Genomic DNA, 144,179 nt, shown 5'->3' on the forward strand with positions numbered 1-144,179 from the left:
GCATTTAATCAGGCCCTGGTGATTTGAAGATATCTAACTTGCCTAAGTAATTTTTGACTTGTTCTTTCCCTATTTTAGACTCTGATCCTACCTTATTTTCACTGTCGTCCACTATTTTAGATGTCCAATCACCACAAACCTTGGTGAAAACCGAAATAAAGAAGTCATTAAGCACCTCTGACATTTCCACATTTTCTGTTATTGTCTTTCACCCCTCATTGAATAACAGGCCTACTCTGTCCTTGGTCTGTTTTAATTCTGATATTAATTTGCATGTGGCTGTGTACATATTTCTTTTGAGGGCAAAAAAAGCCAAAGGGTAGAGAGTAGACACCAACAACATAGTCACAAGTTTGTCATTTTGTTTAGCACATTGTACAAACAGCTTCCATTGTGCCTTGGCAAATGTAAATCACTGAATTGGACAACTGAGTAGTAATCATGCACATAAATGTGATATGAGAGAACGAGCGTATAGCTGTTCTTCTCTGGGCTTGGATTGGGAGTAGGAGTACCCTTAGGAGGATCAGAAGGATGCATTTAGTGGTGAGTCCTGGATAGGAATAGCAATTTATCTTTGGACTTGAGACAGGTAATGTAATACCTGTTGTTGTAATGTAAATCCAGCCCTTTGGATCCCTGGAATGGGATTTGAAAAAATATACACATGCATCTGTAATGTTAAAAATGACAGTGGCCACAGCCGTTTAAGCAACATGCTTATTTCAATCAATGAAAAACAACAGATGCTATTTGAAGGAGAGCTAGCTCAATATATTTAGTTTTTTCTTTAGATGTACTGCTATACATGAATTTAATTTAAACTTTATACATTCTGTCACTTTTTGAAAGCTATAGATCCCATCCATATTGGGCTATTGGACTTCACTTAACATCATTAAAGAAACGGAAGAGATTTTCATTTCTTAAATATTGCAGTAATACACTATTCAAAGTATCTTTGGAAGTGAGGAAATTTCCAAGAATCAATCAGGCAGAGGGGATTTCTTTTATGGAAAAGTGAATATGTACAAAGTAAAGAAAAACCAGCTCGTACAGCAGATCTTAAACTTCCAGGTTGTATCTGTTGGAGTGCCATTCATAACACCTAAGTCACATAAGAATTATTGACTCTACTAATGTTTACCAAAGTATATGGACAAATATTTTAAAAATGTCTAGTGATGTTAGGTGCCCCCATTTTTTGGATACTCAGTTTGAGACTGCTTTTAGGAGTTCTACCTTTCAGATGGCAATTGCCCAGCAATTTCGGATAATCAGTCACTTCAGGGTGTCCTGGGTTGAGTACCCAAAATCACTGGTCACTTGAAAACTGTGGCCTATGTGTATATTGAAAAATACATATGTTTGATGTTTACTTGTATATAAATCTGTATATAGTTAATTTGCACTTCTTCCCTCAGCACCCTCAGTATGTTGCTCCTACTCTTTTATAGGCTGATCTTTTGGTGATAAGGACAGTGTCTTTTCATGTGCTCATCTGACTCCTAGCACACAGGGATCCTAATGCTGATGGGCTGGTGTGTGTGCGGGAGGGACCTTTGGCCACTGTTGTACCACAGCAGTAGTGTACTTCAGAGTCATGTTGAAGGCAGTGGGCCCTTATTAGTGTTTGCGAAGTGCTCTGACATCTACAGAAGACAGGTGAAAAGTATTTAATACAGAATGTTGAAATTTTTTAATACTTGGTATTTAAGCTGCAGAATGGTGATCATGCATTTTTAGAAGACACAAGGCAAGATGGAGGTGTTTTCTGAAGAGAAATGACTGCCATTGAATGCCACCTTTATGAATTCAGAATGTTATATTTAGCACAACACTTGCCACCCCCATGCCCTTCCAAAAACAGTGTTTGCTAGTAAGAGTGCAGAGAAGGCAGCAATATTTCACTACCCAGTATTGGACCCTCTGGTTCAGAATTGACAAGAGAGCCTGCACTACGTGGACTAACCCAGACAACATCAACAAAGGTGTGATGGAAGGAAAGGGCCTGTTGAGATACTCTTAAGTTTAATGGTAGATAACTTTAAAAACTCACTGCAAGCTGTAGTATTTGGTGTGCCTTCCGTGTACGTCCCCACCAATGAAATGCAGGTGCCAGTTGTGTGGAACATTTATTATTTGTATTACAGTAGCATGTGGGAGTGCCCGCCATGGACCGGACCCTAGGCATTGTATAAACACAGACAGAAAAGATGGTCTGTGCCCTGATGGGCTTAAAGCAGCTTAACAGCACAAGTCTGTGCTACACAACAATTTAGGATATGGACCGGAGAATAATATATCTGCTTTAAACTGTATGATGAGGAGCTGATGGATTTTAGATAAAAATATAATTACCCAAGTAGGTATTTTCTTTGCTGGGACTAATCTATTCATAGTGCTGAGAAAAGTGCAGTGGAATCTCCAAGTACAGCAAACATTCAGGGCCTTAGTTTTATCTCCCATCTAAAAAGCAACACTTCCACTGGTTGTGTCCTTTGTATCGCTGGGCACTACCTCAGTATTCTCTCAGAAAGTAGATTTGTAGCTACTGACTTCAGAATGTTATGTGAAGGGCCCTACCAAATTCACATCCATTTTGGTCAATTTCACGGTCGCAGGATTTTAAAAATCATAAATTTCAAGATTTTAGATATTTAAATCTGAATTTTCCGGGTGGTGTAATTGTAGGGTTCATGACCCCAAAAAGGAATGGGGGGGTCACAGGTTATTTATAGGGAAGATTATGGTACTTCTACCCTTACTTCTGTGCTATTGCTGCGGGTGGCACGGCCTTCAGAGCTGGGCGAAGAGAGAGCGGCAGCTGCTGGCCAGGAGCCCAGCTCTGAAGGCCGAGCTGCTGCCAGCAGCAGCGCAGAAGTAAGGATGGCCTGGGATGGTATTGCCACCCGTACTTCTGCGCTGCTGCTGGCATTGTGCTGCCTTCAGAGTTGGGCGCCTGGCCAAGAGCCACCTCTCTCCAGCTGCTCAGCACAGACATAAGGGTGGCACTACCATGACTGCCCCCCCACAAATAACTTTGTGATCCCCTCGCAAATCCCTTTTGGGTCAGGACTCCCAATTTGAGAAATGCTGGTCTCCCCTGTGAAATCTGGTCGTGTGTGCTTTTACCCTATACCATACAGATTTCACAGTCCGTGATGCATTTTTCATGGAGGTGAATTTGGTAGGGTCCTAATTACTTGTAGCACTCTGGATTTTCCTGAGAAATCATCCACCTGCTACCAAGTGTGCCCCTCTGTACTTAGCATGTGAGAACCTGAAGGATGCATTTTCCAAGTTTTTCATCAAACCGACATAACTCTCCTCACTAACTACATCTCCGTCTATTCCTTGCTGTTGTAATGCCTTGTTTACCATCAGAATGCAAACTCTTCTGAGTAAGGAATGGCGTTCTATATATGTAGAAAGCAACAATAGTAATAAAATACTATAATAAATCATTAAAACTAAACTACAACTGACAAAATGAGGAAAGTACATTTTGAGATGGATTATCATTCCCATTCACTTGCTCACTATATCTCAGTCTCCCAATCATTACTTTGAATTAGTGATGTTTTATTGTCCCGTGATAGCTTTTAAAAATACCTTTCTCCATTACTTTCTGGCATGGAGGAGTCATCAGGTTTATTGGCAGCCATCTTAAAACTGCTAGTTGAAAAGGAATATTTAAATTTAATTATTTGGGATGACTACCAAATCTTTGCTTGTTTTACTTCATTGAGTTATAACCGCAAGTATAAACGCACCAGTACCATCAGTGTAAAATCAGGGATTTTAGTCAGGGATGATGGTGCAATCTCTTCTCTGAGAATGTTTGTTTTTTTAGTAAAAATATTTTTTATTTCAAAAATGTATTAAACAAATATACCCGCTTATGTTAGTCTTCAATATATAATGCTTTTAATATTCTGGAATAGATTACAATGTCAATCATATTATCCATATTTCATAGTGTATCCTCCAGAAGCCTCAGGGAAGGTGCATATGTCTGGCTTTAGTTATATCCCACCAATAAAACAGCCCTCTGGAATGAAATCTGTGGAGGACACACAGCAAGATGTCAAATTAATTGTACCGAAATAATGAGTTAGAACCAAATGCTAATTAAATAGTAATGAAAGTCATACTTTCAATTATCTTCATTATGGTGCAATGTTTTATGTCGACATTAAATGCTTGGAGTATGGGCATATATTGTAATTAGGTTTGTTGTATAAAAATACAAGTTATTTCACTTCTCTGATGAAATCCATATTAAAAGCATTTGAGGCCTCTGATCTCTCTGAACAGTATCTTTTTCAGATGGCTGAATTTATTAAACGTTATTGTTTTCTTATCTCGCTGTTTGCTCAGCCTGTTTTTCACACCCAAAAAATTGACATACTGTGGTAATATTATAAAGAGACTTTCAAAAATACACAGCAGAACCAAACTGCCATTGCTCTTTGTGATGGGGCATCTGCCCCACACTGGCCCATAAGGGGTCAATAGAGCCCTTGGGAGGCTACACAGGAGGCAGCCAATCAGGGCTAGGCTGGCCCATATAAGAAGGGCTGCAGAACAGAGCAGCTTCAGTGGCTCCCTAGAGCTTGAGGAGGGAGGCCTGACTGCCTTGTAGGAGGAAGAAAACTAGCATCTTGGACAGAGCAGTGCTGGGCAGGATCAGGGAAATGAGAGTGAGCTCCCCGCTGACTACTGGCATGCTGAGGCCCTGAGACAAAGACTGAGAAGGTGCTGGGGCTACGGGGAAGTGGCCCAGGGAAGTAGACTGAGGGTTGGAGGGGGTGCAGCACGTGGCTGCCATCTACAGGGTCCTTGGGCCAGGACCCGGAGTAGTGGGTAGACCTGGGTCCCCCTCTCCCGAACTCGCCACTGAGGAAGTGGCTGGACAGTGGACTGCTGTTCCCCCAGAACGGGGGAGAACCAAATGTGACACAGCTGGAGGCTGTGTCCTGAAGAGGATGTCGCAGTCCTTGGAGTGACATGGGTCCAGGAGCAGAAGTTACGGTGGTGAGGCACCACCAGAAGAGGGCGCACTGGCAAATAGAGCTAATCCCCAGGACGGCCAGCAGGAGGTGCCGCAGGGGTGAGTCCTATCCCGTCACACTATTCCACATACCAGTTTCCCCTGCCCTGTTCATGCTATTCTATCCAGAGGTACTTGGTTCACTCCCTACCGATGATACAATCAGGGATGTCATCGCACAGGGATTTTCAAAGCATTCATTTTCTTAAAAAATAACGAACATGAGCACAGTATTAGCTGTGGAATAGACATGTATCATTACATTAACAAAACATTCAAAATAAAGTTCTCACGTCTTTCCTCAAGCCCATACGTTTACCTCCTTATCAGGTCACTTCCAGGACTTCCCTGTCTGTCTCTCACTCCCCAACTTCCAGGTTTTTCTGCTGGAGCCTACTCGCTCCCGGCAATAGCTATATTCTGCTCTGTTCTCCCTGAGAATAATCTCTCTCTTTGGAAGGCCAGCAGCTTGACTTCCTCCTGTTGTTCTAAGGGGAATCAGGGGATTCCTGCTCAGGGGTGCCTCTTTCGTAATCAGGGTTGGCTGGCCCCAGGCCTCCTAGTCTGTAAGGGACAAGCCACCCTATTACACATGGAAGAGCAGGAGTATCTGAGCTGAAGAATTAATAATGCATGGTAGGAAGGAACTGCGGTGCCAGCTGCTGAGAGGGTAATTTCAATACTCATAATGATTTTCAACTTCAATTTTAAAACTATCACTTTAGAATTATCCCTCAACTAAAGTAAAAAACTTTTCCCAGACCATAAGAATAGAAGCTGAACATTCTGAGCATGTGGAATTAATGACTGAATATTATGCAGAGAGCCATTTAATTAAAAACCCTTTCATTAACAATGCAGTTGGAGAGTGTATATGTGTTATGTAATTAAAGATAGTACATCAGTAAATGATACTATATAAAACCAATTCAAAAAATTCAAATGAGACGGTGTAGCATAAGGAACTTAATGCAAGTGGGAATAAAAGTGGATGTGAAATAAGCTCTGAGTTCTTTCCTAAACTGGAAGCTCCAATTAATCTACTTTTGGCAAGATGATGCAGTACTTGTATTTTAATAATGGGCTGTATGCTTTTAAAGGTGCTTTACAGCATTAGATACCAAATATCTTTTCTTCCCATTCCCTTCCTCCAGCAGAGTGAGGATTCCCTGAATTTCCTGACAGCATCAACCAGCTTTGCTGACTTTATCAATCTAGACTGCCTAGTGCTCCATTTTAATCTGATGGCACTTTTACTTTCTGAATAGCTATATTGTGCCTGAGTATGTCTCAAAAGCTATGGTCGAAACAGGATTCCTGCAATATCCAATTTCTTCACTCTAGAGGCCACTTTCCCCCCTCTTAATCTTAAAACCAGATGAAAAGAACTTTCTTTGAGGCTGGAGCTATCACCACTATAGGACAGTCAATACCAAGCCCTTGAAGTGAGCAGCAGTCTAGATTTTTCAGGAGTGAAGAATGGTAATACAGGATAATTTGGCTAATCTGAGCATCTTGTGATTTACAACAGAATCTTTTACCAAATTGTGTATCGTGTATGAGATGATGATGATGGCATCCTCAAACTCTGATATTTACATTTTAAAAGAATTTCAAAGGGAAGAGGATTCTAGTCCTATAGTTTACTGAATACATAATGCCTGAGTGTCAAAAAGAAAGTAGTTTAAAATGAAATAATAAAACTTGCATGTGTCTAACACTGAATTGATACTGTGTTAATTAAAATAAAATTTAAAAAATCCTGTATTAAGGGAATGGTTGCAGGAGTTAAGCACTCAAGTCAGGAATGCCACAGTTAAGTGTTAAGACTAATTACACCATCACATTTATGAAATAATACTGTAGTAAAATGAGGGCCTGAAACATCAGGCCTTGTATTAGAGGCCTGGTATGAGGCCTGGGCTAAAGTAATGGTAAAAACTTGCTAATACAAAGCAATATTAAATTGTGAGCAAGAGGCAGGCCCTACTCACAGAGTCTGGCAAGAACAGGGCTGATATTGCAAAAACACACATTTCTAAGCAGTACTAGGCATAAGAATATATATGCAAACACATTCCAGAAAGGTGGTACCAGAATGCCTTGATACCAGCACATTCCCCAAACATAACAGGAACACGTTGACCCATCCTAAAGATAAGGTCAGGATGACAACATGATGGATAGAGATGTTTTGATCAAACCAACATGTACAAGGCAATGGGTGGCACCCTGATACATCGGGGTAATATGTAATTTGTTTGTGTCTGTGTATAAAGATGTATTGCGGAGGCAATGTCTTTGTTTGGCAGAGGGGAGAATGGAAAGTTCCGCCATTCACTGAGCCGGTCCATTGTCACGGGCATACATGTGTTAGTGTACCTGTAAACATTGAACCAGAGCATTAGCATCGTGCTTCGTTGGCAATAAACCTGACCAAGTTCCTTTGCCGAAAACTGAGTCTGTGGATTTCTTGGGCAGTTCGACTGGAGCCTGCTGTATGGGCTATCTGGCCCAAGTCAGTACAGCGTGCAGAGAGAACATACACACAGCTAAACATCTGACGACAAATACAATATAATATGCAGTCTTGTCCTATAATCTTAAATACACAAGTGTAGCTTCTTGCAATATTTTTCATCCTTTTCTATTTGCCTTCTCTAACAAATTTGTGTCTTCAGTACACTCCTCACTAGACCACAACACTAGCAGAGCATGCATGCACAGTCTGGCCTTCCTTAATTGAATATTTTTCAAATACCCCTTTAAAAAAAAACAAAAACCTTTGGGGTGGAGACTTCCAAAAGTGCTATGGGATTTAGGAGCACAAGTTGTTTTGGCTGAAAATCGACCATACAGACAATTTTCCAGATGGTCACAAGCTATTCAAATCAAAGCCAGCTTCTTAGGAATGCAGGCCTTCTCCTAGATGAGGTGCACATCAAATTTCAGCTTTCTACTCCCAACTGTTTCAGCTGTAAAGATGTTCAAAATTAAGTTCCTTTAAAAAAAGAGTGAGAGAGAGAAAGAGAAAGTGTGGAGGCAAAGACACTCTCTCAGTACTCAAAAATGGATGAAATGATTTTGCTCAAACTCAGAAATAAAAGAAAATAAAAAATAAATCCACTTTGCCATGTAAAGATATGTTTACGAAAGACTTGGAGATGCTCCCTCATAAGGGACTGCGGTGTGAGTGTGGGAATTTGGAGATGGAGGCTGGGTTTGGGAACACTGCATGGCTGTGTGCAGCAGTTGACCAGAAATTTATTTATTTATTTATTTATTTATTTATTTTTATTTTATTATTATTATTTATTTATTATTTATTATTTATTTATTTATTTGTTATTTAATGAACCCCAAGATTGTTGCATGGTATCAGAAGTACTGAATGAGAAGCAAACTGCCGTCATTTTGAAATTAATTCCTGTGTTTACATCTGAGAGCAGAGACAAAGGGAGTCACCGGAAAAGCATGTGGAGTACCAGGCACAGAGGCTTTGGCATGTATTTGAGCACAGTAGTAGCTTGACCAGCTTAAGAAGGGGAAAAAAGCCCAAAATGGACGTGTTACAACCTCCATCCAGTCTGCAATTGTCAGGCAAAGTTGCAGGGAACTGGGAAAAAATGTAGACACAGATCTGAATCATATTGAGCAGCCAGGGGGGCAGAGGAGAAAAATGATAAAGTGAAATCATCAATCTTTTTGCATGTTGGTGGGGAGGAAGCATTAACAACTTCAAATCTGAAGAAGGTGAAAGCATGAAGTTAAGTAAAATACTGACTACATCTGAGGAACTTTGCAGGCCAAAAAGTAATGAAACCCTTGAGAGAGAGAGACATTTTTTACATGCATGCAAAAAGCCGGATAACGCTGTAGAGCAATACGTCACAGAATTAAGGAAACTCATTAAAACCTGTGACTTTGGTGAGCTGACAGTCTGTGGTCAGAGATGGAATCATTTGTGGCTTTAAAGACAATGTGTTAAGAGACAGACTGCTTCGTGAAGGAGACTTAACTTTAGAAAAAGCTCTCCAAATATGCAGGGCAGCAGAATGTGTGAAAGCATAAGCCAAAGAGCTGAATTCACCAGGAGGGTTTATCCTTTTACTTAGTACAAAAGGATATAACCAGAACAGGTCAAATCAAAGAGTGGAACCACTCACTATGAAAACCACTGCTAGGGGGAAGACTGGCTACAGTCATGTGGAAGGTGTAGATCATAGCATTGCCCCAAACAGTGTATTGCCTATGGGGAAAATCTGTCATAACTGTGGGGAAAATAATCACTTTTTGTAAAATGCTGCAAATCCCAAATGCAGAAGTCAGGTGCATTCAGTTAAAGACAATCTGGTTGAGAAATTTTTCATAGATTACTGGGATCTAGCAAGCCTGTTAAGAGGGACTGGATACTGCCTATGACAGTGAATGGAACTATTATTCCACTGAAATGGGACACCAGACCTCAGGTTAATATTCTGTCTGAACAAGCTTGAGAGAGACTAAAAATTAAGACCAAAACTGAGAGTGACAAAAAATAAAAGTAACTGGTTATTCTGGAACAAATATACCAGTGAAGGGGAGGTGCGTTCCTAGCGTCAACCATAAAAACACGTACCGGCTCCTGCTCATTGTAGTGCCAAAAGAGGTGACACCAATTTTGGGTGTGGCTGCATGCGAGAAGCTCGATCTGGTAGAACAGGTGCTCTCACTACAAGATCATACTGAACCTGGCTCTGAGGCACTCTTTCAGGTGTATCATGACCTGTTTCAAGGATTGGATTGCTTGCAGGGTGAACATACAATCTAGATAAACAAGCAGGTTCCTCCAGCTATCCATCCATATACAAAGGTACCATTCGCACTCCATGCTGAACTCAAAGCTGAGCTTGCAAGGATGAAACCAATGCAAGTGATGCAAAAAATTGAGGAGCCAGCCGAATGGGTGAGCTCCCTAGTCACTGTGGAGAAAAGTAATGGCCAGCTATGCATATGCTTAGATCGCAGAGACCTCAACAAGGGCATAAAAAGAGAACATTTCAAACTACCAACCAGATAAGACATTATGGCTCAATTTGCAGATGCTCAATATTTCAGTAAATTGGATGCATTCTCAGGTTTTTGGGAGCTAAAATTAGTGGAAGAATGCTCAAAACTATGCTCATTTAATACCACATTTGGAAGATTCTCATGCTTACCCTTCAGGATAGGTTCAGCACCAGAAGTGTACCACAAACCATACAAATGATCTATGAATACATTAATGGTGTTGACACCTCAATGGATGACATCAACTCGGGCTCAGTGAAAAGGAGCATCATTGTAGACTTTGGGAAGTCCTGGATGCAACTAGAACTGCAAATAAACTAAACAGGGAGAAATGTGTTTTAGGGGTTACAGAACTGATTTTTGTCGGGGACATTATTTCCAGCGAAGGAGTAAAACCCTATAAGAGGAAGATTTCAGCCACTGAAATGATGCCACATCCCCAAAGAAAGATGTCCAACAGTTCCTGGGAATGATTAATTATCTTGGAAAATTCATACCGAATCTATCTACCAAAGCAGCAGCTCTGAGAAAACTCCTAGAGAATAAAAATGAATGGTATTGCGGTGCAGAACAGGAGGAACCATAGGAAGGTTTAAAATAACTGGTGCAAGAACCAGTGTTGAAGTTCTATGCACCAAGAAGGCCTATTAAAATCTCAGGAGATACTACACAGTCTGGGTTAGAGGCAGTGATTTTACAGAAGCATGAGGATTGTTGGCAACCAGTGGCATCCAAATCACTGACTGAGGCAGAAACCAGATATGCACAAATCAAAAAGGAGCATTTAGGAATATTGTTTGCCTGTGAGAGATTCAATTAGTATATCTATGGACAGACAGTGGAAGTTGAAATGGACCACAAGCCCCTAATTGTGTTATTTAGCAAATTGCTAAATGACTGTACCTTAAGGATTCAAAGAATGACGACAAAGCTGCAAAAATATTATTTGGTTGTGACCTACATGCCTGGTAAATTAATGTTCACTGCAGATGCATTTTCCAGAGCAGTGGCTGCCAAGAAACCAGAGAAGACTTTAGAGACAGAGATGCAAGCTTATGTAGATCTGACTGTAAAGTCAATTCCCATAACTAACAGGAAACTACGACAAATAAGAGAGGAAATGGAGAAAGGTGAATCATTGGAAATACTTAAAGAAGTGACAATTAAAGGGTGGTCTGAAGAAATAAGTAGTTTCTGTCCAAGTATAAGAGACTATTGGAACTGCAGACATGAATTTACTGTGATAGATGGGGTGATTTTTCCAGGGCAGTAAGGTTGTAATTCCAATAAACCTCCAAAAGGATTTTCCTTAGCTTTTCTATGAGGTTCATTTAGGAATTGAGAAGTGCAAACAACAAGCATGAGAGGTGCTGTATTGGCTGCAGATCAATCACGACATCACTAATGTCATGGGAAACTGCTTTTCCTGCTTGAAACACAAGCTATGCCAACAAGCAGAACCACTGAGACCTCATCCAGTTCCACAAAGACCTTATGAGAAGGTCAGCACTAATTTATTTACCTGGCAATCAAAGGATCATTTAATAGTCACAGATTAGTATTCTCTGTATCCAGAAAGGTGCACACTGCACAGTACTAATGGTAAGTCAGTGAGAGCTCGAATGAAGGGAATCTTCTCCGGACATGGAATTCCAGTCCAAATGATGCCCAATCAAATGGACTTGTGGAGAAGTCTATACGGACAGTAAGGAGCCTTATGAAAAGACATTTGGGGGGGGGGGTGATTTGTATAAACCTTTATTGATTAACTAAAGTACACCCTGAAGAATGGCTTTCCTCCAGCTCAGCTGTTAATGGGAAGAAGGATCAGATCTAGTTTACCAATTACTGATAACCTCCTGTAATCTCATAACAATGACACCATGAGGAAGATGGAAGAAAATCAGAAGTGGAAGCAGAAATATTTCAACAAAAGGGCCAATGATCTCCCATCTCTTAACCCAAGTGACAGTGTGCCTGAGGAATCACACCACTAATACTTGGGGCCAAAGGGGTACCATTAAAGAACAGCTACATCCAAGATCTTCTGTAGTCCAGACAGACCAGGGTGACACATTTCAATTCATTGAAGGGATTTCCCATCTGACCCTTTATCATTAATGCACAAAGGAGAAACCTGTCAAAGATCAAGAGAACAACTGACTCTAATGAAAGGCTGATACTAAGAAGATCAGAGCTGGAGATTAAACATCCCAAAAGACTCATAGATACTTCTTAATCTGTCTCGAGAAGGAGTATTTGAAGAAAGTGAGTAGTAAAGACTCACTCCAGAGTGGTGTGTTGGTAACCTCTGACACACCGGGTTTATAGAAATGTACTAGATGGGTTGAGAGTTTAATGTGTGGTGTTAGATAGTTTGCTGGACTAGATTGAGAACTGGTATATTTCGGCTATGGGAAATATAAGAAAGAGTGATTCCACAGCAGACCCCAGAATTTGGCCTGACCATTAGGAAAAAAAAATGTTTCTCAGCCACCCTGCTGAGTCTGTGTTGATTGAAATTGCCTGTCAGTTTTACAAGGTCAGTGTTAATTGTAGAAGCACATGCAGAGACAAAGAGATTGTTCTAAAAGCAACAAGATAACATCTGTCCTTTATGGATGGTACAACTTTGTTTTCCTAAACTCCAGAATAAGATTTGTGAACCCCCCACTCTTGTGTGCTTATCTTGTTTGTTTCCTTTTAGATATAACAAGTGGGATGAATAGACTTATTGAAGTCTGCCATGTCCCACTGATTTTAGAATGGTTATGTTAAAGGTGATTAAAATGCAGATGTGACAGGATAGATGGCGGAGTGTGATTGTATTATGATTGAATGAGGAATGAAAGATTAAAGGTTGAGATGCCAGCCTTAAAATAAGATCGTCTGGCTGAAGAAAGCAGTGGACAAGATAGCCCAATAACCCTGAGGGCATACGTGCCCCAAGGACAGGAGGGCCGAAGAACAAGATAACAACATAGCATCATTTCGTCATTGCTGTGCCATCTGCATGATTGACTATTACCTCAAACATGAGAACAGTGATTGATGATCACTTCAGACATGAAAATAGCATGATGAAGCAAACCCTATAAACTTGTATGAGGATAAATCCCTATCAGAACAAACCCTGAAGACTTTGGGTCTGACTCTTCAAACCAAGTTTCAGGAGCATCAGATGCGCATCTGACAAGGCTCTGCTCCCTCCTTGTGTCCAGGCCACCTGGCCAGTGGCTTGGCATGAGCAACTCTTAGGCTGGTAACTATGATGATAACCCTGCAGAACCTTTGTGTGTATAAATCAATGTGTGAAGGAATGTGAAATTGAATAGAATGTTATAGCTATAACTGACTGCTTACTGTGATTCTTTCTGTATTCACAATGAACGTGGCATTTTGCCGTAACCCTTTTAATAAGACCCTGCTGATTTTTATTTTATGGGTATAACAAGTTAACTGTTCCTTTATATAAGAGTTAATTCTTTTTTCTTTAGCAGGGAAGATGTAGAGAGATGTTTACGAAAGATTGATGCTCCCATAAGGGACTGTGTTGTGAGTGTGGGAGTTTGGAGATGTGTGCCCTGAAGCCGGAGCTTGGAAACACTGCCTGGCTGTGTGCAGCAGTTCACCAGAAACGTTCTCCAGTTTGTTTTATTTCTTTCTCATTCACTGGTTTGCTGTTTAATGAACCCTAAGATCGTGACAGAGACCAAGTTTGAAAAACATCCCAAAAGCTTGGTCACTGAAAAGAAAGGGGATTAGGAAAGAGAACATTATGCAACCGTAACTACAGCAGTTCCTACTGCTACTCCCACAATACATGAAAACAAATTCTTAGACAAAGTTCTGGATAACATAATCACTGTTGTTCAAGGCATCTGGTTGCAAGTTACCTACTTTGGAAACTGGCAGCTTCTGCCTTATTAATGAAATCTCAAAAAGAAAAGATCGCTGGTAAGTAATTAGAGGTTTCCGAGTAGCGGCCATGTTAGTCTGTATTCGCAAAAAGAAAAGGAGCACTAGGGGTCTCTAAGGTGCCACAAGTACTCCTTTTCTTTTTGGTAAGTAATTAGTGTGATAATTTGTTATATCCAAACTGACTAATACTGAAATCTTGGCATATAACCTGCTAACTTCTTCTGTGCCTATTTTTAAATCTAGGGCTAACTGCCAATGGCCTCCGCATCTCATATTTCACTTTTCTCTTTATTTCCAATTTGGAACTAATTACAACGTATCACCTTTCAGGAAGATCACCAGCTTATTTGGAGCTGTTAAGATAAGGTAACTCAAATGCTGATTGAAACATTGTTGTCAGTGAATTGAAGGGTCTGTTGATGAACTGAAGGGTGCAGTACAGTCGCCTCAGATCAGGATGCTAATAAACAGGCATCTATCCCAGCTTTCTCAGGTGGCTGACCTAACAAATGTAGGGAAAATAATGGAATGTCTACCCAAAAAAAAAAAAAAAAAAAAGACGTCAGAAACGACAACAGAAAGAGAAGCCTTAGGCATTATTTGTATTGTGGTATGGCTCAAAGTTCCAATTCTGAGCAAGGACCTCATCTTGTGGGACTTTGTACAGACACCTACCCCAGATGAGTTTACAACATAACTTGAAATAAGATGTGTGGCAACCAGAGCCGTCCCTAGGGGACAGCGAATTGGGGTGACCATTCCGGGCCCCGCGCTTTGTGGGGCCCCGTGGGCTGGTGTGATTGGCCAGCAACACATGGGCAGTGGGTGAACCACTGGCTGGGAGAGGCTACCCCCAGCCCCGCCCCTTCCACCTGTGGGAGAGCGCGCCGGGAGGGAGAGAACACCACCGCAGCCTCCCCAGCCCCGGGAAGGCGGGTGGTGTGAGCCCAGCCCCCTGGAGCCCTAAGGGGGCAGAGTGTGGGCAGGGCCACGCCTGGCTGTTTGGGAACACACAGCCCCCACTATACTCCCGTACCCGGCCCCAGAGCAGTTGGTCCCGGAAGTGATGTCACTTCCACCCTGGACCCCGCAGCCCTTTAGGGACAGCCCTGGTGGCAACAATAGGAGGGGACAGGGAGGAGAGAGGGTGAGTCTCAAAGACTAGATAGGATTGACATGGGTGAAGTTGATTTCAAATCATCTGAAAGATTTTTAATAAAGAAAATGAACTAATCAGGCATAACCTAAGTAGTTGTCCACCAGGGTTGCCCTTAACAGGACACCAGACTAAGCATTAAGGCCCCTGTATGCTCTCATCAACATGGGACCCAAACCTTTCTTCACCTCAGGAAATCTGTTCACTCTTCAAAAGGGTGCCCCTGTTTCATGCACAGTCAATTTGCAACAGGCACTTCTAGTTTCCACATGCCCCCAAATGATCTGCTTTTGCTCCCAGAGCATCTCAGCAGTTAGTCCTGACTGCAGGTTTTAAGCATCGCACTGACAGTTTAGCTGCACATGTGCGTATTTATTCAGTCATCAGGTGAATATGACCATCTAGATTGGATAGTACTTTATGGCCAATTTATTTACAGGTATTTTGTATTTTATTGCATATTTTAACTATTGTAAAAGCACCCTGGAGTCATGGATAAAGACTTTCAATAAATTGCAGGAAATAAAATACCATTGGTCAACTTCTTAAACATCTTGTAATTAAAGCCCTCTTCTTCTATATATAAAGTATATTTAATTTTCTTAAACTATTCCATTTGATCTGTTTGACTGTTGCTGTTTTTTGATAGATTGAAAAGAAGCTTATGTCATGTACCTTTTTATAAGATCTGCACCCCAAAAGGATATTCCACTAAGCCCTTGTGTCAAATTACTCCAAATGGTAAGTAGGTAGATCTGTTCTGAGTAAACTGTTTTCCTGTGAACTTATTGTTTTTTAATTGGGCTACAGCTGGTGCTGGATTTGTGCCAAGTTAGTGTCTGGTTTATGTCTTTGCATAGTTTATTCTTCTTGGCTTTTCCCTTGAAGCTTTTATGTTGAGTCCAGGTTACGCTGGGAATCGCAACAAGAGGTGCTAGAATTTGGGATTTAATCCTGATTTTTTTAATGTACAGATGAGTAGCAAATATAGGGGCCAAAAATCTGAGAGACTGAGAAGCTAGCATCAGTCTCTGCACTATGATGTTTCTATGCTACACTGCTACGTAGCGGCCAATACGTTCTCTCTAGGTATAGGTCTTCAAGTCAGGTCTAGTAGGCCTGTGTTGGAAGCTTTCCAAAATAAGGTGTGGTTTGACCAAAAGTGGGATGTTTCAGCCCCTTGCAATTCACGTTCTTCTATCTAAAACTAGTATATCAGAAACGTATTTCATGAACTCAGTGTATTCCATGCACTTGAACAGCTTCAGGTGCACAATCAACAGGGAGCTGTCTGGTGACATGGGATTTAACCCCTTTCAGCTAACTCCAGAGACCTAAATCCAGTACTCAGGGACATTATATGAATCTGTGGCATTCCTTGAATGACTGTGTTTCCATAAACCCATGAATGGATTACACTAATCCCTAGATTTTTATCAGTGACAAGTACAGTGCAGGCAATGTTCTCCAATTATAATTCAAAGCAAGCTTGCCAATATATTATATAAATGTCATTTTATTTAATATGGAATGGAAACTACTTATACTAAATATATGTAAGAGATGATGATCACTGAAGAGATAGAGATGGGAATGACATCGTCTAGATTTTTGAATGAGGCATCCCACAGCTAAAAACCCACTTGATGATATGCCTGTCATTGAGCTGCCTGGGATATATATTACTTGTCATTGCAGATCTTTCCGTATATCTGAATATGGAGAGTAATGGTGGGGAACCACATTATTATTATTATATAAATAAGAAATTAGCCAGATTATTCCGGTCTACAGTAAACCTACTAAATGAAAGGCTAAAACAGCAGCTCACTGATGAACAGAAGTCTAACATTCTTGCATTGTACATAGAATCATAGAATATCAGGGTTGGAAGGGACCTCAGGAGGTCATCTAGTCCAATCCCCTGCTCAAAGCAGGACCAATCCCCAATTTTTGGCCCAGATCCCTAAATGGCCCCCTCAAGGATTGAACTCACAACCCTGGGTTTAGCAGGTCAATGCTCAAACCACTGAGCTATCTCTCCCCCCTTAATTAATAATAATAAAATTCCATTCACAGGGCGCCAATGATGCACTGATCCCATGCTGAACGCTTTCACTCAGGTGCTGTGGCAGCTCTTACAGTTGGAATAGAGGTTACATTTTTGGGTTCACTTTTTATCACTCTGGTAGGTGAATTCACATACTAAAGGAGAGTGTGCATACCTAGCAAATCCCAATAAACTCACAAGTGAAAGGTGCTCTGCCGGCCTTATAGATTTTTCTATAGCACTCACCGCGTTAGTACCCAAGCGTCTCACACTTTATTTATTATTTGTATTGTGATAGCACCTAGTAGCCCTAGGCATGGACCATGACTAGGGTGACCAGATGTCCCGATTTTATTGGGACAGTCCCGATATTTGGGGCTTTTTCTTATATAGGCACCTATTACCCTCCACCCCCATCCCGGTTTTTCACACTTGCTATCTGGTCACCCTAACCACGACCCCATTGTGCTAGAGGCTGTACAAACCTGGATTGTCCCTGCCCCAGGAGTTTATAATCTAAGTATAAGACAAAAGACAACAGAAAGATCTAGACAGATGTGGAAGTACAAGAATACTTGTAAATAAAGGGACAATATTGGTTAGCATGATAAGCAGTGGTCTCTGCACACTCCCAGCCTAACTGTTCTCACAATGCTCTTATGAGAAAAAAAATAGTATCTTAGTTACGTTAGGGAATCGAGGCGCACACATTACGCAATTTATCCAAGGTCACACTGGAAATCTGCCACAGAACCTTGATCTCCTGAGTCTAGTCTAATACCTTGAATACAAAGCTATCCTTCCTTATCTTCAACATTATGATTGTGACCCTGCCAGCTGCTGAGCACCTTTTCAGCACTTTGCACTCTACAGGCTCAGGCCGGTTATATCTATCAATATAAAACAGAATTCTCTGGATCCAAATGATCAAAGTTCTTATAGAAGAAAAGCTAAAACAGATCAACCAATCCACTGAATGAGCCCTATTGTCTAGAGCAAAAGGATTTTTTGTTAGCTAAAGAAAAATATAATTCTATCCTCATATGCACACATTAGGATCCTGATGTTTTTTCAATTATTCATCTTTTTCCATGCATCTAAAGGTAGAATCTGAACCACAGAATTTAAAATGAAGAACAAAGGCAATTACGCAAAAAAAAAAAAAAGTATTGTAATGATATAACTAGAAAAAAGATTTGTTAGACGTGTTTTGGTTAAAATAAAAGTACATTTTAGGATTGTTTTAAAATAAAAGGTTAACGTAAAAGCTGTTTGCTACAAACATTTGCAACTTCCTGCATATTTATTTTGTTACCAAATGTCATTTGTTAACATATTTTAAGTGAAGGTGTAAATTGCTTTCAATTTCTAAATATAATTCAAATTCACACAAAGTGACCATTATTAGTCCCTAACGTGCCTCAAAATTAATTTTAAAACATCTGCTAGTGTAGCGAGTGACCAGTATATTTGAGCCTACAAAGCTATCAGATCCAGTACATAATCATAATTGAATTAATTCCTATTGTTTACACTCGTAGTCTGAAAATACAGAGTTAAGCTTGAAGCTCTGTCATTGAGCTGCCCTGTTAAGTAGGTATTGGAGGGGGCTCAGCAGTCAGTTTGCATTTCTGGGTTTAAGAAAGACATGTTTCTTTTCATTCCATTTTAAAATATTTTAAAAAATAAGAGTAAAGTATTTTCTCTCGTTACATTTTTACAAAAAAAAAGTAACCAATTTGAAAGCAAGATGGTCAACTGGTGCTCCACAGGCTAAATGTATCTCACTGAATTGTGCAGCCCATAGCTGACCTCATCTGGCAATGCAGGTGTGCAGCATGTACAGTCCAGTTTTCAGTATGCAACAAACGCTTTGTCTTGATCCAAATGGTGGTTATTGCCAAGCTCAGAGTTCTTGCCCCCACACTATACAGGTTAAATGCTTGTCCTGCAAATATCTGAAATGCCAAAATATATCTGCAGGTTATCTTAGCACACTGTTAGAATATAGCTAGTAAATAAGAATTGTAGCTCACTTCTAGTAATCCTTAGGGCTTGTCTACATGAGGAAATAACTGGAATAGCTATTCCACTATGGCCATTCTGGAATAGCTCCCTGCATGTCTGTTTAGGGAGCTTTCTGCAATAGCTATTCCAGTCTATTTTCCCACATAGAAAAGCCCTTAAGTTCTAGGCATATGACTTAGAGATTGTTTAAACTGTAAACGAAAAGTTTTATGAATGATGATGCATCGCAAATGGGGGAAGATGGAGTAAAAGTTAACTAATTGGAAAATGATCCATGTGTCAAATCCTGCTCGCTTTATGTGAATGTTCCCGTAGATGTCGGATTTCTCACATAAGGCAAATAGCTCTAGGCCACAGTAATGGGCGGGGGATAATTATAATGCTTCTAAATGTTTCTTTAGCTGAATGTTTTTTTGATATAACAAACCTTTTATAAATCCAGTATTCTTTCAGCATTTGTTTCGTTAACAGAACATCCTTTACTATTGTTCTCATCGTTGTCAATCTCCATCATCAACGGCAAAAGCTCTTGTGCAGTTAATGTTGGTTGGGCAACTTTTTCTGGAGTTCTCCTTTCAGTTATCCATTTCTGTGCTGCTTGGAATCTTATCTTCACAAGCACATGTACTTTATTTTCTTTGTGTTGCAGAATCTATTTTCAGTGGCTGAAAACTTCACTTCTCAAGGGAAAAAGGATAAAGCAGGAGCACGCTAACCCAGCATGTCCCTGGCAGTAAATAACTGAAACGTTTGAAAGAAAGAAGTACCATTTGCACAGTACTAAATGTGCTGTGTCATACAAAGCATCCTCTAGATATTATAGGAAGTCGTCATAATCTAGACCAATACCTGGGAGATATTTTCTAAATGTGGGCCAGATACTGAGGTCTTAACAGAATACTCTGGCCAATATTATTTGTGTGGAAGGGATGTTCATTGTGGGTCCTCACATGTCACAGCCAAGGTTTGAAAGAGGCTTAGCTGCTTCTGTAGCAATGCTCTTCTGCCCCAGTCCCTGTGTAGTCTCTTCTGTGCCATTTGGAATTCACAGCCTGGAGGGCAGTTATGAGGATGTTTTGTGTGAGAAGGTGATCCAGACATTAATGGGAGTGTACCCGAGGAAGAACTGAATACGGGGAAGTGACTTACCTGTAACTGGAGGTTCTTCAAGATGTGTGGTCCCTATCTGTATTCCACTGGGGGTTATGTGTATGCGCCCAGACCTGGAGCTTTTCAAAGTAATAATGTCCATGGGTATGCACATGGATCCTTGTGTACTGCCTTGTGGTTCCTCCCGAGGCATTAAAGGGCGGGTTGGACCGACCACATCTTTAGTTCTTTCTCCATCGCAGACCTACTGGATTTGCAACAGAGAGGAAGGAAGGTGGGATTGGACTACAGATAGAGACCACACATCTCGAAGAACCTCCAGTTAAAGGTAAGTGACCTGCCCTTTTTCTTCAAGTGATGGTCCCTATTGTATTCCACTGAGAATGATTAACAAGCAGTATCTAGCTAGGAGGAGGATGCGAGGAAGATGACAGGATCATGGCATGGCAAACTGCTGCACTGAATGAGGTGTCTGTTGCAGAATCATGGACTAGAGCATAATGAGAAGAAAAGGTATGTACCGTGATACCAGTCTGCTCTGTGTTCTTGGGGAACCAGGGAGCAGTATCCAGCCTGTCTGACTCATGAAAGACACCACCCCCCCCACCAGCCTCTCCTTAAACCAAAATGCATCAGAGAAAAAAACTTGCAGAGAGCGATGAGGGATGGATGGGAGACACACCTAGACCCCTCTTGACAAGGGTGACAAGATTAAGACATCTCCATTAGCATACACAATGGAAAACAGAGACAACTCCCCTGCATGAAAGATGGGACAGGGAGACATCTCAATTTGTATACAAAATGGAGAACAGAGAACCGCACTGAACTCTGGGACCAGAAAATCAGGGAAGAACGGCATCATGGGGGATCTCTGCTCCAGATGTTAACGAACCTACACCTGCACACACCCAGCTCAGCAATTATCAGACCAATTCTAGTAATGAATCCTTGATTGATATCCAAAATACTGAAGCAGCCTAGTTACATTGTGAGCTCCCTGGAAGAAAACACCACCCATAGCCAAGAGTGATCAGCTCCCATTGTCTAGCCTAAAGAAAACCCTTGAGTCATCAGTTTATCTATAAACAAATCTAGTGTTCTCCCTTGAACCACTGAATTTTCTCCACAAAAATCCCAACTCACCCTCCAGTCAGTGTTCTGATGCATGGATCCAAACTCTGTATCAGTTCACTGGGACTCCGTCTCCTGCCTGATCGTGCTGGGGGCTTTGCCTGTCTCCAGCACTCAGGACCCTGAGCTACTAGCATCACCTGGGAACCCCGACCAGCTCAAGCCTCATAGAATGGGTGAGATCCATCTCTCTCTCTTTTCTTTTCTACCTCAGGTATTAACCTTTAAAAATGTAACTGTCATGTTTGTTTAGCCCTCCTTGAGTAATTATCACTATTATTCAATAAATAACTTTTATGGTTAAGTTGGTTGCCTCTCTCTCTCTCTCTCTCTCTCTCTCTGAACTTTACTTTTTTGTATTTTTAGCTTCCCGCAGTTACTCTGCAGCAAAGCTTCTTTTACCTAAGCTAAAGAGCCCTGTAGTGCCCAATATTACCGTGGGGTTGCTCATCAAGTGGGTTACTACCAGTACAATTGTGACGTGAAAGTGGGGATAGGGACGTGTTAAACCTGTGGTATATAAGGGTGGGGGGAAGGGGGGCAGCTGAAAGTGCTGCTTGACCCAGCCTATTGAGACCAGGGGCACTTAAAGGTGACAGCTTGAAGGTGCTGCTTGACCAGCCCATTGAGTATAGGGGCATATAAGGGGATCAGCTTGTGAGTACTGATTGACCCAGTCCGCTCAGACTTGCTCTTTTTGTGTGTGTGTGTGTGTGTGTGTGTGTACACGTGTTCATCTGGTTCTAGGGCTGGAGGAACCCAGGTTGGGGAACCTAAGTACTGCAGGATAGCTCCATTGGGAGAGGACTTGCAGAAGGAAGGAGTAGAGCTCCATATGAACACACAAGTGACATAAGCAGTACATTAATAGAATTACAGAACCTTCCCCCCCCTCCACTGACAAGGAAGAGTAATCCTAATAAATGAACATACCCCAAAGTAACGGGCACATCTGGTAACAACCGAACTCCAAAGGGCCATCTTACATACACCTGCAAAGGGCACATCATGGAGCGCAGAGGTAGTTGTGAGGTAGTTGTGCTCACAGGGAATGGGTCCACATCCCACCTGGTGGGGACCATCCTGATGATTGATAGCGGAGAGCAATGATCCCTGAAACCCATTTTGATATTCTTTGGGTGGAGATGGCCTGCCCTTTAAGTCTCTCTGCTAGGGCAACAAATAGCTGGGAGACTTCCTGAATGGCTTCGTCTTTTGTCGTTAAAAGGCTACGTACATCAAGGGAGTGAAGTTGCTCTTCATCCTCTGAGGTATGTGGTTTAGGAAAGAAAGTGGGTAGATGTATGGATTGGTTGAGGTGGAAGTGGAAAACCACTTTTGGTAGAAATTTGGGATGTGACACAGTGAAACTTTGTCCTTATTGAACGTGGTGAAAGGTGGGTTTGCCATCATGGCCCCCATTTCGCCAACCCTCCTTGCAGAGGCAATAGCAATCAGGAAAACAAACTTCATAGAAAAAAGGGAAAGAGCAGGAGGCCAGAGGTTCAAAGGGAGAGTTCATTAATGATGTGAGGAGTAGGTTGAGGTCCCACTGGGAAGCGACAGTCTGAATGGGTTTGTATTTACATACTAGGCCCTTCCAGAATCGGGCAGTCAAAGGATGGGTAAAAACCAAATGCCCCTCCACTGGAGGGTGGAAAGCACTAATAGCCACTGTGTGCACCCTGTTGGAGTTAAGAGTGAGCTCCAAGGCCTTCAGATGGAGGAAATAGTCTACAAGCATTGGAATGCCCACAGCCTCAGGGGCAAAACCGTTCTGTTGGGCCCAAGAAGAGAAACATGCCCATTTTGCTTGGTACAATCACCTTGTGGAGTCCTTTCTGCTATTGGAGAGGACATCTTGTACTCCCAATGAACACTCCCATGCTAGTGGAGGAGTCCATCCAAAAACCAAGCTTGTCAGGTGAAGTGTCCACGGATTAGGGTGCCAGCGTCTGCCGTTGTGTTGCGTGAGTAGTTCTGGAAAAGTTGGGAGTGGGAGAGGAGGATGCTTCGACGTGTGGCAAAGAAGAGGAAACCATAACTGGCAAGGCCAGAATGAAGTGATCAGGATGACTGTCACCCTCTCCCACTGGAGTTTTTGAAGGATGCGATGCAAGAGCAGGAGGGGAGGAAAGGCATACTTGATTCGGTCCGAGCAGTCGACGACCAGCGTGTCACCCTAGTCCGTCCCTTGAGCAGTACTGAATGCACTTGGTGTTGGCATGAGATGCAAAGAGGCCCCTGATCAGAGTTCTCCAGGGACCAAAAATGTCTGACTACCGTGTCGTGCAACTCTAATTCATGGTTGATTGTCAATGTTCTCTGCAGAAATTTTGCAATCGTGTTCTGGGTTCCTGGTAGGTAGGCTGTCAACAAAAGGATATGATATGCAATGCACCATTTCCAGAGGTGTACCAATTCTGCACACAGCATTGGGGACCTTGTGTCCCCTTGCTTGTTTATGTAGTAAACCATAATGGTGGTGCCCTCCATGGCAAGAACATGATGAGAATGGATAGCTGGTAAAAATGTATGGCATGCCTTGCATACTGCCTGAAGTTCCAGGATGTTGATATGCAGCATGGCTTCCTGAGCAGTCTAAGTGCCTTGTGTCATGTGATCTCCCATGTAAGCACCCCAGCCATCAAGTGACGCATTTGTTATGATTGTCATGCTCAGAGAGGATGGAAAGAAGAGCATTCCAGAGCAAACTTGGAGCGGGTCTGTCCACCATTAAAAGGAAGAGATGACTTCTGGTGGAATAGTAAGAATGGTGTCCATGGGCTGGTGCATAGAGGAATAGACTCCCTGCAGCCATAGCTGCAGGCAGTGGAAGTGCAGGCAAGAAAACACTGTGACATACATGCATTCTGCCATGTGACTGAAGAGGGAAAGGAAAGTTCTGGCAGGGACTGAGTGACTGGAAGATAAGTGTGTGTGGAGGCTGTGCTCCTATGAATTCCAGGAACTGTGTAGTGTGCAAAGTTGATTTTTTTTTTTATGTTGACGCTCACTCCTAGGGAGGAGAAGAGTAGAAGGAGCTGGGACATCAACTTCCAAGTTTCCTTTCTGGACTGTGCCACCAGCAGCCAGTCATCTAGGTAAGAGAAGACAAGGACTCCTTGTAATTAGAAGTTTGCTGCTACCATGAACAAAACATTTGTGAAGACCCCTGGGGCAGTGGTAAGTCCAAACAGGAGTATCCTGTATTGGAAGTGCTGAGGCTCCACCATGAATCTCAGGAACCCCCTGTGGGCCATGTGAATGTCGATATGGAAGTAGGCATCTTGCATATTGAGAGCTGTGAACCACATGCCTTTTTTTTAGTGAGGGAATAATGACCGAAAGCATGATTATGCTGAACTTTGGCTTGCGAATAGAACAGTTGAGGTGTTGGAGATCCAAGATTGGTCTCCATCCCCCGTTTTTCTTGGGCATCAGAAAATAATTGGAATAGAACCCTGTGCTCTAAAAGGCAGTAGGGCAGTGGTTTTCAAACTTTCTCCACTGACGACCTCTTTCACACAGCAAGCTCTGAGTGTACCCCCCCCCTTATAAATTAAAAATGGGGGAAGGTAATTTAATGAGCGCTCAGCCAGAACTCGCAACCCCCATTTAACCACCTTGCAACCACCAGAGGGGTCATGACCCCTAGTTTGAGAGTCTCTGCTATAGGGACTGGCTCCACTGCTCCTCTCTGCAGGAGGTAGTCCACCTCTAGAGTAAGAATAGTGTTGTGAGAGTGATCCTTGGGATTGGATCAGGGCGGGGGATGTGGAGGAGGTAACATCACAAACTCGACGGTAGAGCCTTGTTGAATGACATTCAGGATCTTCTTGTCCATTGCTATTGCTCTCCATGCTGGCAGAAAGAGTTTGAGATGGCCCCTGAAAGGGATGGCTGGCAAGTGCATTGAGGTGCAAAGTGATTGATGGCTTTCTAGTTGCATTTGGACATATCGCTTATGCAAACATTGAGTGTGTTGGGAAGAGGACAGTACTGTTGGAGCAGGCAGACAGTATCTGGGGACCTTTGGGCGGTTCTGTGAAGGCTTGTAGGTGGTAGAACTGGGGAGTTCTGTAGCATTGCATATGTGGCGGGCGTTAAAATTTTCGCTTTGGTGTTGGCGTATATAGACCTAAGGATTGCAAAGTGGCACTCGAGTCTTTCAGTGAGTGCAAGGAATCATTCGTCTTCTGATTGAAGAGGTGTGATTTATCAAAAGGAGGTCCTCAACTCTTCCATACCTCCCTAGGGAAACCTGAGGTATGTGATCAGGATTTGCTCCTCATGACAATTCCAGTCACCAATATGCCCAAAGATATGTCTGCTGAATCAACTGCAGTCTGACGTATGGACCTAGCGACCAACTTGCCTTCCTCTAAAATAGCTTGAAATTGGGCATGATCCTGTTGAGGTAGCTTATCCACAAATTCTGCCATCTGTCCATAGTTTAAAAAGTCATATTTGGCTATCAGTGCCAAGTAGTTCAAGATCCTGAACTGGAGGCTGTCAGAGAAAACCTTGTGACCCATAAGGTCTAGCCTCTTGCCCTCCTCGTCAGTGGGGGTGAAGGAGTGTATGCTGCTGTTTAGCCTGTTCTGCAGCAGCCTGAATCACCAGGGAATTGGGCAGAGGATGAGAGAACAGAAACGCAGACCCCTTGTGTGTGGGGGGGTCAAAGTACCTCTTTCTGTCCCTACTGGGGTGGGGGCGTATGTGGCCAGTGTATGCCACGCAGTGCGAGCCAGTTGGAGAAAGTCATCATTGATCAGTAGACCACCTTGGCCAGTACCGATGCACGTAAAATGTCTAGTAATTGGTGCTGACTGTCCTGTACCTCATTCAATGGGAGCTGGAGAGCAGGTGCTATCCTTCATAACAGCTCCTGAAACTGACAATAGTCCGGAGGAGAGAAGGGCATCGTCAACACAGCCATGTCTGGGGACTACGAAGGAAATCTCTCTGGATCCATTGGTATAGTTGGGGCCAGGCTGATCAGCACATTGTCTAGTTTTGGTTCCGAACATCTACTCAACGAAGAATGGGGCAGTGATACAGGGGAGCCCTCCTGCATTGAACGGGACAGTTCTGAAGGTGAATATTGGGGCCACGAGCTCCAATATGGCCAACCTGGTTGATCCTGCTGTTGCAGTGGTGGTGCCCAAAGAGTCAAATACCAGTGGTTCCTGGGCTGAGCTAAAGTAGGGTATTGCCACAGTGCCGTCATAAACCTCTGATAGTCATGTCTTTGGAATGGAAGCAGCGGACCATGCATAACATCCAGATCCTCAGACTCAGAGGAACCGGAGTCCAATACAAATGGCAGTGCCGATGGAACGGGGTGTACTGTAGAAACATGGCCAAAAGGTGGCGCTTCCAAGACAGTGGATGGGGCTCTTTGTAGGCGAAAGTATGGGAACACATGGAGATCTCATCCTTTCAAGGGGCACTTTCAAGTCTCCCTGGAGTCAACGGAACCAGGGCCAGTCAGGGATCAGTCTCTGAACTGATGATTCATGGGACGCTGGCAGAGCCAATGCAGAAGGGGTATGTGTGTCCGGAACTGGGACCAGGAGATCCGGCGAGTGATGTGACATCTTGTCTCTTTTGTAGGCCTTGAAGTGTGGCACTGCCCTGTGGACGGAACTCATGGATGGCGTGACAACTTTCTTGGACCTGGAGGAAGACTTATTGCCAGGCTTCTGTGACTCATGGCTAGGACCCGGTGCACGATCTGTAGCAGTAGTATCGGCTCCACGGTAGGAGGCGCACTCTTGGGCTGTTCGGGGGGTGTTCCCTGGCCAGGATCTGATGGAGGACCCCTGGCAACCTCCATGAGGTGGTACTTAAGACCGAAGGCTCTGCCTTCCCATACGTGAGCAGGGAAGGAGAGGCAGATACTGCACCTGAACGTGATGTGGGCTTCCCCCAAACAGGATAGACAGCATTGGTGCTCATCGCTGAGGAAAAACAAGCAAGGGCAGGAAGCTCAGACTTCGAATCCTGGCCTCTTCAACGTAACCCAGTACCCAGACCTGGGTGCTGGAGGGTGGGGGACTGTTTGGCGGGAATCTGCAGAAGTGGCATCCCAAGTCCTTAACTGAACAAAAAGCTTCTAGAAACAAGATAATTACTACAAAGAGAGCAAAAATCTTGACTATATACAGTACCCAGACCTGGGTGCTAGGGGTTTGGAGGATAGGTGATGTTGGGGACTGTTTGGCAGGAAACCATCAAAGCGGCATCCCCAGCCCTTAAACCTACAAAACTTCTAGAAACAAGACAACTATTATAAAAACAGCAAGAATCCTATGTATGAAAATAAAAAGAGTTTTTCTGGGAAGTTTGGAAAATCTGCCAACAAGGATGAGAGGACAGCAGAAGTTCTGACTTGGAACATGCGCTGATGAAAAGGGACTGAAGACATGGTCGGTCCGCCCCACCCTTTATTGGTTCGGGCTAAACCATGAGGCAATGCTAGGGTGCATGCATGGAATGATGGACATTACTACTTTGAAAAGCTCCAGCTCTGGGCACATGGCATATGCATACAACCTCAGTGGAATGCAATAGGGACCATCAATTGAAGAAGCATCAATGAGGCCCCTGATCCTTCAATGATTTATGCTTGGGAGGTCTACCTGTGAGGACTTCATTCCAGGATTGTAGCCTGAGTTATCACCTTAGGATTTGGCTCCTGTGTTATAAACATCTTTTAAAATTTACCTAACATTTTATTTTATTTTATTTTTAAATCCTTATTCAGTAATCAAGTCGTTTAATAAACAGCCCATGGTAAGAACTCTGCCTCTCATGCAAAACTTAGATTTCTTTTCTCAGTCATCTGTGCCCTATAGACTTAAATGCTATAGAATCTTACAGTGCTCTGTTCTGCTGAGTGCTGCAGCACAATGAGTTCTGATGGACAACTGTACATCTGGAATAAGAATCAGTACTGAACAGGAAAAAACTTTCATACAAGTGAATCACTAAGCCAGTAAATATGTAAGAAGAAGAACAAAAACATTTTTAAAATTAAATATACCACAAACAAGTGACAGATTTAGCAAACTCTCTTTATTTACAGGGAAATACATATACACATATATTCTGTATATGTACACATAGATTTAAGTACTATATATATACATATATGATTTCCACATACTCTACAATAAATACTTTGTAGTTTTTTAAATAGTTTATAGAGCTGGGTAAAACTACATGGCAATAAAATTGTGGCTTACAGCTAAGTTACAAAAGCACCAAACACTGAACATATAGAATATAGTAATAAATACTAGCATATATACAGCTAAATCTAAGACACGCTATACAGAACACAAAACAGAACATTATGTAGGTATCAGTAAGCAAACCAAAACTCATCTGAAACCCAAAGACCATTTGTATGGAATAAACTGTGACAGGAAACTTTTAGATTTTTATAAACAAATCCACATTTCTAAACTTGTAACTTTAAGACAAAAACAAATTAAACATTTTCTTTAACAAAGGATTTTTCTGTATGAGGCTTTGCAATAAATAAGAATAAAGAAATAATCTAGTGAGTGACATCCTTTCTGATTTGACATATAGTCTATCTAGTTGTTGGTCCAGAAGCACAGATGCTTTAGCAAAACTTCTTATATTCATGTACCTTTCTGTCAGTGCTCATCAGTTCGTATGTAACAAACAGCTCTCTCCTTTCCAGCCAATCCCTTTCCAAACCTTGGCAAAGAGCTGTGACATCAGACACTAAACTTTGACATCAGAAAAGAGAAGCAGAAGTTTGCTTCTTTTTACACACGTGTCTTGGTAATCAGCAATGGTGGTAAAAACAATAACAAACAAAAAAAAAAAAAGTCATTTTTGCTTGATCCTGAACTGTTGAAACTAATTTTGCCATTGACTTCAGGGGAACAGTATCAGTCCCTACGTAAGCAGCATACAGGGCCAGATCCTCTGGTGGTATACATTTATACCAGTTGAGGATCTGGCCATATGTTGAAATGTGCTGTACTAATGGCAGTGGTTTGTAATCTTATATGTGGTGTCTAGATTTTTGTTGACCTTTCATTTTTCAGGGATTGTGGTTTTCTTGTCTTAAAAGATACTAACTAGTTTAACTGGGTTTCATGAAAAAGAAAAGCATGTGTTATTGGGGTATTGGCCTTCTCTTGTGATACTTTTCCATTTCCAGGAAGGTAATAAATCAGGATGTGCTGGATAGCAAGATGTTAAGGCAAATACTTTCCTTTAAATGGAAACCACACTCTTATTTATTCTGGGACTTATTGAACATGGACCATGTTTTTCCAGGGTACACTTATATTCTATTACCACCTTAAAACTAGTACCAATATAGATGTAAACATCCGAGTATAAATCAAAACAATAGTGACCACAATAGGGAAAAATGTACACCAAACCTGTATACTTGGTGGGTCTAACAAACTAAGGATCATTGCATTTTCACAGGTAAGAATTTGAAGAAACTGCTCTTCCATTCCAGTGACTATGCATTACTGCCGAAACCCAGAGTAGGAATTCAATTCTCTTTCATTTCTTTAATAGAAATAGCATTTTATTTAAATATTAGGACTCAATTCATCAAATCCTCTGTGTGTGACAGTCCTGTTGACATCAATTGAAGAGTTGTTGAAATTGAGTTTTGCATGTGGAGAGCTTGCAGGCCTGGCCCAGTTGTCTTCCTCTTATTGTTTGTTGTTTGGGAACTGTAGGTGCTAACAAAATACAATCAGGATTGGGACCCTAGGATGCGAGGTGCTGTATATACCAAGTAAACTATCTCGCTGCATCTGCTATCTAAAGCAGCCCTTTAAACCTACTTCAATAAAGATAACTTTCCAGATCAGTGTTTAGCACATACATAATTTGGTTCCTCTTTGCCACATTTTGCTCATGTCTGATATTTCTCTTATTAACAACATAGCCAGAATGTAATTGTGTTAAACGAAAAGGATTGTTACATAAACAGGCTGAATATTTATGAAACAGCACAAACATCTACAATTTTTTTAAAGACATATTTAACCTGATAGGGAAGCACTGTCCTCTGCAGACGATTAAAGGAAACTCATATTTATGACCAGTGCTGTATTTCTACAGTTACTCAGAATATGAATTACATCAGCCAGAGGACAAATAGGGCGTCTCACTATGGTAATTATAATCGGGGCAGACCTTTTGCACCAGTTTGTAATCTACACTGTAAAAAGCGATGTAAATGCAGATAACTTTAAATGGTTTAGAACACAACCAAGAAACATGGCTTTGTGTCTGCTCTTGGTAGCAGATCTTTGAAGGGTCAAAATTGCACAAGGCAGTTTTCTTAGCCCGATCTGTTTTTTCATACTCAATTCGGCAGTTGAAGGACTTGGATTCCTTGGTCTCCAGCGTTGACTGTGGAGAAGATTCAAATTCCACCACCTTGGAAGGCGGCACCAGGCTTACAGAAACATTTCCAAGACCTGTTGAGTTATGTCGGAAATAAACACTGAAGGTTCCATTGCCATGATCAACAATTTTCCCTGTGATGAGGAGGTTTAGTTTAACAGTTTTGATGTTGGAATGGAAGTCGCCCCACCCAAACATTTTCTTGAATTTCCCAGTTTTTACTATTGGTCTGCGCTTAGTCCGTGCAAGAGATTCTTGAACCTCAGTGATGTTGGCTAACCAATCCCAAAAGTTTTCTATGCTGTCTGAGTATGACATCTGGCCATGTTTCAACACTGGAGATGGCTTAACAAATAGGCGTAAAGGGTTGATGATTCTGGAATGGACAACGTTGTTGACCAATGTCTCTGCAGCATCTTTGTCTTCCCAATCCAGCACTTCTGTGGCATGGACTATTTGTTTAGTGTCACAAAATATCTGTTTCAAAAGAGAAAAAGTGAAAATAAAAATGTGAAGATGATGGGGTGGTTATTAATATTTAGTTGTACATAAATAGGGTCCAAGCCCTTAATTGCATGACTAGCCTTTACATGTAATCCCATTTCAGAGGACTACTCTGAGTAAATACTACTGCTATGAATAAGGATTTCCAGGACTAGGGCTCAAAGGGAAAAGACCGATTTCTTAACCTCAAGAGATTAGTGTCTTAGAGGTAGAGTGAAATGGCAAAGCAGAATTTTCTGTTACTATTTTCATTTGCCTAGTGTCTCTTCCCCACCATCCCCTTCAGACCCTGTTCTCTAAAGACTGTCTGTTTATAATGTCCATACGTAACTTTCTTTTAGTTGTGCTGTACCTGTTAATGCCTTTTATATTGGTCTGTGCCTAGTAACTTACCTTGTGCAATACACTGTAGTAGGAAGAGGCCCTGAAACATAAGCCCTTGTATCAGAGGCCTGGTATGAGGCCTGAGGCCTCGGCTAAAGTAGTGGTCAAAACTTTGCTAATATAAAGCAAAATCAGGCTGTGAACGAGAGGCAGGCCCTGCTCACAGAATCTGTCAAGAATAGGGGTGATACTGCAAAAACACATATTCCTAAGAGGTGCTAGGCACAGAGCACTCACGCAAACGCATTCCAGAAGGATGGTACCAGAACACCTTGATACCAACACATTCCCTAAAGATAACAGGAACACACTGACCCATCCTAAAAATAAGGTCAGTGTGATGGACAGAGATGTACAAGGTGATGGATGATAACCGGCTACATCAGAGGGTGTCGACTAACTATGTCAGAGGGGCAGTATGTAACTTGTTTGTCTTGATGTATAAAATGGAGTCTAAGAGGGAGTGTCTTTGGCTAGCCGAAGGATAGTGGAAAGTCCTGCCACTAAATAAGCTGCGTCGATTGTCCCGGGCATACACGCATTGAGTGTACTTGTAGCAAGTAAGGATGTAAAAGGTTAACTAGTAAGACTAATGCTTTAGTCTTACAGGTTAACCCGCCTTAACAGTTAATCCTGGGCCAACTGGCTGGATTGGCCCCAGCCACTTAATCGGTTAACCGTTTAAATGACATATTTTAACCATTTAAACAGTTAACTTTTAAAATGGTATTTACATTCTTAGTAGCAAGTATAAGGCACCAATACTGTGCTCTGTTGACAATAAACCTAATCAAGTTCCATCGCTAAGAACTTAGTCTGTGGTTATTGGATAGTTCGATCAGAGCCTGCTGTACAGGCTATCTGGCCAGAGTCAGTACAGCACGCAGAGAGAACACACACTCAGCCAACATCTGACCACAAACATCATGTAAAGTTAGCACTCTACTCACAAAAAGACATGGGTATCTAACTGACATTTTAGCTACCTAAATCCCAGAATGAGGCCAAGTGATTCCTAAAATCCACACTCTCCTGCTACTGACCTCACTCACTCGGCACCTAAATTTTTGCTGTAAACATTCTCTAGGCACCTACATTTCTGTCTCTGCACATGCATATTGCTGCCTCCCTCTAGGTATCTGGATGCCTATGCCCTAACGCGATGCACAAAGCAAGGGGAAGATAGGTGTTCCTTCGCCTAACTTGCCTGCAGGGCTCAATCCAGTAAGTGTACTCAGACCTTGCCTACCAGATCAAGATGAGCTCACACAACACAGCTGGGTGTGGAGGAGGAGGACCACCTCTTCCATAATTGTTAGGTCAGTGGCTAGGTACTAACCTGGGATGTGGGACACCCCAGTTCATGTACCTCACTCCACTTGAGAGGGATAAAGGATTTCAGCAGGGATCTGACACCTCTGAGTTAGGGTTCAAAAAAGAACTAGATGGGTTCATGGAGAATAGGTCCATCAATGGCTATTAGCCAGGATGGGCAGGAATGGTGTCCCTAGTCTCGGTTTTGCCAGAAGCTGGGAATGGGCAACAAGGGATGGATCACTTGATGATTACCTGTTCTGTTCATTCCCTCTGGGGCATCTGGCATTGGTCACTGTCGGAAGACAGGATACTGGGCTAGAATGGACCTTTGGTCTGACCCAGTATGGCTGTTCCTTTGAATGCCCTAGCCACAGGATATGGACTATAGTGTATTTTGATGTGGGGCTCCTTCAGTCTCTCCTACTATGCATAAATAATTTTAAAAAGTTATTGGAGCAGGGGGACTGGATTCTAGGTCTCCCAGGTATGAGCTCTAGCAATCAGGTTATAGAGCAATTCTCATGCTTGCTTACATGTGTGCTCGTACTCTGTCTCTCTGGCCCAATGACTCTTTCATTAGTTATCCACAGTGCCAGAGCTTCAACAGGAAAGACTGAGGACTTTTCTACATGGTGTGGTAATATGTCTATGGAGGGGTGGGGTATGATTTCTAAAGCAGATTCATGTGTTAGACATAAATTGGTCTGTGTAGACTCTATTGGTACGCTTCAATGTAGTGCTGTTTGAAATAGTACTATATTAAAGTGCACAAGGAAAGCATTAGTGGACACCAGCAGGGTCTACATGGGGCCAATCAGTGCATAGCACATTAATGAGCTTCAGAAATCACACTCCCCCAAATAGTGCATTATCCTGCGTGTAGACAAGCTGTGGTGGAGCTCTACATGAGACTAGTCCAGAACCCAAGGGACTAGGACTCTCACCTGAGGGCTGGTAGATTCCATGTGAGAGGGAGAAGGGATTTGAACAAGGCAGGGGCACACGAATGGTGAGTCTCCCACATTCCAGGTGAATAATGTAACCATTGGGATAAAAGTTATGAGAGAGGTCCTCCACACTGCTGCTGCCTGCAAAAATGGCATAGGTGTCTACCTCCAAGAAGATATTTGCAGCTGAGAATACCAAGCAGAGGGCGGCACCTCCCTTTATCCTGGGTTTAGATACCAAGTTCCCTGGAGGGGCAGGGTTTAGGACACACCCCTTAGTTTGGCACCTGCTACTGGCTAGGTTAGGTGAGAAGCTAGCATGCTGGCTTTTGTGAATCCTATTCTGAGATGCCTCTCTCTCATTCATTGTATAAAAAGTAGGGGTGCAAACTTCAGAAATATGTGAATCTCATTGATCTGAAGCTGATAAAATACGGTGAGTGTGTGTGCTCTTTCAGAATAGCTTAGATGACACTTCCTTCAAAAATATAGAAATATGTGTTATTTTTGTACAATTCTGGGGCAGGCCTCAGTATAAACAAAAATGTTCTATAGTGATACTGTATAGGCATGCCATATCTTTAGCACTTTTCAGGATCCACTTTCTTGAATGTATAATGAAATCCATCCTTCTCAATGTTTCACTTCTCCCATCTTCTCACCTTGCAAAACACAGAAAACTAAAAGGCCCTAGTCTGTTATGTTCTCTTTACAAACACTCATGTTTTCTAGTAATAAGACTCTAAAACAGCATCTGAACATACACAGTTACTTTTTACAGTCTTTTTATAATGTAAAAATTGAGATGAACCTGAATCAAAACCTTCAGTCGAATGTTGAAGGGGGTTCAGAATACGAGTCTGCATCTCCGTTTACATCTACAGCTGACTCCCTCTCTGTACAACATACTAGCCCAAAACTTGTCAGCTTTGAAATCTAGATCCAAATTTACCAGCTAGACCCTATCTCTAATTAAAAATGAATAAGCACATTTCATTAAGACTCCAGTTAGGAAAGGGGAAAAAAAAACAATAAAGATCACTCCTAGGCAGAGACCTTGTATGTCAAGTTTCTGCCTCTGGACTAATTTTTTATGGCTGAGTTATCAACTCATAAATATAGGGGATTCTAATGGAAACACTGACAGATGGTTATCTATAATAGCATGAAAAGGACTGCTGTAATGATACGATGGAAACCTGTCAATATGATGAAAGGGCCTGGGTGAAGAAATGGCATGTTTATGTATGGCTCTTTAGCCACTCGCAACCTTGCTCACAAGTTAAAGAGCAGCGGGATGGTTTGGGGAATAGCACTTTCCCAGCACAACTTGCCATAACCACTGCTAAGCAAATAACTATCAGCTGCCTTGTTACAGAAACGCCATATTGCTCGGATGAAACAAGAATGGATCCACACTTTCACCCAACCCTCAGTCCAAAACCTGCCACGAACCTTTTCTGAAAAATGAAAAAAGGTAACTCTTTTGCTGCACTTACAGATTCCAACTGGGGCCCAGAAGTAGCAATGTTGAAATACCATGATGGAGGCTGTTAAAACCATGTTTCCTGCCTGCCTGGAAACAGGAGGGCTCCCGGAAACTCATCTCTGGGACTGTTCTGAGCAAGGTTTGATGACTCCCTGGTTAAAATGCAGGTGCCCAGTCTGCACTTGTGCCTCTACTCTTAATGGCAGCTGCACTGGTGGGAGCAATGGAGGAAACTAAGAAACAAAGCGTAGAACAGAAATTGATGAGGTTGGCCGTGAACATGTTGTGTGTCTACACTCAAACTGGGAAAGTAACAGGGCAGCTCATAGTGTTTTGCCTTTTGCCAGGGGTGTAGGCTTGCACACAATTGTCTTTCTCTGCCTAGTTCAGCACCCCCACCCCCTTTTTTTTTGCGCACCTTATATTGGAGTCTCTAACTGTGCTTGTGACATCTGTTTGACCAGACTTTTTTTCTCCCAGTTCTCTTTGTAGTAAGAAATCCTAGAAGGGTTGCCTAACATACTGCTGGTGATGCTCTGTGCATTTTGTTAAGGTGCTCTATCTCACAATGAGACAGTACGGGGCTGCTGACCACATTGTCCCAGAATTCACTGCTACAGCATGGTGGGTGTGGATACACAAACTGCATGGTTATGATGTGAAAAATGTAACTGTATGGACACCGCTCAGCTGTTTGTGCTGCAACAGGGTCAAATGCGTGACACAAACTGCTAACAAAAACACAACTCTATTTGTGGCATCAATGGGGCTTTAGAGGGTGAGCTATCATTAATCAAGGTGCTGGGATCACAACACCGTATTGTGTTAAACCAGTGGCATCTGATCACATCACATTACGTAAGAGCATGCGGTATATTAAACCCCCCATGATTGTATTCACAAAGGATAATCTGACATGTTCCTGTAACAAAGGTGACACAGATGACTGCATCTGACAATTTTCTGTCTATTTTTGCACAATATCCAAATAGCCGGTTATACAAATCATTGAGCTATGGGAATGAATATTCTGGTGCAAGGAATATTTTACTCAGGGGGAGAAGGAAGAAATAAACATTGCTGGAAGTGGTGAATAAAACCGTAAACTTTTAATATCGGACTCCACTTCCATTCCTATTGTTATCTTGTCACACTAATTCCATTGAGAGAACAAGGCTCAGCAGCTGCAAAAGTTGAGGTGAATCAGTTGCTTGAAAGGAGGCTACACCAGCTCTTACTAGGGAAATGCTTTGTTTTGAAAATGTTTAGTTTAAAAATGTTGCTAACAAAGAAAGACTTGACTTTGGACCTGCCAGGGCAATGTACCACAGGAACCCGGGAGAGGAATATGGTGAGATTGTTAGAAATATGAATTTCTATCTGTGCTTTTCTATCTATAACTTTATTTTATTTGTGCAGATTCTTTTATTTTCAAGTCAAAAGGTTTTACAGAATAGAAGAACAGAACTCTCCAAGGGTTCATTTTCCTCTCCACATTTCAAAGGCTCCGTATTTGATGACAGCTTTTTGTTATTAGTGAGCACAGCCCAGTGCCTTTTGTTAAGTTGTTTATTCACTTTGGTTAGCAATTTACAGGAAATAAAAAAATCGGTATTAAAAGAATGCAGCACATGCTGGAAAACTGAATTCCTCAGCATCTCACCTCCAGATTCTAGCTACATTTTGCTGTGTAGCCTTCCTTGTAGTGAAGATCATTGTTGTCTGAATAGTTGAAAACTCTTGTTTAGTAAAGTGAGAGAACTTGTGTCTTTTAATTTGTTTGCCTTCAGCAGTAGGTCCCGCTCGTTGCACCTGCTTTTGCTCATTCCCCTAAAGCCAGTCATAGATTTTGAGGCTGGAAAGGATCATTAGATCATTCTAGTTTGACACAGACCTTAGAATTCACTGTTACCTCTGTCTTGAGCCCATATGCTTGTTTGACCGCAGCATATCCTCCAGAAACGCACCTTGTCTTGATCTGAAGGTATCAAGAGATGGAGAATCCACTACTTCTCTTGGTAGTTTGTTCCATATGTGACTTATTTCTAATTTGAATTTGTGTGGCTCTAATTTCTAGTCACTGCTTTCTGCGATGCCTTTCTTCTACACTAGATTGAGGAGCCCTTTCATACCTGCTATTTTCTCCCCATGATGGCACTTATACACCATAACCAAGTTTACTTGATTAGAGACATGGGGTAAAATTCTTGCCCGATTTAAGTCAATGAGAGTTTTGTCACTGACTTCAGTGAAGACAGGATTTCATGCCTGGTCTCGCTTATGCAGCTCCCCATGAAGTCCATCCCTTGCTCATGGTTTTCTTCCTCCCAGGCTTTGTCTGCGAAAGAAGGCTAAACTGCAGAATGCCCTAGTCTGGGTGAGTTTTAAGCTGATTCCATATTTTGGACACTGGTCCTATTTATATTTTTACTTCATTTGTTTTGCACATCCTCCCAGCCACCAGAGCTTTTCATGTGGGTGACTTTTTAAAATGTCATATTAAATAAACAGAAGATGATAAGAATTGTATCCTTGTAAGGGTCGAATTGTTCTGATGTTTCCAGGGTTTTGCTCCAAGTTATCAGTCAATCTTGGGACATGGTTTTTACAGCTGATCAGTGAGAGAGGCACCAACTTCATCCCTGCCAGGGTCATTTCAAGTCTCTCAGAAATGAGTGCAGATGAATCGGGGAAGGGGAAGAAATAGTTATCGGAATAAAATGGATCTGAACCATTATTCCATCCACTAGTGATGCTGCTGTGATCCTTCTAGCGTATCACTGAGCTGGCGGGGCGGGGGGGAGGGGTCCTAAGAGGGCCAAGATTGTTGTCAACCTCTTCCAGCTGCCTGAATGTATCTTATCAGAGCTCCACTTGCGTGGGAAGCTAGAGTCTGGAGGTAGCTCCTAACTCACTCAGGACTTGTCTACATTTGAAATGCTATAGCAACATCACTGCAGCTGCACCTCTGTAGCGATTCAGTGTGGGCGCTACTTAGGCTATGTCAGTACTACGGACCTTACAGCAGCACAGCTGTAATGCTGCAGCTGCACCGCGGTAAGGTCTCCTGTGTAGCTGCTCTATGCCGGCAGAAGAGCTCTCTCTCCCACCGGCATAATTAAGCCACCCCTGAGTAGCAGTAGCTATGCTGGCGAGTGATGCTCTCCTGCCGACATAGCGCTGTTCACACCTGTGCTTTTGTCAGTGAAACTTTTGTTTCACCTGACAGACAAGTTTTGCCGACAAAAGTGCTAGCATAGATATAGCCTTAGGAAAGCGGTTCTCCCCGAGAGGCGGTAGCTATGTCAATGGAAGAATTCTTTCATCAACCTAGTGCTGTCTAAAGGAGGACCTAGGTCAGCTTAACTACGTTGCTCAGGCTTTTTCACACACCCTGAGCAACACAGTTAAGCTGAATGAATTTTCTGCTGTAGCCCAGGCCTCCGAATGCTGTACCAGTACCATGGTTTTATTTTGAAAAATAGATATTCATGTTCACACTATAACTTCTTATGGTACTTCTCTGGCTTCTTCATGCTAATTTCAGTATGTCTGCAGTCTTTTATACTGTGTATTGCAATAATAATGCAAAATCACTGAACTGGTGGAACAAAAACCTGAGCTTGAAAAAAGGGGAGAGGGAGAGAAATTGCTCTGCTTTATCTGTTTGAACATTCAATGATTTCAACACATTTATCAAATTTTAAATAATTTATGCCTTGACAGGGCTTATCAATTTTGCAAAGCACACACATTAGCTAGATACAATGCTATCATATCTGCTTTTTCAGCATCTTACACTTGAGCTCAACAAGATTAATAAAAACTCAGACCTTCATCAATTAAACAGAAAAATATAAAATTGTATTCCATTACAGCCTTTTTGGTATGAAAATTATGACAGATTCTAATAATTCATCACAACAGGCTGAGCTTGAATTTTATTGATAATTAAATGTGTTTCTCCCAAAGGCCGAGACTGTGATGGGTTTTATGGTAGCAGATGTGATTGCTGTCAGGAATGCTGTAAGGAATTTAGGAATTAAGGACCATCTTCTATTAACCAGACTACACAGAAGAGCCATATTTGATGCTATCTAGTCACAGACATGTTTTTCAGAATTTGTTGTGCGCCCATATGCTTTCATTATGATAAAGATTTAATTCACATTCCAGGGGCATTACTGGCTGGGAATGAAGGCCCTGATTCAGGAAAGCACTTAAGGACATGCTTAAGTCCATCCCTATTCTGCAAAGCATATGAATGGATAATTAAGTGCTTTGTTGAATCAAAGCCTAAACTGTTAAACATGTCAAGTGACTGAGTGAAATCACTAATGGCTCTTCTGTGTTGTCCAGTTAAAAGAAGAGGCTACTTTGCCAAAACTGACCCATCAACTGGGTAACTGGCAAATATGAGGCTGCTGGATTACACAGATTACCAAATTTAAGTGTCTAGCATTTACATTGATTAAATGAGTAGTTACCAATACAGCTGATGAAAAATTTTCTATCTAAATGTTTCTGGTGGACAATGCAGCTTCCATAAAATCAAAGTTTACCTGGGGAAAACTTTGATTTTTCTGATTCCATTTTCCATTGGGAAAATCTAAATGAAATATAATTTGGGTCAATCTGAATCAGAACATTTTGGTTTGTTGAACAGAATAAAACACTGCATTTTGGCTTGGTTCATCATTGAACCAGATCTGTCTGAGCTACCCAGTGCTTCATGGGGGTGCAGTTCAGGTGCCTTATGCCTTTGTTCTCCTTTATAAGCGGGGCTTCCTGGCTGGACTACATTTCCCAGGATGCACAGGGGTCTCCCCTCTGGTTGAACTGCTGTGACATCGTGGGGAGATGTCCTCATCCAGCCTAAAGAGAAGAATGGGGCATGAAGAACCTGAACGACAAACTCCCATGAGGCATTGCAGTAGCTCAAACAGATGCAGTTCAATGTTGAACAGAGCAAAAATGAAATGCTTTTTAATTTTTTAATGGAAATTTTTCAGAACTTTGTTGGTCGAAGAAAAAAATCAGTATTTCTACTTTTCACCCCAATTCTGGATAAAAGCAAATATTAAAATATCTGAATTTTCCAAGTGATGGACATTCTGATTTTTGACCATCTTTGATTCCCAGACACTTATACTGTGGTGTTCTGAAAATTGTGTTAAAGTTATGATCTGTCACTTTAGATTCTCATGGGCTTTCCTGTCCTGCTTGTAGGTATGGGGCTCTGTAGGGAAGCATGCAATCTGGGCTTGCCAGCAGCCAGCCTAGAATAAGGCATGGGGGCTGAGTTGTGGCTCTCTCTTTATGGAGCAGCCTGTTTTGTTTCTTTTTGATTTGGGGTGGTTGTGTGTTAACTCTGGATTCTAAGAAATCAAGAAGTGTTACATTATAGCCTTCCAGCAACAATAGTTGTTTTTATGTAACTACTCTGTGTGCACACTGTGAAACATAATAGAGAAAACTGGTGATGAGGATGTATTAAAAATAGAAATGTAAAGCTAAAATGGCTATATATGGCAATATGAACCATTTCCAATTTAATGAAAGAGAGGACAATTTTGCAAGATATATTCGGAGAATTAAGCAGTATTTTTTATGCATGTGCTATAGAAGATACTGATAAAGGGCTGTTTTCCTAACGTTGGTGGAAAAAACAACTACTACTGTGCTTAAAGTTGTTTTCCACAAAAACCTGGTGAACTGGAGTATAAGGGCATAATATACCACGGGCAAATGTGAGCTAAACAACTTTAGCTGAAGTCAGTGGAAGTTGAGTGTGTGCAATGACTTGCAGAAGGCACTTACCCTTTTGCCAGGATTGTGCCCTGTGTTTCCCTCCCTTCGTCCATTTTGTGTGAAACAGATGCAGATTATTTAATGACAATTATGTCGGATGATTACTGGAAATTATTTTTGAAAGGTCAATGGGGCGTGTAAATATCACGTAGCTCCCATACTTAGGAAAAAAGAGGAAGCTTTAGGAAAATACAACAGGCTTCTGAATTTGATTTAAGTTGTGGGGAACCTATTAGAATGACTAAAATGAGACAGTTTTGCGACGTAAGGGCCAGTCAGCATAAACTCTCAAATGGACGCTCTCATCCAACTCTCTTATTTGAATTCTCTGAGTACTAAATTAGTAGATAGGAGTGAAATAAACATGGATATAAATTTTCCAGGGCTTCAACATTTTACCAAACACCTCTTCACCAGAGACAAAGTTCAGGGACCCTCAGCCTATATGACTTTCTCCAACCTCTGACACTTTCTGGGGTTACTATTTTTTTTAAAACTTACTAACACAGAGAGGTGGCTCCAAACTCTCTCTCTCTCTCTCTCTCCCTCCCTCCCTCCTTCCCCCCTTTCAGGAGTCCCAGTTTCCCCCTTTGTTTCCTCTTGTGCTTTATTCTTCAGTTCCTAAGTTCTGGAGACCCAACTCCCTGCTGTGCCTGGAGAACCTGTGGAAAGTGGAGTGCAGTACACACATGGTATGACACAATAAAAACAAGTGTGTTTTTAACTCGGGTTGAAACATCATTGATAACACGGCAACTTGGCTTTAACTTATCTTTCTATCTCCTATGCTTGACTTGGGCAGGGTGGACTCCAGTGTTTGGGCAGCATTTTGTCCCCCTGTGCATGCTGTGGAGTGGTCACAGAGCACAGCTGTTACCTGAGTAGCAAATCAGAGCACAGTTACCAATAGTTGTGCTGGCAATGATGGGAAACTCAGGGAAGGGGTGGCTTGAGCTCCAGAGCTTTGACTCAGGCCTCATCTACACTGTGGGGTGGGGAGGGGGGAAGATCGATCTAAGATAGGCAACTTCAGATACGACAACAGCATAGCTGAAGTCGACGTTTCTTAGATCGACTTAGAATCACTTACTTCGTGTCCTCACGGCGTGGGATTGACGGCCGCCGCTCCCCCATCGACTCCGCTTCCGCCTCTCACCGTGGTGGAGCTCCGGAGTTGACAGCAGAGCGATCAGAGATCGATTTATTGCATCTACACTAGACGCAATAAATCAATCCCCGATAGAATGATCACTACCCGCCGATCCAGCGGGTAGTGTAGACATGGCCTCAGAATTCTACCAAGGGAGCCTCCTGAGAGGCTGCAGAGGGTTGGGTTGACTGAGAAGGGAAGAGGTCACTTATGAAAGCACTCTGAATGTTGAATAAGGTTTGGTTCTGTGGCCAGGACAGGGACAGAGGTTTCACTGGCCACGCGCTTTCACTGCATCTCACTTTCAGCAATTTTGTGCTCACTTTATCTGTCTTTTTAACTGCATGTTTCTTTGTTTCAGGCTCTCCTGTTTAAAGTATATTTTACAAAGAAAAAATTCAGGTGTACTGCTCATTGGCTATGGCAAAGCTATTATTATCCACTTAGCAATACCAGTCCCAGTTCTAACCATAAAAATGTGATCCACAGCCACTTATTTCCTGATGCTCTGTTTCCTAGTACCTTGCCATTCATTGTGAGAGAAGATTTTCACTGTAAAATGCAAAACACCTGTGGTTTGAATGTGGGAAGAGTTGTTTAGGATTAAAACGGGGGCCCAAACTAGAATCTGTAATGTCAGGATTAGGCCCTATATTTGCTAGAACTACACTAAAGAGAGAAGAATTATGGCTAATACAGCGGATAACGATAATACCCCAACAATACTAAAGACCCTCCCTATTTACTTTGATTAACAGAGCAATCTGAGTTTTGTTAGACATTTGTCCAAAACTTTGAATTAATTATTCCTCAGTGTAAATGAAAAGATCACACACACATTGCTGCCACAGTTCAACCATGCTAATCAGAGTGAGATATGGGAGGTGGGAGTTAAAAAGAGAGGTTAAAACACATACCTTGGAATGCCCTTTGCTTCACAGTCTGGTTATCAAGGGCATTGAACACCCATTTCTAAACTGAAGCAGTTTTCATTTTGCAATTCACCCTCTTAAATTGTAAATAACAGCCAGCCACTCTGGCAGCCCTTCTACCTCTATTTAGAGATTATGGAATCTTTGTGTTACTGCTCTTGCCCAGTTAAAAACCAATAGTAGTCACTAATTTGGTTTTCATTTTCTTGATCAGTAGTCTCATTTTAAAAGATATTAAAAATATTTTCACTCTTTTTTAGGATATTCCCATTTCAGCAAAGATACACATTCAAAAGCAGAACATTGCAATACAGGGCCTCATTATTCAGAAGCACTGAGCATCCAGAATCCCATCAAAAGTCTGTGAAAACTGTGGGTGCATAACACCTCTAAAAATCAGCCCTTTACTATATTTGAGATTTGCAAATTGCTTTGCAGCTGGGGAGTTTTAAAGCATCTACAGCTACTGCAACTTTGCTGCACTAATGAAAGGTGGCCAGAAATCCCCTGTTCAATAGATTATATAATTGGATTGCTTTAACAATTCTGTCTTGTCTCCTGTAGTTAAAACTAAAATGACAAGCTGCTTCAGCAAAAAAAAAACGCCCTCATGATCGAACTTTGCAGCCCCTTAAATTTTCTGCTTGTAAATGAATCTTACAAAGAACTTCCCTCCCTGTAGAGAAGACACACAATAGTATCATCCCTGCTGACAAAACTGAAAACAATCTCTGCAGCACAACATATTGCTATCAATGATTAGTGGTATGAGTTCTCCCAAAACCATATCTCTTCTGAATCTTTAGGGAATTGTCAGAGCAGTCTAATAGGAAAGTGACAGAAAGGGAATGAGGAATGACAGACTCAAACTATATATCAGTATATTAATTGTGGATATTAATATTTCCTGACATCATACATCATTGTCTGAAAAGCTATTAATACCGATAAGTACGAATAGGAACTCAAACATCTGAAGGAAGGCATGAAAACAATTGCAAACTTTGCTCAGCTTGCCTGAAGATTTATTTAACTTTTTAGCCTTTTTCAGATACCTTTTAAAAGTTGCCAGACTGACACACAAAATATAAATTGGAAATATAAAAGAAAATATATGGGTTCAGCACTGTTTTTGCTGCTAATGTTGAATATGGCAAATTCCTCCTTTAAGTTGGTGCTGGTAATGTGGGAACAACATGAGCACTTTGAAAGACACGTTGCCATTTTTTTTCATGCAAAGCTCTAAGAGAAGAAATATACAGGAAAGGGTTAAGGAATCAAATAGAAAATTTTTGAAAGCACAAAGTAATTTTCAAACAAAATAACCATAAAAAACTCACACATTGTAAGGAGAGTGGTCACTTTAGATAAGCTATTACCAGCAGGAGAGTGGGTTTGTGTGTGGGGTGTGTGTGTGTGTGAGAAAACCTGGATTTGTGCTGGAAATGGCCCAACTTGATTATCATACACATTGTAAGGAGAGTGATCACTTTAGCTAAGCTATTACCAGCAGGAGAGTGGGGTGCGGGGAGGTATTTTTTCATGCTTTGCGTGTATATAAAGATTTTCTACACTTTCCACAGTATGCATCCGATGAAGTGAGCTGTAGCTCACGAAAGCTTATGCTCAAATAAATTGGTTAGTCTCTAAGGTGCCACAAGTACTCCTTTTCTTTTTAGAAACATACTGGCTCCATGTTTGCAAATGTTCCGATTTAGGCTGTGAGCTCACTATATCTTCTAAACTAAGCAGATTTGGGCCTGTTCAGTGCTTGGATGAAAGACCTCAAAGGAAATGCAATGTGTCTCAGGAACCTGGGTTAGTTATTCGGTACAGAGCATTCTTTCCCCTTATGGGTCATTAGTGAATCAGTGTTGCAGAAGGGATGCTGCTTTTGGAGGTACTGCCTTTTAGATGTCATGAAAATGGAAGATCCCAGTGTCAGGGGTCATTAAAGATTTAATGGCATCTTTTATTACCTTTAGTGTGCTATCTAGATCCCTATAATTATTACAGATGGTCAACATTTTTCCAACAAAACCTTTTTTCAATGAAAAATGGCTTTTTTTCGCTAAATGAACATTTTTGCAAAAATGTTAACTTTGTTTAAATTGTCTATTTTTTGGTGAAAAATGGGTTTTTCACAAACTTTTCTAAAAAAAAAAAAAGAAAATTTCTGGGGAAAAAATTAAACAAAAATTGTTTTCTTTCAAAATTTGTTAGTGAAAAATGCTTTGTATTTCCCAACCTGCTCTAGTAATTGCGTTTTGCCTATCCTAAATGTTTAACTGCTTGCATACTATGTATAGTATGATCTATATTTTGAATTAATCTACCTGTTCGCTGAGAACAGCCATTTTGTTTTCTGAATTGCTCCCACCTATTCTCAAAGAAAACACATACTGTAGTTTCTCAGGGAGACTTTACTTTTGTTCTTATTATTTTTCTTAATCTAACATAAATCTCTTTGGATTTAAAGTACATGCTTTACTCATTTGTCAGTATAAAAACAGGTTTCAGAGTAACAGCCGTGTTAGTCTGTATTCGCAAAAAGAAAAGGAGTACTTGTGGCACCTTAGAGACTAACCAATTTATTTGAGCATGAGCTTTCGTGAGCTACAGCTCACTTCATCGGATGCATCGGATCCTACAGCATCGGATGCTGTAGCTCACGAAAGCTCATGCTCAAATAAACTGGTTAGTCTCTAAGGTGCCACAAGTACTCCTTTTCTTTTTAGTATAAAAACAGTTCTTCACACTCTTGTCCTAAACTCTTGTGTAGTGTTGCTGTGCTCCGTAAAACATGCCAGTGGAGATTACTTTCTCTACCACTGGAAAGCAATTTCTATATTGTTATAAAATGTCCTGTGATCTTTCTGAATAAAAAGTGCTATGCAAAATATTGTTCAGGAAGTCACTTTTTTGCATATTGTTTCTTGCAATTAGAGGCCATTATGGAAATTTTAGTTCAGTCAAATCTTATTTTTCTGTGAAAAGAATTTAAATATGAACTGAAATGATTCCTTAATACAATTTAAAAAATCCATTTGGGATAGGAATTGGCATACTAGATCAGACCAGCAATCCATCTACTCTGGCAATCTGTCAGAGGCCAGTACCAGCTACTTCAGAGAAAGAAATCCTGTATTAGGCAGTTCTAGGTGTAACCTGCCCAAAGGCAGGGACAGGTAAGGCATAGGCACCATGGGCCCAGGCCTAAGGGTCCATCTCTTGGGCCCAAGCTTACTTTTTAAGCAAGTGTTCAGTCCTCCTAACTACAAAGCTTGAAAACGTGATGTGAGTGTAACAGATGCAGTGGTATCTGCCTGAGCCTGCAGAATACCTGGAACAATAGCTCTAGATAGTGTGATACGGTTGCCAACCCTCCAGGATTGACCTGGAGTCTCCAGGAATTAACAATTAACCTTCAATTAAAGATTGTCATGTGAAGAAACCTCCAAGAATAAGCCCAACCAAAATTTGCAACCCCAGGTGTAAACTTCTTTAGTTTAACAAAGAGAAGGTTATGGGGTGAACTGATTACATTCTATAAATAGCTACATAGGGAACAAATGTTTAAAAATGGGTTCTTTGCTCTAGCAGAGAAAGAGGTATAACACAATGCAATGGCTGGAAGCTGAAACTAGACAAATTCAGACTGGGAATAAAGTGTACATTTGGAAAGTAATTAACCACTGGAACGAGTTACCAAAGGTCATGTTGAGAGTCTCCATCACTGACAATTTTCAAATCAAGAGTGGATATTTTCTAAAAGATCTGCTCTCTGAGTTATTTTGGGGATGTTCTGTGGCCTATGTTATACAGAAGGTCAGCCTACATCATCACAGCTGCATCTCTTACAGATTAATATCATGATCCTGCTACCTGTTCTGCCTGGGACTTCTACGTATCAGCCCATGTGGTTCAGATGGCAGAACTGGTGGCTTCAGAAGAAACTTGGGCCTAAACCAACTTCTTAAACGTATTTAGCTGAATTTTAGAAAAAGTTCCACCTCACTTTTCTTATGGCTCAATCCTGCAAGATGCTGAGATGCCTTCATCCCACACTGAAGTCACAATGCAACTTGCAGAAGCTGCTCAGCACCTCACAGAGCCAGGCCCTAAATTAGCTTTCTCTTATTGCAGATTAAAATGGGAACACGTAACACTCTTTGCCAAGCTATCACCTGCTGACCATCCGTCTGCTGAACTTTATAGATAATAATTTTCTCTCCTGCTTCTTTCTTTAATGCCTGAGGGATTTCACTTTACATTTGCTAAGATCAGTTAATTAAAATACCAATTTCAAACTGTAATTATCTGTTGGTTAGCATTGCTGGTTGAACCAGCAGTAGTGCCAATATGCTCCTAACTGCAGGAGAGTTCACAGATGTTCCAGTCCCCAGGAGTTTCTAGCAAGAGTAACTATAGCACTTTAAATCTCTTCCAAGGTTGCTTCTATTTGAGAATGTATTTTAAGAATAATAGCAAAGCTAACAATTAAGAATAGTTTATAGAGTGTGGGGGGGATACTTTCATGGAAATCAGTAGCATCCACAATAAATAAATCTTCTGATATTAGTGAAGTCAGCTAAAGTCTGCATAGCTTAAAAAATTTAAACTAGAAATGGGCCTGAATGTACATGGATCCAGACTGAGCCCCTTAGAATTTTGGAATCTGTGGTCCACCTTGCCCATAAATACACAATACCAAAGATTGCTTTGAATGCCTATTTAACTCTGCACCATGACATCTCTTTTTATTTTACTGCTTTATGGGAGAAAATTTTAATATAAAAAACCTAATCATTTTAGCAAGCTACAAGTACAGAGAGAAGCTGCAAATTTTGAGTGGATTTCAGAATGTGTATTATAACACGTAAGAGATCATTAACAAAGAAAAATATTAGTTATCTACACCCTCTGAGAGTCTAACTAATGAACCTCTAACAGCTGCTGTTGAAAAATCAGCAACACTATTACTATCAGTTTCAAGACAAAGCACAGCTGACAGATGTTTGAAGTGATAAATCAGTCTGCACAAGGATTTAAAATAACAAGCCCCAAATGGTCTTTAAAAGACAAAGGTGCTAGAGCAAACTATTTCCAGGCACTTTAGATACTGTCAAAAGTTTAGATCACTGATGCAATTATATTGCAAAACAGCAATGACCAGAGTTATAGATTATGATATATCTAACAGTGATAGTACCTGAGCCAAATTTTGAAAAAGTTTTATATTCATTTTTGCTTTTGATGGCAGTATTGAGAACACCATGCTGCCCAGAATATTACTTCTGGGGATGTGTTATGAAAAGTTCACAGTGGGATGATGTATAAAATGAAAGCGAATTGCATTTTTCTTGTACATTTTAATTAATCCTATTTTAAGACAAGCAGTTATATCTTAATAGGCTTCGAACACCATTATTTAACTAAGTCATAAGCTTTTTTTGTTGCTTCATTGGTGGCTGAGCCTCATAACACATTACCAAAGTGAGAGAGATAATTAAGAGCCCATTCCTATGAGGTACTGGGTGCTTTCAAGCTCTGTTGGCTCTACTGGGCAATAAGGGTGGTGACAAGAGACCTCTAACATGAAATACAGACTTCTTGCACTTTGCTTCAACTTGCATTCATGCGTCTTACTAGATAGTGGGTAACCTTTATAGTTCAGTATGAGGATAAGTATTATGTACATGAAATAAAAATGCAGATGTTTACAACCTCAAAGCCTATGCATTTTACTCCTGATTCAAACAGAAGGTCATACGGATCTGGTCCTATGAGGTATTAAGTGTCTTCAACTCCCATTACTGGAATCCACCTAGGAAAATGGATCAAGATGGAACATGCTGGGCCCTGTAGTGTCCATGGCAGAACAGTGCTGCTCAATTTGCATTACTCTTATTCATCATCTTAAGGTAACACAATAGGTAGCTATACTATGCTAGGAACACTAGAGAATCCAGCATGCAATGCTTATCTTGAGCTGAACTGTCCCAGGCACTTTCTGCATTTAATCCATGGGCCACACTTTGGTCATCCAAGCAGCTGGGACTAAGCTAATTTACACCATCTGAGGATCTGTTAACTTAGGTTTCAGAGTAACAGCCCTGTTAGTCTGTATTCGCAAAAAGAAAAGGAGTACTTGTGGCACCTTAGAGACTAACCAATTTATTTGAGCATAAGCTTTCGTAAGCTACAGCTCACTTCATCGGATGCATACTGTGGAAAATACAGAAGATCTTTTTATATACACAAACCATGAAAAAATAGGTGTTTATCACTACAAAAGGTTTTCTCTCCCTCTCCCCCCCAGTCCTAATCTCCTGCTGGTAATAGCTTATCTAAAGTGATCACTCTCCTTACAATGTGTATGATAATCAAGGTGAGCCATTTCCAGCACAAATCTAGGATTTAACAAGAACGTCTGAGGAACTGTGGGGAGGGGGGGAGGGAAGGAATAAGAAAGGGGAAATAAGTTACTTTTTATAATGACTCAACCATTCCCAGTCTCTATTCAAGCCTAAATTAATTGTATCCAATTTGCAAATTAATTCCAATTCAGCAGCCTCTCGTTGGAGTCTGTTTTCAAATTTTTTTTTGTTGAAGGATAGTAACTTTGAGATCAGAAATCGAGTGACCAGAGAGATTGAAGTGTTCTCCGACTGGTTTATGAATGTTATAATTCTTGACATCTGATTTGTGTCCATTTATTCTTTTACGTAGAGACTGTCCAGTTTGCCCAATGTACATGGCAGAGGGGCATTGCTGGCACATGATGGCATATATCACATTGGTGGATGTGCAGGTGAACGAGCCTTTGATAGTGTGCCTGATGTTATTAGGCCCTGTGATGGTGTCCCCTGAATAGATATGTGGGCACAGTTGGCAACAGGCTTTGTTGCAAGGATAGGTTCCTGGGTTAGTGGTTCTGTTGTGTGGTATGTGGTTGCTGGTGAGTATTTGCTTCAGGTTGGGGGGCTGTCTGTAGGCAAGGACTGGCCTGTCTCCCAAGATTTGTGAGAGTGTTGGGTCATCCTTCGGGATAGGTTGTAGATCCTTGATAATGCGTTGGAGGGGTTTTAGTTGGGGGCTGAAGGTGACGGCTAGTGGTGTTCTGTTATTTTCTTTGTTAGGCCTGTCCTGTAGTAGGTGACTTCTGGGAACTCTTCTGGCTCTATCAATCTGTTTCTTCACTTCCGCAGGTGTGTATTGTAGTTGTAAAAATGCTTCATAGAGATCTTGAGCTGTAGCTCACGGAAGCTTATGCTCAAATAAATTGGTTAGTCTCTAAGGTGCCACAAGTACTCCTTTTCTTTTTGCGAATACAGACTAACACGGCTGTTACTCTGAAACCTATCTTGTAGGTGTTTGTCTCTGTCTGAGGGGTTGGAGCAAATGTGGTTGTATCGCAGAGCTTGGCTGTAGACAATGGATCGTGTGGTGTGGTCAGGGTGAAAGCTGGAGGCATGTAGGTAGGAATAGCGGTCAGTAGGTTTCCTTAGGGCTAACTAAGGTTAACTTAGGGCTATTCAATACTGAATTACTCCTGGTGCTGTTTTTAACCTATAGTGCCAACTTTCTGAAAAGGTGGTGGTAGTGGGGAGGGGGTCTACTGCTGTTCCCAAATTCAAAATGTACTTTCAACAAATAGTCTCCAATGTTTGTATAAAATTTGCTGTTCCAGGGAACACTGCTGCCAGCAAATACCTTCAGTAGAATATGTACTGAAAGGAAACACCAAAGGGTGTAAACAGAGACACAGCCAATTTATTGAAAAATGTAAAAAAGGAAGTAGAGGGAATTTTTGGCAGTGTTTTGCTCAACTCCAGTGCTAGGTCATGGGTCCTCTTGTAAACGAGAGTGAGACATGCTTCCTTCTTAATAACAATGTATTATTATTATGGAGTGTGATCCTGCCTCAGCACAGGAGGCTGGATTTGATCTCTCGAGGTCCCTTCCAGCCCTACATTTATATGATTCTATGGTCATACACACTTTTTTCCTTAGGCATACAAAATCAGAGTTCTACTTCCCTCCTTTCTCATCCTCCCCAGTGCAGATGGCACCGGCTGTATTTACTTGGGAGTAGGGAAGGGCTGAAAAATGCTACTTCTCTTTCACTTGCCCCTTCTGTTGAGTCTAAAGAGGTGGCACGCTGGAGTACTTGCAACAACCTAGACACTATTACCTTTGTTTGCAGTTTAGTCTGCAGAAGAGAAGAGTGAGGGGGGATTTGATACCAGCTTTCAATTACCTGAAAGGGGGTTCCAAAGAGGATGGATCTAGACTGTTCTCAGTGGTACCAGATGACAGAACAAGGAGTAATGGTCTCAAGTTGCAGTGGGGGAGGTTTAGGTTGGATGTTAGGAAAAACTTTTTCCCTAGGAGGGTGGTGAAACACTGGAATGGGTTACCTAGGGAGGTGGTGGAATCTCCTTCCTTAGAGGTTTTTAAGGTCAGGCTTGATAAAGCCCTGGCTGGGATGATTTAGTTGGGGATTGGTCTTGCTTTGAGCAGGGGGTTGGACTAGATGACCTCCTGAGGTCTCTTTCTACTCTAATAGTCTATGATTCGATGTGCACACATGTTGTTTGTGTTCTCATGCTGACGTCACATGCAACAGCATGGCGTGGTGTCTGTTACTATTCTCCTCATGTTATGCATGAAAGACCATGACAGTTTTCAAAATTTAATTTAAATCCTTTCCCATTCAAACCAACTAGCATAAAGTAGCATGCTGGGGCACTTCTTGCACTCTTATTGACTGCCTACCTATGTGCATGCATGCTGTCTTCTTACACAAATTGCTTTTTTAAAAAAAAAAAAAAAAAAAAAGAGAAACCACTGATCGAGATTATTATTATTATTATTTTTTTAAAGGCAACACTATTACCCTCTGACTAGGAGCAGCCAGCTACATTGGCACCTCCTGTGCACTGCTCAATGTGCTGATCTTTCTCAACCGAGTTCTGGAGCAGCAGTAGTGACTCTGTACTTAAGTCTGTATGAGAGCTTCTCTTATAAACCCAATTTTAATCCCTTTTAATTTGTTCACCCCCTCCCATATTCCACTGAAATGGGGGAAAACCCTTCCTTTAAGCCTGAAAATTTGTAGTCTTATGTCCCAGGAGGATGTGGGGAGTGGGGTTAGAGATAAATTGGGTAAGGCATTTTGAAATTAGATCGGTTTCCTAAAATTGAAGGAGACATTTTTTGACCCACTTATCAATTTAAACATAACTCAGTTTCTGGATTAAAAAACAACAAATATTACACACTGTTAGTCCCATTAAAAACTAGTGCTTATACCTAATTTTTAATTTTGGCACGTTCACAAATCTTTGATGATTTTTGTTTAGGACCAGGGCCAGCTAGAGCTAATCCCCAAACAACAAAGTAAGTAATTTTCAAAGTGGTGGGCCCAAAACTTAAATTCCAATCTGTGCATATTTTATCAGGGTTTGAATGAGAATCCTTTCACCATCTATCGGGTAGCCGGATGGAGCAAACATATTACTTTGCTTTAAGAAAGGGATGGGGAGAGATGGCATAGGCATCCGGCTTAAGCCAGGAGAATGATATATCAGATACATACACAATTTGGTCACTTTGAATAACTTTCAACTTGCAAGAGTATTCAGAGACAAAACACCAGTACTGCACTACATGAAGATAATTTCAAATCTAGTTGTTCTGCATAAACTGCCTCAAACTAGAAAAGGGACTCCAGGAGGTTAATCATCACACCTTCCTATTTTTAGTGTGAATTACTGTTAACTCCCCAGATACTGATTTGATCTCTTCCAGGGACTAATTTCTGTTCCAATTGGCATGTTTTTACTGGACTATTTCTATTGAGCACAACACTTTCAAACTGTGGAAGAGCCACATTAGCAATATGTTTATAGTTTGTTAAACAAGCGTCAAAGACAACAGATAGACATCAGAAAGGGTAGATCCTCCACCATGTTGCTTTAACCTCACAGGGAACTAAAATTTATGTTTTAATGAAAAAATTGCGTAACCCTGGACACAAGAATGCAGGAAGCAATCATTTGAGATTTTGTACTGAAAAAAGAAGTTTAAAAGAAAAGGCTAGAAAAAAGTAAAATACACAAACCCTCTGCTAGGGCACTGCAAATAACATTACTGTATCAACATAGACTACAAATTCTCACATTAGTGGGTCAATAACCTCTGTGTCTGTGCTATCTATACTAATAACTGCATACCCTGCAAAGGCTCAAATTTGAGTTCATTTTGTATACGCATAAAAGATGAAATCCTGGTTCCAATGAAGTCAATAGGGTCAGGCTTTCAGCACAAAAGTTTAGATGCTTGTCTGAATTATCCAAATTCTCCTCCTTCAATAGCTCCTATGACCTTCCCACAGGTTCCAGTCCTGTCTGCTTTCTGATGACAAAAGAAGTTTGATCCCTCTAGCAATGTGGGGTTCCTGTCTCCTTTTGGATTTTTTCTATCAAACATCATGTAGAGCTCTCTTGCAAGTACTGTACTTGTTTCAGACATGGAATTTGCTAATCTGAAAAGCAGCTGCTGCTTGTGCAGTAATAAGTTTTGTGTTTTTAAAAACAGATTGAACCAGTTTGGAGGAATCCATAGCTGCAAGCAAGATTTATATTTCACTGCCTAATGGACCACCTTCAGTACATGCCACTTACTACCATTAGGTTGGTGATAGGAGGAAGGGCTTTCTTTTTCAAATGGCCAAATCCTAAGCCACAAGCCAAACCAAAGTAAAATAGCTTTGTATATATGAACTATAAGGAGCTAGGGGAGAAAGAATCGTCAGTTCCCATTCAAAAGTAGGGTCTGAGCCACATGTGCCGCAGGGTCATTGCTGCTATCGTTGGGCATGAGGAGTAGTGGATGAGGCATGCTACTCAGTCCAGGGCTGGATTTAGGGGCAGGCGTCTGCCTGGGGTGCCGGCTTGGGGGGGCACCCGAGTTGCTGGTTGTTAGAGACAAAAGGGAAAATAGAAGTTTGAAGTAAAATGTTTCAGGTATTCCATATGTGGATTCATTTTTCACTAACCTCCTAGAATGTTCTGGATCTTTGTAGGATCTCATGGAACCTTCCAGACTTTCTGAGAACTACGTTTTCCTTGAACTTCCTAGAATGTTGTCCACCATGACCTCGCGGGTATATAAGGGGTGGAGCATTGCCAGTCAGTCAGAGAGAGGTAAGAACAAAATGAAGTGAAAGCCCAGCTGCGATATTGTGAATCTTGTTTTATTGTGTAATTGTGAAAGTGTACTTGTGTTTTAAGACCTGAAGAGAGTAAGCGGTGACTAATAAAGGATCTATTTAAAGAGACACCAGAGAGATCTATCAAACCACTATCTATGCAACAATACTGTTACTACTTTTGCCACGATTAACACGTAATGTTTGATGACTTTCTTAGACTGCGAAACATAGACTTTTGCTCTCCCTCATACTGTTTTCCTTTGTAGAAAATAAAAGATGCCCCCAAAGAAGCCTTCAGGGGCTTAATGTAGAAAACAAAAAGCTCAATTGCAATCTAGTTTGCCACAAAGGACAAATTTGATGGGAAAATATCTGAAACAGAACAACATGGTATTAGGCAGTAGTGATCATCCCAGTGCAGGAGAAATTGAGGAGCAAAGTGTAAATAATGGAAGTCCTATTACTAAGGAATTAGAAGATTTACCTGAAGATAAGGAATGAAAATGTGAGGAAAGTAATGGAGAATCGTGCAGTTTTCCTGGTGGCATAAAGAACAAAGAAAAATCTGGTTTACATGAAAAGGAAAGAAATGATAATGAAGAATTAGCTTCGCATCACACAGGAAACAGCCGTGAGAAAAATTGCACACCCAAATAGATACATCAGATCCCGCTTCCTGGCTGGTGATCCTAAATTCTGCTGATATTGGTCATACAATTTTGAATGGGCCAGACAAAATCAAGGATATGACATTTCCAGTCAATGAGCAGAAGCGACACTTCTCAAAGTCACACTGTGAAAGAATGCTCAAGAATACTGAGAAACTGAATCATTGACAAAGTGTTCTGTTTTTGTTGCAAAATATTTGAAAAGAATGCTAAATTCTTGCTTGTGCTTTCTGGGTACAATTACAGGCATAACTTAGCAGATGCGCTGAAGCAACATGAAAAGTCACCCGGCCATTTTACGGCCTACTCCAAATGGTTGAAGGTTTAGTCCAGGCTCAAGCTGAAGAGAGTCTGATCTCAATTACCCTCTTCACTGCAAAGAATAATTTGGCTTTCCGGGGCTCGTCCAATAAGTTGTTCACTGAACATAATGGTAATTTCCTCAATTTGGTAGAGCTCCTTGGGAAATACATCGAGTAGTTCGTAAAGCAAAACAATTCAAAATGAATTGATTGTCCTTATGGCAAGGAAGGTGCTTGATAACGTATTGAAGTGCCTCAGCAAAGCGAAGCACTACTCTATAATAATGGACTGAATTCCTGACATTAGTCACAGTGAAAAGATGTCATTTACAGTAAGATTTGTTGACAACGAGAATGGCTGTATCCAAGTAAAGGAACACTTTATCTGTTTCCGGTCTGTGGACGACTTTACTGAAAAAAGCCTAACAGAACTGTTTATGAACATTTTGAATGAGAATAAAATAAAGCTTCAGAATTGCTGTGGCCAAGGCTACAACAACAGAGTGAACATGAGGGGAAGAAACTGGTGTCCAGGAAAGGATTCTTGCACTGAATCCAAGAGCTTTCTTCGTGCTTTGTGGCTGCCAATCCCTTCCACCTGGTTGTCTTAGATGCAGCGCCATCTTCTTTAGATTCAGTATCTCTCTTTGGAGTACTGAAAAGAATATATGTCCTGTTTTCAGTAGGCAGACAGGAAGACACTCTTGAACAATTGTATGGGGCTTCACTGGATGCTGACACATGGGGAATGTTTGGATGTCAATGATAAAGACCTCTATGTTGAATTGGACAATATTGTCACATTCTGCAACACGGGAAGCACTCTCCACTCCAGTTCTCCAATTTACTCATGATGTAGAGTTGAAGGACACTTTTCCTAATGTATGGATAGCTTTGAGGATTCTGCTCACTCTGCCGGTCTCAGTTGTGAGTGGTGAGTGCAGGTTTTTGAAGCCCAGGCTCATTAAAACACAGCTTTGATTGATGATGGGGGGAGGGATAGCTCAGTGGTTTGAGCTATCCCTCAGTGGTTTGAGCATTGGCCTGCTAAACCCAGGGTTGTGAGTTCAATCCTTGAGGGGGCCATTTAGGGATGGGGCAAAAATTGGGGATTGGCCCTGCTTTGAGCAGGGGGTTGGACTAGATGACCTCTGAGGTCCCTTCCAACCCTGAGATTCTATGATTCTATGGCCGATGCTTGAAAATGCTGTTGGCCAGTCTTTGGCTCTCTCTGACACTGCTTCAGTTAGTAAGGGCAAAGGTGAGAAAAGGACCTTTTGAACTAAAGGACGAGGGTTAACATTCTAAGGCTGTCACCAAATGTAACACTATTTAATACTGGTCCACCCAATGCTGGTGCACAATTCAATTACTTTAATACATTTCAGTTCTTAAAATTAAAAAGTTCCTGTAAGTTTAAAGGAAACAATTTTTTTTTTAATTTGCTTATGTATGGCATGAATAAATACAGATGTACAGATCCTAGCATGGAAATGTATCATCTTATATAACAGGGATGAACCATGCATGCAGATTGTGCATCAAAATCATGAAATGGGCTACAAATGCAATAAAAAATAAGGTATTCAAAAGCTTAACAAATTGAGGGGAGGACGCTGAAAACGCTCCTTGCCTGGGGCCCCATTTGGTCTTGGGCCAGCTCTGATTCAGTCCTATTCCTATGTCCTCCCTCCCCCACTGCCCTCCAAAAATACACTTATGGAGCCACTGGCCAAATCCCTAGCAAGCCTCCAGCATATGCCTGGATTCTCTTCCCCTCTGCCATGAGCTGTGGAGATCACCTCCACAGCATGCTGCATGAGAGACAAAAGTCTCCCTGTTAGAGCTGGTCAGACAATGACATTTTTATTCCACAGGAAATTCTGACATTTCAAAATGTGTTTTCATTCCAAATTGGAATGACAAGATAACATTTAGAAATTTCCAGCACAATGAAAATTCTGAAAACTTCAATTCAGAACCATTGAATTGTTTCATTTTGATAATGTTGAACTTGAAACACTGTAATATAAAATATTTATTATATCATATGTAGTATTAAATACAATGTCTATATATTAAAATTAATAATTTAGTATAATGAGTCTCAATTAAACATTTTAAGTTAAAAATATTAAATGAGGTCTTAAAAATCATGATTAAAAAAACTGGGTTCTTTTTATGTGCCTTGCCGTCTCTTAGCCTTTACGGGTGCACTCCGTTCAAGTTTCCAAGCTTTCCCCCACACCCATGAAGGCTAGAGACTTCCTTTATTTTTTTTTAATGAAAACTGAGATTTTCACATCACCACTTGACTCCAGGAGCTGAGGCTTTAAGGAAAATGTGAAATGTAACAATAAAATCTCCAGAGTTGGCAACAGAGTGAGTGTGCTAGAGGCAGGGCCCACATAGATCACAGCATACTGGGACCAACTTCTGCAGCAACATCCTCTGAATTCTATGGCAGCATTAATTATTTTTATCATGATTCTACTACACTCTGATTCCTCCTCTGGATACACACACCACTCTGGCTCATAGGTGAAAGTATGTATTGACATAGAATGTTTGGATTATTTTTTTGGATGGGAACTTTGTTGGTGGTCCACTCTTCAGGTGGTCTAACTCTACCTTTTGGGCCTCAGCTGCTTCACCGTTCATCAGATGGGTTAGCTCACCAACCTACACTTCTGGTGTGACTACACAAGCAATACAGGCAAGAGAGTGGACTGAATTTATGACAAGGGACTCAGCACCAATACGACAGGAAGTGGCATGAGGTTTCTTTGGTTTTATGTTTTTTAAAAACAAACACACACACACACAGAAACCCAAACAAGCCATGGCTTGTGAATAGATGAGAAAGGTGGTGGTATTTTGGAGGAAGGAGTTATGAAAGATTTGGTGGGCAGGAAGAAGAACTGATGGTAAGTGTGACAGGGTGCACTAGGTGTGGATGCCCCTGCTGGAGGCTGTGTGGCCTTGCTACACCCCACCCCAGAAAAGGGAAGTAGAGAGGTCCTCCAAGTTGCCTAGAGCAGCTGTATGGGAAGCAACCAATCAGGGCCCAGCAGGCTAGTATAAGAGGAGGTGCAGGGCCAGCGTGAGGTCAGCTTCTTGCTAGAGCTGCAGGAGAGTGGATGGTACTCTAGGCTAGCTGCTGGGACAAGGCCCTGAGGTAAGGGCTACATCCAGATACCCGGCAGAAGATTAAAGCTCCGGCTGGGGGTGTGGGCTAAGGTTGGGGCTGGAGATGAGGGTTTTGGGGTGTTCCGGGCTGGGATCAAGGGGTTTGGAGGGTGAGAGAGAGACCAGGGCTGGGACAGGGGGTTGAGGTGAAGGCTATGCGTGGCACTTACCTCAGGCAGCTCCTAGAAGCAGTGGCATGTCCCCCCTCTGGCTCCTCTGCGGAGGCACGGCCAGGTGGCTCTGTGTGCTGCCCCGTCCATGGGTGCCGTCCCCGCAGCTCTCATTGGCCATGGTTCCCAGCCAATGGGAGCTGTGGGGCTGGCACTTGGGGTAGAGGCAGCACACGGAGACTTCTGGTTGCCCCATGCCTAAGAGCCTTAGCCCCACTGCGCCGCCGACCGGACTTTCAATGGCCTCGTCAGCAGTACCGACCAGAGCTGCTCGGGTCCTTTTTCAACCTGGCGTTCCAGTAGAAAACTGGACACTTGGCAGTCCCAGAAACTGATCTACAAAGCGCCAAAGTAATTTTCCAGTCTGCAAAGAGGCACTACCTAGTTGCTGTCCACAAGGAACCCAAGGCCCATGTTTGACTTTGCATAGATATTGAGTGAATTTCAGCAAAAGTTCTGATAGCTGAAAATTATTTGAACACTATTTCAAGTGCACCTGTTTGCAGCTGAATAGTTGGGAGGAAGCAAAAAGAAAAGGAGTACTTATGGCACCTTAGAGACTAACCAATTTATTTGAGCATGAGCTTTCGTGAGCTACAGCTCACTTCATCGGATGCATACCGTGGAAACTGCAGAAGACATTATATACACAGAGACTATTGGTAGCTATTACCAGCAGGACAGTGGGGTGGGAGGAGGTATTGTTTCATGGTCTCTCTGTGTATATAATGTCTTCTGCAGTTTCCACGGTATGCATCCGATGAAGTGAGCTGTAGCTCACAAAAGCTCATGCTCAAATAAATTGGTTAGTCTCTAAGGTGCCACAAGTACTCCTTTTCTTTTTGTGAATACAGACTAACACGGCTGTTACTCTGAAACTTGGGAGGAAGCGTTGTTCTTTCTCCATGGTGCCTGCAGCATAATTGGCTTAGCTGCTTTTTCTCCCTTATTCTTCAAGGTCAGTACACACTGTGACCCAGCACAGATTGTGGGGAGGAAGAGAGGTTAAAAGGAGGCTTTGCTGCCTTCTTGCTCCTCTGTGGCAGTGGCTGCTGCTTCTCTCCTCCCCATGGCCAGACCATGATCCTCCAACTGCTGTTTCCCTTCTGGCACCTCTGCAGCATCAGATCTCCTCCTGCTCCGGAATAAACTCAGAAACCTGGCATACTGAAGGTTTGATGTGTGCCTCGGGCTACCCTGCCTGTCTCATGCTTCACTTCTGCAATCTCCACTTTAAAATCATCATTTTGCCACTACTGTCAAGGAAACTGGCTTGTCACTGCAGCTTTCTGGTTCTAGAGAGCCCGCAAAGGAGCATTCACAAGAAGGGCTCTAACCTTCCCAGAGAATTAGTCTGCTTTCATTTTTAGAGGCACAAATTTCTTGGTTTACCCCCAAAAAAGTAATTCTTTCTGGAAAAGTTTTAACTGCCAAAATCTCAAATGTAAAAAACTAAGATAAGAATCTCTAATAATGATTATCAGGGATATACTGGAATTCCCATACACTTCTTTAAATCAGAAGTGCAATGGGCACACTTAAAAAGTTAATTCTGCTTTCAGAGCTACTACAGTTCATTTTAAATATTACAAAAGTCCACCTTGTGGTGCTGTCTTCATAATAAAATAGGCCTGCATTTGCAACCAGAATACATGAGGAAATGTCCCATACCACAAGTTAAGGACGTCAGAAGCAGGCCCATTAGGACTCCCATTGACTTCAGTAAGAGATGGCTCATGCCCATATAGACTATAAATTCCTCAGGACATGGAACCTGTCTTGTCCTCATGTCTGTAAAATACCAGTCAGACATGTAAATAATAACTGATGTGTGACCGTGACCATAGAAATTAGAACAGAACCAGAGAGGTAATATCTAGTGACTATATTCTGTTATGAGAATGGGTAAGTATTGGTTTCGTTTTCAATTACTAATATCCTGCTGTGATAAATGATCAAACAGAATACATGTGGTTGTCACGTACTGCTTTATCCATTGCCTCAACTGAATACCATTTTCATTTTTTGATATTTGGCTGAATATTACAATCAGACACTCAGGACATACACCAGGAGTGTGTGAAGCACAGCTGAGAGTGACACTTGTAAAATATTTATTACAGAGCCACTCTTTTTTTAATCTCCTGTATATTATTATATTCTTATAACAAACAAAGGAAATCAAACCACAAATCCTACAATAACATGATAAACAGGGTCTGAGTTTGCTCCCAGCAGTAAAGTAATATAACACTGAGATTTGGAACTCTGTCCTTCATTTCCCTTTTTCTGCCTTGTCACTAATGCTGCAAAACAGGGCATTATCTCCTATACCAGATGTGCTGCAATATCTAGGTTCAATAAATTTGGAGTTTCAGCCTTATTTCTGCTTTTGTGTTTTAAATTGGATCCTAAAGTGACTTTAATTTAGGTTTTTGAGGGGTTTTTTCCTCCATTTCATTAGAGAAATGGAGACAGTACCAGCAATGGCTAACTGGGAGATTTTGGTAATTCTGCAAAATTTGAGAAACCGTGGCCAGATTCTGATCTCTTTTAAATTGGTGTACATCCAACTTCAGTGGAGTTAGTTATACCAGCATAAACAGCATGAGGATCTGGCCAGCAGGCAATAGTCTCTTGGCCAGTGCCATAAACGGCCTTTTAAACTGGCCCATAAAGTGAAGAGAACCAGAAAGTCCATTCAAGCCACTGCCAAATACAGCAGCCATGGTAAGGCATTAAGGAGTTTACACAGCTTCTGTTTAGTCAGGAAGTAAACATACAGAGGCAGTACAAGAGAAACCAATGTCTCTCTCAAACAGGAACTAAGGCCCAGATACTTGGAGGGATTTAGGCTCCTACCTTTCATTGAAATCAGTGCAGTCCCAAATTAAAATGTGGATGAAACACGCTTCTTTTCTGGCATGTTGGCAGGGAAGGCATGTTTGAAAGAGGGAAATATTGTGGGGGCTAGCTCAGAGGAGAAACACCTAAGTGTTTTCTACCTAAGTATTCCCTATGTTTTGTCCCATTATTGTATGAATCCATGAAGTATCTAGTTTCTTTTGACCCATCACTCATTTGGGAATTGATTCAATGCACTTTGAAGTCAATGGGAAGACTCTCACTAGCTTCAGTGATCTTTGGATCAGAGCCCAAGAGCTTGATTCTGCATGGTGCTGAGCAATCTTTGTGAGATGCTGGGTGTGCTTCTCTGAGACTTGAAGAAGCTCAGCGCCTTGCAGGATCAAACCATTGCACACCTTTAAAGAAGTGAAGCATAACGTGTAGTGCTTCCAGTCATCCTCAAATGAATCTGTTAATTACATTAAATTTTTTTGCTCTAGTATGTAGCATAGTCCAATTAAGTTGCTAAGTCAATCACACCAGCATAAACCAACCATATTCTTACATAATTCTTTTTAATAAACAGAGTTACAATTATATGAACGAGGTTATAAGGTGCCAGATGCTCCTAAGCAGGGAGCCTAATTTATTTCATTGATTTCAAGAACCAACCCACTCATGTGTAATATCTTTTAGCATCTAAAATGTTAGTTCTTATCTCAATGAAAAGTAGCTTTCTGTCTTTCTCAAACATGTAGGGAGGGAAAGTTGCAGAAGAGCTGAAATGTTGCTCCCACTCTGCTCCCTGCCACCCACTCAAACAAATAAATATTGCCATGAAAAACTGAATTTGATTCAGGGCTTTGCCAGGATTTTTTTTTTTTAAATCTATGAGATAAAAATTGTAACAGAAAACAACAGAGGTAAAATAATGTCTAATTAACTACACCTACTATAAAGGCACAACATGCAATACGTGAAAACAAATGTGTTTAAAGAAAGACCAGATGTTAGCTAGAGGTTAGTGCTTCACACTGCTGCATGGGGGTTCACCTAGGTTCATTTCCTAGTCACAGTCGCAAGGCTGGGGGAGTTATCAAGTAATGCACTCAGCCCTAGAGGGGAGTGCTCTCTCTCAGTCACCTGTGACTCCTCTGGCTGAATAAGCAGTGGCATTTAGAGGCTGGAAAGGGATCTCCACTTACTCCCTTTTAGGAAACAGGATAACTGTTCTGCAGTTCAGACTCAGGTCTCACTGGGTACAGGAGGAGGAAATTTAAAGTTGGGGTGTCTGTGATGTGGACTCCTTAGGAGGAAAATATAACACAGAATTAAACAGTAGTCTAGTAGGGGTTGTTTTTACCGTTTTTGTCCTTGCTTTTAGCTTTTGTCTACCAAAGTGAAGATTGTACAATAAAAGATAAAGTGTTTATGAAGAGCTTTATAAAGGGGATGGGTGAACCATGAAGAATTCCAGTTTTGCAAATCTCACTGTTTTTGGGGCTGCAAAATAAATTGTAGTTTGCAGCCTTTTTTTTTTTTTTTTTTTGCATAAGCTGGTGTGTGTTTAAAGGTGATTTAGATTAAAACAAGCATGGTTTTTACATGAAGAAATTTTGTGATACATATTAGGAACTGAATCATCCCTTAATATGCAAGGATAAGGTAACACAAGGGGACGAACTCTATCTATTGTTTGGTACATACTGAGTATACTCAGAATTTCACCACACCATTCTGTTCCTTTTCCCATTCTTTCTGTATGTATTTTTGACTCTGCCACTCTCTGCTCATCTTTTACTCCATAATTCCATTGTTTTCCCTGCTTTTTAAAAAAACCCACTGTCTTATCAATAACAACAACACTATTCAGGCTATTCTCACACTTTCAGGATATTTGTGTGCGCCTGAGATTAGGCAAAATGAGTTGTTTGATCCCTAATGTAAAGATTACTATTTTTAAAAAAATATTTTTGCAGCTGAGAAATAAATATTTGCTGCATCCTGTACAGTCATGGCTTATAAAGCTTTCAAATTGCTATCAGTCCACTTGCCATAGGTAACTAAGTATTTGTACTTAGATAATTTCAGTATTCAGAGTACTACTTATAGTGTCATAAAACATTTATCTTGCATAGTCCTTATACCAGTATGTGAATCGATACTGAGACACAGTGGAGTGGAATAAGGAGCATTTTAAAACTTGGAGCAAGAAATCTTTGTGGATTCAGGCATTTGTTTCTTCGCAATACAGTTCTTCAACTATACCAGAAATGGACCTGGTATTTAATCAAGATCCACTCATACAGACCGTGGCACAAAGATCTGTGCTAGCAAATCCCAATGCAGTACTACTGGGGCTTCAGTATAAAGGAAAGGCCCTACGCAAGGTCTGGGAGGGACGGAGTTAAAAACCTTCTTCAGACAATCAGCTCTGCACTCTGTTAAACAGCATGGATGGGAAGGCAAATGTTTCTTAGAGAAATTGTCAGTAAACACTAATATCCTTCACCCTTCAGGGATTCAGACGATCAGGGACTAAGCTGGAGGAGACAGAGAGAGGAAATACTGAAGACTAAGAAAGAAGCAGGGATTTCTTCTTGCTGTTGCTACAGCCAGGGTGACTAAAGCCTGACTTGCTTTATAATAAGAAAAGGAGTACTTGTGGCACCTTAGAGACTAACCAATTTATTTGAGCATGAGCTTTCGTGAGCTGCATCTCACTTCATCGGATGCATACTGTGGAAAGTACAGAAGATCTTTTTATACACACAAACCATGAAAAAATGGGTGTTTACCACTACAAAAGGTTTTCTCTCCCCCCCACCCCACTCTCCTGCTGGTAATAGCTTCTCTAAAGTGATCTCTCTCCTTACAATGTGTATGATAATCAAGGTGGGCCATTTCCAGCACAAATCCAGGGTTTAACAAGAAAACATTGTAAGGAGAGTGATCACTTTAGATAAGCTATTACCAGCAGGAGAGTGGGGTGTGGGGAGAGAAAACCTTTTGTAGTGGTAAACACCCATTTTTTCATGGTTTGTGAGTATAAAAAGATCTTCTGTACTTTCCACAGTATTCATCCGCTGAAGTGAGCTGTAGCTCACGAAAGCTTATGCTCAAATAAATTGGTTAGTCTCTAAGGTGCCACAAGTACTCCTTTTCTTTTTGCGAAGACAGACTAACACGGCTGTTACTCTGAAACCTTGCTTTATAATGTTCACTTTGGGACTCTGTCTAAACACCATTACTTTATATATTTACTTTGGATTATGATTGAGGGGCATCTTCTGGGATAGTAACCAAGAAAAAGCAACAGCAGTTTGTTTGGAAATTTGAGGAACACTACATTTGCTATAACATTCTGTTTTTAAAATGCACATCATCTCACAGGTATTCAAACGCCAAATCTTTTGGTAAAGCTGTCCTCTATCTAACCAGCTCGTCACTACATATGTTAATAAACAGTAGGTCAAGCTAAGTAGGAAAACATGGCTACTCAACAGTTTTCTTCCAAATCTGCAAAATATTACAATACCAGATCAATTTTGAGCTGTTGAGACTAATCTGTCTATTGTTTGAATTTCTCAATTTAATCTAAAACCCCTTGATACACCAAATGCAAACTAATACATAAGTCAAAATGACATTGTTTTTGAAAATAAAAATCAGCTGTCTGACTGAAGGATAGGCTGGCTACTTTGTTTAACTTTTGAGTTCACTGTAAACAAACCACCAGTTAAAGTCAGTGTGATCTTGAATAGGTTACTGAGAATTACAAAACCTTTTTCCTATGGCTGGTCTAAGCACTCAATAAGTTTACATCACTATGTCTGCAGCTAATGTAGATAAGAATATAATAATCAGTATCTGAAGTAAAAATTAGTTTTTTGTTTAACATTTTAGTTCATTTTTGGACCAGAAACCCATATTCATGGTACGCTGTGAAATTTCTGGGGAGATCTTACACATTCATGACATGTCCCTGGGAAGGTGTGTGGCCAGTGATATATACATGCTGACTTGGAGAGACAAGCGAGAGTGGAACAATTCTTACAGGGCCATTATTGCAAAGCCACTCCGCCTGCCCTACTTCCAAAGGTACCACCTACTCAGGGAATGCCCTCTGTGCCCCACTAGCTCAACCAATCCTTTTCATGCTACCAAGCAGCTTGTGTCAATACACCATACCATAACATAAGAACGGCCATAGTGGGTCAGACCAAATGTCCATCCAGTCCAGCATCCTGTCTTCTGACAGTGGCCAATGCCTGGTGCCCCAGAAGGAGTGAACCTAACAGGTAATGATCTAGTGATCTCTCTGCTGCCATTCATCTCCACCCTCTGACAAACAGAGGCTAGGGACACCATTCCTTACCCATCCTGGCTAATAGCCATTAATGGACTTAATCTCCATGAATTTATCCAGTTCTCTTTTAAACCCTGTTATAGTCCTAGCCTTCACCACCTCCTCAGGCAAGGAGTTCCACAGGTTGACTGTGCACTGAGTGAAGAAGAACTTCCTTTTATTTGTTTTAAACCTGCTACCCATTAATTTCATTTGGTGTCCCCTAGTTCTTATGTTATGGGAACAAGTACTGTAAATAACTTTTCCTTATTCACTTTCTCCACACTACTCATGATTTTATATACCTCTATCACATTCTCCCTTAGTGTCCTCTTTTCCAAGCTGAAAAGTTCTACCCTCTTTAATCTCTCCTCATATGGGACCTGTTCCAAACCCCTAATCATTTTAGTTGCCCTTTTCTGAACCTTTTTTAATGCCAGTATATCTTTTTTGAGATGCGGAGACCACATCTGTTTGCAATATTTAAGATGTGGGCGTACCATGGATTTATATAAGGGCAATAAGATATTCTCCGTCTTATTCTCTATCCCTTTTTTAATGATTCCTAACATCCCGTTTGCTTTTTTGACTGCCGCTGCACACTGTATGGACGTCTTCAGAGAACTATCCATGACGACTCCAAGATCTTTCTCCTGATTAGTTGTAGCTAAATTAGCCACATCATATTGTATGTATAGTTGGGGTTATTTTTTCCAATGTGCATTATTTTACATTTATCCACATTAAATTTCATTTGCCAATTTGTTGCCCAATCACTTAGTTTTGTGAGATCTTTTTGAAGTTCTTCACAGTCTGCTTTGGTTTTAACTATCTTGAGCAGTTTAGTATCATCTGCAAACTTTGCCACCTCGCTGTTTACCCCTTTCTCCAGATCATTTATGAACAGGTTGAATAGGATTGGTCCTGGGACTGACCCTTGGGGAACACCACTAGATACCCCTCTCCATTCTGAAAATTTACCATTTATTCCTACCTGTTGTTCCCTGTCTTTTAACCAGTTCTCAATCCACGAAAGGATCTTCCCTCTTACCCCATGACAACTAGAGCAGGAAGCACTGGCAGTGTGACCAGCACTCTTTGGGCTGTTCTCTGCATCAATGTTAAATGACCAAACTTATCACCTACTGCTGAAAGTATAGATTAGATTTCTCTAAAGGAACAAAATGTTTCTTTCTTTTTAGTGTGCATCAGCAAAGGTGCCAGACCTTATTAGAGATCTACCTTTTGTGGATCACTGTGCACTTTTAGCTCATTTAGAGCAAGACTTGCAGATAATGACTTTTCATTATGCAGCAGGCTAGGTTAACTTCAGCTTTACAATTAGCTTTGCAAAGACCAGGGTTATATACCATCTGCCACTGAGCCAAACATCTAGCTCACTGGTACAGTAATAAACAGGGGGAGGAATCTGGTCTTTGTATAAGACAGTGCAACTCTTTTGAAGTGCTTGGGGTCGTAGATCCCATTCCTGTTTCTATCACTGACTTCAGCCCAGATTCACAAAGGTATTTAGGCATCTAGCTCTTATGATTGTAATGGAAGTTAGGCACTTACATACCTCTGAGGATCTGGGCCTTACTGTAAGACCGGAGTTGTCACTGAACCTCTCTATGCCCCAGTTTACCCTTCTCATAGACTCATGGACTTTAAGGCCAGAAGGAACCATTGTGATCTAGTCTAGGGGTTCTCAAACTTCATTGCACTGCGACCCCCTTCAGATAACAAAGTTATTACATGACCCGGGGGAGGGGGAGCCCAAGCCCCACCACCCCAGGTAGCGGAAGAGAGGGCTGGAGCCCAAGCCCCCCACCCCCACCCTGGGTGGGGGTGAAGCTTGGGCTTCAGCTTCAGCCATGGGTCCCAGCAAATCTAATGCTGGCCCTGGCGACCCCAGTTTGAGAATCGCTGATCTAGTCTGACCTGTACATTGCTGGCCACAGAACCTCACCCAACCTCTCTGCAAGACTGACGGTCATGCAAACTCCATAATGCCCCATGCTGCTCAAGGATGTGCTTCCTGCCAGTGCTTCCTGCCTCAATTTCCTCAGCTCTCCACACACCAGTCTGTGCTAGTGATGTGACTCAGCCCTCCAGCCACATCACAAGCAAACTTAACCCCTTACAGGATAGCAACAGGCCAAACTAAAAACTCCCAACAAACAAAAACGTTTTTCCTGGCCTTTCAGGGCACCTCTTCAGCTCATCCTCTGGAATTTGTTCCCAGCCCCTTTCTGGGCTACTTTTGGCTCATTCCCAGCCCCCGCTGGCTCTGTTCCTGGCATCCTTCACTGCTCTAGTATAGAGCACTAGGCCCCTGGGCCGGTTCCCCTGGAGTACTCAGCCTCCAGCAATCTCTGGTTCAGGGCCTTCCACAGGAGCCTACCCACCGGGGAGACTGACCTCCCTCAGCCCTTTAAGCTGTCACCTGATTTCCTTAGTCTCACCCTCACAGTCTGGGAAGCAGCTAATGAATTATGGTACAGGTATAGCTGGCCCTATCTCCCCTTAAGGGATTCAGTCATTCTATAACACTGATGTAATAATACCTTAAATAATTATTATTGATCAAATGCTTTAAGACTGTTGGATGAAAAGCATGATGTACAAATACAAAATTAATATTGGAATGAATCATTCCAAGAAATATATTCAAACAGTGTAATTTTCTTTGGAAAATATTTCTGAAGCCGTTAAAGAAATTGCTTTCAAAGTATTTAGCTACAAGTTCTTAGTATCAGGTTTTGAAGAACCTTAATCAGGGACTCTGCAAAACCAGGGAGATTTTACATTAATTAAAGTTTAACTTAGTAAAATGCAATTCCAGGGGATAAAATAACAAAGCTGTACTGACATGAAGAGTACTGAGCACTTTACCATCTTGGTCTCAGTATCTGGATCTTTGTGTGCACCCTTCAAGACCCATAAAATGACCTCAGGTCAACAAAGCCTATGACACCCTTAGCGAAGGCAAATATGATGATTTCGTTTTGGCTAAAGCAGATGAAAGTGCAGTTTTAATGTAAAGATCTCACCAATTTTTTAAAATCTTAGATGGGGTCTCTAAAGATTGTTTATGTTTAGAAACTTGGGTTCAACAATTTTAAGGCCCAGGTGATAAGTTAGAGATGCAGTTACTACTGGGCAGGATAGCAAGTCCATTCAAATCACTGAACACTTTAGCATCTGAGATGTTCCCTTCTGGACCTGGTATAAAACTCTGGCTGACTCCAAGTTGGCCATTTTATTCAGAGAGTGAAAGTGGCAACAACCTTTTAGGCAAATAACCCTTTTATTTTATGTGTCTTTCCTTGAAATGAAAGCTGTTTGCAGAATTTGTAGCAAACATCTTCAATTTTGGGATAGATTTCAGGTGCTAAGTTCCAAGGGAGCTGTTTTGTGGATACACAGTGTGTCATGCAATGTGATGCTTCTTCCTCACATTGTAATCTGTCCATTTAGACATTGGTTAATTGTTAATATATCTAAAAAAAATCATATTGGGGTTGTACGGAGGACAGTACAGCGCTTGGAGAGACAGACTTCAATCACTGTCTAAACTGCAGTATCTTAGATATGGGATCTTCCTTTGCCTAGCTGGAATTTAAAAGACCCTAATAAAATTAGGGCAATTTTAAGACACTAATTCTAGTGGAAATTTTATATAATCATTTGAATCTAGATCATTTCCTTTGGGGAGCAAGGTATTTATATCTGCTATTCGGGTGATCTTTCTGTAACATTAAAGATAGATGACATATGTTGGAAACAACAGTGAAGACAAAGCAGGGAACTCTACTTTTTTATGTCTCCAGGAGGAGAGAAAGATTTTGGTGCCTATATTCAGAGCTCAAAGCTATAGACAGAATCATGAAGAAGGAAGAATAATTTGCCATGAAGAATGATGCTTTTGGAGAAACACAATAGAATTTCATTGTCTCAATGGAGGTGGAGAGAGACCCGTTGTGAATTACTGAATTAGACCATGATCCTGCACTGGGATCGGCTAGTGCAGATCCCCCAGTCCTACATGGATTCCAGGGGCTGTAGTGTCACCCTGAATGGGCGCAAGTGTCTGCACTAGTAGGTGCTGCAGAACTGGAGCCAAAGCGAGAAAGTGAGTAAAGAAACTGGGGGAAAAGATGATGCATTATAAAACGTACTTTAATCACTTATGTCAATTGTAGGTTAGTATTTAATTGTAACAGTTTGTGGTACATTAGTAAATGAACTGTAATATACTGAAGAATATTTTATGAAATTAATTTAGTCATAGATCTTGCTACAGAATCTGCTATTAAATCTTTGCTGGGAAGGGGGAAGAGACTGTCAATTTTTAATGCCATTTATAAAGTGTATAGTTTAACAAAGTGCACATTACCACGGTCCTACTGTACTTTCTCCTCCAGGGTTAGTCATTTTACATTTATGCTTTTATTTCTTTCAAAGGATTTGCACTTCCATATACTGTATGTTCCAGGTAGGTATAAAATTTGATGTTTCTAACCAAACTAATGAATCTCTCATACACATTTATTGTTCTAATTTCTGGTTACTACCAGCGACACCAGAAAAACAGCTTTATCCAAGCTCTATATGGGAAGTTTATCTTTTTAGCAGTGATGATTTGTAAGGAAGCTGGTTGAAGCACCAGCTAGTAGGATTATTTTACAGACTTGTCTAACTTTATTTCCTTCAGGAATGGGATATCTGAAATAATATCTGACTAATACTAACAGAAAACATGGCCTCTTTCAAGTGCACCTCTAAAAAAAAGACTTTTAATTGATTTTACATTTATAACATTGACAGCTGTCAGAGGTGTCATTATTTGCAACGAAATACAGCTCCCAGGAGCTGATGGGACACTTCTTGATTAAGAAATTTGCTGAAGCTGTGAGATAAACAGTTTGGGTGTTTGAGGGTGCTTATGTATAATTCTTGGAATTATTGGTCTTTTAGATGGGCCACTTTTGTATTATTGTGTTTAATCACTTCCTGAGCACTGCCCATGGGCTCAGCCCCTATGCAGAGCACGGTGTAGAAGACAGCTTTGCCCTGAAGAACTCACAATTGAAGAAGACAAACTAATAGACAACAGTGGCACAGTGTCTTGTCTTGTTTTGTTGGGCAGAACAGCAGCAATGTCTATTGGTGAATTAAGACTAATAGGCTGCATAGAAGACTCCTGCTTGAAGAAAGGATATGAAAGATAAGAATGGTGCGGGTGTGCCAGACTGAAATAGCAAGGGCATTCCAGCCTAGGTCAATGTGGAAGAAGGCTCGGAGATGGAAATAGGAGAGATCCACCATCATCATTGTTAGGTATAATGTTGGTTTGTTTCACTACCAAAGCACGGACAGATTAAAGGGAAGCATTCACCACATCATTCCTCCATTCTTCTGACTGTAACTAGGGCCCAGTTTACATTAGAAAAGGTATGTTGGTATACTTATAGCAGCAACCCCCACACAGGGTAGACACAGCCTATAGTACAGCCCACTTAATAGAAACCCAGATATTAACAACTTCTGTTTAATAGCAACATTTTGCTGGGAACCAATCCCCTAAGACTTTAATGTTAATGAGATTCGGATATTGGCAATAGCATGCTTCTTATTAGCAATATTTTTGGAAGAAAGTCACCACCTGCAGGCAGGTATGTGGGGCTGCAGCCTCAGAGAGAAGCACTGGGACATGCCAAGCACCCCCTGCAGGCAGGGCAGGAAGTGCTGGGACCTGCCTATCCTAGCTGCAGCTGTGCACACCTGCCTGCAGCTAGTGCTCAGACCATCCTAGCAGTTCCTGCTGGGGCTGCAGCCCTGCATACCTGCCTGTGGACAGGGGCCACATAAAAGGTAATGGGCTGGGGTGGGGGGAGTTGCAGGGTAACTCTCCCTGTGCTCTCTGGGGGCTGCACTGCCATGGGATTGCATGTACGGAAGGAAGTGCTGGGATATGCTGAACCCTGATTCCCAGACAGTCCCCATGAAAAGCCCTGGTAACTGGGCTGCGGACCCCCTCCCTGCTGCTGCCCTGCACACAGGCAGATTTGCAGGTCTGCATTCAGGGAAGGTATCTACCAGCGCTTCCTTCCCTGGGTCCTGCTTCACAAACCTGCCTATACTACTATACCAGCAAAAGACTGCTTTTTCCCAGTACACCTTATACCAGTTCCCTGGACAAAATAAGCCATAACAACAAAAGCATTCTTGTGACAGTGTAACTGCATCTACGCTAGAGCTTTTGACGGTATAAAAATGTAATTAAAAGTCACCACTACCACTCTCTCCATCCACTCCTAAGTGAATTCGCCATACACTTCAGAGACAAGTCTTGCACGTGACAAACCTCTTTGCCCAGATCCTGAACTGCGTCAGCATCAGCACAGCCCAAGGCTCGGGGTAAAGGTGTCCCCAGCATAAATCAGTGTGGTCTCTACTTTACACCCAGTTGCCCAGGGCACCAAAGCAGTAGCAGCAGCCAGATCTTTTTGGCCAGGCCACATCCTCTGTGTCACAATGGGAAATGGGAGACATTTTTTCACTGATGAAAATATTCATGCTTTCATGTCTCAGGGCGTATAGGAGAGAACATAAAAAGACAGGCTTAGCATTTCAATGACTTATGAGCAGAACATGCACCAGTGATATGAGGATGTTATTCCGCAACTGACTGAACTACTCATTGAACAGTTCAACAGTAAATTGTTTGGTATTTTGCCCATTTACGTGTGTGTACTTTGTTATGCCATTAGAGGTTCTTATATTCCTCTTCCAATGAATATTATGTTGAAGATGTGCCTGAACCAAAACCCCAGATCTGACTATTCCACTTTTTGGTTAAGTCTGGGTCCAAATCTAAACCATTATTAAAGGAGAGTTTAATTAAAGCAGATACTGGTTTGCACCCAGGGGACTATATATTTAAAATTCACATACCATTTAAAGTTGTCTCCTCAGTTATCAGCTTTATTAACACCAATTAAAAAATCTAGTAGCGAGTCTGAACTGGACAAGACAACCCAATCCATCAAACCCAAACTAAGATATTGACTATTATATATGTAGCTTTCACCACATTAATCTTTTTACTCCACCAAAAAATTAAACTATTACATTCATTTAGAATTGCATTAAAATGTTATCAAAGGCTGAATTTAACAGTACACTAGTATTCTTGATCTTCATGATTATTATGTGGGTTACATCAGAATTTCTCTCTCTCTTTTCCTGATGGTTAACAACATAGAACATTGCGATGATTAAAAACAATAAAATGAGTCTTGAGTAAAATAAGCAAGTATATAGTAACAGAGCCACTCCCCTTCCAAAATACTAGAGTATCCCTAAATAAGATACCAGGTTTAAATTCCCTAGTCATAACAATTTCAGGCTCTCCATTGCTGATAATGGATATCACATCATGAAAATCTGCATAAAAGGTTTAAGAAATTAGTATAATAAAATGGATTTGAGTATGAAACACGTCAATTTTTTTCTTTTCCCCCCATATATTTACTGGTGTTCCTTTCTAACACATTTTATTTTAAATAGAATGGGCTGGGAGATGGATGCACACTGGTGAATTTGCTTTCCTGTCCTAACGGGGGAAACAGATTTTATTTTTGAAAGCTATAATAATTACACACAATCAAAATGTATGAGTATTATTTTAAGCTGATTTTGATTTGTGCACTTTCAATTGTGCATTCAGTTTTCACAGTTGAACTAGTGGAAAATACAAAAAAATTGGGAAAGAATTACATGAAAATGGATTTAACTGTTTTTGGAACTTGGTGGGAAAATCTGTCAGCAGTAGTATTTTTGCTGTAACTAAAGCTGGGTTTTGAGAGGCAAAAAAACCAACTTTCTCTGCCCCCAAAATGCTAATGTGTGCACTGCAGTGGAAGCGCAGCTTGCTGTACTGTTTGGTCTTGATGTGAATTTTACACACCAGAGCTCATTGCTACAGCAAGGAGACCTTGACAGGGAGAAGGTGTCAGAAGAAAAAAATACTGTATACACAAATAGTGCAATCTCTATGGCATCCGCGTTTTTGGAATGCTTGGCTGAGTGCTAAACAAAACCGCAGAACAAAACAAAATCCACATTTAAGCCAATGGGACTTTTGCCTCAATAGGGGATAGCCTCACTAAGAGGTTTTTGTAAAAAAAACCCTTTGTGTAGAAAACAAGCCAGAAAGTTTTCTGCATCCTTATAGTTGATTAACAAACTGGGCAAATAAATGAAAGCAACATCCAAGTGTACCTGGGATTCACACACTAAAAGGGTTCACTGGATAGCCTCTCTCCACAAGCTGAGTTTGACCACATACAAAGTGGCTGAAATGCTCCCCATGGTTTTGCTGCCTCAGTTCTACTGAGCACTGTAGCAGTATTGCTGGGGAAACTGAGGCAGGAATAGAAGGGCTGATTTTAAAGTGCAGAAACATTGAAATTCATGAACTGGGCTTCTCCTACCCATCCTTTCACATGGTGCCAGTCTCCATAGCACAGCCCTGTAACCCTCTATGTAAATTGCAAACTAGCGGCCAGATTCATCAGTACGGAGCAGCACAAAGCAGCTGAAATGATGTTCTGGAATATCTGCCCTTAAAAAAAAAAGTTTTAAGGTTGCTACATCACATCTTCAACTCAGAAATATCACAAGCACCATTGTCTTTGAGTTTCTTACTTAGTGTCTGTGTATGAAATTTTTAAGAGTTTTCTTAAAAAAACAAGGACATTCCAAGAGGGAAAAATTAAGATGGGGATTGAGAGGACATATCAGTAATTTAGAGTAAGATACATTACAGAACTGTTGTAATTATCCCAAAACCAAGCATTAGAAAGCCAGGATATTAAGAATTAAGGTTACACTTTAAAAAAATGTAGAACATGTTGGGGTTTGGAAATGCACGGTTAAAGCACTCAAACAACCTTAACTCTGCCCTGTCGTGATGCTATGCATAAACATATAATTAAGGCATTTTAGTATCTGTGGTCCCACATAAGATTAAATGGATATTTAAAGACGCTTAGTTTGTTTTTTTCCATATTTTTCTCTTCATGGTGTCACTAAGAGGCAGACTTAAGATTGTTTGAGTGCCTTTGCTGTGCATTTCCATAGCTTAGAATATTTCAATTTTGTTGAAGTGTAACCATAACTCTGAACTTTCTGGGTTTCTAGTGCTTGATTTTGGAATAATTACAAACTTCCTACAGTGTATTTTACTCTAAATTACTGCTATGTACTCTCAACCATGACATTTTTTTGTCTTCAAAATATGACATCAAAACATTTGGGTTGTTTTGAATGCACTGTAGCTGTAATACAGCTTGGCTTTAGGAAACCCAATGATTCAGCATCTCATCAAATTCTACTAGAAAAGTAAATTCAAACAGTATATGAAAAGTATCACATGAACTAGAAACTGGATTATAAACAGGTAGCGTTAAACAGTAGCATATTAAGTTAATGGACATTTGTCAAGAGGGGGTGGCACAGTGTTCACTGGCCTGGATAACTTCCCCTAACACCACAGATCCAGATATAGTGAGGAAGTCAGCCTCCTCCAGGGCAGTGTGGCTCCATTCTCCTACAGATAGTATGCTACCGCTCTGGGCTTGTAGAGGTGAAGCAGAAAGATCCTTTTAAAATTAATTCTAAATCTAACTAATTACTTGTAAATTCTCAAACTGTATTCTATACTCAAAAGTGCTGTAATTCTAGGAAGGATAAACAATAGATACCTTTGTACATAAAAGTACTTGAACTCTTACTTTATGTGCAAAACTCAATTCATTGTTAACTATGGATCTGTGACTAACACTTCCATAATGTTCTCTCTCTCTCTTCCACCCTTCATTTGTTTTGGATTTTTTAGGCCCAGTCCTGCAAGAAGCTCTGTGTTTATTGCAATGGACTACATAGGCACAGAATATCCACCCACACAGAGCTCCTTGCAGGATCAGAGCCTTTGATGGCATGCCTTTCAGAACATGATTATGTCTGAGTAAGCAGAGTCTAAGTGAGCTCTCCCCTGGTATCTAGTGATGAACTGGGAGAAAAAGACTTCAGAAGTGGACTGTATTTGCATAGACACACCTACTCTGCCTAGGTACTCCGCAGATGGAGCTACGTTGCCAAAGTAATCAATTCTGGCTGGTTTGGGGTTAACATTCATTTTTGCATTTAAGGCTGGGATAATGAAATATTATTCTTATTGCATGAGTAAAGGACAGCAAAACTTTACTTGGTATGTCTTGACTGAGGGGGGTCACCCTAGCTGAAATCTCACTTGCAAAGCAGAGGTAGGGATGCCAACGCCCAGTTAAGGAGATAGGGATAGTTGTTTCTATCCACCTTTATAGACTTTGCTTAAACAGTCCTAGACACAATCTGACCTGCTCTTCTCCCCAGTGTTTACAGACAGAGCTAATTAAATTCAGCTGAGAGTCCAATGTTTCTGTTCAGTGATTATCAGAGCTGAATCACTGATAGCAGATCTAGGGGCTAAGCCTTTGACCTTGTGTGTGGACAGTGTTGCAGAAAAAGGCAATGTGGAGGCTATGCTAGCAGCGAGGTTCCCTGCTACACAGTGAAATCACCGAGAGCTGGGCTGAGGGCATGGCTACACTGGAAACTTCAAAGTGCTGTCGCGGGAGTGCTCCTGGGGCAGCGCTTTGAAGTGCGAGTGTGGTCACCCATGAGTGCTGGGAGAGAGGTCTCCCAGCATTCCTGGTAATCCACCTCCATGAGGGGATTTGCTCTGAGCGCTGGGAGCCTGTTTACACTAGCGCTTTAAAGCGCTCTGACTGGCTGCACTCAGGGGAGGGGGGTGATTTTTCACACCCCAGAGCCAGCAAGTTAGAGCGCTATAAAATGTAAGTGTAGCCAAGCCCTTAGTGGTGGAACCTCAGCACATGGCATCACAGAAGCGGTAGTGAGCAGCAAAGAGCAGCGGCAAGCAACCAGCAGCAGAGTTTGCAGCTGCAATAAGCCAATTGCAGAGTGGCTCAGCAGCAGCAGAGGCATTGCGTGCGCGCCCCCCTACACCTGCACCCCCACTTCCAGGGTGGAAGGTGAACCCACCTTTGAGCTCTGGGTCTTTGCTGACTAAGGACAACCAACTATCAATGGGGTATAGTGAAAGGAAAGGGGAGTGACATGTTAAAGGGACATTCATTTGTTGGACTTTCACACTGCAGGGTGAGAAAATGAGGCAAAGGACATTGCCCATATGTACTGTGGGTTGGGTGTTTGCTTGTGGTCACATGCATTTGAACCATGGTTGTGTTGTTTTCACAAATTAATGCTTGGTTTCCTTTCCCTGTTAAAAGTTTTCTTTTGTTATACACAGACTTGGTGCTTGCAAGGGGGAAAGTATTGCCTCTTAGAGGTACCCACAGGTCCGCCGAGGAGGGGAAGGGGGTAATTGCCAAGGGCTCAGGGCGATGTAAAAGGGCCCTGGGCCTCCTGGCCGCCACTGGCAGCACTGCAGAGCTAAGGCAGGCTTCCTGCCCGTACTCACTCCGCACTGCTTCTGGAAGCGGCCAGAACGGCCCTACAGCCCCTGGGGGGACCTCTGTCCCCAGTGCCGACTCCACAGCTCCCATTGGCTGGGAACTGTGGCCAGTGGGAGCTGCGGGGTGGTGCCTGTGGACAGCGGCACACGGAGACCCCCAGGGCCCTCTGCCTAGGAGCCGCTGCCAGAGGGTGTGCTGGTCACTTTCAGGAGCTGCCCGATGTATGCGCTGACCCCCTGACCACCTCCTGCACCCCAACCCTCTGCCCCAGCCTAGAGCCCGCAGCCAAACTCCCTCCCAGAGCCCGACCCCGAACCCCTTCCCACACCCAAACTCCCTACTGCACCCAAACTCCCTCCCAGAGCAGAACCCCTCAACCACTCCTGTACCCCAGCCCCCTGCCCCAGCCTGGTGAAAGTGAGTGAAGGTGGGGGACAGCAAGCAACAGAGGGATGGGGGATGAGTGAGCAGGGGGCGGGGTGTCTGAGAAGAGGCAGAACAGGGCGTGGCCTCAGGGAAGCGGTGGAGTAGGGAGCGGGGCAAGGGTCTTTGGGTTTGCGTAATTAGAAAGTTGGCAACCCTACTGGGCGGGCATGTGGAAGCCCTGGCCGTGCTGGAAGAGTGCGCTCAGCAGTGCAACCAGCAGCTTGCTGGGCACCAGCCAGCGCAGGTGCAGCACTGCCCAAATGTTGGGCAGACCGCATCCGCGCGGCTTGTGCATGTGTGGGGGCCTATTGACTGTTCTGCCCTGGGACCCAGAATTGCTGTCGGCGGGCCTGGGTACCCAGGATCTGTTAAAGGTGGTGGTTAGTTTTCCCAGATCACTGGGTGGGTGCTCAAGCCGGTTCTGTTTTGCATTGTTTTGAGAAACTCCGATATACTGAACCTGGCCGTTGTTGCTGCCGACTCTGGCAGAAGGGTTACATCTGCACAGAGTCTAGCGCATTTTGGGTGCTACTACAATATAAATAACAACAGTGCTTGAAATAAAGGTCAAAAGAGGGTGAGAAATTGTTTGCATGATTCAGGGTGGAACAAAGCAATGAGATGAAATTAGAAAAAAGTAGACTAAATATCTAAAAGGTAGACTAAAACTTGCAAATGGTATGATCCGTTAAATTGTGGAACTGGGATAGGTTTCTAATGAAAGTGGTGAAAGCTATGTTGCATGAGTTATTAAAAATTAGACTAGACACCATGATAGAAAATATACCATAGGAACCAATCCGGTGCTGTCAGGGGTATAGATTAGATAACCTAACAGGTCTTTTTCTTTAAGTTGCATGATTCTATAAATTTCCTAAAGATGCTCGACAGTAATTTAAGCTACTAGACTTCATTGGAAATCAAGAGAGTATAAATTAAATGTAAAGACAACTAAAGGACATAATTTAGGAATTTTGGGAAATATTCTAAAACATAAATAGGTCACTTTGGCTTTGAACTCAGGAGAAGAAGAGTTGAAGGAGAATATGATGTTTGAAGTCAAACCTATGTTTGATATATGTTGGCCACGTTGGGATGATAACTTTCAAACCTTCTCCTCTTTTTTACATCTCCCACTTATTGGTCCACTAGAAATTCCCAGGCAAACACCTCATCGCTGTAGCAGAATTTGGCCACATGGCAATTTGATAGACAGAAATAAAAAGATATGTAAAAATACATCCCGTGCACCTGGAAGAAGCCTGCCCCGTATCTGTTCAGTAGAAGTGCCTTTACTTTTACCAATACTTAAAATCAAGAAGCTTAGATTGGCAAAAAAGAAAAGGGCAATGCTTCTCACAAGTACTCAAGAATGAATTGGTATAATTGACTTTAATGGTCCCATCTAGTGTGTAAATACAAATCTAAGACTTTTTTTAAAAAATGGTCTGTGAAAATATATTTAAGAAAATGTAAAATGTTAGTTTAATGACCCTCTATATCCTAATGATTCTTGAGATGTTAAGATCTATGCTGTAAATACATACACACAAGGAATTGTTTAAAAATGTGTATTATTGATCTGATGGACCAAGATAGTTGAACTGCAGCCATAAAAGTTTATCTTGTCAGCATGTAATATTGATAAAAACAACAATAAAAATCTTTTAAAAAGCTTGTTGTTCAACTAGTAGAGATACTGACTTATCTGGAGCCTTTATGGCTTGGTGTTCAGTATATATGAGTATTTAGACACAATTTTAAAATCTGTATGCACCAACTTCCTATTATGTCTAAGGGGCTCATGATGCATGAATAAATGTTACCAGAAATAGTGCCTGGATCTCATGAGTTCTAGGCCCACGTCCAAGCCACTAGACCACAGCATCTCCTGCTGCCAAACCCCTGCCAAGCATTTAGAGTAAAATTTTCAAGAGCACCTAAGTGACTTAGGAGAAAGTCAGTGGGACCTAGCTGTTTAGGGACAGATTTTCAAAGGTATTTTGGTGCCTAAAGATACAGACAGGTGCCTACAGAGCTTTAAGCATCTAGGTAGAGTTAGGCACCTATTTAAGTGCTTTATAAAATCTCTCTGGCTATATCTCTAGGTAGCAAAATACATTTAAAAATCTTGCCCTAAGTCATAGGTCCCATTTACTTTCAACAAGACTTAGGTTCCTAAGTGCCTACGGGTACATCTACACTGCGATAAAAGACTCACGGCACAGCCAGAGCTGGTCCAGGTCAGTTGACTCAGGCTAGTGGGTCTCAGGCTGAGAGGCTATAAAACTGTAGTGTAGACATTCAGGCTCCAGCCCAAGCCCAAACATCTATGCTACAATTTTATAGCCCTCTAACCCAAGCCCCGCAAGCCTGAGTCAACTGACCTGGGCCAGCCGCAGGTCTTTTACTGTATTGTAGACATAACCGTAGTCACTTCTAAAAATGGGATCTTGTCTCTATTATCGACTCTCTATCTCCATTTTTCCCATCCGTTAAATTAGGCTACTAGTAATTAGCAAAAATTATTGCACATATTTATTGTGTATTTCAGCAGGGGCTGTGAGGCAAACATTATCATCCCCATTCTACAGATTGGGAAACTGAGATGCAGAGGTTGAGTGACTTGCTTGGGAAGATGGGAGATGTGTTGTGATCTAATACATTAGGCCTGGGCATCACCATCAGGAGACCCAGGTGTCAGTTTTCTACACTGTCTTGCTGTGTGATTTTTTTTAACAATATCCTTAACTTCTCTATACCTCAGTTATGCTACATGTAAAACGTGACTAATATTTACCTACCACACAGGACTAGATCACCGATGTTTGAAAATCATGTTTAGATCCTTATGTGGAAGGTGCAAAGTATCACCATTATATTTCATTAATACAAACTGAAATATAATTCTCATTCCACCTTCTTAATATACATCTTTCATGTCATGCAATGGAAATTTCACAACTTTGTTAATCCTATTACCCACAACAGTTGGTCTCTTTTAAACTTCAGTCTCTTTCCATCCTCCTTAAACTATCTATACTCTGCTGTATTAAGCCAAGACAGATTTGGTTTTACATTTTCTGCAGCATCAAGCAAAACACCAAAATAAACAAGGTGAAATCTTGGCCCTATTAAAGTCAGCAGCACAACTCCTACTGAATTCAATAAGAACAGGATTTCACCCACAGGATTTAAGGTGACTGGAGAGTCTTGGTTTTCTATTTGAAATGCAAAATATACAGGATTTGCCATATCAACCAGCTGTGATTATTTCAGGCAAAATTATCCTTACATAGAGGAGGCCCAGGTTAGCAGGGATAAGGAGACACAATTCAGGTTTGAGGGGACCTTAGCACTGCATTTCAGACTTTTCAACACATACTTCTATTAATTGCAAACTTTGATATATGTTGATATGCCAACTTTCAAGATGTTTGTGTTTCTTCTAATATTACAGTGTTCCAGTAAGGTTCTTTTCCCCTTCTTATCAATGACTTGTCTGTTTTAACAAAGACTATGAGAATTTTGGATTTTTTGTCAAATCTAATTTTTAATAAAGGTAACTATTTCAGCTATTTTAAAAAAATTAAACACAAATGGACTAATTTCTTACTGATTTTCCCTTAAACCAAAGCTACATTAACCAGTCTTACTGAGAGAAAAGTTCTTAAATAAACTTCTCCATTGCATGTGCACGCACACACACAATCACAAGCAACTTAAAAATAACTCATCTGCTTTTAAAAAGTATTTATAAAACAAGTGGCTCTTAGATGAACAGCATGTTTGACAACTCTTTGCCAAGTGAGAAAGTTGATGGCTAAGTTAGAATTGAGTTTCATGAGAATGCTGACATAACTTGAACTATAGGCACTAGAAAGTGCTGATATATATATATATTTATTTATTTATTTATTTCAAATCTTATGCTGCAAAGCTTCAGGAAGTAGAATTTGAAGAACAAACAAGCAGTTAAACTACCCTGTTACAGAACCATTACAATGCACTGCACTAGCAATTTTCTATAATGTAAAACACTGAGATAAAGAACTACTGGCCCATTCTTACAGAGCTAAAGGAAAATCCGACTTGCACCCATGAATCAAATGCAAAAATACATGACCATTGATATTACCTGGAATTAAGAAAGTGAAGGTGCGTTGTTTGTTTTTGTTTATTTGTTTAAGTAGTTCCCCACATTTTACATTAGGGACCTATGTAAATAACATGACATTTTTCATCAGCAAAATATAAATAGGGGAAATACAATGAAGTTAAGAAAAAAGCAGGCTAAATATCAGGAAAACTTGCTAACAGTAAGATTTATTAGAATGGGGAATAATCTCCCAAGGAGAGCGGAGGAAGCCCTAACTCTTCAGACTCTTAATATTAGATTTGACAAAACACTGGCAAATGTACTGTAGAAAATAATCCAGTATTGATGGAGGATGTAGTAGATGACCCTAGTACTTTAGTTCTTTTCCACTGCTAATGGGGGTGATTCCATTATTCATAAAATATAATTACTAATGCAACACTGAGTAATTAAATGACAATTGAACATCTTAACTAATATTAAATGTCAAGCAATTGTAACTACTGGTTATAATATTGTAGCAGCTTTTTATTTTGTCTTGTTGCCATTTAGCCAATAACTGCCCAGATCAGTATTGACTGTGCACAAATTATCATTCTGACGTATACTGACTAGGGATGTATGGAGTAAACTGATTTATAAATTGAAGATACTCCTAGAAAAGTGAGTTAGCACACCTCTGTAATCTAATATAATGGCATGCATTCTCATTGTATAATATACTTGAATATATAAAGTAGTGTAAAAAAGTGTGTACGTCTATACAGACTTTCATTTGTATTTGAAAAGCATATACTGATTTTGAACTGAAACTGGATAAAGTGTATTTTTTATTTTTAGTTCTAAATGCCTTAAGAAATATGGCACACTTACTGATGTATTTATTTTTTGCATTTTAGCATCTTTTTTTCATTAAACATGAAAATTATATACTTAAGAAGAAATTAACCTAAAAGAATCATCATCCCAATTCCTGTAAGAAATTTTGAGATGAAGGCTTGTTGATTATACAAAGTTTGCTGGGTTACAAGCATTTTGCTCTATCACAACTCTAAAAATGGTAATTTTCTCTTAATTGGCTGAAATGCGGAACCCCTTGTAGTATATTAAGATTTTCTATGTTTATTTTTGATGGTTTAAAAAGATAAGACAAGAATTGATATTTAAATATCACTAATATCAGCTTGCTAAAATTCTACTAATTAGATTCCAAGAAGCAATTATTCCTTTGAAAAATCTAATCTATATACCACCATAGATACCAAGTGTTCAAAATTCAATTTAGTATTCTCTGTTTAGAACAAAATAACAATAAAACTATAGCTTAACTTTGGTTAACAGAAGGCAAATGATAAATAAATGTCCTGATATAATCCAGTACACCACAAAAGTATAAACACAACTTTTTAAAATATTAGCATTACTTGGTACCACAAAGCTACCCCTACAATCTAAGACACTGTTGCTTTGTTTCAAATTATTTTTGATTAAATTCATGATAAGCATTGCAGGACTAAGTGCCTCCAAAGCTTTAATTGTTTATGATGTAAATAGTTAAAAGGCAGAATAATCACGACTCCCCCTCTGAGAGTTATACAGCTTGTATCATCTGAGAACAGGTATTGACTGCATGTGATTTTTGTAGCATCAAAGAAAACATATTTTGGTTCTTCAAAGTGATCAGCGTTCACACTAAACAGTTTTAAAGACCACAGCAAGTAAGTTCACATCATCATCCATAAAAAATGTGGAACACAACTGATGCCTGTTGGGACAAGTTTTAATCAGTCCCTTTGATATCTGGTAGTAAAAAAAGAAAAAGAAAAAGCGTTTCCATTTAGTTCTCTTCTCCTCAGCAACTTTGTAATCCATTTACTGCTTTCCATTCACATCCCTAACCCCTGTGTGTTGGTTAGCTAGAAACCGTGTTGTAAGAATGTGAAGAATGTAAACAGCCTTTTATTGTCCAAAAGGATAGCAGTGTGAAAGAAATGTGTGCCTTATCGCAAGACTGCAGCTCCGTACTTCATTGCCATGATAAAGTGCTGAAGCAAAAAACATTAGAAGACAAGCACAATCCAAAAACGGATTAGAATTTGACATAAGCTTCCTCAAAAACTAATCAATCAACTCATGCTTTAATATTAGAATCCAGTTCTTAAGGAGGGTGTTTAATAATCCTTTCAAGGGTTATTACACATTCCCTATTGACTATGGTGACAAACTTTCAGATACAAGACAGCTAGGAAAAGAGGCAGAACTTTTGCAGCATAAATCAGAGATAACTGCTCACATAATTAACATGCTCCTGGAAAAAGGCATTTTGAAATAAAATTACGTTTTCTTTGCTTTCAGGTAAGGCTGGCAAACTCATTTTAAGGTTCTTTATCCCCCCCCCCTCAAATTCAGTTTATTTTTCACTAATATCCCAAGAATATCCCAATTTTATTTTCTCATTAAAAGAGGTGTGCTAAAGATTACACTCTTTACACACCTATTTCAAATAAACATCTCATTTTAATTTCATTTTGTAGCTCCAGCTTTTTAAATCTATATTGCCGAAACCTACTACTTCAGTCACTCAAATTCTTTTGCATTTAACGTATAATTAAACAGTACTACACAGACACATGTTCCTGTATCGAATCCAAATGGACAGAAATCCTTGTGTGGAGTCCAACAAAGAATCATAAACTCTACAATAACTGTTTAATATGCAGTTAGGAAAACAGAAAAGTTCATAAGGATAATAATTTTAAGCCAGTGTTTGTCATTCACTTCCTTAAAATAGTTAACTAAATTGGTACTGCGCAATGCTAACTGTGGATCTAGAGTAAGGTTCAGAAGTGGAATTGTGGTACTCTGAAGCACCGCGTAGCTCAGGATATTCAACATGTCCACAGTCACAGATATGTCCTACAGGCAGTTACAGCTTCTATTGTTAGAGAGCATTATTTAAAATACAGGCCTTAGAAATCTGAAATCCCAATTAAACTTACTGAAAAATATTACAAAAAATACAGAGAAAACTATGGCACTCTTAAAAGAGAATCTTAATTTATGGGTCTGTAACAATCAGTTGTTTTGCTGCAAGTTGTGGCTGCCTTTACTGGATTAAAGTCTACTCCCTATTTTATCTCCAAAAGACAGTATGCAGGTAGACAACAATCATTACCTTTCCCAAGTAACATGACAGCAGTTTAATGGGAGAGAATATACAGATTGTGTGTTAAGAACTCGTATTTAGTTGCTCTTAAAGTTGCACGAAACAAGCAGGGAGAAAAAAGAGTGTTAAATGCCATGCTCCCAGCAAAAAGGCACCACAATCCAGCATAATCACCACCGAGCACAAATGTTTGATGAAGGGGCATGTGCTCCATTACTTTGGATATCTGAAACTGGTTACAAAAAACTAAACTCATCCTGGATAATTAAATAAACCCTCTGCAAAGACTCTGGTTTCAGGTATTTCTAGCCTACATAACAACCTGCAAAGGAATGCCTGCTGCTTTGACACAGAGATAGATGCAAACGCCTTTCAGAAGCGCCTTGGCTATAGCTTTCCAAGGGCTCTGCAGTTACTTCTAGCATAAAGATTTATTTAAAAAAAAAAAAAAGAAGAAGAAGAAGAAGCAGACTTACAAGCTGAAGGAAGCTCTGTACCACAATAAGAGGCAGGGGCTGCAGGTACATCATTCTGGCTTGGAGTCTAGGAGATGATTTCCCTTACTTGGATCTTGCACATCTCCACTTTGGGGGGCAGGACTGAGTACAGGGACATACCACTGTGATCACCTTAAGCAAAACGCAAACCGGGAGAATCAAACCCCCAACACATCCTCAGCGCAGCGCTCCGCTCCTCAGGCAGCGGGGCGACCTGAACTGGCCACGGCAGAGCCCTGCCGCGCCGCTGCAGGACCGGACCTGAGATCCAGGGGGGCCGTCACCTCCCCCCGCCCCCCCGGGGGCCGAGCAGCCGCCGCCGCAGCGGCAGCGTCCCCGCTGCGCACGCCAGCCGGCTCTCCAGCTGCCCGCCCCGCTCGCGGGCTGCGCGAGGCCGGGCGGGGAGGAGCTTGGGAGCGCGGGGTCCCGCCGGGGAGTTGGGGGGGCGGGGTGGCGTGGCAGTGAGGAGCCGGGGTCTGGGGGGGGGGGGCGGAGGAGCCAGGCGCGCTTGAGGGGGGAAGTGCGGTGGCGGGGCCGGGGCGTGCCCGGGGGAGCGGCGCTCGGGGCGGGCTCCGCCGGGCAGACAGGACGGGCAGGGGCGCCACGGCCGGGGAGGCGCTGAGGCAGGAGGGGGAGCCGCGGCCGGGGAGGCGGCCTGTCCCCGGGGGCACGTCGGGCGGCATCGCTCTGACTGAGGCAGGAGCTTCGAGTCCGCGGCCCCGGGGGTAACGCTGAGGGGGGCGGGCGCCGCGCGCCGCCTGGGGGCTCTCTCCAGGCCCGCGGGAGCGGGGGGGGGGGGGTTGTAATCATGTGCGCGGGCCACGGGGGTCTGGACCAACCCCCCCCCCCAGCGCGGGTGCTCCTGCGCCGGTGTCCTGGGTGCCCCCCCCCGCCAGCCACCAGCCGGGAAGGGGAGAAAGGCAGCTCGCTGGGAGTGGGGCTGCTGTAACCAGGCGGGGGGGGGGGGGGGGAGAAACGTCCCGTTCTGCGCTTTGAGGAAGGGGGGATTCATAGGGCGGGTTAAGGATTGGCGGTAGCAGGACTGTCCTTTATTGCTAACCCTTAGTCCGTGCCCGGTATGCACGGCTCCGCTGCAGGTTCAGGGCTGACCAAGTAAAGCAAGTTTGCATTTTTCACCTCCGGACAGGACACACTGGGGATCACCTTGAACATCATTTCCATCTCCTTTGGCCTGCTGGTTAAAGAAAAGTATGTAAAATGATCAACTATTTAACCCCTGCCGCCCCCACAATCTCCCTGTTCTCACTGCTTTCCCCTCTAAAAGGAAAGGGAGGATGGTTTGGCTTAATTTACCCATTTTATCCTGATTTTTAGGAAAGCCCATTGTATTTATAGTGCCTCATTTATAGTTCCCTTATAAATCTCTATTTGCACTCAGATACCCTCTCCAGCACTGTATGGGAAAGTGTGTGTTTTGTTTTCAGCGATGTTCTATAGGAGAATGATGCATGGCAGAAGCAGGGCTACCCAGCTACAGGACTTGCAAAAGTCAGTTTATGTTACAGGGTTTAGGCATTTAGAGCTAGTTACAGGAAACTATTTAGAGTTCAACACAATGAGATTTCACTTTCTTCCCATGTGACTCGAGAATGTTGCCAGAAAGACTGACTATCCTTTATAAAATGCACTTTTCCATGTTACATACCTTAACAAGGGCCATTGATTCTTCCGGGAGACATGAATGCAGGTGGCTGCACCAGCTGTTTCATCAAAGCCAGGGTCCATCATCACCATAACTCTGGAGGCACTTACAACTTTCTCCAGAGGATCAGAGCACACAGACCCTATTAATTAACTCACCCCTCTGAGTTAGAACAGTGTCTACAAGGGGAGGGAAAGTTCTTAGTTCAGAGCAGATTGTTTTCACATTCAGGAAAAAGAGTGTTATTGCTCATGTTACAGAAGAGAGTAGAATCTAGCACATAGGTAATGAGATACAGGCATGGCAAGTCAGTTGATACACATGTTTGAAAAGATGCAGGGAAGGGGTGGGGGGGGCGAGTCCAAGCAAAACAAACCAGGATGAAATGATTTTCTTTTAGTGGCTAGAAAAAAAAAAACAACAAAAACACACACACCTGGACCAATTTTTGAGAAAAGGATAAGAAGCTTGATGCTTTTCACTCTCTGTCCCCCCTTCCCCTAAATGCCAGATGATTAGTTAAACCCTGAAAAAGGAGAAGTAAAGTTTTGAAAACATGGTGTGTTCATGAGGCAAACTGTTCAGCTGAAGTTCCAATGTGCTCATAGAGCAGATAGCTGCGTTGAACACACACACCTACTGCTTTCTGTGGAAGTGAAAGGGTAGTGCTTTTATTTTTAATTGATGTGACTGTTTTGAGCTTGGCAGTGCCACATCTTTCTAATCTGTAATTTGCATGTGAGTGATATGCAACCTCTCTACCACCAGGCTGAAATTGGGATAGCAGCAGTTGTTTCATTTTTCAAAACCATGCCTGTCATTTGCAGATTAGTTTCCCTCTAGTTTTCTCTTGCCATGTCTCATCTCATTACTAACTCTATGTTCCAATTTCATTTTAAACTTCTCAAAGCCTCACTAGTAAAAAAATGTTTAAAAATCCTTTAACTGTCCAGAAAAACTGGCACAATTTTACCAGATGATTGCAATAATGTAGTCGTATCCATTAGTTTCCCACTGAGGTTCCTCTTCTGTATGTGTTATATATGGAATTGTATTCTGTGCATGGGATATAGTCTTAAATCTCAGGTATTCATATGGGTCTGAAAAATTACACTTGGTCCATAACAATAAACAAAATTCAACTAGGCAAACTCTAAAATGAGTTCATTTTCATCACACTCCGAAGATACAGAAAATACCTTGAACAAACACACATGCTCATTGAGACCATCCATTACAATTCAATCTGCACTGGTGCAGATATTTTTATAATATTTAATATTTTGAAAGTTTGCCCCACTTATGTGCTTTTTAGCAGATTTGCTTAGTGCTGCATTTTTACTTTTTTTTTTAAAATAGAGAATAATCAATTTCAATGACATATGGATTTACACTTACCTAATAGAATTTGAATCTAAATGCTACTTCCATATCCTGAGTTAAAAATAAATGGTGCCTTCTACAAACATATTTGTTTGGGGATTACGTATGTTAATTTCAATTAAAAGAAATTATATTTATCCACATATAAGTTAAACAATTATTTAATCGGCTAATATATTAATGAGAGAGTGCCCATTTCTATGAAGGCAGCGACATCTACACACCATCCTATTCTGTGCTGAGCTACATAGGAATGCATTTGTTCAATGGTAAACTAAGCACAGTAGCAACAACACAATCTCTCTTCCCTCTAATAAATGGAAACATCTTGAGCGCTATCTGCTGTACAAAGGCAGTACTACCAACATAGAAATAGAGACGTATGCAAGCACACTGCAAAGATTTTATTTCCAAATCAGGGCTAGATTATGCAGTAGTTTGAAAAGACTGTTATGCAATTAGTCATAATTATAAAGACTAAATTCGGATGAAGTATTTAGATAGATCTTTCTAAAATGAAAAGCTGTATGCTATAAATTCCAGGAAAGCTGAATTTCTGTAATTGGCTTTTAATGGAACAATAGCATTTAAACTAAAGTACTTTAGTTCTATCCTATTAAATACAAACAGACTCAATTTAAATGACATTAACGTTGTCACACAAACTATCAAAAGTTGGCCTTAAATCATACTTTTCCCAGATTAACTAAGAGTAAAATGTTTGTAAAGCGCTTTGAAGATGAAAAGCGCTATGTACAGTAAATGGTAAGTATTATTAGTTGTATTCCATCCTAGAGAATTCACAATTAAGAACGAAATGTTAGGCCTAAACTTTGCATTCCCTTATTTTGCTGTGTTGGTGTCAACCTAAAATGTTGTTTGAATCTGGGTGTGTTAATTTTCTGGTTTAATTTTAAGAAAATAAAAAATCTTTCCCTCGAAGGTTATAAAATACATAAACTGCAGGAACAGTGCTGCCCTGGCTGGGGGATGGACTAGATGATCCAGTACTGGGATGCCCACAGTATGGCCTCAGTGCCAAATATGGTCCCAAATCATCACTACCTGTAACTACAGACTAAGGACAAAGATGATTAACAGCAGATTTTTAATGCTAGGGAATCCAGTCAACAGCAACTTCTGTTCCTCTATCAAATAACATACAAGCACAAGCAAATAAAACTTTTATTGATCCATGTGCCAGTGTGGCATTCAGTCTCACTCTTCAAATTGCTGTTCAAACTCATTTCTTTTGGTTAATCTTAAAGAGTGTCCTCCACCTCACCCTTCTCCCCATTCTGTCCTCTAATTTTAAAAGAGCAAATTAACAGGAACAAAATAGGCACATACCCAACAATGAACATATCAAGGGTCACCACTGAGTGTAGAGGGAAGAACTGGGGCTCACACCAGAAAGAAAACAATAATGGATGGAGTAGCTGTTAAATGGGTTCACTTTCTTTTCCAAGAGGTTCCAGCAGTGCTGGGCAAAGGCCCTTACATCTGGGGTTCAACAAGCATCCATCTTGTGACCCCTTATATTCATTATGAAAAACTGTAATTAGGGGAGAGGTTGAGACTTTGGACTGCAGTATCCCCATGTGACCGTGGTCGCTGGAGGGGTCACAGAGACTGCTTAATCGGGGCAAACTGCAAAGAATAGGTCAGATGATCCCCCAAACTGGTGATTTACTCTTATAATTAGATTCACCATGCCGGTAACAAAACTGCTTCTGTAATACCTTACTGGTTAGCAATCCAGCTTTTGGCTCCCACCCAGACAGCCAGGTCTATATAGTGAGGGTTATTTAAAGCTTATTCACCATTGTCAAGGTTCCTCCCCCACTCTGAACTCTAGGGTACAGATGTGGGGACCTGCATGAAAAACCTCCTAAGCTTATCTTTACCAGCTTAGGTCAAAACTTCCCCAAGGTACAAAATATTCCACCTGTTGTCCTTGGACTGGCCGCTACCACCACCAAACTAATACTGGTTACTGGGGAAGAGCTGTTTGGACGCGTCCTTCCCCCCAAAATACTTCCCAAAACCTTGCACCCCACTTTCTGGACAAGGTTTGGTAAAAAGCCTCACCAATTTGCCTAGGTGACTACAGACCCAGACCCTTGGATCTTAAGAACAATGAACAATCCTCCCAACACTTGCACCCCCCCTTTCCTGGGAAATGTTGGATAAAAAGCCTCACCAATTTGCATAGGTGACCACAGACCCAAATCCTTGGATCTGAGAACAATGAAAAAGCATTCAGTTTTCTTACAAGAAGACTTTTAATAAAAATAGAAGTAAATAGAAATAAAGAAATCCCCCCTGTAAAATCAGGATGGTAGATATCTTGCAGGGTAATTAGATTCAAAAACATAGAGAACCCCTCTAGGCAAAACCTTAAGTTACAAAAAAGATACACAGACAGAAATAGTTATTCTATTCAGCAAAATTCTTTTCTCAGCCATTTAAAGAAATCATGATCTAACACATACCTAGCTAGATTACTTACTAAAAGTTCTAAGACTCCATTCCTGGTCTATCCCCGGTAAAGACCAGCATATAGACAGACACACAGACCCTTTGTTTCTCTCCCTCCTCCCAGCTTTTGAAAGTATCTTGTCTCCTCATTGGTCATTTTGGTCAGGTGCCAGCGAGGTTACCTTTAGCTTCTTAACCCTTTACAGGTGAGAGGAGCTTTCCCCTGGCCAGGAAGGATTTCAAAGGGGTTTACCCTTCCCTTTATATTTATGACAACCATATATAAAGTTCTACCAATCTCAAGAGATTGGACACATTATTCACCAGGTCAATGAATATTTCAGATCTTACTCAAATATATGCTCACAGGCAATTCTTATTAACTAAATCTAAGATTTATTAAAAAAGAAAAGAGTTACTCTGGTTAAAGATCATTATACATACAGATCTGAGTAAAGTTCTTATATCAATTCAATAGTAGAGATGGCAAGACTGCTGATTTGTAAAAGTCCTTTCGGAATCAGTTCAATAGGTGATAGTCCAATAGGCAGTCCATGTGTAGAGTTTGAGAGAATTTGCAGGGATAATCCAGGGTACACTTGGAGACAGTCTTGAGACTTGAACTTTTCTTGACAAAGTTTAAGCAGATCTGAGAACCTCAGAGTTACGAATACCCCAGGAATGGAGATTGTTCGTAACTCTGAACAAACATGGCTGTTATTTCAAAAAAAGAAAAGGAGTACTTGTGGCACCTTAGAGACTAACCAATTTATTTGAGCATGAGCTTTCGTGAGCTACAGCTCACTTCATCGGATGCATACCGTGGAAACTGCAGCAGACTTTATATATACACAGAGAATATGAAACAATACCTCCTCCCACCCCACTGTCCTGCTGGTAATAGCTTATCTAAAGTGATCATCAGGTGGGCCATTTCCAGCACAAATCCAGGTTTTCTCACCCTCCACCCCCCCACACAAATTCACTCTCCTGCTGGTGTTAGCCCATCCAAAGTGACAACTCTTTACACAATGTGCATGATAATCAAGTCTGGCTATTTCCTGCACAAATCCAGGTTTTCTCACATCCCCCCCACCCCCATACACACACAAACTCACTCTCCTGCTGGTAATAGCTCACCCCAAACTGACCACTCTCCAAGTTTAAATCCAAGTTAAACCAGAACATCGGGGGGGGGGGGGTAGGAAAAAACAAGAGGAAACAGGCTACCTTGCATAATGACTTAGCCACTCCCAGTCTCTATTTAAGCCTAAATTAATAGTATCCAATTTGCAAATGAATTCCAATTCAGCAGTTTCTCACTGGAGTCTGGATTTGAAGTTTTTTTGTTTTAAGGTAGCGACCTTCATGTCTGTGATTGCGTGACCAGAGAGATTGAAGTGTTCTCCGACTGGTTTATGAATGTTATAATTCTTGACATCTGATTTGTGTCCATTTATTCTTTTACGTAGAGACTGTCCAGTTTGACCAATGTACATGGCAGAGGGGCATTGCTGGCACATGATGGCATATATCACATTGGTGGATGTGCAGGTGAACGAGCCTCTGATAGTGTGGCTGATGTTATTAGGCCCTGTGATGTGATTACCAGCAGGACAGTGGGGTGGGAGGAGGTATTGTTTCATATTCTCTGTGTATATATAAAGTCTGCTGCAGTTTCCACGGTATGCATCCGATGAAGTGAGCTGTAGCTCACGAAAGCTCATGCTCAAATAAATTAGTTAGTCTCTAAGGTGCCACAAGTACTCCTTTTCTTTTTGCGAATACAGACTGACACGGCTGTTACTCTGAAACCTGTTATTTCAAAAGTTTACAACTGAACATTGACTTAACACAGCTTTGAAACCTCACTATGCAGAAGAAAAATGCTGCTTTTAACCATCTTAATTTAAATGAAACAAGCACAGAAAATATTTCCTTACCTTGTCAAATCTTTTTTTTAAAAAAAAACTTTCCCTTTATATTTTTAGTAGTTTATGTTTAAACGGTACTGTACTGTACTTGCTTTTTTGTGTGTGTGTCTCTGCTGCTGTCTGTTTGCATATTTCCAGTTCTAAATGAGGTGTCTGATTGACTGGTCAGCTTGTAATTCTGGTGTTCTTAACGTTGAGGTTCTTCCTTAGTAAGGATCAGGTCCCAAAGTTCTTTTATAGTTGAAGCTCAACTGTTAAAGCTCTTGGCAGCAAGTGATCACAGCAGGTATTCTTTGGATGAAGAATGGCTTCGAAGTAAATCTCTATTCTTAGTCACACACCAGTAACTAGTTGCCTTCATTAGCATAAGACAATTAACCATTCAAATGGCTCATAGGAAGTTTACTACAAACTTCAAAGAGGAATAAAAACAATGATATCATTACACCACAAGTTTAATCTAAATGTTTACATCCCCTGTTGATCGTTGAATTAAAAGAATATTTTAATGAAACATAACAGCCAGGAACTGAAGTTTATCACATTGTTTACCTGTATCTTATTAGAAGTTTAACAGAGACAAATACAATTAGTATCTACTTCTAATTCTCTGAAAATACTGGCTTATATTTCAAGAACTCCAGTCATTTAACATGGCTTTGCTAACTATCTACAAGGAATGGCCCTGATTACCATTTCAATACTTTTCTAATATGTGCTTACAGGTGGATTTTGGGTGACTTAGCCTGCTGGTTGCTTAACACTTTGATGTTACTCAGTTCTACATCTCATTTTTAGTGACTGCACACACTACATATTTATTATTTTCCCACTGTCTGACAAGAATAGAGGATGGGATGAATAAACTAGATGAAAATGAACTGATTTAACGTGTTTAGTTAGAAGTGTGGCTGTGGAGGCATTTATATAATTGGTTGAGGGTATGTGCCCACCTTTTATCAAAATGGTTTGTCTCCTGAGTGTTACTGAATCCATTTTTGTCCTGGATTAGTAAGTAGGTAAACATAGGGATGTGTACCTTTCATTCTCTGTGGCTGACTGTAAGGCTGCTGCCATTTCTCTCTCATGTAGACATTGTAATGATCATCAGTGACTTTGTGATTCAAGGATCGATAACCACAGTGCATTGTACTTTGAAGTCCACTTTCCAAGTGAAATTAAAGATGTTGGTGTTGATCTTTAAAAGTCTGTATTGTTTTGGGATTTAAGTATCTGGGGATCACCTCTCATCCTATACCCCAGTGTGACAGTTAAGAGCTGCCGTGGGGCTCTTGCTGTAGATTCCTGAGTTTGAACGTTTCACAGCTGGGCTTCCAACAATTTGTGGGGGATTCTGTAGGAAAAAAACAGGACACATGAGCCTGATTCATTGAAATCAGTGGGTGTTTTGCCATTTACTTTAATGGGTACTGGACTGGGCTCATTTCTTTACGGATTCAGATCTCAAGTGTTTATGTAACTCAGTTACATCATGGCCTTCTCTTCAGTGGAATAAAACAATGTAAGCTTAACTCAAGTTTGCTTACTTTAGGTAAAATCCTGCTGAAGATAGTTTGTAGTTTTCACAAGTGTTAGCAGGTCAAATTAAAGAGTAGTCTGCCTTTAGTTCAGCCTGCTAACTCGTGTGGAAACGGACTTGTCTTTCCTAGGATTTTACATTGGGTTAGCTCACTTGAATTAAGAACACAGTTTTATTTTATCTAGTGAAGACTTAGAGGGTGTGCGTTGTTTCCCTCTAGTGGCTAGTCCAAATAGAGAATAGCAGTCTACTGCTATCAGCTAATGCAGTGGCTCTCAACCTTTCTAGAGTACTGGCCCTCTTTCAGGAGTCTGATTTGTTTTGCTTACCCCCAAGTTTAACTTCACTTAAAAACTACTTGCTTACAAAATCAGTCATAAAAATACAAAAGTGTCATAACACACTATATATTGAAAAATTGCTTCATTTCTCATTTTTCCATATAATTATAAAATAAATCAATTGGAATATAAATATTGTACTTACATTTCAATGCATAGTATATAGAGCACTATAAACAAGTCATTGTCCATATGAAATTTTAGTTTGTACTGGCTTCACTAATGCTTTTTATGTAGCCTGCTGTAAAACTAGGCAAATATCTAGATGAGTTGATATACCCCCTGAAGACTGCTGTGTACCCCCCAGGGGTATGTGTACCACGGTTGAGACCTACTGAGCTAACAGAATCACTGTTTTGGCTCAAGTAGTAGAGGTTGCTGTTGCAGTAATACTGATACCAGGTTCAGACCCTGCTGATGACCAATGCAGGAGTTCATTACACTTACAAATTTAAAGCCTGAGGTATTGAGTGGCACCTGGATGGTATTAAATGTCCTTTTCTCCCTTTTACTTCAGCATGAGATGAGGGTACTTAGCACCTTTAGTCTTTAATTTGTATAAAATTTCAAATTTGAAGTTGAGAAATACTTTAAATAAAATATAAATCTCTAACTCTGCATTCCTACAATTTTTATATGTTCGAAGATTTTTTTTAAAGCAAGCAAATCAAACTTACCTGTGAGCTGGTATCTATGAGTAAATAAAATATTCAAGCCAGGTCAATTTTTATGGCAGATAAAAACCTTTGAAAAAACAAGCTTTATAATAGATGTGCTGGCACAGCTCTATGTAGAGTGGTAACAATAGTTTGCTAGTTAAAAGTGGGATGCCTGCAATAATGGTAATCAATACAGTTAAAGCCTTTTTATGAACATGAAAGAAAAATAAAAAGGGGGAACAAAGAAATTAGTGACTAGTTAGTCAAAGCTTAGTACCAAGTAAAACACTTGAGCAAATAATAAAGGAATTGATATGTAAGATCTTAAAAGACAATCTGATGACCAATATGCAGCCTAGTTTAATAAAGAACATACCATGCCAGATTAGTCTCATAGTTGTCTTTAGAAAGAAAAAGAGTACTTGTGGCACCTTAGAGACTAACCAATTTATTTGAGCATGAGCTTTCGTGAGCTACAGCTCACTTCATCGGATGCATACCGTGGAAACTGCAGCAGACTTTATATACACACAGAGAATATGAAACAATACCTCCTCCCACCCCACTGTCCTGCTGGTAATAGCTTATCTAAAGTGATCATCAGGTTGGGCCATTTCCAGCACAAATCCAGATTTTCTCACCCTCCACCCCCCACACACAAATTCACTCTCCTGCTGGTGATAGCCCATCCAAAGTGACAACTCTTTACACAATGTGCATGATAATCAAGTTGGGCCATTTCCTGCACAAATCCAGGTTCTCTCACCCCCTCACCCCCCTCCCAAAAACCACACACACAAACTCACTATCCTGCTGGTAATAGCTCATCCAAAGTGACCATTCTCCCTACAATGCTATTACCAGCAGGACAGTGGGGTGGGAGGAGGTATTGTTTCATATTCTCTGTGTGTATATAAAGTCTGCTGCAGTTTCCACGGTATGCATCCGATGAATTGAGCTGTAGCTCACGAAAGCTCATGCTCAAATAAATTGGTTAGTCTCTAAGGTGCCACAAGTACTCCTTTTCTTTTTGCGAATACAGACTAACACGGCTGTTACTCTGAAACCTGATAGTTGTCTTTGTTACAAATATAGCTTCAAGAGTCTAGTCCTGAAAGCCTTACTCATGTGAGCAATCCTCATTCACCTCATCAGTACTATTGAAATCAATGAGGTTACTCATGTGAGTAAGGATTTGCAGGCAAACCAAATTTATTATGTATTATGTGTATTTTAGTAGTGGCCCTAATGTATCTGGATTTTAGTAATTTAGTCCCCAATTCGGGAAGGCACTTAAGCATGTGCTTAAGTCCTTTCATATTCAAGAAAACAGTTAAGTATGTGCTTACCTTTATTGGCTTCAGTAGGACTTATGTATATGCTTCAAGTTAAGCACATATTTAAGTGCTTTCCTGAATACAGATGCCTTCCTGAATTGAGGATTTAGAAATTACCACATAAAGTCATAACCATGATCTTTCTGATTTAGTATCTTGCCTATAATTGTGGCATGTTACCATGTGTCCAAATCTAAGGGCTGTTCTACACACAGTGTTGTACTGTTGGTACAAAAACTGTGTAAACCAGCACTTAGACTTTATGATAATGTCATTAGAATAAAAATACTGAAGGGTGGGTACAAAATTGGCTGTTAGACCATAAACAGAACAATAAACCAGATTGTATAGAGATATCAAAATTCCATGACTTCAATATTGGGACTAGTACTATTTCACAACATCATAAATGACCTGAATATTGAACATCAATCAAATTTGCATGCAATACCTCATTAGAGGGAATAAATCAACAGTGGAGGAGAGAAAGAAATTCCCAAATGATTTAGAGAGATTAGAAAAATATCCATATAGGATATGCTTTAATTTAGAGAAAAGACATATAAAATCTAAGATTGTTGTTATTGATAACCGTCATGCTGAGAAGGGTTTGAAATGATAATGGATGCCAAAGTAAATTTGATCTTGCAATGTGATGTTGTAAGAAAGAAAAAAGTATATAGGGGATAAGGCCAAATTCAGAATATTGTGTATAGTTTGGGACCTGTTGATATAAAATAGACATCAGACAATAGATAACTCAGAGGGTGACAGGAGACATCCTTTCAGGGGGGCAGGAGGGAGACAAACCAGGCTCCTCATGACCACCACTGGCACCCAGACCCAGCACAAGACCCTAGTGGCCTATTCTCTCCCCCTCCCTGCCATTTCCCCTCCTTTTGGAATAACAGCCTTCTCCTGCTGTCCCTAATATAGCCAGTCCTATGGCTCTAATGATAGAGTCTGTGCTGCAGTGTTGAAGGTTTAGTGTTCAAGTGCTGTTGATGTAGGGGTGGTTTGTTTTAGTTGTTCATAAAATAACTTATTTTTACCCTTTTCCTTTTTAAAAAAAGGGGAATTCCATTAATATAAAACCCTATGATGAAAAAAATGTTATTTAGGTTGCGAAGTCAAGCACTCAGAAGTTAGGAAATGCTAGACCAATAGTTGCCTTTGTAATCTTAGTTCTATCCTTGTGCATATGCATTATAATACAGTCTTTGGTTATGTAATCATGTACTTTTTTCCCCACAGGACACCTGTCTCATTTAATGCACAGGACAGATGCACAAGAGGGGGCAGAATTAAGGTTGGAAAGGCAACCATAAATCTGGCATTTCCTAACTTTCAAGTGCTTGACTTTGCAACCGCAATAACGTTCTTTTCAAGTAGTTTCTGCATGTAATAGCAATAAAAGTTAGATATCAGGTTTATTTAGTACAGAGGTAAAAGGGGTTTTAACATGAGGGATGTTCCATGTATTGAGGCTGACAGATTTCTGTGTAAATTTAAGCCTCACTTTTAGAACTCTCAAATGTCAGGGTTTGTTTTTTTTTCAGCCGCAGCTTAATTTAGTGAGGCTTAATTTTACCCAGAAATCGCATCTCTCGCGATCAATTCACGAGAGTTGGCATGTCTGCACAGAGCTCTTCTTCTCAAACTTATACTTATTCGTAGGCATAAACCACAAGGGAGAGACTTCCTCATCAGTTAGTTACTTAGAAAAGGTGAATTTTATAATCTAAAATGGATTCCTCATATGAATCCTTTTAGCGCTTCAGCTACCCAATTTATACTTTAATTGTATTTTTCTTTTCTCCTGTTTCTGTTTTCTTCATTTGGCTGGAGAGTTAAGAAAATTATTGCACTCGAGCATTCCTCCTATTTCCTCTGATGCAGGTCACAGGTGGAGTGACACCAGATTACATTTCTTCGTGGGATAGTTTCGGGAACAACTGTCACACCATGGAGGATGCCTTGTTTTCCCCACTCCCATTTTTGGTTCATCTGTACATCTTTGTCTTGCATGCCGAGGTAAGGTGTTCCTCTTTCATCATAGGAGACAAAGCCTATGTTCCTCCTTAGCTGTCATACTGGGAGCCAATTAAGCTTTCATTCACCCCAGAAGCATGCAAGTTTATAAGATGTATTTTACCAGCAGGGGATGTAACAAATTACCAGATAGGCCTGGCTACAGAAATGAAGAAGATATCTTAAAATGACATGGTCTTTACTGATTCCTGCTGAGCCTACACTTTCCCTGTAACATACATCTTTACGACTTATCAAACCTAGCTAAGCGCTTTGATACACTAAATGCAGAAAAATATATATTGAAATAGGATAAAAATTGAGACACAAACTGACAAAAGTGAGGAAACTGACTGGCACCCTACTGTTAACACACACGTTTAAGGAAAAAAGGGCACATCATCCATTTGCGTAAAAGGAGAAGGATTAGCTCCTTGGAGTTTTGTATTTTTGTGCTGTCACAATATCATTCATTATTTAAGTACAAATTTTCTGCAGCTGAAGTCTTTGTAGTTCTTTTAAAAAGCTGTAACGATTCATATGGACTCAGAGACCTTGTAGTTATTTATGTATTTATTTAAAAGTTTGTTTTCTGGAATAGACTAATGAGATAATACAGCTTGAGCTATGTTCTGACCTCAGTAACACCAATGTACGTCCAGAGTTATCAGAAGTCAGTGAATACTTCAGATTTATAATGGTGTAACAGACAGCAGAACCTAGCCCCTTGTGTTTATGCAGGTCTCAAAGAGATGTCAGTCATATAATGCTCCAGCATATTTCAGGGGAATGCACACAGTATATGGCAGGATGCTGAAGGCCAAATCCAGCTTGCCTTGCTTACTTATAAGCAAGTAGTCCCCTTGAGGTCGGTGGGAGCAAACAGGAGAGGTGCTGTCAAGGACTCATCTGAGTGAAGCTGATTGTAGTGCAGATTCCACACAAAAGAGCTGGTGGGAAGTGGAGGAAATAATGTATGTGTCCAGTGGCTCCATGCCAAGCCTTTCACACCCTGCCTCCTCTTGCATGGATCTCTGAACTGTGGAACTCTACTTATAAGGTCCAGGACAAGAAATGGGGGAAGGGAGAGAAGGAATAGGACTTTGCCAGATGCATAAGTTTACTTTTCACCCCAATATGGATCAAGGATTAAAGCATGGGACCCCATTGCACTGATATTAATAGTTAATCATTATTATTATAATAGAACAGGGGTGACCAAACTTACTGAGCATCTGAGATGCATATGATAATCTTCAGAAGTTCAAGAGCTGGGCAGGCCTGCTGGGACTCAGGGCTTCAGCCCTGCTGGAGGCACCTGCCAGGGCTCGGGGCTTCAGCCGTGCTCCTACTGCAGACACCTCCTGCAGGACTGAAGCTCTGAGAACTCCTTCCGCGCTTGGCAGAAGCCCCTAGCCCTGCCACAGGGAAGAAGCTCTGAGCTTCCCCTCCCCCAGTCTGGTAGGTAGAGAATGGCAGGGGGGCACGGGGGGCTCCGTGAGCCACACTTTAACTGTAAAAGAGAACAACTGCATGCCATCCCCTGTAATACAGATTTCTATAGAACTTGGATCTGGAGCATCTGGGTTACTATCACCTTTCACCAGGATTATAGGAAACTAATAAGGCAGTTCCAGTTACTCTTTGTTAAGAGATTGCTGGATGCTGTGAAAGGGAAAACAGGGAGGGGACCTCAGACTAGCACAAGAATCACAGTGGAATGACCATATATGCAGGGAAAAGCTTGTTTGATTGACAGAAGTCCTTCCCTATGCAAAAATTAATTTACCTCTGTAACCAAAGCCATTATGAGGCTCAGAATAGTTTGGTTAAGAAAGGTAGTGAGGAGGTGTCAGCATGGCCTTTCCATCACAAAGCCTCTACTCTATCGCCCTATCCCTTAACTGTGGACTTCTGTGGGCAGAGACCTTGTGACCTGCTGTCCTTCCTTAGCAACCTGTCTCTTCTTCATATGTGACCAAGCGGTTCACTCTCCTGCTTTGGCATTTGGGCTTCCTTCAGAGATGGCCATTGGCTGTGTAGCTTGTTTTCCTCGTTTCCAGTGAGGAATCTTTTTATGGGCTGGATGGCTGGTCCACTTCCTTGATAAGGGGCAATGGGACCCCCTCTACCTGGTTCTGCTTATGTCTGTAAACTTCCTTTTTCTTAATCTCTGTGGGGCTGATGCAGTTCTTGTTACCTGGATTTGAAATGATCCACTCTGCATGTTCATTATGAGGTATTTGTGTGTCTCTATATTTACACATACCTTTACTTTACATATCGTTACAGCCACTGTATCTGTTTGATCCATACTACTTGGATACTGTTGTATGTTAATGCGGTCACGTGTATCTAATTCTGTATTTGAACCTGTTTATAATATGTACCTTGATATTACATGAATACCTGTGCTGTGTACCCTGAATGGGCTGTTTTTGCAGCCTTTATGATAACTCTATAAACATACACTGAGAGAGTTTATAACTACTTGAGTATTAGATAAGTTTTAGAATGACCATTTCAGTTTTATAAAATAGACTCATGTTGGGGGTGTTTCAGTGACTCAAAATGAAATTCCTTCATGGGTCCTGCACTAAATTGTTTTAAAAGTCCTAAGTTAAAAGAAAACGTGATGAGCTGGTTTTTCATTGCTACACTCCTTTTTGTGTGCAAGTTCCATTCTGAGCTAGTAGCATTTTATACTCTGCATGGGTATAAATGTCTATAAACAAGCAAGGCCTGATGATCCAGTAGCTTGTATTTTTGAATATAAAAGTCAATTAGAAGTCTGACAGACAAGGGTCCTGGAAGCAATATGCAGCTTGAAAGAAAAGATAAAGTCCTAAGCAGATTAGTGATGTACTGAGTCCAGTTCTAAACCATTTCAGTTCAGAGAGTCATGCAGACTGGCTGTGTGCCTTCAGTTCAGAAAAGGAATGTTAAAAGCAGAACTGGCAAATGAAATTAGAAAGAGGCGAGGATGGAGACACTGAAAGAAGAAAGTTCTGAAATTGTTTTTTGAAGAGATCTGCAAATATTTCTAATACATTTCCATATAACATCATACCAATGGTTTCACATTGTACCAAAACAATCCTTAGCAGTGGTCTGAGAGGCCAACATTAGAATAAGATTGCTTTCAGACATTGCTTAAAACTAAATAAATACATAAAATAAAATCCTAGATTCCACTAGTGGCTCCACTTCCAGCTCAGCTGAGAATGAATCACCCACGCATTTATCAGATAAAACAAATATGATTTTTTATTGTGAACTACCTGACATTAGCAGTGATAAAGAAATCTGTTGTATTTGAATACAGAATAGTGAGGGGTATAAAGATCAGTCTTTAGAATGGTTATAAACAGATATACAAATGTAATATTTTCCTTTATTCTTTCAAGTTGGTCAGGAGTAAAAGTAATAGGTAGATACAATAAGGTACACAGACAAACTTTGCCAAAAATACAGTATAGTAAAACTAGTATAATTATCATTTACAGAGTATAAAAAACCCATAAGTGGTCTTATAACAGGCACTATTTCTTGATCGAGGTTAATAAAGTGAAAAGTTGGCAAAAGTAGAAACTTCTTTATTAATGTATCTTTTCCAGGATAAGTGGTGGTTGGAGTCACAGATGCAGGTACTTGTATTATGTATCTGTTTTCAAATTGTTCATCTTCTGCATCATCATCAGCTGTCAGATTTTATTACTCCATCCATCACCTGTAGATGAACGGTAAGTTTTTCATAATACCCAAACTTCTAACTTGCTGATAGTTCTATGCCTCTTTATGCCATATGACATAATGGACTACATGCAAGTTCTTGGGCTTCCTCTACATTTTGAGGATAATTATTCTAAACTGGAAAATAAATGTACACCACTGGGCTCAGCTAGTAATTGGTCTCTCCTGTAAAGAAAACAGAATTCTCCATTCCCTACAATACCAAAACAACTATTTACAGATATTTTTTACATGTGAGGGAAGCATATAATCTAAGTCTACTTTTCAGTTCCATGAACTATTAATGACAATTTAACTTGGACTATAAAAGATACTGTATTTTACACTTATTGTCTGTAGGCTTGTCATGAGAAAGCTGAGATAGATAGTCCGCATAATATGTTCTACTGATTTCCTATATTCAGTGCTACCATTATAAGATGAAAGTATAGTCAATAATACAGCCTTGCAGCTGCTAAATTTGGTATAGCAGTTGTAGGCCATTAAGGCTTGTAGTTACTCACTCACTAGTGTCAACTTTTTAATTGATTTTTTTACTTCATAGATCTAAGATTTTCTTTTGTGTTGACTCTAATGTTTTGTAATTTAAAGGGACACAGGGTTAAAAGTAAAATGTATTAAAAATCCTTAACTGTGTTAATAAAATTGACTTGAGATTATGAAAAGTAGAGCCGAGTGAAACTTTTTTTGACAAATAGTTTATTCATGGAAAAATGCAGCTTTAGTTGACCCACAACTACTCACAAATTTGTCAAATACTTTTGCCTTCCCTGCTTTTGTTTTTCTTTTCCAGGACTTTGCTACTAGTCAGAAAACGGTCAGAGGAGGAGACTGCCTTATAATTTTTAACCCAGTCTTCTTAGCGTATGCGCAACTGGCCACAGGTGGCACGGGACCAGGATTCATCACCAAATTTGGTCCACTGTTTGGATCATTAGCTTCCCTGGCTTGGGACAGGGAGCGTGATGTTAAATTCCCTCCTTTGCCTGATGTAAAGACAAAAGTTTATGCTCAAATAAATTGGTTAGTCTCTAAGGTGCCACAAATACTCCTTTTCTTTTTGATTTTAACTTGATTATCCTACTGGGCTAAAGAGTGGCCCAGTCATTGCACCATGGGGTAATCCCAGGTAGATGACTTTCAATCTCTCCTATTAAAGCTGTTCCACTTTGTATAAATAAATATACATTGGACTAAGGATTTGAACATAGATCTTCCACACTCCAGGCAAATGCCTAACCCACTATGCTGTAGAATTGCTCTTAGTTCCTTGGTGCAATGTCTATTCATTGTCATTATGAATGACTCTGAATTGCCACTGTGATTTATAAACTGCCCATGTAACTACCTGCTAACTACCTCATCCTCTGGCTGTTTTGTGAATCTAGCTCTATAAAAATGATAAAAAATTCCATTTTGGGTCAAACATTTTGATGAAATCTTTTCACAGCTTTCGGATTTGTTTCATATTGAATCAAAAATATTTTTCAATTTTTCTGAACTGCCATGAGTCAATGAGCTATGTGCTTCCAGCCAGCCTCTTTCTCTCTCTCTGAACCAAGAAGGGAAGGTTGGGCATTTTAGTCCCTAGGACAGTTAGGACTACAGTCCAGGGCACTGGCAAGGCCTTTTGAGAAAGGGGTTGGGTCTTTCAGAACAGGAAGAGATGCAGAGGAAGCCAGAGGGGCAAAGGAGCCTCTTCCAGAAAAAGGGGTAAGTAACTCATTCTTGTTTGTTTGTTTTTCATTTTGTATATACTGAGCTTTTATTTGAAAAGTCTTTGAGGCTGACCTATCTGGGGAGAGGCTGGGCTACCTTCACAAAGACTGAGGGCAAGAGAGCCCTGATAGGGGAAGTGTCTTGTTTGTTTTGGAAAAGAACTCCACAGGTATGGACCTTTGTTTGGTTTGGTCTGGTCTGCCACAACAAGTACAGTCAGCACAATTTAGCTCGAACCCTTGTTAAGTAAAAGGAAACATGGAGGAGGTTCTAAAATCCCTGGTTCAACAGGAGCAACCAAGAAGAGCAGCAGTGAGACAGTTGGCTAAGCAAGAACAATAGCAACAATTTATGAGAGCAGCCAAGAGGCCCTTGAACAGCTCCTAGAGCAGCTCAGACAACAGCTTGCTATTTCTGGGCTACTCACAGATCTAAATCTGCTGGCCAGTTTGGAAGTTAGAGCCAATCTGACTATATAATATTGAGGTATATTTGGCTCCCTCTGAGAGGATTGCCATAGTAGCCTATGGGGATTTGCTTTGTTCCTGAAACAAATAGCTCAGATGGCTTGTCTGGGTGTGAACTAAGATTTGGCCCAGAATTTTGACCTCTGGGGAGAAATAAGGCATCCTAGACTGGAATAGGGATCTTTGAGGAGACTTTTCCTATGAGAACAAGCACCTTAATAGAGGCTATACAGCCATCCAAGTAACTGACGAAATTGTCGTATTCTGTTCCATAGTCCTGGAGGAATAGGAAAGGTGGGTCTGAACATTTAGTCTGGCTGCTGGTGCAGAAACATATTAAAGGTCTCCTGGAGATGATAATTGAGGAGGAGAACTTGAACGTGCCTCTTATGAAGAGCTTCCCTATGCGTGGCTAGTAGGGGGGATGCTCTGTCAGGACTTTATATCTATATCTCTTTGAGGTAGACTAACAAAGTACCATCCTGCAACTTGAGGAAGACTTGGACACAAAGAACGGGATATTTATTCAGGTTATACATTCATTAGAGGCCCTATGGTGGGTGCAATGGACAGGACTTCTGGGGTTACATGGTGTCTCCACATTGCTGCAAAATAATGTCTAGCCTGGTAGACTTGGGTTGTCCCCAAATCATAGTTAGAGTCTATCTGATATTGCTGGACTTTCTACAAATCACAGATCCCATCCTCATCTCCACGGGTGGAGACAGCCATAAACCTGATGTGAGTGGGAGATCAAGGGAGGATTCTGGGTGGGGTCTCCAAAATAGTTCTCTGGTCTGTGGTTATAAGGAGGGATTGGAAGCATAGCCACATTCTAGCGGGGCTGGTAATTATGCCTTGTCCTGATCCTATCTTAAAAGAAAGGACCTTGCCTGAGGGAATTCTGTGTAGCGTTTCGCTGTTGTAAATTCAGATTGTGAAGATCCACCCCATCTACAAAAATCCAGGAATTAAAGCACAAGGTTTTGTGGGTGGAGTTGTTTGTGAGTTTGATTGGGGAAGATGGAGTGAGGCTTTGTCCAGCTGGATTGATTGGGAAATGAGGCTTCTGACTTAGGTGTCAGAACTACAAAAGATTCTTCTTGTAACATCTTAACAAATTCCTTTGATGTAGTAGCTGAGCAGTGGCAGGTAGTTGGTGCATCATCTGATATCGTGAGTAAAGTAACAGAATACACTAAAAGGTTAATACCATATATATCTCCTGTAGGTCTAAAACAAATCACGTCAATGACAGTTGGTTTTCAAGTAAGAGGTAGTCTGGAATCCAGGTATAGCATGTTAAATTATGCAGATATGTTCCAGCTAGCAAGAATACTAAACATACTTTTCATCTGATCATCAATGTTATATTATAATACAAGAAAGGGATACAGCAAGTAGAAATATAATTTTGAAGTATGTTGCATCAGAACTAGTGCTTTTAGAGTTAATCTGTAGGTAAGAAAAGAGATTCAAACAGATATTACTATCTGCACTATTTTAGGCAGTGATGCCATCATTATCTGTTAAAACAAATACAGAACATGAATTTAGAACTTGGATGATAAGTGAAGTAGATGGTCACTTTCAGATATATTGTTTTAGAATGTTAAAGGTGTCTGTAATTTCTAAACTTAAATACTCTGGTTAAATTTCATCAATTACAGTCATGTGGCATTACACTGGGGATGAATTTGACCCATTATGTTACCGAGTTTCTTTGTTTATTAGCCTTAAAGTTCATATTTGATTCTATGACAACAGGAAGTCTGAGATCAAGCACTGTGAGTGGCAACATATTTTCAGCTATTACATATTTTAAAAAATCTATCATATTTTAATAATTTACTAAAAAAAAGTGTTTTTGATGTTTCTCTTCTGAATAGCATTTGTAATTTGACCTCATCAGGGTACCTCCTCAGGATCTCTACGTGCTCCTAGTTTTACCTCATAAAAAATATTTTTTTCTTCTAATTGCTGTAAACTTGGAGTACTTTGTGCTAATCGCAGTTGCCATAAATTTCTGAAGTTTATAACAACTCCGTGGTAAACTGAAATTTACACAAATTGCCATTTGTTCCCCACAATCATCATGACTGACAATAACAATATCTCACTCGCTGGGGCAGCCAATATTCAAGCAAACAGCCTGTTGTTGTGGTAAGCACAGACAATGTGCTTGGCACTGTGCAAAGCATAAATATAATATAATAAACCTTGCCCATAGGAGCTAAAAGGGAACATGACAAAATGCACTGGGAGATCCCAAAGAAGTGATTAACATAGGGCCAGATTGTGCTCTCTTACACCTTCTGGCTTCTCGGCACACAAGTGCAGCTTAACTACCAATGGAGGGATTTGAAGACAGAATGATTTGACTGGTTTGGCAGGCCAGGAAAGTCATTTTAGTAGTTGTGTTTTGGATGGACTGGAGGAGAGTGATTTAGATGAGTGGGGCAGAAGCAAGTGGGGAGGGGACAGGAGAAAGGAGAAGAGATGACCTGGCCATCTAGTTAATTTACATTATAAAGCAGCATTTCAGTGCATCTGGTTGCAACCACATAGTGAAAATGGGAGGAGGTGGGGATTAGGTGCTGATATGGGCAGGGGCAGAACATGTCTGACTGAATAGGGGAAGCAAATGGGAAACAAGGGCAGAATGAGGGAGGTTTCCTAACTCTCCCCCACCTCCCATCAGCTCCTATTCCTATTCCCATTCCCCCTACCTTGAACAACCTTCCCATAGCGACTCCACCTGCACCCCTTTTTCACTCCAGTGTCCCTCCAGGCACATTCCCTCCTGCCCCACCCCCACCCTGCAGAGTCCTCCAGTTTCCCTTATGTGACTGTCTGTACCCCATGTTCACCCTTTTTACAAGACTATTATAAATTTTGTACACAATATGCCCTGTGAGGTATCATTTGAAAACTCATAATCTGCTGAACATTATTGTCCTGGTAAAATATATGTGGCAACGTTGTATGTAAAGTTATAAGATTCTATTGTATAACATTGCTGTAACATGTTCCAAAGTTAGAAAGGCGGGCCCAAACCGGTTCTTCAGAGACAAAGATACTGGCACGCCCTGACAGGTATCAGCAAAGGCAAATGGGCTGTCACTTAGTTAAGCGGCTGTTCTCAGGCAGGGGGAAGGAGTGAACAAGAAATTTACAGTTCATCACAAGGACGGTTCAAACCTCACGTCCACACTAGATTATTTTGTCACCATGACTCAGCAAGGATCTTTCTAGCACAAGAAATTGAATTATAAAGAGGTTTATATTATTATATATATTATAAGTTATAAAAACGCTTGTCCTCACTCTCCTTCTTCATCTCTGCTCATGACATCAACAACTCCTAAAGAACTGAATTTGGGGAGGCTCTTCAGCCAGTATAGACTGCTGTAAGCTTATGGTAAGAAAAACCTTTTGCTTTTAAGTTCACTTAGTTTATTAAGTGAGGCAATTAGCTTGAGTTTTATAATTTTATTTCTTTTGTAACCAACCCTGATTTTTATGCTTCATTGCCTATAGCGACTTAAAATCTTTTTCTTTCTGTAGTTAACAAATGGGTTTCACTGTTTTATCTAACCAGTATGTTTGGATTAAAGTATGTGGGGAAACTCCATTTGGGATAACAAAGCTGGAGCATATCATTTTCCATTGATGAAATGACAGACTTTATATGAGCTTGCATCGTTCAGCAGTGTGTTGGACAGTACAAGATGCACCTTTCTGGGGGAAAGTCTGGAACTAGAGAGCTTGCTGGTGTTGCTTTGTAGTTTAATTCACAGGTGGCTAGCTAGTAGCACTCAGTTCTGTGGAACTGGGAGCAAGTTACATGCTGGAGACTGTGTTTTAACTGGCCAGGAGTGGCTGTTCTCACAATAAAGTGGTGAAAGAGGCACCATAGGTTGGAGAACTGTTGGGGACACAGCTGTTCAACAGTCCAGATTATACCCTAGGCAATGTCACACCTTGGTTACACCCAAGTTTTCTTGAATCTCTCCAAGACCTGTCACACATTTTTGAGGCGTTCAAGAAGTAAAGTCCTTCTTCCATAGGTGCTGACTTTTATTTTTCCACCCCCACTCCACCCTGAGACCCCAGCCTACTCCGCCCCCTCCCCTGAGGCCCTGCCCTTGCTCCCCCTGTTCCCGCCCCTGCTCTGCCTGCTCCCCGAGGTTCCTGCCTGCCCGCTGCTCTCCGCCCTCCCACAGCTGCCAAACAACTGATCAGTGGAGTTGGCACTATGCCTGCTTCCACTGCTAGGGGTGGGAGAGAGGGAGCCTTGTGAGGGAAATTAGTGACTTGGCATCACTGGAGTAAAATGTGACACACACACACACAGCTGCAGTTTTATGAGAGTTAAAAAGAAGTTTGCTGGACATACTTTCTTCATTTTCCATCATAGCATTGGGTTCATAGAAGGAAAGAATGAGAAATCTGTTATTCTACAGCTTGTGGCAGTGTTACAAACAATGGAAAGGAAAATTATACAAAACTAGTTGTGTATGTCCCTTCAACAGGAAATGGTTTTACAAGTAAAGAAAAGTGTGAAGTAGAAAGGGCATGTAAAATGCAGGATAATATAAAGTGTCCGATAAAGTCCCAGGTTCTTTATTTGCCACCATGAAGAATTAAATAGATCATTGAAGTAATTTCTGTTCCTGTGTAACAGTTTTAAAGTATTAGCTGTGGTGATGGGGTGATGTGTTATTTATTGTGTATTGTCTGAAATGTTTTACTTCCAGCAGCTTGTCACATAAATGAGGTTTCCAATAACTTGCCACAATTAATGTTTGCCAGAGGATTCTGTGGTTATAACAGACAATGACTTCAGCAGAACATCATTCATTACTGAGGCTGGTTTGATTGCTGCACTGAGGTTTGTTATGTTACCAGATTCTTCCACCGATGGGCATTTGCTACAGGTGTAGAAGCTTTGCCTAAGATACAGTACAGTATATACTGTTAAATTCACCAGCATAGCGTAATTGAAGCTTTGTCAGAAACAACAATCGCATAATCTGTTTGCCAGTAGCTTGTCAACTGCTTGCCTCAGAAGATTTTTGCAGTTCTCATTTGCAATGTAAAACTGCTTTTGCTGAAGGTCTGCAGCAAAGATGCAGCGCCATAGCCATAACAGGCTGCCAGAGGACATATTGTCCCAGTTGGGCAGTCATGGCTAGCCTAGATCTTCTATAGATATATAATCAAATCAAGTAAAATGTGGTCTGTGATGGCCTGAAAAAGATGAAGGCATACATGAGGAATCATAGGCCATCTAATCTCATCCCTTGCACGAAGCCAAATGCAGATAACTATAAATAAATACCAACATTCTTTATAGCCACCCACTGTTTTGGAAACACGTTCAGGTCCATTTGCCAAGTACTAGTGTGCAGAGCCCGTTTTTCCTTCTAAACAGTGAAAATCAATCTTGGCTGTGTATATATTTTCAGCTGTATGTTTTCTAGCTGCATTTAGGCCTTGATTTAGGCCATTTGGTGTTGTCTAGATCAGATATTAACTGCAGCTCAATGGCTGTGATATTAGCTGGAGACAGTGCAATTATCCTTTTGCCTGGGTTAAGCCATGGTTTAATTTCTTGCATATTTCTGTTCTTCGTCCTGGGCTATCTCCCAGATGATTGAAAGTTAAGCCAAATCTGTGTTTTTTTTAAATAGCACTACAGATTCATCCACATACATAGCATCTCTTCACAATCTTATCCTGTGATGAAAATTGAACCATTCTTCATTGACAAATGGTTTTAGATTTTTGCTTTGTTAGCTAGCTAGGTCTCTGAGCCCAATTTGTATCTTTTTAGCTATTTCCAGGGGACCAAATATATTTTTGAAAGCAGAGCTCCAGTGATAGATTACAAACTCTGAAACTTTTGTCCTGAAGTACATTATTACTGAGGTTTAAGATGGGGTATAATCTGGGGAGACAGAAATCAGGTTTATACCTTAGTAACAGCTGGTAGGTTCTGGCATTCCTGCACTTTGACTATTTGTAGTATTTAAATATATGCAGCCTGATGCACCTCCTTTTTTATTTTTTTATTTTATTTCTTTTTAACTGTCAAATAGAAAGCTCACTTTGGAAAGCTTTTTTGATATTGAGATATGAGTAGTTTATTAAGAGCTTTAAGAGACGAGATTTTAAAAGGGAGGCTTAGAGGAGACGGAAAGGAAATTAGATGTAAGAAAGAAAAGAGGAAGTGGTCGGAGGAAAGAAAATGTGGGAGCGGGGGAGAAGAGATATTGATTGAGGAGACCAGAGAACTGTTGAGATCAGCTACCAGACTGAATATTCAAAGATATTATATAGCACCTACAAGAGATTTTGAGATGCAGTTCAAGAAGCTAGTAGGCATTGTGCATGATTATGATTATATTATGGATGGGGGGAAAACTACTTGTTTGAACCCATTCACAACATTAGGTTAGCACAGATGTTGGAGTTCTCTGCATTGCTGCTCTCACAGTCTGTCCCTTCCTTGGATGTGTCTAAAACCTTTCCACAGGATCTTGCTCTCTGGAAACCCCACCATTTTACTCTGCTACCTCTGCCTAGCAGGATAAAGTATTTTCAAGCTTTCAGTCCAGTTGATTCTTGTCAAAGATTACTGACCCAGTTGGCTGCCCATTTCAACTCAAAACACAGTGAACTTCTAAGGCACTTTGAGATTTGACTCTTCGAGACAGACAATAGCAATAACTGCCTGGTGACTTTATGTTGCAGTTCACCGTCACTCTTCGTGACCAAGCAGCTGCGTCCGACGTCTGCTCCTTGACAGATGGACTTTTTAGAAACGAAATAATCCAATGAACTGCAAGGGAAAGCCTCAGGGAATGTTGCTCTTTCTGCCAGATGACTTGATATCTGCCAAGCAGTAACCATCACTGACTATGGGAAGAGCCATGATCCAGGAAGAACAAGAAGCTGGAGCTGCCACTATTGAAATAGCGGTGACAGAGATTCAGAAATTCTGGACTGTGGGCTCAGTTTCAGGCGTATGAGTTCACTGTAGAACTATGGCCTAAGAACACATGATACTAGTGCTGCCATGCCTGGTGAGCAGAAAATGGTGCTATCTCTGATGTTCCAATCACCTACGTGACTGTTGCAAGTCCATGCCAAATGTGTTATATTTTTACATATCAGAAACCATTCCTGGGGCCTTTACTATTAATCATGTGTATGTGCTTCCATAAATGTACATGGTACTGTAGTATGCTGCTGTGATGCTATCTTGGGGTGCCCAGGACTGTGAGACAGCTGGTTACACCCCTGCCAGTGCAAGAGAGACTTGTTTGTCCTTAACTGAATGTCCGCTCCCTGACACCATGTGGTGTTTAGATGCTGCTTGTAATTATTAGAACTGGGAGCACTGGCTGTTGGGAGTCTGAAAGGACAGGAAACAGGAAGGAGGGGGGAGGAGTTGAGGAGGCTGAGTGAGAGCTATCGAGGGTGCAGCAGCAGCTTGGTAAAAAGGTTTCCACTTTAACAATAAAGTTCTGTTGAAGTTTGTTAGTACCTTGCCTGGTTGCTACAACACACCACCAGTCTGTTAGCCACTCAAACAATCTCTGGGCTTTGCCAGCCCTTACTTTGTCTTGCAGGTAGCAATAGGTGTATTCCAGCCCCCGAACCTCTCTGAAAGTATCCCACTGCAGTATCCAGCAGCCCCTGACACTGGACACTCATAGAAATGACCAGGTTTGCTGTCCCGAGGGGAAAACTATCCACGCAGCTTGACTGGTACAACTAAGGATCAGGTCCTTTATAACATCGCAGCACTGAGAAATAGTGATAGTGAGACAATCATAAATTTTATTATGAAAGGCAGAGATTTGAGAGGTACTGAGTAAGGATAATGGAAACAGAAGTGATTACATATCAAAGAAAAATACAACATGCTTTTTAGAGTTTGAAATTAATATTAACAGACTAAAATCCCCGTCTAAAATATTTTCTTACCTAAAGCAATTTCCCAGTGTCACCAGCCAACATGGCTGGGATCCACTTTTGTGAATGCAGAAAGCACTGTCCTTTTTGCTCCCTCAGTGCTGGGTAACAAGAGTCAGGATGGCTCCAAATTGTCGTCACATACTTGTGTTGACTGCATATACAGAATTAGCTTCCACTGTGTTGGCTTACAATGCTTAATCTACATATGAACCTAGGCAGACAGGTGAATATATATCCCTTTTTCTGGAGAAACCTGTTTGTCAGTCCAGCCTGGGACACAGACTGTAAAATATAATTTCAGTACGTATACACAACTCCTTAAATATAATCTATACATACATCTCTCAACAATTATGAGGATCAATATGACTACTCCTGAGGGAATTCTGCTCCAAAAATTTAAAAATTATGTGCACGATATTTTAAAATTCTGCAAATTTTATTTGTCAATTGTCAAATAAATGTGGCTCCAGCATGGCAGTGGGGAGCAAAGGCCACTGGCTGCATTGAGATGGGAGATCACCCTAAAGCCCCCACCTCTCCCGGTATAGGGACTTGGCAGTGAGGCTATACCTGACACAGTGCAAGGGTTGGGCCTGCCCCAGAAACACCCCGGGGCCCTGCCCCTCTGCATCAGGTGTGAGTGGGCAGGCTCAGCCCAGCAGGATCCAAGTGTGGGGAGATCCAGGTGTGGGGTGAGAGGTTTTTGTGTGGTGCAATCTGGGTGTGGACGGCTCAGTGGGAGATCTGGACAGGGGCTCTTTGGGGGGCTCTGGGTGCAGGGGCAATGGGACTCTGCAGGGGATCCGGGTGAAGATGGTAGGGGTTCAGCAGGTGGGTCTGGATGTGGGGAGATGGGGTTCAGCAGGGGGGGTTGGGTGTGTGGGGGGCTCATTGGAGGGATCCAGGTGTAGGGTAGGGCTTGTCAGGGTAAGGGTTTGATGGGCCTGCTTAACGGGGAGCCCCAGATGCTGCCGGGGGAACACCACATGCTGGGCTCCTGCTTCCTCCCATGATTCCCCTATCCCCTTTTCTTCTCCATCCCCCTCCTCTCACTCCCACAGTCCTCCCCCCGCCCTATTCTACCCCTCACCCTTGCTTCCCTCATTCCCCCCACCCTTACCCAGCCCCACCGTGGGCGCTCACTGTTGCACAGAAAACAGAAAGGCTTCCAGCACGCAGAAGAGGAGCACGACTGGCACTAGGATCCAGGAGGCAGTGTTCAGCTGCAGAATCAGCAGAGGACAGATGCAGCCTCCTTCAGCTGGGCAGCTCTGTGCTTGCAGAAATGGGGGTCGGGGGGGCAGTGGCACGTAACCCCATATGCCCCCCCATGCCTCACCTCTGTTTAGGGGGGAGCAATCCCCCCCAAAATACTGCACCCATGAACTCCCCGTCCCCTCGCGTGGCTTCCCTGCCGTTTTCTGCAGGGAAGCATAGTAATTCTTTGGGGGGGCCATTTTCTGCAGGCGTGCAGTCACGCAGAATCCCCCCAGGAGTAATATGGCATAAACTTTTATTAGACACCGTACATGACCCTTTTTGGATAAATGCTATGAAAGCAGTATGTTAGGTGTAGTGAGTTTGTCAGGCCTGATAAGAGTTGTTACAGAACAGAGAACGCTTTGCCAGCTGGCATTCAGGGGTTTTTAGGCTCACAGCTGGACTCTGCGAGGAACACTGGTACAGCTGGTTCCTACTACTAAGGTCTTTAGTAGGGAGGCACTGATGAAGAAAAATCAGTTTCCATCTGCTTCATGGAAAAGGCACGTTAGCCACTTCTTGAAGATGTAGACTGAGGGAACTAGACATACATTGATGGAGAGGCTCTTTGAGGCATAAAACCCCCTTATCAACAATCAACATTAGATACTTGGTTCTCTAAACATCTATTTTGAACTGGGCTACTGAACATATTTACTGCTTTCTGGCAATGTTTTCAACCCCAGTATCAATATGACATAGAGACTGTGAAACTTGTGTATTGATTTCTGCATCGCTATACAGCTACTTGTCACACACACCTTTCAGCATCCTAATACCATATGGCCACAAATTAAATGATTTAGCTATCTTTTATAGTGGAATAGGAGGAGCTATAAGAGAAGGGCTGAAAATATTTGATAAATAAGCCCATAAAAGGCTTTATCAGGAAGACTGACATCTATACAAGATCAAAACTTACTTATAGAAATTTTCCTAAAATTTCGTTACTTTGAAGAGCCCCCCACGTAGTTTAATAAACCCTGCACACCCAGGAGGCATTCTTGGGTATTTCGTAACATTGGCCTTGGTATTTATTACAGCTGCTGTATTGATATTCGTAAGCTGTTGATTGTTGTGTGAGATTTGAAAATTCCCATGTTGACTTCATTTCTGCCTTTTTTTTTTTTTTTTTGAAAGAGCAGGGGACTATGGAATTGGAGTGACTTCAAATTTTAGCTTCTACTTAGTCATTTGATTTCATCTAAGCCAGTGTTTCCCAAACTTGGGACGCCACATCTTCAGGGAAAGCCCCTGGCGGGCCCGTCCGGTTTGTTTACCTGCCGCATCCTCAGGTTCAGTCAATCACGGCTCCCATTGGCTGTGGTTCACTGTGCCTGGCCAATGGGGGCTGTGGGAAGTGGTGCGGGCCGAGGGATGTACTGGCCGCCACTTCCCACAGCCCCCGTTGGCCGGGCACAACGAACCGCGGACAGTGGGAGCCGTGATTGGCCGAACCTGCGGACGCGGCAGGTAAACAAAGCGGCCGGGCCTGCCAGGGACTTTCCCTGAACAAGTGGCGTCCCAAACTTGGGAAACACTTACCTAAGCTATCAAAAGAATATCACATTTATACCAGTTAGAAGAGGGAATAGAAAAATTGCAGTGTCTTGGTCTTTGGAATGTATATGGTCTACAACAGTGGCTCTCAACCTTTCCAGACAACTTTATTCCTTTTAGGAGTCTGACTTGTCTTGCGTACCCCCAAGTTTCTCCTCATTTAAAAACTACTTGCTTACAAAATCAGATGTAAAAATACGAAAGTGTCACAGCACACTACTACTGAAAAATTGCGTACTTTCTCATTTTTACTATACAATTATAAAATAAATCAATTGGAATATAAATATTGTACCTACATTTCAGTGTATAGTATAGAGAGCAGTATAAACAAGTCATTGTCTGTATGAAATTTTAGTTTGTAATGACTTTGCTAGTGATTTTTATGTAGCCTGTTGTAAAACTAGGCAAACATCTAGGTGAGTTGATGTATCCCCTGGAAGACCTCTGTGTACCCACAGAGGTAAGTATATCTCTGGTTGAGAACCACTGGTCTACAACCATGGAAATGTTGATACCAGCAATAATAGGGGGGGATCTCTAAAAATTGGTTGGGAAATTGTACAAGGGCTCTGGAACAGTTTTTATAGTGGGGGTGCTGAGAGCCATTGAACCAAACTGTAAACCTTGTATATAATTGAAACCACTTCAAGCCGGGGGGTGCAGGAGCACCCCTAGTTCCAGCACCTATGCTAGTTGGCCAGGAAAATATACAATGTAGTCAAGAACTCTGAAGTGGTGGGGAAATGGACTAGCTGATTTATTAATTGTAGAGATGGGCCTCAGTTGCAAAGATAGGGTTTGGATCTGAAAGTTTCCCAAACTTCAGGGGCATTTGGACCAATAGTTGTTGTTCAGACCACCTATATATATAGGAGTCTTTATTTTCCATAATTCATTAAAAAAATTCTTCTAGAGGCCCCCTGAAATATTATAGTAAGGTATATCACCACTTGTGCTGTTATGTTGGAGAACAGAGATGGTTGTGGGTTTAAACATACAATTCTCTTGTTGCCTCTGAAGTTATTTTTCCTCCTTAGGACTGTTTTGCACACAGCACAGACAGTATTACTTACTATCTAAGCAGCTCTATGCTGCCATCTATTGTTCACTGGTGTTATAACATGTATTTAACTGTACAGTAAAATAGGGGTATTTAAAAGCAGGGCATTGCAGAACATCTCTCAGTCTCAGTCAGTAAAAGGTAAAAGTAACAAGGGGGAAATATTTTGGATATTTTGGAACAGAATCCCAAATTGCAAAGAAGACTAATAAAGAAGTGCTGTAAATCACTGTACCTAAGTGCTATCAAAACACAGTATATAAAGATTTCATTCCATGCTAGAGTGGAATTCTGGAATAAAATTAAATCTCTTCTCATGACCGAGCCACATTTCTTTGCCAGCACATTGAAAAAGAGAGCAATCTGCAGCATTTCACATACAAAACATAAAGTTGAAATGGTTCTACAGCTCTGAAAGCTAACAATATGTAGCCAATGGGGAAAAGTTGTATGTATGTAGGTGGTAAGCAGTGCTCGGTGTGAAAGGGATTCAGTGAATAAATGATATTGTCAAACCCCTATGAACTGATCTAACTTCACATACTTGGAACGAGTAATGTTTTTTACTGCTTTTAACTCTATCACTCAATCCGTAGAACCAGTCCCTAAGGAACTGGGGTTTGGATACATGTAGTTGACAAATCATCATATAGGGAAAACACATGACCTTAAGTAGCCTTTAGTACTTTTAAGAAATCATTATGTAAAGTATTTTTAAAATGCATGATTGGCTAGACATGCACCTGGCTATTGTGCTTGGATCCAAACACTGGATCCTGCATGCTTCTGTCAAGGTTCCTTCCCCACTCTGAACTCTAGGGTACAGATGTGGGGACCTGCATGAAAGACCCCCTAAGCTTATTCTTAGCAGCTGAGGTTAAAAACTTCCCCAAGGTACAACTTTGCCTTGTCCTTGAACAGTATGCTGCCATCACCAAGCGTTTTAAACAAAGAACAGGGAAAGATACCACTTGGAGACTTCTTCTCCCGAAATATCCCCCCAAACCCTACACCCCCTTTCCTGGGGAAGGCTTGATAATATCCTCACCAATTGGTACAGGTGAACACAGACCCAAACCCTTGGATCTTAAGAACAATGAAAAATCAATCAGGTTCTTAAAAGAAGAATTTTATTTAAAGAAAAGGTAAAAGAATCACCTCTATAAAATCAGGATGGTAAATACTTTACAGGGTAATCAGATTCAAAACAAAGAGAATCCCTCTAGGCAAAACCTTAAGTTACAAAAAGACACAAAAACAGGAATACACATTCCCTCCAGCACAGCTTATTTTACAAGCCATTAAACAAAAGAAAATCTAACGCATTTTCTAGCTAGATTACTTACTAATTTTACAGGAGTTGGAAGGCTTGCATTCCTCATCTGTTCCCGGCAAAAGCATCACACAGACAGCCCAAACCCTTTGTCCCCGTCCTCCGTCCCCCAGATTTGAAAGTATCTTGTCCCCTCATTGGTCATTTTGGGTCAGGTGCCAGCAAGGTTACCTTAGCTTCTTAACCCTTTACAGGTGAAAGGGTTTTGCCTCTGGCCAGGAGGGATTTTATAGCACTGTATACAGAAAGGTGGTTACCCTTCCCTTTATATTTATGACACTTCTAAGTCCACTGAGCAGCAACCAGGCCCTGTCTCTGGCCTCCTAGGCTTTCTCCCAGGATACAGACTCCCTATCTAGTTCTCCTTGGAAGTGGGACTCCTTGGTCCAGCTGCCATAGGCCTCAAAACCTGTAGAGATGGAAGAGGCCTATCAAACCATCCTCTGCTACCAGCACATTCATGTGTCAGAGCACATCGACAGAGGAAAAAAACAAAGAATCCATTTGTGTAAAAATTAAACTGTCAGTGTCTAAAACTTTGATACTAAGCAAAATCCCCTAAACTATAAAATCAACAAACACTATAGAACAAAAATTCAGAAAAAATTAAGGCTCTTTCTTTCTTTCTTTCTTACTTACTTACTTACTTACGTAAAAGACCTAGATTTCTGGGGGCAGTTCCTTTGCAAATCAGGCATTTCAGAGTTATCTCTGTGGTCATTCAAGAATTCCTGTAAAAATAAATGTCATTGCCGGATTATTACCTACTTAAATCCTTAACACAACACTGAGGGGTATAGAAGGCCTTGTTTAGGGTCTCAGTACTGAGGTGAATTTCACTCAAAGCCTCTGATTGCTTGTAACACTTTGTTGGTACAGATGCACTGGAGGCCCCAGTACTGACTTACTAACTCAAATATGCTAATAATAGACATCTGCTGAAATTTATAAGATTTATCTGATTACACTAACAAATTAAAAGAATGGCCACTTGAAATGCAAATCACTTGCTTATGCAGGGCTGCATCCTTGAAATTAAATATGGATTACCTGCAAATATTTGAAAACATAAGTACCATTCAAGTGTACAGCTCTCAGCTTGTACAGATCAAAGGAACTTGTTCAATACTTTCAGACTTGTCCTTGAAAATCTACCTACATCCATGTGTAATATGAGACTTGAGCTGTACTGCCAGTGCAGGTAGGTTGTTGTATGTATGAGACTGCTGTGCTATGAATATATATATATATTCTGTTATATATAATAGCACATCCGAAGAAAATGTGCTATACTTAAATTGAACTCCAGCTTCCATTCTAACTCACTCACTAGCCCTCCCTCGCACCCTCCCCCCCCATTTTCTTTCATAACTTTTCCAAATCCCATTGGGACTGTATGTACCATGTTTGGTCACTCTCAGCAAAGGGGCAACTGTTGTGGTAAATTGAGCAAAATCAGATCACCAATTTATAAATTAGCAGCGTGTGGAACATTCCCCTTCACCCTCATTTGTTCCAATCATACATATTGCGTTCAGACAACTAAGGTGAAATTTCAGACTTGACTTGCTGATCTCTGGCATGACTCTCCACTGTCTTCCATCTTGTGTAGTCGAGTACACATGCGAAGTGTGGTTATTCTGATCTAATTTATTTCTCTTTCTTCTCAAGCAGGGATTGGACTCTTATTATTTTGTTTTGTTTTTCTTCTTAAAAAGTAAAAAGCAACCTCCCTTTATATCAATAGCCTCATCTGGGCAATTGGAAATGAAAATAACAGAAAAGAGAAACTTTTGCTTTAACGTCCAGACTGCAGATATTCTAACTCAATGACAGTGGAAAGAGTGCAGAAATTATCCTGTTATGAACTAATGTTATATCTTAAAATGCACTTTGAAGACGTATGCTGTGTTTTCCATTTCCTTGATAATCAGTGTAAGCACAGCGTGCACAATGGGAGAGGTGTATTCTGGTTAAATATCTCTGCTGAACTTCAAACTGGGTCATGGATAGGGATTTGCAGATCTCAGCATTGAGTGAACAGTGTACTCAGTTCAACAGGACTGCTTCTAGCAAGTTGCACTTGTCCCTAGCATTCATTACTTATCATCCTTTTTTTTTTTTCTTTTCTTCAGGAAGCTTTACTAGGCCTATTAAGGGCATCCTTTATACAGCTTTCATTTTCATGTGCTGGCTCCCTTGGGTTGCCTTTATCCTTTGGATAAACACGGGAAGCTGCAATTTCCTTCTCCTGTTTTGTTTCCTCCCACGCTCTTTCCTTCTGTTTGAATGACATGGTTGGCCAGGGAATTCAGAAATAAGACTGCAGCTCAGATCCTATTTCTAACTTCACTCTGTTGCAGCTAATATTGCCCTCCTGGGTGCCTAAGAAAAGGAGAGGGGAGCACAATATAATCATTTATAATGGAATGCAACACTCCAAATAAACATGCATCAGAGGGCATAATCCTTGAAAAGTGTTTCTAAACCCAACATGGTTGCTTTGGAAAAGGTTACAAAGTTGAATTGCTGTAAAAGGAGGAGGTGGATGTCATGTTTAGAATATAGCATCTGGTAATTAGGAGAAAAGTCTGTAGAAATTCATCTTTCTTTTGTAATTTTTCTCTTTTTCATCTATCTCTACGTAGCTTGTCTGTCTCTTACTCTCCATTCATCTGAAATTGACATTCTTAATAGTGTCATAATCCAGTGGTGCAAGCAATTTCTTGTCAATCATAGCACAGGAAACAAAGGAGCGTTTTGTCTGAGCTTGCTTGTCCCACAAGAATAAAGGGTTTCTGATGTTTTTTCAGGAAAAAAATGGAGTAAGAATGAATCAAGTGGTTTCAGAGGAAGGGAAATATTCTCTTTCTCCATGTAGATCTCTGGCACAAACCCCGTTTTCTCATCTTTGTGAAGGAGAACTATGTGGAGTTAGGGAGTAGGGGATGTTTTACTTACTATTTATCTTGTTGAGTCTTGGATTCCAGAAACTGCCTCAAATGATGTAGAAGTTGGAACTTTCCTAAATGTGTTAGAAGAAAGTTACTAGAAAAAGTCTCATTGACTTAAAAGATTTGGTGCATAATTCAGAAGGTATAATTACTATAAAATGTAATATATGGTCTGTATATGGATGCAAACAATTAAATAAAATATATCCCTCCAAGAACCCAAGAATGCAATGTCCAATGAAGGAACATATTCAATCAAAGAGCATGCTCAGTGTGGGCTAGAAGGCTATGTGATTCTTATGATTTTTCTCTGTGTACTGAATCTTTAAATATTTCAGAGTCTGCTGTTTGTAGAAAGCTGTTTTGTGAGACAGAGTTGATGCAGTATGTTAGGAGGGAGTCAGACTCATGGAGACTTTATTTTTGTTTGTTTCCCTTAAGTGAAAATAAGTCATTCAGACTAAATGTGCTGATCAGTGTGGATGGAAAATATACATATATTACCTCTGGAGTCACAGCCTTGCATTAAACCTTGAACTCTTCACGCCATTGGACATACCACACAGCAAAGATACAAGTGAAAAAAGTTAAACTGTTCATGTAACTCTGTATTGGTAGCAGACATGCCAAACCTGCAAAAAAAAACAAAAACGCAGAAATTGGGCTTGGTTTTGGCTTAATTGGCTTTTGAGTTGCCTGTTGGCTAGTTTTTGGCTTGTAGCTTTTTGCTTATTTGGCCTGTAGCTTCTCGTAGCTTGTTGCTTCTTTTTTTTTATTGGCTCCCGGCAAGCAGGGACAATGGGGGACAAACAGGGGCAAGGGGGGAGAGAGTCAGGGGTGCACAGTGGGCCCACCACAGTCCTGCATGCCGGGGGGATCTAGTCACACAGAGTGTTAGGGTTCATAGGGATTGGCTTGTTTTGGCCTTGTTTTGAAATGGGATTAGCTTGATTTTTGGTTTATTGTGAAAGTCGGGGTGCTTATTTACCCCGTGAAAGTTGGCAACTGTGATTGGGAGTATGTCAAACCACTAATGTTTACTGCCTCATTATGGTTTTTTTGTGTGAATAAGACAGCTTACTGAAGTCCCATCTGCTCATTTCTGGTAGTGTATAGGAAGATGTTAAAGATCTTGTTGCAATATTTGAAAAAAGTAGTGGAAAACTGCAGCTAGCCAACACTCCTTCTTTGAGTTCATGGCACTACAGATTAATTGGCATTAATAAAAATATTCACAGCTGCACATGGAATATTACAGGAAACATAATGGTGGCCATGTTTTCCTTGCATTTGTTCACTCAACTACAAATATTTTTTTCAGAATAGAAAAAGCACTATTAAAATTCCAGTAGAGTACAACACAATGAGAGCGTCCCACAATTGCAAGTATATGAAAGGTGTCAAAGAGAGAGCGAATGAGAGAAAGGTAATTAGTATTTTAAAATTATTTAGCTGCACAGAATTGGTGCCAAGATTTAGAACAGTAATTAGAAATGAAGCTGGACCACAGAAATTTAGATCTGACCCCTGATTTTGAACATCCCAAAGTTTGCACTTCTCCAATTCATTGTTCTGGTTCGACCCATTATAGAACTGTGAGGCAGGTCATCTACAAAATTCAGGTCCTGTTTGGGATTCTGAAACTAGATTTAGTGGGGTTTGGATACAGTATTTTGGTTCTGGTCTAGCTCTAGTCATAATATTCAACCTTCAAAGAGCCATTCTCTCACTTTTGAATGGTGGTACAGAGAATCACAAGCTGATGCCCTTGTGAGATATTGGTTGCAATAGTGGGACTATCAGAACTAAGGGCCACAGGAACCCCTCCTGGGGTTAAAACCTGCAAGAAGGTGACCTCATGAAGCATCTCGTGACTGCTTCTGTGAGGAAAGAGTTTGAGGCTGTGAAGAAGGCAGCACTGTGTGGCTTTCAAATGCCACACTAGGCCTCATGATGTGCTGGACCGTTCATAATACTGCCCACCTTCCTTTTCCTCCCTCGTGGCTGAACTGCAATTGATCCCTCCATCCAGGCCTGTGAAGAATCAACCTCTTCTAGGGAGGTACAGCTGCAGAGTTCAGTTAACACTGCTCAGAATACCATTATATTCTTCTGCGCACATAATCACTGGTTTGGAAGGGAAGCATGCCATAGAGAGTGGCTATCTTGCCCCATTCCCTCCCTTTCCCAAGACCCTCCTGAACCATATAGAGTCCCAGTCATGCACAACAGGCAAAGAAAGGCTTGACTGGCTCAGAGGAAAGGACATATCATACCATACTGGTTTTGCTACAATCCCTTCATTACTGTTGGGGCCTTTCTGACCTAGTTTACTTCTTATTTGCTCCTGTCTGTGCCTCAGGGTAAAGTGAAAGAAAAAGTCCAAAATCTGGTTCTAATGAGAAGCAAATGTTAAATTTGTAGCTCAGTTTTGCTGGTAGGTTAAACTTCAATTTACAAAATGCACAAAAGGTGTCTCTTCATGACAACAAGACAAGCTGAGCTGCAAAGGCAAAGCCATGATGACACATTCTAGCATTCAGTTGCAGGAGGACTGAATGTATTGGAACACTTTTTAATGAATGTTTTATTCTAAATGCTTGGAGAGACATACATATTAACCACTGTGCTTCAGGACTAAAGGAGAAATATCTGTTTTTTATATTTGTAAAATAGTTAATGGGGCATTTTGAACAGTATATATATTTTGAACAGAATATGACAGTAGGTTTTGCTGTATCTGAGTAATAAGATAAACAAATGAGATAGCACTAACATTTCGCAAAAGGGTAACATCCACTTGTTTGAGTTAGGGAAATTACAAAACAAACCGTAACCCCAAACCCCATCACAATAAATCCCCTAATTCATTCCTATTGTTAATAGGGAAGGGAAACTGGATTCTTAGCAGCATAGATCTGAGGCTTTCTTAATCTATTTTCCTAGCCAGATAAAGGGCCCAATCCTGATCCCATGAACGAAGGCAGAGTAAAAGGACATTGCCTCCAGAGATCATGGTCAGTTTAGGGCACAGGTACACACCTGGGGCCACAGATCTTGGAGCAATGTGATAACATCTGCATCTAAGCTTTCATTAAAATAAAAGCATCTCACCCTAATAGTTGTGAAGAAAAGCTTGAAATTTGACTGAAGTGTAATGGAGACACTGACATCTGCCCGAACCTGCAGACAGTCTGAAACCATCATTCAGAGTTGTGAATTGTACCCTGGCTTGTTATGAATCCTCCTGCTGTGGGCTGTCCTAGCCAACACTACCCCAGCAAGACCTGGCGGGGAGGGGCTCTTGCTACTGTCACCCTATTATAGCTCTTGTCAAGTGGTAGGGCAGAATCATTTCTCCAGAATGGACCCAGCCCACTTGTGAAACAAGATGCAGTGGTCTGGAGAAGGAGTTCCCAAAGAGGGTTGGTGGTATACTCTCTTTAGCCCAGCAGACAGCTTTCGCATGGGCAGGACCAGGACATGAGTGGGGTGACGGGGGGCCCAGTGTGGGAGTGTGCCAAAGGCCCCTATATTACCTTCTTTTGTCCCTCCTTGAGAATAGGGGAAGACTAAGGGAAACAACTAATTGATCTCACCCTCTGCAGTTTTGCGGCCCGTGGATTCACACTGTACAAGAAGCCATTGGCTATGCCCCCATCACATCTCTAACACATGCACCGCACTGAGAGATGTAGCAGAGCCTAGCTGTGCAGCACGCAGTGAGAGGCAGCCTATGTGCATGAGCTCTGCATGCAGGATCTGCCCCTGCTTTGTCAAGCTACCATGAAGAATTACATCATTTCATTTAAGGATGTGTCCAGATTGTGTTCAAATAGATAAACTACATTTCATTTTTTAAAAAGGGACAGACAGTGATGGACTAGTAACCTCGATCACTTTAGATTAATAAAAACGTAATCTTACAACTAAACAATATAACATTCGCAAAAATCAGAAATAACCTTGGAAATGATCATTTCACTTCTTTCATAAAGACAGAGTGCTGTTTGTATTTTGCATGTCTCTCCATACACATGTTGATCCAATTTTAGGAACTTGTAATCCATTTTACAAATTGAAAAACTATAAAAATATCATTACAACATCTATTTTTAACTTCCCATGCTTGAACAAAGTGTTTGACTACTGACCTTTGCTGGGTGACACCTGTGTAGATTACTGAGTAATAGCCAATTTGTTGTTCTAACACAGTAATGCTGGCACTTTAGAATGGTTAGACCTACAATCCAAATATTTTAGGATCATTTTATTTAAAACACACAAACAGAAGGATGTATTGTTGAAGACAGGAAGCTCTCTGTGTTAAAGAGCCAGGAATGTCTTGCTATGACTTCCATGTGACTTTCAAACTCTGAAATAAATATAGCTATACAATTCTATGGGGACTTCCTTTAACTTCAGACTTTATTTCAGCATTGCAGTACCTCTGTGCATATTTAAACCAAAATCAGGGCAGTTAAATTAAAACAGTGAACCTCTGTATTTCCCATGCAGTGGAACAGATTAAAGTTTATCTTTGTGCATATGCCAATTTAATCTAATGATCAGTTACCCTCTGATATTGTCTTCATTTCTTGAAAGTGAAAGTTTAAATGGATTATACAGTGTATGGATATGTCCAGTCCTCTCTTACAGATGACGTAAATACATCTTATTCCATAACTGTACCTGCCGGAGAGAGAAACAGAAATAAATGGACATAGTAATATCTTTAATTGTATAGTCAATTATAATGCAAATTTATACTAATAGGAACATATGTAGATATGATATGTACATATTAAACTTAGTTGTTAATCAGTAAATCTTGTTTAATAAAAGGTTTGGGTATGAAGATGAGCAGAACACTTAGTCCAACTGAGACAGAAGATTGTAGCACTGCTGTTACTGTCAGTCACAAGTTTAAAATACTCTTGATCACAAGTCTTTCTGTCAGCAGCCTTGAATTAAATTAGGCAAAGCTCCTAATTAACACAGAAATGTATAGGAACCTCATGCACTTGAAAGTCAGTTCCTATAAAATGGCATTTTTATGCTAAATCTTAGATTAATTCAGTCTACAGCTGAACCCCTAAAGTAGTAGTTGCAAGTTAATGCCCATATTATTCAGATTATGTGCATACAAATGATCTCTATTGCAGGGCAGAAAAAGCTGGTGGTACTTGCTTTTGGATAGATTAGCAACAAGTCAAACAGGAATCAGGCCCCTCAGAATATTGAGGACAGGAGTTTCCCATTAGTTATGTTGTGACATTTAAGGACTCCTAACTGCCTAAGTCCAATGCCTCTATACTTCCCAGATCTGACCCTTGCTGCACAGACACCAGTGGAGGCAGATTCACATTGGGATACAGTGAAAAATGCTTAGGACTGGATTCTAAGCTCTAATGTCTGGAACATTTACTGACTACCATATAAGAACTCTCTAATGTGCTTTCACATGAAAGCAGAATACCAAATATTTTCAATAAGGTACATGATGATATGTATTAACCATTAAAGACTGAAATTTCACCTTAAATATTAAAGTAAACCGGGCTGAAGGTTCCCCTCTGCAAAAAATCAGAGTGTAGGGAAACACTTATGCTGTTTCTGATGCATTATCCTCCTTCTGCACAGCATCAGAGCCTGATTTGTATCCAAGGTCAAGGATCCAGAAAACCTGGGCCAACTGCCATAGGTCCTTAAATAGCCACCAGGAAGGTTTTTCCTTCTGGGAGGCTGTCAGACCTCTTCCTCTCACCCCACAGCCATGGTATTGTTGGTGGCCCAGCTGCTCTGCTGACATTTGGCTCTTAGACACCAACTATGTGTTCTGTGACCTCTTCAGTGGGTTCACTGGGCATGGGAAGGAGAGAGTGTTTTGAACTGCATTAACCAGACTTTTTCTTCTTTCAGTCTACACGATCTTTGAGTGGCAGAAAGGAGCAAACATACTGTGCAGGGTGCTCATTTCCTGTTTCCTTCTCCCTGTGGCCTGGCCTCATCTCCTGTTTCTCCTCAATGCTGTGCTGCATGGAGATTATGTCGAAGAGCTGGTGGTAACAGGAAGAGAGGCAACGTTCTGTTCACCTGCCTTTCCCTCACAAAGTGACCTAATATTGCCATGGTGTTTTCCCTCCTTCTGAGATGCGCAATGAAGGGGAACAGAGGGGACACAGTCTGTAACATCACTGTTAGCATAGTTCAGCCTAGAAGCATAGAAACAAAAATACTTGTGTTATGCTGCTGGTAGCCATTACAGAGATGTTGCCATTTTTCACGACACATGTAAAAATGGAATCTGGGTAACATTTTCAAAAGAACCCACGTTTTTTCCCTTTAAAAGTGAGTTCGAAGCCTACGTTTTATTGAAACTCAATGGATGCCTATGATGGAGTATCTACCCCACACAAGGCCTGAAGGGGTTAAGGTGGCCAGGTGAGCCAATTAACCACCTAGGCTACACCTAGAGGAGGAGCCAGGGGAGCAAGGACTAATTAGAAATGAGGCTCAGCTGGATAGGAACAGGACAGAGTGATCTGTATGAAGCCCAGCATTTGAGAGCAGAAGAGGCACCGTAGAGAGAGAAAAACTGTAGTCCCTTTCAGGGTGACCAAAGGCACGGTAGAAAGTAGTCCTGGGGTACAGCAGTAAGGTTGAGGACTGTGCAGACCATGACTGTTTGTTGTAGGGTCCCTGGGCTGAAACCCAGTGTAGAGGGCAGGCCTAGGTTCCCCTACCAGCCCCTGGGAAAATGGCACTGGTAATGGAATAGTGGGTGCTGTGAGACTTTGGGGCATGCAATGTCCCCTGCCCCTGGAAGGGGAAAATTACACTGACCTGGCCAGGGGGCCAAGCCACAAAGCAGTAGCAGTCAAGTCCTCAGAGAGAGAGACTAAGAGAGTGGTGGAGTGCAACTTCAGGAAGGAGTTAATCCCCAGCTAATCCCCAGACATGGCCAGAAAGAAGCTCCACTGGTGAGTAGAGCATGAAGTGCCTATGTCACTAATTTGAAAATAAAGTCAGTGGGCTTAATTCTCATTTACTTTGAGGACCTTTTTCATGGCTTAAGTGGTGTAAAGTGGCTGTAAATATAACGTAAATCCCTGTAAGGTTCTTTAACATTCCCAGAGCAATATGAAAGGGACCCAGTGTATGTCTATACTACAAGTGCTGCAGCTTCACTGCTGCAGATATGCCACTGTAGTTCTGTAGTGTAGACATTTACTGTAGCGACAGAAGGGGCTGTTCCATTGCTGTAGTAAATCTACCCTCTCAAGAGGTAGTAGCTAGGTTGACGGAAGAATTCTTTCATGTGCCCTACAACAGGGGCTAGTCTGAGCTCTCTGAATTGCGCAGGGTGTGAAACTTTTTACAGCCTTGAGTGATGTAGCTAGGCTGACCTGAAGTTTTAGGTGTAGACTAGGCCCCAGTGTAAACAGGAATCAGGCCCTGTAACTTCCTTCAAAAGACTAAATTAAACATTTAAAGAGGGTTTTTTTTATTGATGTGTAAACCAGTTTTTCAAGTACTCTTCCCAGATGGGGTTCAGAGTAGCAGCCGTGTTAGTCTGTATTCGCAAAAAGAAAAGGAGTACTTGTGGCACCTTAGAGACTAACAAGTTTATTTCAGCATAAGCTTTTGTGAGCTACAGCTCACTTCATCGGATGCATTCAGCTGTAGCTCATGCAGCTGTAGCTGTAGCTCACGAAAGCTTATGCTCAAATAAATTTGTTAGTCTCTAAGGTGCCACAAGTCCTCCTTTTCTTTTTTCCCTGTGGAATGTTGTGACAGATCAGTGTTTGCAAACTAGCAGAGATGGTGACAATTATATGCACCAACCATACTTATATTTATCTAGAAGTCTATTTATTTTATGCACAGAATAGAATCCACTCATTTGCAACACACCAGTGGAAACTAAAATGTGCCAACCAATGGATCATCTCATTTAACAGAAGTATACTGCAATATTATGGCACTTTTTTTTTAATATGGAGGCAGATCATAGCATATGCATTTTATTTCTATTATTTCTTTACAGAAGCTAAAATAAGCAGTAATATGTTTTATGTAGCAGAAAAGTAGTCTATGATTTCATTCTGATTCTAGTTGGATCCAGCTACATACTGCATAGAATTAGCATGGACAATGTGGACCCTTTTACAGAGAGTTTGCCTGTCTCACCAGATATGCCATAGACTATAACTACTTTTTCTTGGACTGGTAATGACAGATACCTCTAAATTTCCAATTGGAATGTGGTACTATAGAGAAGGGGATTGTTTTGGATTGTTGTCTGATGACTGGTTGGTGGCTTTTTGTGAAATAGTGTTCTTAGGCATCTGTCCTTTAGGAAACGGACTCTCTCTCTCTCTCTGGTGATATTAATTCCTCAGAGCTGCTACAAAACACCTAGGCAAAAATCTGTTTATGCTATCATACCATTTAAGTGGTTGTATAATTGTCTGTTAGCCAATGAGGTCAAAGAAGTAATGTTCTAATTATCAAGATAATGAACAAATCTTACTATTTAAAATCTTGTCGTCTTTTAAAATGATGTAAAACTGTTCCCACACTTCACAAACCATAACATAGTTTGGGTTGCAAGAGACCTATAGAACATCCTCTTTACACGGGCATTAGGATTACTAGTGTTCTCTCCGAAAAGTCGTGTCTTGACTATCTCCAGTGATGGTGATTCCCACAACCTGCTTTGGTAATTTGTTCCATTATGCAATTGTTCTGTTAGGGTGAAGTTTGTCACACAGCAGGGGCCCTCACAGAGCATAATTTAAATCCCATATCAAAAGCCCAGTCCTGCTGTCACTGAAGTCAATGGGCGTAGTACGTGTCCTAAAGGCATTAAGTGGCACACAGGGCCACCTTCTGAGTTTTTGACACTAAGGGTGAATTTCAGCCTCAGTTAATTTTCAGCTGTAGCTGGGAAAATTTAGGCTGTATCTTGAGAACTTAAATAGTAACTGAAGTGGTGCATAGACTGTATTCTGGTTTCAGAGTGGAATTTTTTAGTCTCTTAAGGTGCCACAAGTACTCATCATTCTTTAGACCAGGGGTCGGCACACGAGCCAGTTTTTAATGGCACGCTGCTGTCTGTCGGACCCGGGCACTAAAAATCTTGCCCGGCCTATGCTTTTCCGCCCACTGCTCTCTCTTTGCAGGGCAGGCAAGCTTCCCCCTCCCCCTGCCTCTTCCCCCGGCGTGCTGGGTTCCTGCTGACAGCCCTTGCTACGGAGTGGGAGAGGAAAAACCGGAGCCGCAGCGCGCTCTCTGCTCCGGGGAACCTGGGGAAGGGGTGGAATCAGGGCATATCCCCTCCAGCCCCCTGCTGTGAGCTGCTCAGGGCAGGGGGCTGGGAGCACCCCCACAACCCCAGCCCACACCCCCAGCCCACTGCCCTGACCCCTACACCCCCTCACACACACTCTGCCCTCACCCCTGCACCCCCCCACAACCCCAGCCCTGACTCCAGCACCCCCCACACACCCAGCCCCCCTAGCCCTCTGCCCTGACTCCTGCACCCCCCACATCCCCACTCCCACCCTGAGCACCAAACAGGAGCTCCTGCACCTCTCCCCCCACATTCCCACCTGCACCCCTTGCACCAAATGGGAGCTTCCCAGGTAAGTGCTCCACACCCAAACCTCCTGCTCCAACCCTGAGCCCCCTCCCTCATTCTAGCTCCTGGCCAGCCCCTGCACCCCAGCCCCCTGCCTGTTCCTTCACCCCCAGCCCTGTTCTCAGCACACTCCCACCCTCATCTCAGTGCAGAGAGAGGAAGAGAATGGCTAGAACCAGGGAGAAGGTAGGTACCTACTCTATGTGGACAGGGCTGGGATCCCAGACCGGCAGCGGGCTGAGCGGGGCCGGCAGCCAGGACCCTGGCTTGCAGGAGCCGGCGGATGGAACCCCAGACCGACAGTGGGCTGAGCCGCTCAGCCCACTGCCAGTCTGGGGTCCCGGCCACCAGCCCCACTCAGCCCACTGCCTGTCTGGGGTTCTGGCTGCCTGCCCCTTGCCAGCCGGGGTCCCGGCCGCAGGCCCCCTCAGCCCGCTGCCGGCCTAGGTGAACGGAACCCCATGCTGATGACAGGCTGAGTGGGCTGGCGGCGTAAGATCAGCATTTTAATTTAATTTTAAATGAAGCTTCTTAAACATTTTGAAAACCTTGTTTACATATGACAATAATTTAGTTATATAATATATAGACTTAGATCTTTATATTAGGTGATCTTTCACCCCCCTGAGCCAGCAAGTCAGAGCGCTATAAAATGTAAGTGTAGCCAAGCCCTGAGGACTTTATACAAAACTGGTGGCAAGCAGTCCTTATGTTTATGATAGGCTGGATCACAGAACTAAAGAGAGGCAAAGCTTGGGTGAGTCACAGCCTGTGCTGCCACTCATGATTAGTGAGGGAAACTCTAGTGCTATCCATTTTAAATGTGCGTACACTACACTACAAATCTAGTAGAACTTGCACTTTTCACAGTGAGGCCATCTAGTTATTTAATGTTGCAGGGAGGTGGGTAGGAAGCATGCTTGTCATATAAATAGAGAAAATGCCTCAATAAATTAATTAGAAAATTGTCAACCTTTGGAAAGAATAGGTCAACATAACAAAGTGGTGGTAAAATTTACGCTTAACTGCATGGATAGTATGTAAGTTTTCATCATGATTCAGACCACCACTGTACATCACTAGGTTCAGCTATATGAAGAATCTTTTGATTTTCATCTGATTACAATTTACTAGGCAAGGGCTAGATTCTCAGCTGGTATAAACTGACGTGGCTCTTGACTCACTGGAGTTACACCAATTTACACCAGCTGACAATCTAGTCTGAAACCAGCTGTTTCATATCATCTGCCACAGCAATGATATGTTTAAAGAATATCCATACCTTAGGGCAACTACTAAACCTATTTCATGAGAAAAGTATGAGCTTAAGAGCTTCCTCTTTCAGGATTTACTTTATTGGCTGGAGACCTTGAGCCCACTTTGCTGCTTTTCATACTGAACATGTTGTCGCTTTCCTAGAAAGGCTCAACTTCAAACACCCTTTCAGGTTAGAACACAGCTGCCTGATCCCATCTAGACCTGACAGATGCCTGACCTTTCTGCCAGACATAATTCTTTTCCTATCCTATTTGTCTTTTCCTATTGAGGGAGGTTTAGGTTGGATATTAGGAAAAACTTTTTCACTAGGAGGATGGTGATACACTGGAATGCGTTACCTAGGGAGGTGGTGGAATCTCCTTCCTTAGAAGTTTTTAAGGTCAGGCTTGACAAAGCCCTGGCTGGGATGATTTAGTTGGGGATTGGCCCTGCTTTGAGCAGGGGGTTGGAGTAGATGACGTCCTGAGGTCCTTTCCAACTCTGATATTCTAGGATTCTATGATTCTATATCATCTACTATCAACTACTGTTAAATAACATGTGTATGTTTGTACACTTAAGCTTTTTTTATTCTGTTGGGGTGGGAGGAAATGGGTTGGAGAGGTAGGAATGTAGGTTTGTTGTTAACAAGTAACATTACTTCCATCATTAATGTCACCACCCATATCAATAAGTTGTTTTTATTTCTATTGAATTTTTCCTTTGAGGATCTCAAAGCACTTCACAAACACTAAGTAAGACTCACGATGCTGTGTGATGGGGAAAGTGAGACAGAAGTTTAGATCCAGATTCTGAAAGGTAGTGGCAGAGATAGGAAACCTACAGTCTATTGCTAAGTCTATAATATGCTATAACTGTTACTGGATTTGGCTAGACATTCACTACCACTTTTAAAAACATTTGATAGCACTATATGCTGAGCACCTATTAATAAATGGGCCCTAGGTGCATGCTCTCTGAATCTTGAATTTCCTTTTTTCTTAGATTTTGTAATACCCAAAATGCTCTTGTCCCAATGGGAAGTTTCTCTCTCCTAACCTCCTTGTTGGTTCTACAGTCCAGTCTCCATTTCCTCAACCTTCAAAGGTTCTGTTAGAATTAGTAGTAATATAGGGTACCACCAGATACTAACTATAAATTCCTTTATTAAATCCAAAGGCCAAATGGCATTTCTACAATTGCTCTAAACATGTCTAAAAAGCCTAAATAATAAGCAATCACTACATCCAAAGAGTAACAGACATTCTTAAGTGTTTAAGATATGAATGGACTAAACCTAGAGGTGCTTAGTCTCATGTTGGTTGGTTCCATCTTGATCAGGCAGGTATTATCAATGAACCCTTTAAGTGTTTGCCCTTTTTATGCCCATTAACAAAGAGATGCCATTGCCAATTGCTACATTTAGCTAAAATCCAGAATTTGCTTGATTTGGAGTCATTGCTGGTTCAATGCCCACAATCCTTTATTATTAAGTAGCCCTGATAACCGGGATTTCTTCTTTCTTCTGTTTTGTCAGTTACCTTTCAGATCCAGTTTTTTGAATAAGCCATATTCTTTCAAGGTCTTCCTACAACTGTTAATGGACCTGCAGTTTGCAAGACCTCCACAAACATATATTATTTTAAATCTAATTTAACCTTTTATTTTACTTAAACTACAAAACACATTTTTCTTCATTCCTGCAAGCTCCCACGCATATTCTGTCTCCGTATAAGTCTCTTCCCTGGCACTAGGCCATCTGTATTATTTCATTTGTCTCTGTCTGTCTGTCTCAACATCCTTCCATGATCCTTTACGCTCTTATTACTAATTAAGACTTTGCTGCTGTTATGGTACATGCTAAGCTGTCTACTTAAGGATCCCATCACATTGTATCTCAGTACCTCATAATTAGAACTAGCTGGAAAACTGAATTCCCCTCATGAAAAACTTCAAAAAAAATTGGGGGGGTGGGAAAATCATTCTGAATAGGGATAAAAAGGCTGAAAACTCATAATTTTCATGAGATGGAAAGTCTAAAAATCTGTTTCAGAAGAACTGAAACAACAAATATTTGGCTTCCTCCCAGCTCTGTTCCTAACCTTTAATGTATTTACCCTCTCAACACCCTTGTGAGGTGGTAGGTAAATGCTATTCTCCCCATTTTACAGATAGGGAATCAGGACATAGAGAGGCTGTGACTTTCCCATGGTCACACAGGATATCTGCGGTAGAACAGGGCCTCCTTTGGCCCATGGTAGCATTTTAAGTACTTGGACCATCCTTCCTGTCTTCATTCTGACACCAGAACCCACAATGAGAGCAGACGCTGTTAGATGAACTTAGCAAACGTGTATAGTTATTTTTATTATTACTGAAAAAATTAAAGTAGTGGTGCCCACCTCAGTGATTTTGGAAAGACTGAGATTTGTGAATAAACTTCAAATCCATGAAGTCTGATTGAGTTTGAAATTGTTTAATGCAGGGGGAGGAGAGTCTCAGCGTTTTTTTGTTTTGTTTTGTGGGGAGGGGGATGAAGGCGGTAATTGTCTCAAGGACTAACTCCTTAGAGTTTTGTAATGCTTCCCATGACCTAAGGATCTGAGCATCTTCCACATGAAAGCAAAGCGAAGTCCCTAGTGGACTTCAAGGAAGCTATTGTACTTCTCCCTTTTCAATGTAAAACTCTGCTAGGGGGTAGGGTTTTTTATTTTCTTTTTGATTGGGTGGGGTTTAGAGCAGAAGGGATGTTAGTGATATGTCACTCCTATGGCGGACAGGGTCTTCCAAAGGTTTTGCAGCATTCACTAAACACAATAAGACTAGATTTGCCTGGTCTCCTCTGGACATTTGTTGCGTAGCTGCTCAGCTCCCTTAGGCTGAGAATGCTTTATCTCTTTTGTTAAGAGATCGCCATCTCATTTGCTGTCACATGAAGCATATACCTTCCCATTCATGATTGCATAACATTCCTGTGGCAACAAAAGCAATTGCTTATGTGAAAAAAATATTAACAAAATATTAAAAAAAAAATCTTTTAATATGACTTTAAGCAGTTGGAAGTAAAGGGAGACTGCACCATACCACTATTGACTCATGGCAAGTCTGAGAAACACTGATTAATGAAAATCCTCTACCGGCCCTAATGTAGAATTTTTATTTTTTTTTTAAAATCCTATTTGCAATAAATATACAAGGTTTATCATACAGAATCTTTTAAAAGGTACAAAGAAATATCTGCTTTTAACATACAGTATTCAACAGTGCATATTTTCAACAATGAGATTGCTAGAGAGAAAGAAAAGATGCATACCTCCAGAACTTTAACATTTTATTGTTTATACAAGTTATAAAAAGTTTATTTTAGCAAAATAGCACATTTTGCAAACAAATGTGGATTTTATACAGAAGCTAGATTTTTTTCAAGTACAAATTAGAAAGGAAACACTTCTCCTTGAAGAACAACTACTTTAAAATATAGTAACAAACACCTTAAAGAACATTCAGACATACATTCCGATTAGTTTATAAGTAATCAAATAGTATGGTCAAATACTTGTTTAATAAACCTAGTCAAATCATATTTTGATTTGTCCTTTTTGCGGGCACTTTTTGTATGTTTGCAACAGATTCAGTGGCTATGATAATGTGGAGTATGGGGGTTTAATTTTTAAAATGGTCATTTAATAAAATCTGATTGAGATCGGCTTCTGTGTCTTACCAATGAGCCTCTGGATAAAACAGATGTATCTAAACTTGAATAGCCAAGTCGACACAGGGAAAATAATTATCGGGGTTTAAATTAGGTACACTTAAATAAATTATGAATAATATACTCAAATATATATATAGAAAATCAATATTTTCAGTGGGAGTGAGGGTGTTCAGCACCCCTTGAAAAAAATTTAATGTAGGTGCCTAAATGTGAGTTTAAAGTATTCAGTTTTAGACATCCAAGTCTGTGCATGCTACAAACAATGTGTGACTGACTTAAACAGAATTGATAAGGCACACAGACAAGTTCATATGGAGTAAATACAGTAAGCATCCTAATTAATTATTTTCACTCCTCAGTTGTGACTCCGAATTGTTAAATTCATACATGTCTCTTGAAAACTAAGTGTCATTACGTTGTCCACCATCCAGATCTTTCATGCTGATCGGAGAACCTGTTTATCAATAACAACTCAGTTCTGCATGCATGTATGCACATGAGTAGAGACACTGGGGAAGATCCTCAGTTAACAAATTGTCAAAGAACTTTAATGGAACTATGACAGTTTATACCAGCTGAGCATCTGCCCCACTGAGTTCAATGGTACTCACATGCATAAAGTTATTCACACCTGTCTGCAGAATCGGGGCCTGTGTCTATGAAATCTTACCAGAATAGGCTTTAGAGGGCAGGTACTGTTTATGTAACAGAGCCTAATGCACTGGGGGTCAGATTGGAACCTATAGGTGTTGCAACAATGCAAATAATATTTAATAATCTAAACCCTTGGCCCAGTCCTCTTACTCACTAAAACTGTTCACTTCAAGGACTGCAGCATTTAATGCCACATTAAGTCCTATTCAGTGTGGAGTATGTCCCTTCCACGCCCCCTCCCCCCCTTTTTTTTTTTAAGCAGAGGGCTCCCATTTTGTCATTGACTTAAATGGAAGCAGGAGCAAAACCATCCTGTATAAGTTTGACACATAGCACATAAATACCATGGATGTGGGATCCCATTTTAAAAAATACTGTAGCACTGAGCAAATCACTTGTTCATGAGTTTCTTCAAGTAATAAGCTTTAAGTTAACACTACATTAAAAATAGTGGACCACACCTTTCAATGTTGATTGCCTTTAAAAACTTGAAATGCAATCATACTAAATGTAAATATGCTACATTTGCCAGGAGATTCTATTAAAAATTAAATGAACATTAGTTAAGATGTTTATGAAAGTCCAAAATTACTATTTTGTTCAACTTCTTTATGAATTTCTGCAATTAGAAAATATTTGTAATATAAAACAAACCGTAAAAAAGAGTGTTTGAAATTGCAGTTTTTTAAACATTTTATCACTTACAGTATCCTAATGGAAGATACAACTGTTATATAAGTGAATCTGTTTATTTCTGTTAAAGGAGCTAACATTTGATATAGTTTTATCATGTTTCAAGATAATCTACAGTACAATCTAAAATAAAGATCTGCTTTCAAAACTATAAAAATGTAAATTTTAAAAAATTTACACATCCAGTTTAAGCAATTACAAAACCATTTGAAAAACAAAGCAAAACTTTAGAGGGCATATTTGTAGAAATCTGCACTCAAAAATAAATGTACAGTCTAAAAATGTGAATAAGTCCCATTTTACAGAAAACATTGATCAACATCAAAGCAAAAAAGTTAATCTGGCAGCGGTTTGAATTACTACACTGAAAGAGTGCTAAGGATGCAGTAAAGATAACAGCGTACTAAAAGCAGGAAATTCAGACCTCACTCCGGAAAGCACTGAAGCACGTGTGCAACTTGAAGAACATGAATAGTCCCATTGGAATCAGTATTTTGTGGATCAGCCTCTTTGAGGAGAAATTTCCTACAGCTCCTGTAGGTACAACAGAACGTGTCTTAAAGTGGCACTGAAAAATGCCCGGTGGGGGGAGCATCAGGAATTCAAAGTTCCAAGACCAAAGTAATGAGGTCTCCTATATGTTTTTTGGTGTGTCTATTGGAAAAATCTGCAGAATTTGCTCTGTATGTGTTGGGTGGGGAGTGAGGTGAAGGAAAGTCAACTACACGATAAACATCTCAACAGCTACAGCCTACCTTTCCTTATCCCACCATATTGGCTTTGACATAACAGCAGAGTGCTACAAGAGGGTGTAACCAACCAGGAGAAGTGGTGACCTGGTAGTGGTGGGAAGACAATTATTCTGTGCAGCAAACATAAGCCTTTCTCATGATGGCATAAATTACTCTATTGCTTTAAAATTCCATAGGGGAGGTATATAACACACACACAGTCGATATTTTTAAGGTACATACAATGTTTAGGAGGGCAGGAGACGCTTATTTAGGGACTGTTAACCCCAACTCCTTGGAGTCATTCTGTGCTTCACTAGCAATGTCTGATTTTTTTTTTTTAAAAAAAAGCTTAATAAGTCCCACAGAGACTGGGTGCTAAAACTTGTATCCAAATTCAAAAAGTGGGTAAAACTTACCGTTTTCTAAACCATCCATTGTAAATTGACCTGGATATGGAGATTTAATATTTTAGCTGCTTTTTCAGGTCTCATTGTGCCCAAATTGGGAACCATGACAGACCTGTGCTTTTTAGACTCCATTTAAAATAAAGTTTTCAAGTTCATAAACTAACAGTGATAAATGACATCAGTGATGTAAAGGCACAACTTGGGAATAACCTAGCTGACAAATTTAGAGAGCCCGGGGGAAACCCTCCCTATTCTGTGGGCTTAACAAGAACAAATTTAGAAAGATCCCACACTATTTAGAGGACTGGCACAGCACACACTGTGTATTATGAAAAATACATCCCTGGCACAGCACTTCTCAGCTTTCCTGGGTACTGACTGAGATAGTGACTTCCTCCCATCATAGCTGTCTCTTTAAGAGGCATTCTGTTGTACTGCAGCTCACCCTACACCTAGGCACATGTCCCTTTTAATTGTGATTATCCTGGCTTTTGGGTGAGCACCTTAAAATAATCTCAGTGTAATTTCAAAGACCCTCAACATGTCAGCTGCCACTTTCTCTCACACAGATGAGTGTACAACTGTACAGCCCAATACTGGTTCAAGGCATAGAGGATGGCATGTTATGACAGCTTCCATTGACAGGAGATGCTGTGTGGTTTCAAAGCTCAAGTTTCATCATGTGACATAAGTTGAGGAGCCATCAAGATCAGGGCTTGGCTGCTTAGGTTAACATTTCTTGCATTAAAATAGCAGCCACACCAGGTGCAACTGTCCCCACAGTGTTCAGTTTCATTGGCAAAACACCATGAACCAACCTGTCACAATGTAAAACAAAGTGCACAGCAGTGGGTTTTTTATAGTTTAAAAAGCAGTTTTTACTGTTGCATAATTTCAGTGTAAACATTGTGAATAGAGATGTTATCTAAAACAGTTCTACAGTCAGTGCAAGATTTGTGCAAGCTTCTCATCTGATTCAATGTCCACTTAAACTTTAAATAGACAAGTTTTTCTCCCCTTCTCTGTTCTGTAAGAGGGGACAGAAAATATATATTAGAAACATGAACACAGAAGAAGGAAAATCACTTTCTCCCTTAACTTGGCATCTATTAATATTATACCCAATTTAACACACACACAGTCACACTAAACATAAACATTTAACCCTTTACCTTCCTAGCAATTATGTCATTAAACAGTGAACATCACATTTTAACTATTTAAATTGTTACAAACTATGAAATATACCAGGAAATACAACAGTGGAGTTAAATGAAAATAGCTGGGGTAGAACAGATTTCTGAAACTGCTACTGTATTTAGGGAGTGAAGTGAAGACACACAAGTCTCTAAACGGTAGACCAAGGTAAATAGTTTGTCATAGTTAACTGATTTTCTTGCGTGTCCCCCCTCCCCCGATTTATATACTTTGTGGAGCTTGGAATGTACAGGTCATAGAGCACAATTTTTGCTTACAGTAGATTTCTACTCATATAAGCAATGCTTACAAGAAGTGAGTTCATCATAAATTAACACAAGCATCAAAGCTGTACCCAGAGGGATTTAGAATGTTCTGCTTGTGGATATGTGTGAGGCTGTCAGCTTTTCACTGAAGGGACAGTCTTTGCAGCGGGTATGTTTACAGTACTGAACACGCTGTAGATGCTAAGCATATAATATCAGGTCTCCTTGTCTACCCTGCTATCCCAAGGAAGCCAACAGGAGGATGGGCTCCGGGCACATATGGGCAGCAGAAGAGTGGAGTCTAGGTGCTTGCTGTGGCTGGGAGATTAGTTTTAAAGGTGTATGGGGTGGGTGAGACGGGGACTCTCCTTGCCACACACACAGGCCTCGCTGGGGCAGTGCCAGGATGCAAACCAACGCCAGCCCCTTGGCGGCAGGGAGGAACCTCCATTCTACCAGCCGCCCCTGGGATGGCCGGGGCAGCACTCAGCCCCTGCTGCGTGCCAGCCTTACCAGCTTCCTCTGGTTACTGAGGCAGAAGGTGCAGATGGGCCGGGGAGCCGCGGCGGTGCTGCCGCCCTGCAGGCGGGGCTGGTACTGCAGGCAAGGCTGCTCCGCCCCCTCGCCCTGCTGCAGGAGCAGCACGTTGGCCAGGTGCGCGATGTAGCTGGCGGCCAGGCGCAGCGTCTCGATCTTGGAGAGTTTGCGGTCGGCGGGCTCGGTGGGGATGAGCGTGCGGAGCGCGCTGAAGGCGGAGTTGACGCTGTGGGTCCGGTCCCTCTCCCGGGCGTTGGCCGCCTGCCGCTGCTTGCTCAGCCCGCTCAGCCGGGGGCTCTTCCGCTTGCGCTTGCCCGGGCCCCCGGCGGGGGGCAGGGTCTTGTCCGAGCTGCTCTCGCTGCTGCTGCCGCCGCCGCTCTCCGGGTCGGATGCGGCACCCCCGCCGGCCTTCATGGCGCTCCCGCCGGCCCCCCAGCCCCATGACTTTTATGCACGGCAGCTGCCGGCTGGCCGCCGCGGCCCCGGGTCCCCTCCAGCGGCGGGGCCGTGCTTTGAATGGCTGCTGCTTTTAGCTCGGGCATGTGGCCGCGCCGTAAATAAGGCGAGGAAGGTGGAGCTGCGGCCTCAGTGCTCCGGCCCGGCAGCCTTGCACCTGTTCCCCCGGCTCCGCGCGGCTCGGGCAAGGCGCCCCGGGGGCATTCCTCGGGGGGAGCGCGGCCACCGGGGCAGGCCGGCCCCCCGCCTCGGTCCGCGGGGCGCTCTCCCGGGAGCGCTTCAGCAGGCTGGCTCGGGGCTGCGAGGAGTGGAACGCCCCCGGGACGGCCTCGTCCGGAGCCCAGAGCGGCTCAGGGGAGAGGGGGCAGCGAGCGAGGGGCTTCCTGGGCCCTTAACGTGTGCTCTGCTCTTGGGGGTGAACAGCGGGGCCTGGACACATCTGGGGGAGGGGGATTCACTCGCCCGGCCAAATCTGCAACCAGGCATCGCCTTGGCAGGACCTGACACCTGCTCCTACAGAGCCCTTCCCGGCTGGGTGGATGAGCGCCTGTCTCCCTCTTCAGGTGCTGCTTCCCCTACAGCCAATGAATGCATCCGATGAAGTGAGCTGTAGCTCACCAAAGCTTATGCTCAAATAAATTGGTTAGTCTCTAAGGTGCCACAAGTCCTCCTTTTTGTGAAACAGGAAAGCTAGGCTCCAAGGCAGCTGCAAACTATAACCCTCTCCAAGGCCTGATGCCAATAATAAGAGTAGGTAGTATCTATCCACATGGATCCAAATGAAGGATCAACCCACTATGCAAATATGTTGTTTAGTTTTATTATGGGATATTAATATGGAGTAATCGCTCTGAAGAATAAAGGACAGGCTTTGCTCGAGTACATTTTCCAAATTACTGTTGGTTTGGAATGGACTAACAGGCATTTCAGTGCTATTTCTTTCATCAGTTTTCCCACCAAGTATTAGACCAGTGTTTTTCAACCTTTTTTTCATTTGCGGACCCCCTAAAATTTTTTTCAATGGAGGTGCAGATCCCTTTGGAAATCTTAGACATAGTTTGCGGACCCATGAGGGTTCTGTGGACCGCAGGTTGAAAACCACTGTACTAGACGCACATATAAATTCAAATCCTGATTCAATTTAAAATGCTGAGCTACAGCAACCAATTTACTTATTAAAGGTCATCATATTCTCTAGTTTATTTTGTCTCTTCTCTCCATAAAAGTTTGACAGCCCCTCTGCACTCAAACTAACTGTACAGATTTTCCCAACTGAGTCATCTCCACCTGATTAAGCAGTGCTAAATGACTGTTTTATGTAGCCACTGGAGTTTATTTTTGTTGTTGTTGGTTGAATTGGAAAGATGGATTAATATTCAGAGTTGGATTCGTAGTCACATCCTTTTAATCATAGGTGCATACACTTAGAATGGACAGCTGCTTTGCCACTCTTGGCTGGGAGTCATGTCCTCCACAAATACAGTTAATGCATATATGTGGTCTCTTGACTGTCAGCACTCAAGTCCATCTGTTAGAATGGCATGGTGCCTGCTTAAAAGTTGGTTATACCTTCCCTTTGGGCATAGGTGCTCGGCAACAAATGTGTTCATGTGAGCAGCTTACAGAATGCTTAAAATGGTATGTTTTCTGCAGAAAGTTCCTTTTGTGTGACAATGCTGCAGTGGTGCCTCAATTTGTCAGTGGGTCATATCTGTTGCATGTGTAACCCACAGACCTCCTTGGTGTGGGTGCTCTGTCCCATCTAATGGCACCGAGACCACTTAGAGATTAATGAGTCTGTTGTACAGCCACTTGTAATGTTGAAAGACCCTGGTCATTGGCGGGCGGGATCGAACCTGGGACCTCTGAAGCTAAATGCATGAGCCAAAAACCATATGACCCTTAGCTAAGGCTGCAGAGCAGACTCATTAATCTCTCTATAAGTGGTCTCGGTGCCACTAGATGGAACAGAGCACCACACCCTGTGTGGATTACACATGCTTTCATGTATTAATAATGGAATGATTTTATGATGTGTGTTTCCATTTTCTTTTTGCTCACTGGGAAATGGGTGCTCAGATGACCAGTCTCTAAAATTGACAATCCAAGTATCTTATTAGGATATAACATACCTTTGTTCTCCTTTTCCAAACTTTATACTAATGTGGATGAATATTTGAAACTAGCATTCTTCTAAGTATTAATGGAAAGTGCATGCAATGTGTTAAGTTTTTACAGTTGTGAATATAGTAGTTATCAGGTGAAAGATGGCAGGTTTTCAACGGTGGAGCTTCTTAAGGGTTGCTTCAGCTTCAGAAAGAGATGGTTTGTTTTATTCTAATTTCATTGCTATGGCTATTGTACCTTCGACTAAAGAATCTGCAGCAGTGAGGAAGGGACAATCACAATAGGGAATGCCCCTGTAACAGGAGAACCAGAGACTTTTTAGGTGTTCACAAAAAGAAAAGGAGTACTTGTGGCACCTTAGAGACTAACCAATTTATCTGAGCATAAGCTTTCGTGAGCTACGGCTCACTTCATCAGATGCGTACTGTAATGAAGATTGCCAGCATTCCTGTGTGTCACATCTTCATTACAGTATGCATCTGATGAAGTGAGCTGTAGCTCACGAAAGCTTATGCTCAAATAAATTGGTTAGTCTCTAAGGTGCCACAAGTCCTCCTTTTCTTTTTGCGAATACAGACTAACATGGCTGTTACTCTGAAACCTGTCTTTAGGTGTTCAGGGATCCTTGTTTAGAAGCGCGTGGGCCAGCTTCTTGGTTGTCTTGCACTTTGTAGCCATTCATACCTCCATTCTGATTTGGTATGTTTCCCACCCATACTGCATAGGTTTAAATGACTTTACAAGGTACAGAGGCAGTGGAGAATCAGGCTTGATAGGTTCTGAGCACAGCTGTCTTAGCAAGGAGTCCAAGAAAATGAATGTGTGAAACAGATAGAAAGAACAGTCCCTAAACATAATTTAGAGCAGTTTGGAGGAGGTGCTGGTTTTACACCACCTGAGGATTCTGCTAATCCTGGGGAATTTACAGCTGCCCACTGTGCAACAAATATCATGTATTTGCTATGTACATAAATAGCAATGGAGGCACCATAAACCTCTTTCTGTTATGAAAGGTTTCAGAGTAACAGCTGTGTTAGTCTGTATTCGCAAAAAGAAAAGGAATACTTGTGGCAC

General features: G+C 41.3%; 2 protein-coding genes and 1 long non-coding RNA gene across 7 annotated transcripts; 1 reads left to right on the forward strand and 2 right to left on the reverse strand.

The window, feature by feature from the left end:
* Positions 1–3,918: 3,918 nt before the first annotated feature.
* NXPH2 (neurexophilin 2) lies at positions 3,919–86,208 on the reverse strand. Of its 2 annotated transcripts, none has more exons than XR_012154158.1 (2): positions 85,926–85,999; positions 3,919–4,066 (listed from the first exon to the last, which is right to left on the reverse strand). XR_012154158.1 is itself a non-coding variant. In XM_073304727.2 (2 exons), exons 1-2 carry the CDS (start codon positions 85,977–85,979, stop codon positions 30,664–30,666), a joined length of 798 nt encoding a protein of 265 aa, XP_073160828.1. In that variant the 5' UTR covers positions 85,980–86,208; the 3' UTR covers positions 28,724–30,663. The 2 variants fall into 2 exon arrangements, 1 of the variants encoding a protein (XP_073160828.1); XM_073304727.2 differs by lacking the exon at positions 3,919–4,066 and adding an exon at positions 28,724–31,407 and having other exon boundaries at positions 85,926–86,208.
* Positions 86,209–86,597: 389 nt separating this feature from the next.
* On the forward strand, positions 86,598–112,805 carry LOC140895519 (uncharacterized). 4 transcript variants are annotated; one of them, XR_012154224.1, is made up of 8 exons: positions 86,598–86,671; positions 87,094–87,155; positions 99,184–99,318; positions 102,933–103,058; positions 104,724–104,781; positions 108,625–108,675; positions 110,015–110,148; positions 112,014–112,805. It is a non-coding gene; the product is annotated as an uncharacterized LOC140895519 (long non-coding RNA). The 4 variants fall into 4 exon arrangements; XR_012154225.1 differs by lacking the exon at positions 86,598–86,671 and having other exon boundaries at positions 86,954–87,155; positions 99,135–99,318; XR_012154222.1 differs by lacking the exon at positions 86,598–86,671 and having other exon boundaries at positions 86,954–87,155.
* A 26,662-nt stretch (positions 112,806–139,467) lies between these two features.
* Positions 139,468–140,936, reverse strand: LOC140895285 (transcription factor 15). Its single transcript, XM_073304728.1, has 2 exons — positions 140,499–140,936; positions 139,468–139,549 (listed from the first exon to the last, which is right to left on the reverse strand). Exons 1-2 carry the CDS (start codon positions 140,934–140,936, stop codon positions 139,517–139,519), a joined length of 471 nt encoding a protein of 156 aa, XP_073160829.1. The 3' UTR covers positions 139,468–139,516.
* Between the last annotated feature and the right edge of the window lie 3,243 nt (positions 140,937–144,179).

The sequence above is a fragment of the Lepidochelys kempii genome, chromosome 11, assembly GCF_965140285.1.
Source record: "Lepidochelys kempii isolate rLepKem1 chromosome 11, rLepKem1.hap1, whole genome shotgun sequence".
NCBI classification, from domain to species: Eukaryota; Metazoa; Chordata; order Testudines; family Cheloniidae; genus Lepidochelys; species Lepidochelys kempii.

What these genes read in the sequence shown, in the direction of transcription:
- NXPH2 (XM_073304727.2), bottom strand. Translation starts at nt 85,979, where the DNA reads ATGATGTACCTGCAGCCCCTGCCTCTTATTGTGGTACAGAGCTTCCTT. An exon ending in TACAGAGCTTCCTTCAGCTT is followed by an intron (nt 31,408 to 85,925) that starts GTAAGTCTGCTT and finishes CTTTTGAAACAG; the next exon opens with ATATTTTGTGACACTAAACA.
- LOC140895285 (XM_073304728.1), bottom strand. Translation starts at nt 140,936, where the DNA reads ATGAAGGCCGGCGGGGGTGCCGCATCCGACCCGGAGAGCGGCGGCGGC. An exon ending in TCAGTAACCAGAGGAAGCTG is followed by an intron (nt 139,550 to 140,498) that starts GTAAGGCTGGCA and finishes CCCCTCTTACAG; the next exon opens with AACAGAGAAGGGGAGAAAAA.